The sequence below is a fragment of the Panthera uncia genome (genome assembly GCF_023721935.1).
Source record: "Panthera uncia isolate 11264 chromosome B2 unlocalized genomic scaffold, Puncia_PCG_1.0 HiC_scaffold_24, whole genome shotgun sequence".
In the NCBI taxonomy this organism is placed as follows: domain Eukaryota; kingdom Metazoa; phylum Chordata; class Mammalia; order Carnivora; family Felidae; genus Panthera; species Panthera uncia.
Genome location: NW_026057580.1, coordinates 30,035,603 through 30,179,781, shown reverse-complemented (window position 1 = coordinate 30,179,781; position 144,179 = coordinate 30,035,603).

The following is a 144,179-nucleotide window of genomic DNA, read 5'->3' as shown; positions in this document are numbered from 1 at the left end:
TGTATACCTTTTAAAAAATTAGATTACCAAATGGAATGAAATATATATCTATTAAATCAGCTCCCTATAGCCATCCTTGTAAATTTCCCTCTATGACCTAAATTTCTATATGTATTCTGTTCTCCAATTTCTACTCTGAAAATGATAGCTGTACAGTCCAAATGAATCTATGATTTGGTTGAAATAAAATAAAACAAAAAATGAAATAAAATTTAAGTTAATAAGCATATTATATTTTTTTCAAGGAAATAAACTTTCTTCTTCCATTTAGTCTATTATTTTTTAAGAAAAGATTTCTAAAATATTAGTATATTCTATATATTATGTACATTTGAAGACTTTTCTTCTGCTGATCACTTTGTTTATGAATGTCGTTTAAAAATTTTATGTATACATGTATACATTTACATGTTTGTATGTATTTTTGCCTTGTTTCAGAGTGCCATGTGTAAAATAATTGGCAGCTGCTTCTGGCAACTCTGAATTTTTTGCCTTGTCCCTGTCTCAAACACTAGGAGGATACTCTCCCACTTTTATTCTATTTAATCATAGTCTGAAGGTATTATCTTATGAACCTTTCAAGTAAAGATATCATCCCAGTTATTAGTCTAATGATTCTCCAGAGAGAGTTCAAAAATAATTTGAAATCTTATTTAAAACTTACTATTCAGCTATAACATAGTGACTTTTTTATTGAAACATAAATATAAAATTGTACTATAAAGCATTGATAAGCTCTGTTAACTTCAAGATTGCAGTGAACTATGTATAACTGTAAATCATGACTTCTGCTATAATATCTGCGAACATGGAGGTATTCTTTGATTTGGTTTCATAGAGCTTTCTATATCATCTTTAATATTCAAAAATATAACAAATTCCCAATCCTAGCCATACAAATTTGATGCATGTTTATTTTTTATATTTTTTCCCAATCACACTGATACATGTTTAATATATAGAGTCTAATTAGTTTTTTTAAAGAATAAACAACATATGACATAAATGGCTTCAACCATATTCAACTTCATTTTATTCTTTTTAATCCAGTTTTAAAAGCATTTGTAGTTAAACACATATAAATAGACATATACCTACTTACCAAGGTAAATGTACATTTATTAATTTTATTGATCTCGAATGTAGCTACATTTCTGCTAGAGTAACATTTAATAATCTCCATATTCAATGGATATGTCAAAATTTTATATTCAAATTTATCTTGGTCACCACTAATTTTTATAACATATGTTTGTAACAAAAATGCTAATCAACTGTGCTCATTTTTTCACTGAAGAAAGCACAAGAGAAAATCAACATATGTTAGAAAAGAAAAACATCAGAGAACACATGAGGAACATTTTGTGAGGAAGATTAGAATTGGATTCTTAAATGCCTGTGGAAACTATACTCTGGAATTCTTTAAAATAAAATTAAAATTCTTATTTATTTAAAAAAATAATATACTTTCCTGAGAAAGGCAACCATGTATAATTTTATACTTGGCATAGACATTTTCTTCTGCTTTTCGAAAGTTTACCTTATGCATTTCACTTTTACAAAAGACCAACATTTATATCTGCTTTTGCTAACCGTAAGAAATCTGAAGAGTATTTTTGCGTTCATGATAAAAGGTGAAAAGCAAAAATATCATTTAGCATTTGCTTTTCCTTCGGCCATTGTAGTAGCAGCACGCACTCTGAGCAGTGAGAGTGGTACCACCAAGCTCCTTCCCTAGGAACTCCACTAATCAACTCAGCACCAAGCCTCTGGAGCTTTGAATGGTTTCTGTGAGCATCTGTGTTTTATTTCCATTTTTTGTGTGTGTGCATCTGTAAGCAGGATGTGTCCTGAGGTAACAAAAAAGTCTAAAAGAAATTTTGGGGGAGTCTGGAACCATTCAAAAAATATTGGTAATTATTTCTTTACTTAACACCATTTTGTCTCATGAAAGCCTTCACAGAAATGCTTTCCTTTCAGATAGTGAGGGAAACCTGTATATAGTTCACAGACACCATTTCATTGGGCCTGTCCACGGCATTGTGGGGCAGGAAGCTCAGAGTATTTGGGGATTTTTAAGGCGGTACATTGACATTCGGTAAGGTTGTGACCTATGAACGGAGGCTAATACTAAAGCAGGACCTAGATATAATTTTTGTGTAAGTGCTGAGTGATGTTTCCATTTCTTAGACACTTCAAGGAGAGAGAAAAAATGTAAATAAATAATTCATCTCTTGGATTGTTCCCAGTAAGAGGAGCTAACTAAAATAACTTGACTTTCTATCTACTGCAAATTCTCATTTAATTTGGCCTCCTAAATGGCTCTTGGATCTGCACACTTCTCCCACAGTTTCACTCATCTTGTTGCATTACCATATTTGGATTACTATGAAGTCCTCCTAACCTGACCCTGGTGGTGGTTTTCTCCCCTTTTGTTAATATATTCTTCACATTCTAGACACAGCTATTTCAACATCTATTGAGATGTCAATTCAATAGATGTTCCTCATTGTTGTTGTGAAAAAATGCAATCACTGCCTAAATTTCTGAAAATGAAATTTCCTTTTAGACAGATCGAACGTTGACAGTGTATGTACTGTCTCCTCTGGAAGCAGTGGTGCTATGATTCTTTGGTATGAGATTTTTTTTCAGCAAGTTATAAAGGACAAGCCATTAAACTGAAGTTAATTCAAACTATTTATTTACTCTGAGTAGGAAAAAATAATTTAGAAAGGACAGAGCACTATAATTTCATATAAAATGTTAAATTTGTCAACACTGAAGAAAAACACCTCATAGTTTTTAATTTTAATAACTAGTTATCTCACATCACTTAGATTTATAGAACACATTTATACTTACTGTATTATGCTAAATATAAACAGGAATTAAAAATCATTTAAATGGTAATTGTAAATATTTGATTGACTATGCAAAATCTTTTGTGACACATACAAGTACCGTAGCAATGATACACTGGTAAATCTTTGCAGCAGTTGAATTCACTATGCATGAAACAACACAATCTTATTTTTGAAAATTTGGAGCAAACTACAATGATCAATAAATTATTTCCAGCCACAAAAGAAACACAATAAATCTCTGTTGAATGATGTAGTGCATGATATTTTGCATTGTTTTCCTTCAGGGACTCAAGTGTGAGTTGCACAAATGAAAAATGAACTGTTCTGTAGCATCTTTCTGCTACAGAAATACTACTATAGTTATTAATTTGTAAATCAACACAGTACACCAAAAAAGGGGAAATAAGCTGAAAATAAAGACTGAGCTATTTGTCCCTCATAAACTTTTATGGAATAAAAGAAATAATGTGAAAATAAACACCTAAGCAAATGAATAATTACACAAGTAAAATTGACTTTTCAACAGAAGAATATTTCTTATTGTATCTAGCCAAAATAAATCTAATTTCAGGTTGGTCTACAGAATAAATGGAGAAACAATTTTGAGTTTTAGGCAAAGCCATTTGGGTCCTTTCCTTACCCCTTTTCCCTAGGAAGATATGTCACATAAACTTTTGTAGTGAACAATATGATGTGTCAATCAGATCACAATTCAGGAACCACACACCCAGCTGCTGTAAGGGCAGCCTCAGCTGTCAGCCCCTTCCAATATAAATGAAGACAATGACCTTGCCCAAGGTGGTGTCCCCTTCCTGGGATGGTTTGCATTCAATGAGAGATTAATGTTGGGATATGAAGCCCCAGCATCAGAGCTCCCAATGACAGCTGAGGACTTTGTGTGTCTGTGCTGTAGCAATACTTCTCCCCATTTTCAATCCTGTTTTCTTCCTGTCCCTTTCAGAGGTGTTTACACCAGGAGTAGTCCCTAATACATTGCCTGCATATTAACCTCCAACTCACAGGCTGCTTTGTAGGAGTTCAACCAAGAAAATGTCCATTTTGTACATTCCAATACATGATAGTCTTGGTATGTATAATTTAAAGAATGTATGTTTTGAAATGAGCTAGTCCTCTGCGGTCTGATCTTTGGAGAGCACTATAGTTATAGATAGTTGCTAGCCTCAGGGATGCCAAAAGTAACAAAGTCTGTTTTTTTCTATCAGACAAAACATATGCAGATTGCCTAAGGAATTATTATTACTATTATTATTATTATTCTCCAATACATTATAGATCTGCTTTTAAGTACTTGAAAACCAATCCATTAAGCCAATTAATGCTTTGCTAAAATTATCAGGATGAATAAGGTACTAAGGAAATCAGACAAAAATGGTTCTAATTATGGGTTTGTTACTAACTGAGTGAGTGACCTTAGGCTAGTCACTTAATTGCTCTGGGTTTCAATGTTCTCTTCAATAAAATGAGCATTCGAACCAAGACAGTATACAACCTGTTTCAAGGAGGATTAACAAGGAAAGGATAATCCAGAAGGAAGAGGTAAATACATAAAATATATCTGCATGTTCAGTCAAATAATAGAATGTTTATCCAAATGCCATGAAAAAGGACTTGGAGGTGGTTACTGAGGGGGCAAAAGGCTTTGAGGGTGGTGGGGAACAAATTCTTACATGCGCACTGTAACAGATATCCTATAATGTAACGCCATCACTGGAAAGCATTGCCTAGTTTCAGAACCAAATTCTCCAGTCTTTGGGTACCCAGGTTAGCTATGGAAGTGAATTTTCTCTGAGGGAAAATAACCAGATTTTAAGAAGTTGTTGTACTTTCTCCAAATGTTGTCTTCCTTTCTCCTGGCTCGATAAAGAGAATAGGAAGGTGTTAGGGGATTGTGGAAGCACAAAATGAAAAGAGTTGGGATCTCTGAATCACTGTGTGGATAAAGGCAGACTGCCAACCAGAGACACTGCCATTGTACCACTGTTCCACTAATAATCATTACTCAAAGTCTAAAATTATTTTTTTCAAAATTCGTTCCTCAACTCCTACTCTTCTTGTTCTACCATGAGGGACAATTATATAAAAGAAAATAACTCATTAATTATGTGTAAGCCTTCAAATAAGGCATTATTCTTTTATCTTCTTTTATTTTCTGTTATTGACTTTTTTCTTTTCTACTCATGACAAAAATTAGAGCCATCTTGATTTGATTGTACCACATGTAACGTGTATAGCTCTATATACAATTTTGTAACAGTACTTTTATTTCATTACTTTCTAAATAATGTTCTTTGTCAAAATATAAACTACGTAAAAATGAAATATTTGTATATTTTTCTATTCTGTAGATTTATCATAATTTATTAAATAAATCTTTGAGAATGAATTTTCAGGTCATTTTTAATTATTAGTTATGTATATTATCTTGAGATTAAGTTTCTTGAACAACTTTAAAGCAATATCTGATCACAGCTTATCAGTAGGTTGAATAGCAATTTGAATATTAGATAAGTCTGACAAAATTGATTTTTATTTTGCTGTGAAATCAGAACATTCAACAACGTAAATACAATTTCCTTTAGATAAATTGTCTAACCTTAAGTATCTCTCGTTTTCTGTTTTTTAACAACTACTCATAGCTTAGGCAAATAATACACAAAGTGTTCAACCCTTAAATACAATTGATATATAGTCACAGGAAAAAATGTAGCCATTGTATTTTATTCAGTAAACTTTCACTGTTAATTAATAGATGTGTTTATAACGTATGGGATGCCATTACGATTAAGGATTTTTAGGCAACTTACTATACTGAAATATCTAAATACAGAAAAGAACAAAAATCTAGGTGAGAAAACAATTTGTGAGTCTAAAAAAATAGAAACAAATTAATAATATTACAAGGAACAAAGGGTGCTAACATGACTGAATTTAATATTTAAAATGTGCCTATGTTTCCACGTAGCCAGGGTAAAAAAAAAAAGCTAAATCATAAATCTCACTATTTTTCATGAAGAACGTAGGCAAGATTATCTAGATAGGCAATCCTCACTGTAAATTTTAGTGAAAATTTTTATTTATAATTTTATTCTTATATAGGAATCATTGAGAAACAATAGAAAAACCTCGGCTACTCTGATATTCTCTGGAGGTATATATTCCTATTATGATGCCTGTGGATAATCAACACCGAAGTATATTTACATTTCAACCAAATACTTTTAAAATTCAAAGACAGTAATTTATACTCAGAGTCATTTTTTAGCAAGTAATATAAAATGATCTTTTGGGAAGATCATTTGAGCAAAGGGACTAAGACATGGCTATCTCCTTACTAACATATTCTTTTGTCTACAGGAGTACATACTTTATGCAAAGATCACTCCCATGGTTAATGAATAATGGAAGTAAGCTACCTCAGAAGAGATAAGGATAATTAGTAGATTATGGAGTCTTGGTATTTCATTATTTTGAATATATCTAAGGTCAGCTACATGAATCTATGTGGAAATCCAAATGGAATAAATGAGAAGGGGGTAGAGATTTTTGTTTGTTTAGAAAATAATTTTGGACCTTTAAAATTAACCAGAAACTTTTAAAATAGTACTATAATATATAGTACAATTAAAATTTATGCCATTTATTAGTTTGCCACTTAAAAATAAGTCATTAATAATACTGTACTTTCTAAGCATTATATCCAGTGAAAAGGTAAGATTATAAATATAAATTAAATATAAGTGGATATAAATATAAATATATAATAAAGGTATCAAACTCAAGGTGATAAATTATTAATCATTTAATTTAACATCAACAATGTAGAGCTATTATGAAAAGAAAGAATACAGTCAAGATTCTCAGATGCAAGTATAAAGTATAAATTAGAGGCACCATGCAATGCAATTGTCCTTTTCTCCTGTCAAATATTTTTTAGACTGTTGATTTTCATCTGAGATGTACATATTTAAGTGGGTGTATAACGAATTAGCAGAGATATCACTAAAAATATATACCCAGATTATCAAATAGCTGAGAAATAAAACCAGTAGAACATGCTTGAGGAATTAGATTTTGTTCAAACCAATTGAGAGAAAAGACTAAGAGGAGATTAAATACACTATCTAATGATACAACAGATCTGGTAAACGTGAATGGACAGTGAAGTTTGATTTGCTGAGCCCTCTGCCTTTACAAATAAAAACAGTTGAAGTTGGTGTTAACTAATTCTTAGGTTTTAGAAATTATTCATTCCTTCTTTTAACAAAGAATATCTACTATATCAAACACAGTAATTATCACTTGGAGAATAAAAATTATTAAACTTGGCCCCTAAACATATATGGCTCCCATTCTAAAAAGAGATACAGAAATAAGCTTACAATTGGAACCAAGGGCTATAGGTTGTTGAGAAAACAAATATGGGGCATCCAGCCTCTCCTTTCTTTACTCCTTATCTATACGTCCCAATCCATTCTTCAGATTTACATTTTTAAGAGTTAATCACCTCCTATGGTACTCTTGTATTGCATCCTCTAATTATTAGTATGGAATTTTTCTCATTGCATTTAGAATAAATTCAATACTGCTTTTCCTTTCCTGACAGCCTCATGGGATTTCCTTCTGCATAAGTCTCCCTCCTCACCTGATACTATTCTTCCCTTTGCCTTCTAGACACATTGGGTTTCTTTTGCTGTTTCCAGATACATCAGACATCTCTTAGGCCCTCTGGAATTGTTCTCTCTGCCTGCACCTTCATTGCTCACATTGTCCCATGGCCACCTCCCACTAACAATTCAGGTGGAGCACTTGGTTGGCTCAGTCAGTTAAGAGGCCGACTCTTGATTTTAGCTCATTTTCTCATGGGTAGTGAGATGGAGCCCTATGTCAGGCTCTGCACTGGCAGTGCAAATCCTGCTTAGGATTCTCTCTACCTCTCTCTTAGCTCATCCCTGCCCCTCTCAAAATAAAAAAATAAATAAAAGTGGTTTAAAAAAATTCAGATGCAATTCAGGTGATGCTGCACAGAAGGATTTATACAGATCATCCCCTCCAAAGTTGTCCAGTTTTCTAATGACTAATGTATTTTTACGACTTTGGTTTTTTTGTAGCACTTATTAGTATATGAAATATTTGTATGCATTCATTTACTACTTTGTGATTTGACTCTCTCCATTAAAATTTAATTTTCTTGATAGCTTAGACCTGGTATGTCTGTTTCACTATCTTATCCTCAGCTATTAAAAGAATTTTGGGCATATATATATAAAGCACTTAATAAAAAAAATGTTGAAGTATTCAGTGAATGAGTGAGGACAAATACAAAGCCCACATGAGGCATGAGCTGAGTTTCAAAAAATGAGTAGAATTTAACCAAAAATACAGTCCTCCTTAGTTAATTATAATATTATATCAATATCAGTTCCTTGAATGTTACAAATGTGTAATACTAACATAAAATGTTAATGACAGGAAATTGGGTGTGGGACATATGCGAACTCTCTGTACTGTCTTTTCAATTTTTCTGTATATCTAAAAGTGTCTAAACAATAAAGTCTATATAAAACAAAGTCATATACACATGCAAAAAAGTGGTGGAAATACCGTGTCATGGCAAAAGGTCAAATGATGTTGAGAGTGTCTCCAACCATTTCAATATAAAATCTTGTGGTTTTACTCAGAGAGATAATGATATAATTAGTTTCAGTTTGGATTACCCAGAAGTAAATCCTGAGGTAAGCTTTCATGTGATAAGTAGTAGGAATTAGTCCTACTGGAATAACTGGTGGGGAGGAGAGAAGTCAAAGTAGGAAGAAAAAAATGAGCACATGGGCCTCCTGAGCAAAATCTCCTGGAAAGTACCTAGGTGCCACAGGAGAGACCCAGAGACAGTGTGAGTCATCTTTTAGAATATCTTTAGGAAAACCAAGCTAGATGGAGCATTTACACACCACTGTTATTGGTTATACCTGCTCAAGGTAAAATCAGGTTCTCCAAATTTCCATAAATGTGCCACTATGATGAGGCAGACAAGTTTGGGCAGCTTGAATGCTACCTTCAGACAAAAACACAGGTGCTGGCTATTGGGAGTGCAAACATCTTAAAGGCCATTAAAGGTAAAAAGGTCTAAGGAGGCTTATGGAACACTGACACTGATTTGATTGTAAAGATTAACATCTTTGAACTACCTACTTAAATCCTACTAGTCTACATACCCTAGATTATTTCAGAAGAAAGATTCCTAGTGAAAGCAATCTTATAGGTCCAATTGGCTTTACCATCTGAATTACCTTACATGGCTAATTGCAGTAGTACATTTTTCTTCTTCTATGTTAATCACTGTCAAACTTTAGAATACATCACATTGCTGTGCTTGCCCCTGGAGTTTCTGATTCAGTAGGTTCGAAGTGGGGCTTAGAGTTTGTATTTATGAAGTTCTCAGGTGACACTGACACTGCTAATCTGAAGAATCACCATTCTCTTGTTATAGATTCCAAAACTATTATTAATGGTTATTTTGAGTACTAATGAGTATTATAAGCTATGAATGCGTTTGTTTTGTATTAAAGAACAATATTGGTTTTAGTAATTGTGGAGTCTTCTAATGTTTCGTCATATCAAAAAGAAACCCCTCTGATTTAATTTTAATGATTGGAATATATTTTATAATTTTGTAATATATCCTATTAAGATAAACGATTGCATGGCTTTTTTGTTTGTTTCATTTTTACAAATACCTTGCCAGTATGTAAGAAATATAAGAGATTGCAAATGCAGTAGCTAAATGTGTATTGAAATAAATCATATGTTTACTGACAAAAGCTACTGACTCTTGGATTATAATAGGTTAAATAGTACACATACAAAAAAAAAATATGAAACCAACCAGAGATACATTGTAAGAAAATGCAAGACCAAACAATTACATATTTTATTCCTTAGTGGAATCTCAATAGATTGTGAATTTTTGGTGGCTCTAGTAGGGAATACATTTTCTATAAATTCTTAAATTAGGAGAATTAGTAAATTAATGTAGCATTTTACTTTCACTTGAAATACTGGGTAAACTTCTATTTCAGGTCAAAAATAAATTAATTCAGTAAACTGTATTTTGAGTATTAGAAAAATATGTGCATTAACCATACTGCCTAAAAATAAGTTTCTACTTTTACAAACCCAAGGCTTCAAAGATAAGACCCAGAGTTACTTATAAATAATTACTCTGAAAAATTATAGTTTCTTTTAAACAAAAACTAGCTATAGTGAAATCATCCATAAATATTATTACAACAAAGCTGCCATAGAGCAAAATCTTACATAGTGCTTTGCATGAATAAAGGATTTTTTAAGTATTGGGCTTCTTTATTACTCATTTAAGAATGTGTTTTAGGGGCACCTGGGTGGCTCAGTTGGTCAAGCATCTGAGTTAGTTTTGGCTCAGGTCATGATCTCACAGTTTCTGAGTTTGACCTCCATCCACATCAGGCTCCATGCTGATAGTGTGGAGCCTGCTTGGGATTCTCTCTCCCTCTCTCTCTCTGCCCCTCCTCTGCTTGCTCTGTCTCTCTCTTGCTCAAAAATAAATAAACAAACTTTAAAAAAATTGTGTTTTAAAGTAGTCTCCTTGTTCTTTTAATTATCTGACTCTTTGTACCATTTGAATCTTCAGCTGCAGACTTGACCGTGCGGTGTAACCTCAGTTTGGCGGTAGGCCTTGGTTACCTTTTTTTTTTTTTTCGTCCATGAGCAAGTGAATACAGATATTTGTTTAATATTTCAAGAAGTTTTATTAATGCTTGTTATACAATAATACATATTATTAACTCTACTATATATCATTTGAATATATTAGAATTGAGGTAAGGTTGCATTTTTAACAATAATTCCAAGTTTAATGGCAACTTTAAGGGATTCCCTCTTAACTCATGAATTAATATTGATTCATGGGGGGCGTGACAGCTATTCAACATTCTCCATAGGCAGAAAGAAATACAATTTGAGCAAAATTCTGTGAACTACAAGGAATATTAGAAATATATAATTAAGATCAGAATCCTAATCACTCTATAGAATAAACTATTTAAAATCTCCACTATTTACATGCCATTTCTCCCATATACTTCAGCTTTTTTTTCAGAAAAATGAAGGTAGGAAAAAATAAAAACATAGATCTCCGAAGACCCAGGTCCACCATACCAGAAGTAATACAATGAACCTCAGCTACTTTAAGCTCATCTCTTGTTAAGAGCATCAGCTCACTTTCCTTAAGTGTGCCCAGGCAGGCACAAGGATTGAGGGATTGAAAACATGCATAAATCAGCAGAGCATCTCAGGGACTCTACAGAGCTCGCTTAGCTTCCGACAGTTTGCAGACTTTACTTGACTAATGTTTATTACCAGCACAGTGACTTGATCAGAACCTACTGTCCCTACTGGGAAGTTTCCAATCATATAATACTCTTTGTTTCCCTGAAAGATGGTAATTACCTTTAACATAAAAATATACATCGTGAATCCTGCATAGGGATGTATAGAGAAAATCATCCCCTATCCACTTTGGCAGTCACACATTTGGGCACCTTGAATTGCAATATTCTCTGATACATTCCCACCTCAACACTTTGAACTTCAGATTTCATTTTTTTCCAGGAATAACCAATAGAAATACATTTTTAACATCCCACATCCTCATTCTTTCTGAATCTCTTCTTTACACTTAGTGTCAGTTTAAACCCACTTGTTTTCAATTTACTCTTCTAATTCCTGACCCTTCTTCTATTGTCAATATGTATGCCTAGGTCAACCTTGCTCTGACACCTTGGATTGCTCTCCCCATTCAATCTCATCACTCAATAACCAATTGCTACCTGTTCCTCATTAGCATTTTTGACATGATGCAAACTGGATTATAGAGAAATAAAATATATATATATTAGCTTTGACTGGGTTAGAGAGAAGTATGTGAGGATAGGAGGCTTCCTAAGGCCAATTGGAGACTGGTCTATGTGAATGTGGGTTTAAAACGAAATCAACTGGATGAAAAGAAACAAACTATACAGAAAAAAAAATAGTGCTAATATTGAGGTGCCTACATTATACGGTTTTGATAGTTATTTCTTTTTTTTTTAATTTTTAAAATTTTTTTTAACGTTTATTTATTTTTGAGACAGAGAGAGACAGAGCATGAATGGGGGAGGGTCAGAGAGAGGGAGACACAGAATCTGAAACAGGCTCCAGGCTCTGAGCTGTCAGCACAGAGCCTGACGTGGGACTTGAACTCATGGACCGCGAGATCATGACCTGAGCTGAAGTTGGCGCTTAACCGACTGAGCCACCCAGGCGCCCCATTGATAGTTATTTCTTATTTAAATTAATCCTTTTGGAATTACAATAAAATTATAATAGAAAAACTTGGCCTTTTTTTCTCATGAATAATCACAGTTAATAGTTCCTTTTCTTTCCTTGAGAAATATTACAGGAGTAAACAATCTTTATTCTTAATAGAAATATACATGGGATTATAAACACATAATGTTAAGTATATTTTTTCATACCTAAAGAATATTTTCATAGTAACACATAAAGTTGTATCCCATCATATTGAATGACTACCATGTATTCCACAATACTACTATGTGATTCATAATTATTGATCCAGTTCCAAATTAATAAAAATTGAGCATTTCAAGTATTTCTCCCTCTCAAGAATGTAAATTCTCCATTGAAGATTATTGTACTTGAGAATAACCATAGAATAAATTCCTAAAAGTTGATTTGCTGGGGCCAATGATTATGTCTTGGGTCTATCCCCCTTAAATTTTCTCATGGGTGGTTTCTTGACATGCAGGTCTCAGTCAAATGTCATCCTCTAAGGCCTGCATGGACAACATGATAACTGTCTTTCCTATCTGTTTTATTTCCATCACTGCACTTATTGCTAGGTGACATAACATCTTATTAGTCATTGTTGGCTGACTTCTTTGCTCTCTACCCCTAGAATGCAAGTGTTCTGAGAACAGAGACTGTTTATGACTCATTCATCATTGTATATTGAGCCCAGAGTAAACAGGTCAACAAATAGTTGTTAAATAAATAAAATGATTACTATTAATGTCATGTTAACATATCACAATATTTTATTTGCTACTAAGAGATAATAAACAGAAATAAGCATGTTGAGTGTTTTGAGTTTCAGTCCTTGTGTCTCTTCCCATTATTCACTATGTAGGTGACCTCAAGTAATTTTATGGCTTTAAATATGATTTATACACAAATGACTCCTAAATGCACATTACTGGCTCAAATACAAACTTCAAAGTCATATAATGCACTCTGTAAAACAACTACTCCACCTGGACACTGAGTAGGCACCTCAAAATTAACATATCTAAAAGCAAACTACTACTTATTATGTTGCCATCTGTTCCTCCCACAAGCTTTCCCGTGTCAGTAAATGACAACCTCATTCTTCTTGTTGCTCAGGATAAAATCCTTGGTAATGTCCTTGTCTCCTCATATATAAGCCATCAACAAATCCTGCTGGTATTCCTTCAAGAATCCATGAAAAATTCATTCTGGAATCTATGCCACCACTTATCACCTCCATTAACCAGCATCCCTGTACAAACCACAATCATCCTCCATATGGATTAACACAAAAGCCTCTTAACTGGTCTCCCTGCTATGCCCTTGTTCCCCTACAAGTTCTCAAACAAGTAGTCAGCAGATAGTTTTTAAACCTAGGTCAGGTCATATCAATCCTCTGCTAAAAATGAAGATTAACATCACACCAATAATAACTCCAGCCAATATCTGTTTCCCTGAATAGGATACTACGAGAAGGACACATCACCTTTCTAGTATTTTCTCCAAAATTCATAACCTCAGTCTAATCATGAGAAAACATCAAACAGAAATTGAGTGACATTCTACAAATTACCTGTATGGTATTTTTCAAACATGTCAAGGTCATGAAAGAAAATGAAGAATAGTCACTTACCACAGATTGGATGAGACATCACCAACACATGGTATACTGGATTGCATCCTGAAACAGAAAAAGTGCATTAGTAAAGCAAATGGGGAAATCTGAATGAAGTCTGTAGTTTAAAGTGTATAGTTGACAGCATTGTCCCAATGATAATTTTTTAACTTTGATAAAAGTATCATGCTTATTTAAGTTGTTAACATTAGAGGAAACTGGGGAAACGTATATGGAAATAATTTTATCTTTACAATTTTTCTGAAAATCTAAATTTATTTTAAAATTAAAAGTTAAGAAAATCTTTTGGGAACTTCACATCCCACTTAAAAAACAAACAGGAAAGATATTTTAGGGTACCTACACATTTGGCCTCTCTTCGCTTGCCTTTTCCCAGAACCTCTTACCACAGCTTTTACTTATTTCTCTTCATACATCCAATTACTCTGCTCAAGGAATAGCCTTCATTTTTTTAAACCATCAAGAAATTCAGGTTTCAGGTCATTTACAGTTTTGGAATTTCTTCCCTTAATTATTCACAAACCTCTCTTCCTCATACCTCTCAGGGAGGTCTCTGCTCAAATGTAACCTTAAGACTGAAACCTTTCCTGACCATTGTTCAAAAACTACCTATTCCTCAAAAACCTCACTAGCAGTCACTATTCAATTTACTCCACTTTATTCTTCTTCATGGCACCAGTCAATATCTAAGTAGGAATTTATTTATGTGTGTCTTCATTATTCTCTCCTACTACTCTGTGAGACCAAGAGCTTGTTTTATTCACTCTTATATATTTTCAGTTTTTACAATTTTCTCTGCCATGTAATAGACAATCAATAAAGATTTGTTGTGGGGCGCCTGGGTGGCTCAGTCGGTTGAGTGTCCGACTTCAGCTCAGGTCACGATCTCATGGTCTGTGGGTTCGAGCCCCGCGTTGGGCTCTGGGCTGATGGCCCAGAGCCTGGAGCCTGCTTCCGATTCTGTGTCTCCCTCTCTCTCTGCCCCTTCCCCCGTTCATGCTCTGTCTCTCCCTGTCTCAGAAATAAATAAAAGTTAAAAAAAAAAAAAAGATTTGTTTTTACTGTAAGTCTCACTTATACATGGGAAGTCAAACGCATAGAAACAGAGAATAGATTGGTGGTTGCCAGAAAGTAGGAGGTAGGGAGAAACGAGGAGATGTTGGTCAAAGTGTACATACACACTTTCAGTTACAAGATGAATAAGTTCTGGGGATCTAATGTGCTGCACAGTGACTACAGTTAAACTGTATTGTATGCTTGGAAGTTGCTAAAAGAGTAGATTTTAAAAGTTCCTTACCACCCCCACCGTCCCATCACACACAAGATAACTGTGAGGTGAGGGATGTGTTAACAAACCTTGTTGTGGTAATAAGGTAACAACCTTATTTTGGTAATCTTATGTGGTAATTTTGCAATATATACATGCATTAAATCACCACACCATATACCTTAAACTTATATAATGTCATATGTCAATAATAGTTCAATAAAGCCAAAAGATAAATATTTGTTGAATGTATAAGTGAAAAAAACAAATGAGTTGATTTGGCTGGAAAATTACAAAAAAAAAAAAAAAAAACAAAAACAGAATGATTTCAAATCTAAAAATTATAATTATACTAATTTATTTTCCATTTATATATATTAATATAAGTACCATGTTACCTATATATATGTGTGTGTGTGTGTGTGTGTGTGTGTGTATATATATATATATGTTCTTTAAGACATTTATATATAACATGTTCTCTAAGACAACTACAATTGAAGAGTCCAAACTAGCATCTGTATTATCATACACCTTTAATAATTTGTAGGAAAAATGAGTACATGGACACATGAATGAAAAATATGGGTCCAATTTCTCTTCTTGTACTCACAAGAGTTTAATTATGTGCAATTATTCATTTTATGTAGAGTTCCAAGTGACAGGCACATTTCAAAATGAGGTAATTAAATTCAATAGCAATATAAGAAAAAAATCATCCCTCATCAATAGCTGTTTTATTTCAGTTACTCATAGAATGCTTTCAAAAGAGTGCTTTTCAGAACATTAGTAACTTTTAAGAATAATAACTGCATGTGTAAATGAACCAAATAATGAATTGTTTTACTAAATTCCCTAGTTTTTGCTCTATGATTCTGCAGGGAAGTTCTACGGCATGCTGAAAAACAGCCGTTGAAGAGGATTTCAGTAATGTAAAATTACACTGTGAAGTAAAAGCGTATCATATCGGTATGAAGTTTTAGTGTACTCTGGAGTTACCTCAGAATCACAAAGCAATTAGCCAATAATGTTAAAAAGTTATGCCTAATTTAACTAATGGTTAATGGAGCCTAGTAAAACTGTCAGAGTTGATGAGCCCAGGGAGATTTTGTTCAGGAACACACATTAAAGTCAGGGCCCTTTATCTCCTTTCAGAGTTTAATCAGTATCTGGAATGATAGGCTTTTGTAGAGATATGCCAAAAATATGGGTTTTGTTTTTAATCTTTACGAAATTTACGTGTGAATAGGAACTAAAAAGAAGGCAGAGATTTGCCACTAAGTACATTGTATAGGTCACAAAATCATGCTTAGGCAGTCTCTAAGAAAACATAGTTTTCTATGACTACTAGAAGCTTTAATAGATATAAATAAGATCCTTCTCTCCTTTACAGTTTGAAAATACAGCAATAACTATACTTGTGATTTATTGAATGACAATGAAATGCAATTAAATAAAAGAGTGTTTGAAGTGATATGAAAGGGAATATAGAGGAGACAGATTTGCAGAACTAAGTCTTTCAAACAGGTTAGAAAAAAATGGCAGTGTCTTCTAGACAATAGTTTTGAAGTCCCTAGCTAAAGGGCAATGCACCGTTCTTTACGAGCTTCATGTTTTATTCATTAAATGGTTTGAGCTTGTAGAAGAAGTTATGTGTTTTCACAAAGTTTATGTTATAGATCCTTTACTCCAGGAAAACTCCGCTCCCTACTGTGAGAAATTCACTTGTTTCCAAAGTACCAAATTTAAGTAATGCATGAGAATGTGGACTTATGTACCAAAGAGAGAGGAAAAAATTCTACACAAGGAACTGAAAAAGACAGTCTTTAAAAAAATGCACCAATTAGCTAAAATATATCAGCAAAGTTTTGGAACATTCTAGTTCACTGCTAAAAGAAAATTCCATTTGTTCCTTGTCTTCTATCAAGAACTTTTTATAGGTTCTGATAAAACTTCTGTGACAAATTGATTGCCTGTGAAGATATTGAGAGCAATTGTGATAACCAGCACATTTGAAATAACAAAAGGATCAACTTGGTTCCCAGTTTCTACCATAAAAACACACTGCACCAAAAGTTCGATTTAATATAGAAATAGAGACAATATTATCAATGACATAGCAGGAATCAAATTATTAATAGTAAAGAAATCAGAATTTCTTTAATTTCATAATAAAGGCTTCTAAAATCTAATAGCATTAGCCAAAATAATTTTATGAATAATTCAAAATACAAATGCAATATATTATTAATTTCCACATGAAAAATTATGTATCTATGTATATTGAACTTTAGTGAGTATGTACAATCTGCAAAGGTCTATGTGTATCACTGTGGCGAGGTGAACAAAAATGTTTGTGGTTTGTGTTCTGAATGAGTAAAAAATTTTACATATATATTTTTAAAAGTCAGACTGTAAGAAGTCTTAGTACAGTCAGACTGTAATAATTGCTAGTGTGGATTCTAAATTTATTGTGATTATAGTTAAAGAGAGGTTGATTCTTTTTTTTTAAATTTTTTTTTTAATGTTTATTTATTTTTGAGACAGAGAGAGACAGAGCATGAACGGAGGAGGGTCAGAGAGAGGGAGACACAGAATCTGAAACAGGCTCCAGGCTCCGAGCTGTCAGCACAGAGCCCGACGCGGGGCTCGAACTCACGGACCACAAGATCATGACCTGAGCCGAAGTCGGCCGCTTAACCGACTGAGCCACCCAGGCGCCCCAAAGAGAGGTTGATTCTAACAAAGAAATCTATGGTCTCAATGTATACGTCCCTCCAAAATTCATATGTTGAAATCCTACCCCCAAAAGGTGATAGTATATAGGGGCTTTAAGAGATGATTAGTTCATGAAGGTGGGGCCCTCATGCATGGAATTAGTCTCTTTATAAAAGAGCCCCTGAGGGAGTTTGCTCACTCCTTCTAATGTATAAGTACCCAGTGAGAAATCTTTGACTGGGAGAGGGCCCTCACCTGACCATACCAGCACCCTAATCTCGACTTCTAGGCTGCGGTACCGTGAGTGACAAATTCTTGCGGTTGTAAGCTACGTAGTCTGCGGTATTTTATTCGGCAGTGGAATGGACTGCAATATGGAGAAACTGCAAAGCCTTAAGGAACTTAAAGAAGGTGGAGTCTGGGTAGAATTTCAGAAGGTGAATGTGATGAGAAAAAATACATTAAGCCATTTTGTTAACAGCAACTCATCTATTCATTCATTTAATAAGACAAATAAGAAATAACCTGTTTCACAGGCAGCACAGTGTGCACTGGAGATGCAAAAACAAGTAAATTAGACAAGGTATTTGCACTTAAGATGATCACAGTTTAGAGAGAATAGCAGACAAATTGAAAATAAGCGATATAACATTTTCACTTCAGCCATAAAAGTACAAATGATTTATTATTAATGGATAGGGGTGAAGCTCATAGCCAAGCTTGAGGTTGTCAAATTAGCTTTTCAGAGGATTAATAAGAGTTATAAAAGTTAAATAAATTTAGTCACACAACAGACAGAGGGAAGTTATAGGTAAAGACACAGTATACTAGGGTATACTGTGGTATATGGTAAACAACAACATAAGAAGCCTAAGATATTAATGGAGCAGAGATTACAAGTCATGTTGCTTTGAGAGAAGATGACAGGGGAAGGTGTGGAAAACACAATCCTACAGCCGCTGGTAGGTCAGCAAAAGTGAAATGCATAGGCATACAAGGCTCACTTAACTTGAGAAGGGACACAAGTTAGCTATTTAAGGGAAATGCTCCACTTGGAGGTAGAGTACATAGAACCTTCCCAGGACCTTCTTTTTCCATCTAGATGACACTCTTAGGATTGTTGAGCTTGTGTCGCCTTATGGATAGGAAAGGGGCTACACAGAAGGCCTTCTGAGCCTACTCAAATTTGGGCTTTTACTCTAGCCATGTCACTGGCATCCTGATCTCAAATTCTGCCCTTACGCAACAAAGCTACTGGCATCCCTCCAGTTTCCCACACTTGGAACCGAATTATTTACTCATCTCCTCCAACTTTCCCAATGTGTCCCCAGATATAAAGTTACCAAGTCTTACCAATCTTGTTTCTTAAACATTTCTCTAAACGCTCCACTTACTTACCAGCATCTCTATAGTTTTTGCCATCCTCACCTTTCCTGTGACTTTCATTCCCTGCTGACTCATTTCTGTGTCTTAAATCTTAATTCTTTAAATTTATTTTGCACCAGATAGCCAGAGTAATTTTTCTAAAATACAAAATTGAATATGATAATCCCACACACAAATCTTTTGATTAAATGTGCCTTAATCTTAGCTGGGTCACCTCGAAGAAGGTGCTTTTAAAGGCTTGGACCTTCTGAATAAGTAAGAAGAAAATACGTACAAGCCATATTTTTTCATATAAAAATTCAGGAAATTCACAGAACTGATGCTCATACATTGATGTATTATGATGGGTATATGACCTCCATACTAAAAAAACACTTTTTCAGTGACTTGCCATGGCTCGGGATAAAATCAGGACCATACAGTTTGCCTTAAGAAGTCCCCAATTCTATCCTGATTCATCTCTCACTACTTTCCTCTGCATTTAAATGAGCCTTACACTAAATTCACAAAATTTACTCATAATTTTCCCAAACTCTGTAATTTTATTCCAACATCAGAACCTACCTACACTTTGGTAAGGCCTTTGTTTAAAAGTTCTCCCTAGACTATTTCTGTTCTAATTTTCCTGTCTGATCCACATATCAGCTGTCATTATATTTACTTGATTATTACATGTCTTCTAAGCCTTAAGCTCTACTTTTGTATCCACTGTTATGTATTGTGTCTCGTGCTCTATAGGTTATCAATACTATTTGTAAAATAAATGAATATTGGTATAATAAAGGGTGATGCATTAGTTAGTGTTACCTTCCAAACTGCAATATAACAAATAGGTCCAAATTGCAATGGCCTACAATAAAATATTATTTCACAATCTTGGGGCTATTTGTCAGCTAGGATTTAACAAGTCTTATCTGTCTTGGATAGGCAAGCCTGGACTCCTGGCTTAAGGTTGGGTTTAAAGTATGCATTTCCAGTGGAAGTGATGTCCACTCACTGGGGTAAAAATTGGCTCTTGATATGTGTATGGGATTTTAGATATTATGATGATCTGTGTTTGTCCAAATGGCCACAATATAGAAACAAAAATAGTATACTTGTGGTATTAGGATTTGTGGTATTAGGATATCATAAGTGGGAGGAGGCATTTAGGGAAAAAATATCGAAAGAATTTCCTTAATAATATAATAAAGGTGGACATATACTAGTTTAGGTTTTTCCGTGTGTTTTCATTATATAATCCATGGTGAATGGGAAACAGTAGCATACTTCTCTTTAAGACAGAGACCAGAAGCTCCAAAAAGTCAAGCCAAATCACTCATACACATTCAAAGGCCCCATGTGCATTATTTTTGCTCAAATTCTATTGAAGAGAGCAAATCACAAACCCAATATTTAAAGGGGCAATAAAGTTTACTCTGAGTATTCTAGAAGGGAGGTCTGTAAATAACCTAAGCAAAGGGCATGGACTTACAATTACCTTATAAACATGAATGGAGAATTAGGTACAATAATCCAATCTACCACATATGAATTCTGGAATTCTAGAATGAATATAAACAATTTTAAAAGCTGTCAGTCTTGGGCACAAGTATTTGAGATAGGAACATATAAAAAAAATAGGGCTGAAATTTGCAAAACAAAAAATTTCCTTCTGTCACCTTTGTTTTCTTCTTGGACTAGCATTCTGACAGTCTGACTGTACAAAATCTTGTCAGTTGACAGTTTACAGTGTTTTGAATTTATTGAGCTTTCATGTGAAATCTGAAGCGTTTGCAAAATGTCTCCATTTTAAGCTACACTAAATAATTCAATAGTTAAATTATATAAATGAAAAATAATGGATCATGGAGCTTAATTTCATTTTCAGTTTTATCATTTAAAAACATTAACAGAAAACTTTTTAAAATGTTTTATTACTTTTTTAATTAAAAAAATTTATTTTGAGAGACAGTGTGTGTGAGCAGGGTAGGGGCAGAGAGAGAGGGATAGAGAGAATCCCAAGTAGGCTTCACGTTGTCAGAGCAGAGCCTGATGCAGGGCTCAAACTTACAAACCGTGAGATAATGACCTGAGCCAAAACCAAGAGTTGGAGCCAAAACCAAGAGTTGGAGAGCTGGAGTCATTTAAGTCTCCAGGCATTTTCCTGGGTAAAAAAGACTTCTATATAGCATGTCTTTATGACTGAAATAATCATGTCTGTATGCATAAATTACTATGACATGATATCATAGGTAAAGTTACTAGATGGTCTAGGTTATCCATCAATAAGGTGGAAATAGATACATCATAGACAATAAACTCAGACCAATCAAGACTTACACACTGAAAAAAAGAGCTTCTTAACTTCACATATACCATAAGAAGAGTACCAAAGTATTTTTTTTAGGGACTTGGAAAAAGTCATTGATTATAAAAGTGAACACTTAAGCAATTCTAAATCAATGAATGATGATGATGATGATGATACATCCACAATACTAAAGTAATTTTGGGATTAAAATGAAGCCAAAAACTGGAACAAAAACTTTTGATTATTTCAGACAGACAACTATGTAAAGGAAATTTACAAAGTAAAACACATTTTGGAATCAAACACTGACTACAAGTTACAATGTGGCTAATGATGCAAACTCTAAAGTCAGTTGCCTGGGTTGTGTTCTAATTCTACTTAACTATTCATGGAAAGATTCCCTTTCCTCATCTAAAACTCAAGAGTAAGTATCCAACAAGTAGTATTTATTCTTATTTAATTACTAGATTTCATCCTCTAACCTCCTGGAGCAGTATGCACAAATTTTCTCTGTAAAGGGACACATAGCAAATATTTTCAACTTTGTGGAAAATACTGTCTCTGTTACAACTACTCAGCTCTATCACTGTCCTGTGAAAACAGTCACAAAAAGTACGTAATGAATCAGTGTAGCTGTGTTCAAAAGAACAATGGGAACAAAGTAGCAAATAAACAATCATACCTAAGAATTGTGTCTGGGAAAGAAAGACATGGACAAGGTAGAAATTTACCCTCCTTCAATGTTTAAGCAATTAAGATTCAAAGATTTTTTTCTTACCATAGTTTAACCAATTTATCCTTTCTACATACTTTATCTTAATAACTGGAAAGAAAAAAAAATGACATGGAGACAGTAGGTGCTGTTTGTAAGAAAATAAGAAAGTCCTATTTTCACTTAGGAGGTGAAGTTATTTTTTAAGAATAAAGATTGAAGTTTTTGCTTGGAACATTTGAGGAGGGTAGAAAATATGAACATCTTTTTCTTTTTTTGAAAATATGAACATTCTTACTGTGTAAGAGAAGAGACAGTTAAATGGAAATAATGAGACTCATGGCCAATTATTACTGAGTTAGTAGCTAGGCTATAATGCTACAGATTTGTGGAGATACTTTTATTTTTAAGTTTATTTATTTATTTTGATAGAGGGAGAGACAGAGCGCAGGAGAGGCAGAGAGAGAGGGAGAGAGAGAGAATCCCAAGCAGGCTCTGCACTGTCCGTGTGGAGCCCAATGTGGGACTTGAACTCATGAACTGTGAGATCATGACCTGGGCTTAAATCAAGAGTCACATATGTAACCTACTGGGCCAGACAGGCACCCCAGAGATACCTTTATTTTAATGTGTGCATGTGAGTGTGTGTGTATAAGCATGTGGTGTGTGTGTGTGCGTGTGCGTGTGTGTGTGTGTGTACTGAGTATCACTTATTAGCCCCAGTGTGAGCACACGAAATTCAAACATCTATTTGATTTAGTGTTGATGTCTCTCCAGGTCAACATGAGGAAATGACATGAGGTCATGGACAGGAGAGCCAGAAGGATTCCAAAACTGGCAAGAGAATGGTTTAAAATTTAATAATCCTAAAATTGAAACTAACAAGGATGGACAGGAAGCTCTGTAGGAATTTATAAATTAGTAAAATAAAAGTGGTCAATAATATAAAAGGTAAATTGTGTCTGATATAACAGAGGAATGGAAGGATGAAAGCTTGTAATCAGCAAGTGTTGGATGATTTCAGGTAAAGAACATCTCTTGAATGTTACTCAAGGGTATAAGTTTACGGATCTGAAAGTGGTTTTGAGCAGGGAGGAAGGCACCATTTCTTTCCTCTTTCAGACACGTGGGGCAAGGAAGGTTAAGCACCACTCGAAAGACTGAGGACTTTATTATTCTCCATCCAAGAAGCCACTGGGTAAATAGCATAGAATTAAGAAAATTTCTCCTAGAAGAGAAATAAACAAGAGGCATTACACCAGATGAGTTATTTCCACAAATTCATGAAATTCAGAGGCATATGAGAGCGTGTTGATTGATAGAAGATGGCATGAAAAATCATCTGCTCAAGAAAGCTCTGCAGGGGCACCTGGGTGGCTTAGTTGGTTAAGCATGTGACTCTTCATTTTGGCTCAGGCCATGATCTCAGTTTGTAGGTTCAAGCCCTGCATCAGGTTGTGTACTGACAGCTAGAAGCCTGCTCCAGATTCTCTCTCTCCCTCTCTCTCCACCCCTCCCCCACTCATGTTTTTTTTTCTCTCTCTCAAAATAAATAAATAAAAAACTTCAAAATAAAAAAAGAAGGTACTGCAGTGGAGGTGAGCCAATCTTACTGAGAACTCAGGTGGACTCTGTTTTCAGAGTTCCTGGGTACATAAAATTGAGAGAAAAAAGCAGCTATAAATAGGGGTTTAAAAATGGGCATATCTGTCAGCTGTGAAATAGCCACATGATTGAACCAAAAACTGTTTTGAGAATAGTTATACCAGTCTGTCCCCTTCTCTGCCTACTTCCCTCCTCAACACTTGAGGACAGCAGCCAGGCGTTTGCATTTAACTATAAAAAACTTGAGGGTAATTTAAAGGAACTGTCAAGAGAGAACTCGGCTTTTTGGCAAAAAGTGATCACTCCCACACAACGACATTCAAAGGGACCCAACACCCATCTCTCCTTCAACACACCCAAAAGAAGAACGAAAGCCCTGCCAACCTTCTCTTTAGTCACAGATCCACTGCAGGAAAAGACATAAATATCAATGAAGTAAATCTATTAAGAATTAGTTATAGTAATTAGCATAGTATCTTGTTGTTTCAGATTGATAAAAGTAACATTTAAGAGAAAAATGAGGATTATTTATTGACAAGTTTAAAAATCTAAATAGTCCAGAAGATATTGCCTCCAAAAAGCCAGTAAAATGTTAACAAGAAAAAACTATACAGTTTAATCAGAGGGCAAGAAAAAGTTTTTAGAAAGTAAAAATGTGAATGCAAAAAATAATAGATGTGTTTCAAATGAGTTATTTTAAAAAATGTATAGCTAATGAAGATGAGAATCTTCACCATGAAAGTACTCATGAAGTCCAATACAGGGCATCTGGTGGCTCGGATAGTTAAACATCTGACTTGGGCTCAGGTCACGATCTCAGTTTGTGAGTTTGAGGCCTGCCTGAGGCTCTGTGCTGACAGCTCAGAGCCTGGAGTCCGCTTTAAATCTGTGTCTCCATCTCTCTCTGCCCCTCCCCAGCTCAAAAATAAGTAAACATTCTCTCTCTCAAAAATAAATAAACATTTAAAAAAAATACCAACATAGTATGAGAAACCAGACCAAACCAATGAATCACATCTAGCAACTTCCTTTGGATACTTCAGTCTTCATTTGGAGACTTCAAAAAGATACAAAAGATTCTTTTATCTTTCAGAAAGAAAAAAAAAAGCAGGCCTCTTAGAAGGAAAGCACATTAGAATTCATTTATCTGAAAAATGTATGTTAGAGGAAAATGGAAAATGAATTCCAGTCTGGAAAATTATTTTGATTGCAGAATTCAATACTCAGTAAATCAATGATAAAAACAGATATATTCCATTAATTATCAATAAAGATATTTGACAGATATACAGACTATCAGGAATGTTACTTTTTTTCTACCTTTTCTGGAATACATTAATTGAGGTAGTGTTCAGGAAAAGGAAGAGGAGAATAGGAGAGAAGTGATAGCTTCTGTGATGCTCTTGCCCTGACTGGTGAGAATAGTGAACTGAGGCCTTAGTGTGATAGATCTTTAGTAGGGCTGAGAGAAAATCCTGAACAGATTATAGCTGAAAATTGTAACCTCCCTTGGGAAACTACCACCAGGAAGAAAACAATTCTGAATACTAAAGAGAATGCTAGAAATACTGATTACTGTTGAGACTATGATGAAAGCTATAGCTTGTTCATCAAGAGAAGAGAAAGTCAAATGAAAACTTCAAGAGAAACAAGAGTTGCAAAAGCACACCATAGTCCAAGTAGAAAGCAAATTGAAATGTTGCATGATTTTGAACAAATATTATAGTGCTTAACGACTCAGGTTAGGCTAAACCAGGCTACACAGTTCATACACATCTGACATCTCAGGGGCTTAACAAATAGATTTATGTGCTATTATTCAGGGTTTGCCCTTGGGCTCATTGGTTCTATAGTGTGGCTGCTTTCCAAATGGTGGGTGACTCAGGGATTCACATTGCTTCACCTCACTATCATATCATCTAGAACACATGGGATGCAGATCACTGAAATGAGAGGAATGTGCTGGAGGGCTACAATAATGTTGTCCTATTCACTGGGAGTATCTGGTTTCATGTTCCTAACTGTAAAAAATCTGGGACATGAAGGGAGCATATACACACTCAGTGAAGAGTAAATGCTTCTACCACAGACTGTAGACTCTGAGTATCAATTTGACCTTGACACCAGAAAATTTCTTGTCTAAGTGCTACAGAGAATCTTGCTTTGGACCTGCAGAGAAGAAAATTAATCTCAGCATATTTATTGGATCTGTCACAGCCAGTATTATTGTAGCCATAATAAGATAAGCATTCTTTATTGCTTACACTGTAGCCCATAGAAAAATGGCTTATTTATAATTTTTAAGCAAAATGTAACATAAAAGTAGTTTTATGTTATAAAAGTAAAATCATAGTTGTCAAGATGGGAGTTAGCAGGGAGAGGTCAATAGAAGGAAAATTATTAATATCTACATTTCACAGTTTAGGGGATTAAAAATACTCCTGAAATTTAATGGAGCCAGAGATAAAAGATGTAAGTCAGGGGTAGAGATAACCAACTGAAAAACTACTGTAGAATGTGTGAACAATTTTAAGAACAAAGTAGGAATAAAGATGACAAGATATATGTTAAAAAAACCTGAGTCCTTTCATTGTGGGGGACAATAGATGTTTTTTTTAATGTGATTAAGAAAGATAAAAGATATTATTTAAGTTACAGAAGAAAGCAAAAAAAAATTAAAAATGAAAATGTTTAAAATCTTTTCTATAGCAAGTGAAACTGAAGGGCAAGAGGGTGAGTTTGAAGACTGTACTGTTTATTATAAATGTTTCTACAGCATTTAATTAAAACGGGGTGACTTGGGGCTTCTGTTATGCAGATGGATTTCTGAGGTCCTAAAGCGAGGACAGTGAGTGGTAAGAACCCATTCCTTTTCATGAGAATTATTACTCATCCACAAGGCCCACAGCATAGTTCTCTGATTTTTAGGTCATCACCCACTTTCTGGTTCTAAGAAAAACAGAATAAGTTCAAAAGTGAGGGCCTGATACAGATATTTCAGTTTCCTGATATAAAGAACTAGCATATTCTCTCCTTTCTTCATGGTCAAGGGTAATGATATTACCCTTCTGTCTGAAGTGAGACTTCAAGAGTATAACTCAAAAATTTTTGGTTTTGGGGCGCCTGGGTGGCGCAGTCGGTTAAGCGTCTGACTTCAGCCAGGTCACGATCTCACGGTCCGTGAGTTCGAGCCCCGCGTCAGGCTCTGGGCTGATGGCTCGGAGCCTGGAGCCTGTTTCCGATTCTGTGTCTCCCTCTCTCTCTGCCCCTCCCCCGTTCATGCTCTGTCTCTCTCTGTCCCAAAAATAAATAAAAAACGTTGAAGAAAAAAAAAAATTTTTTTGGTTTTGTGTTCTTTGGGTGACTTGAAAAAATCCAGCTTTAGTAAAAGGCTGCAGCTGTAGTGAGGCAACTCCAGAAGAGAATGTTTTTGTGAGTCGTGCCATCAAAGGAGGAATTGAGGGAAAGTCACAATAGAATAGTTTGCCCACTTCAGGGAATGGTGGAACTATTCTTTTACCCCATCTGGCAAGTCTCCCAGGAGCCAAAATCACCCTGTACAAGAAAAAGGCAGTATTTGACTGTGTGTTGCTCAAGAGAGCACCCCCCCCCCCAGCATTGTCATGTGTCAAATAAGACCTTGTTCTTTTCTTTTTATCTCTCTCCCTATTGTGTCCCTGGAGGAAATAGAAGCAGCTTGAATAACCAGGGGATAGGAGTGAAAGAACAAGACAAAAGGACAGGTCTTGTGACATTCATTTTCATCATAAGTTAAGGAGTCAGGGTCAGTCCAGAGCAGAGAGATGGATGTGAAGATGTAACTGAGATATGAGATAAAAGTTTGATTTAGGTCGGACTGGGTTTCTTCACACTTAAACAAGACCTAGAATTCTTTGATGGGGTACAGCTTCCTTGTCATCCTTAATTGGTGTTGGCAAAGAGGGAAACTGATATTAACAGTGGATGAGATAGGGTGTCATTCCCATTTCATATCAAGTAACCCTCCTTAGAATTTTATTTTTCCTTTGAAGATGAAGCAGCTTCTATATTTATAACCTTGACAATCTTAAGACTTGCATTTTGAATCCATATTCAGTTGTTTTGTTTCTTTTAAATTCTTTTTTTTGAGGCTTTTGATGCCCAAAATATTATGCATTCTCTAGATGTTTTGAGGTAGGCTTTGTATTTTACCTTATTCATAGCATACCGATTCGTTGTTCATTTTTGAAAATTTTTACTATTCTTTAATTAGCCAACTTCCCAGCTTTATCACTTATCAGAATAGAAATAAGTATACTGTCAATGTTGTATGTATATAAATATGTGTGTGTTTGTGCCTAATTGTAAAAATAATTCATATTTGGAAGAGTTTAGAGGACACAAACTTCAGTCAGCAACACTGTACTAATCATTATTTCATCATAAATGTTTAGTTGTAACAATTGTATTTTTGATTTCTACAATACCAGAGTAGGTATGTTTTAAGATCTATTTTTATCCATTTGTTCAACAAACACTTAGTGAACTCATTGTTAGGCACACAGAATACCAGGCAAACCACAGACACATTTATTGCCCTAAGATAAATAACAGTCTAGGGTAAATAGGAATACTAAAATAAATACACAAATACTAATAATTGCAAACACATGTTTTAAAAAACACAAAGGAAAAGCACTGGGTGTCTTAAAGAGTAGTTATCAGCACTGCAACCTCATGCATGAATAAGATTAATGAGACAAGGGGTAAAAGTATCAGAGGTATTTCATGAATGCATTCATTCTTTGTGCAGATATTCTGAGGTCAAAACATACACTTCACATGAGAGGAGCAGTAAGATTAGATTTCATAACTCTCTACCAAAATTAATATTTTCAAATGTGTTTCCCAACATTTCTATCATACATGAGCCCCATGTGTTTCTAGTTGTAATAAACAATACCCAGAGAGATTACTTCTGCTTCAAAAATAATATTTCTGTGATTTCATCTGAGCTTGATGGTTTTGGAAAATAAAACCCAGAGGCTCTTGGGTGGCTTGGTCAGTTACGTGTCCAGCTCTTGGTTTTGGCTCAGGTCATGATCTCATGGTTCAGGGGGTAGAGTCCTACATCAGGTTCCACACTGACAATGCAGAGCCTGCTTGGGATTCTTCCTCTCTCTCTCTCTCTCTCTCTTTTTCTCTCTCTCTCTCCCCCTCTCTTTGCCTTTCCCTAGCTCATATTGTCTCTCTCTCTCTCTCTTTCTGTCTCTCTCTTTCAAAATAAATAAATAAACTAAAAAAAAAAAAGAAAGAAAAAGAAAACCCAGAGAAATGAATATATCATGTTGAAGGCAGGACACATGTTTACATCAGAAATTTTGTGGCTACAATAATCTTTGGTCCTGACAATATAGACATGTTCATTTTCAACACACATTGATGCCTCAGAATAAGCTAGATGAAACTAGACAAAATGTGACTGTGACTTTTTTCTCCTTTCTCTATTTATTCTCTATTTGGTTTAATGTGCTGGCAAAAGAGCGATTGCAAATATGCATTATTTACAACACTATGATAATCCTTGCTAAAGAGCATTACTAAAACCAGCTGAAAACAAATAAATTGAAAGAGCAAAAAGTAATCACATTAATGATTTTTTAAATAAAATACTTGAACTAAGTACAATAAAGAGTATTTACATTTAACAGTATTAAAATTAAGAACTTTGAATTCAATCATCTTATTCTTGCAGGTAATATCAATGATCCAATTACTTATGGTAATAGTAAACCTTCTCCACTCTTTAGAGTTGTTTATAAGACTTGATCAAGTGGGTGTTAGTAAAGACCTTTGCATTCTATGTTGCACTTGAAATTTCATTTGAACACATTTATAAGAAGCCTTTTAATGTACTTGCTATTAAGTTTATATTTTCAAAGTCCAGATGAGGAATAAAAGGATGTTCTACATGCTTGAAGAAAACAGATTCTGTTTCTCTTAATCTTTTGGAAAGTTGAAAGAAAAAAAAGTAACACATGCCTGAATTTCCCAGATAGTGACTTGTACTGTTCATTTTACCTTTTTTTTTTCTTTTTTAAAATCATTGTTCAGTGGCCCCTGTTGTTTTTTTTTTTTCTGTTTCTGAATGAATTTTTAATAATTTGTCATATATCTGCAGTAACAATTATCACAAAGGATATATTAGTGAGTAGAGCCAAACTTAGGTCTAGATTTATTATAATGATTTCAGCCCTAGTATTTTGTATGTTTCATCTGCATCACAGTAAAGGATACATAACTATCTGAAAGTCATAAGCAGAAAACCACACAAGTCTACCAAACTGTAGTCATTTCAATCACAGCTTATGAAAAATTCAGAAAGCAGAGTTGCCAAATATTATCTTTTGAATTATAGAAACAAATACTACAGACATTTCCAAAATCTCTACTCTGGTTTGAATTGATTTAAAATTTATAGTGAGAAAAACTCCTCCAGTAATATACAGACTCTATGTAAAAAAATGTAAAAAGAAAGAAAAAAAACAGCATCAAGTCTTATGTTTTGCTCTTTTTTTCTGTTTTTGAGCATAGTCTGCCAAATTGTTTTAATAATGTTCAATGATGATCATAAGTACTAAAACAGCATTTGTGGTCTTGACCATAGCTGGGACACAAGAAGGCTATTTCTGGTTACCCCTATAAAATAAATACATATGGAAATTCTATAGTCAGCACACGTGGTATTGCAAATACAGGCTAGATTAAGATTGAAAATTTCAAACCCAAAAGTGTCCTTGGAATGGATTGAATCTCCTGATTCTCCACATTCTATTTTTAGTATCAGTCTAATTATGTCTTTGATATCAATCTTTGTTTTCCCTTAAAAGAGTGGAGGAATCAGATCTTATTAACCATATAGAAAAAACACAAGAGGAAGAGGGCAGCAGAAGAGGAGGAGAGAAGGGGAAGGAGAAATCCCAGAAACAATGGCCTGATATCAGAGGAGTGATATCCAATATTCCTTAATGTTATTTGAACAGAATATAATTGTGCAGAGTAACTAACAAATACAAAAACTCAAAACAAAGCAAAATAAAAACAAAAACAAAAACCTTTGACTCTAGGTATCTTGGTACTAGAAACTTCTGCCTCTGTTCAAGCATAGAGTTAGCCCGAGTTTGGTAAAAACTGAAAATCACCATGATGGCATAACTAAGTAGAAATACTCAAGTTCTATACTTTCATATATGTATTTTCTTTATGTATATTATGCTTCATTAAGTAGTTAAGAAAGGATACTGCTGTGCAGCATATTCTGTATAACAATATATTAATATTGTTTTCTAATAGTGTACTTATAAATTCTCTCAATAATGCTAAATTTACATTGATTCTATAAGTGAATTTCTTTAAATTGACCAACAAAATGTATCCATATCTCTTTTTACTATTTAAACCCTATCTACTTGTCAGTGACTTGATTATCTTTATCTACTGGTCTGATGGCTGCAAAGCTTAAGTTCTCAAATTTGATTCATGTTAATAGGTATCCAGCATATTTTGCTAACTCCATTCTACACCTTAAAAGTTTGCCAATTTTAAATGATTATATGCATGCCTTTATCTCATTCATTTTTGCATATTTAATCATTGTCTAGACTACATTTTATCATTAGCCGTCTCTATGATTTGAGATGTCACTGAGTTTCAAGTGTTCAAATAATATTAGAAGAACAAAATGAACTGCCGTTTTATTACGGTAAGATGATAAATGATACAATGGAGATGTGCTCTAAAAATACAGGTGGTAAACAAAATACAGCAGAATTTGTTCTCACAGGTAAACTTTTAACATATATATATATATATATATATATATATATATATATATCAAATTTTATATATTTTAGTCATAAAGTACAGTTTCAAAATTTGGCAAAATAAAGCTATGTTTTCAAACAATAGGTGTAAATATGATTTTTTTTAAATCCAGACAAAAGGATTTATAATTTTTAATGACTATAGAAGAAAAATTTGACAAGCTAAAAAATATGTATATTAAACTGCTTCATTGCAAATTAAATTAAAAAACTATTGCACAGTATTTGAATATTGTGCTAAAAATAGTATGCTCTAAGTTTTTAGAGAAAGTGTTAAAATGGTACAATAATTTTGGAAAGAAATTTTAAATTTGGTGATATGTAATCATTTTCATATTTTCAACTAAAGACTCACAACAACTCGCTACTGTTTGTAACAAGTTGTGGCAGTATATTTTATGAGCTATGGAGTGGCTCTATGTTTTGACCCAATAATTTCATTGTGTCAAAATTTACTATTAGGAAGTTATATAATAAGCAGAAAAAGCTAAATAATTGAACATATTCATGGCAGTATGATTTATAATAACTAAAATTTAGAACACAAAGATATACGATAAAATGTATTTTTACATGAATTCAATATATATGTGTTTAGAAACTATGGGTTTCTAACTGTATAGATAGAAATACATGGTTAGAAACTGAATGTTGCAAAATAAGGACAATTTTTAGGATATATTAAGTATAAGCCTTAGACTACAATGACGCTATTATTATTGCGACAGCTAAGGACATACGCATAAACCCAGGTAAGGATAGGAAAAGAAGGTGAAAATATTATTTTGTGAGGTTCTTGCTTTCCTTTTCTTCTATATTATAATGCAAATATCAGAGATAAAATTTATTGAGTGCTTGTATTTTACCAAGAGCTATATTTATGTTATTTTACTGATGCTCAGCTGAGGATTCATATTAAAATTATAACACAACCATTTTTTCCCTTCCTTTCTTAATGGTATACACAATAATGGTACATTTTCAATTGATGGGGATTTAGGTGATATTAAATATTGCCTGTGGTATGGCTTTAAAAAAATTTTTTTAATGTTTATTTATTTTTGGGAGAGAGAGAGCGCGAGCAGGGGAAGGGGCAGAGAGAAAGGGAGACATAGAATCCAAGGCAGGCTCCAGCTTCTGAGCTGTCAGCACAGAGCCCGATGCAGGGCTTGAACTCACAAACTGTGAAATCATGACCTCAGCTGATGTTGGTCACTTAACCAATTGAGCCACCCAGGCCCCCCAGCCTGTGGTTTTATTTTTATTTTCTAGTAAGGCTCAGAGAGATTTACTATTTTGCTAAAGATCACATTGTCAATTATGTGGTTATGTAATTATGCAACATGGTTATGTGAATCAAGTCATACTTAATTTTAAAGCCTTCTCTTTTTTCACCAAGAGGAAATTAGAAATAAATAAATAAGTCCTACATACTATAGACTTTTCTATAAAGAAGATATGCAGGACCTGCCAACATATATCTGTGTCTATGATCTTTTACTTATATGTCAAACAAGTATTTTTGTTATCAACACACACACACACATACACACACAACACATATACACACACATTTCATTCACTTTTGTGAATATTTTATATAGGTATTTTAAAGGCAAATCAGGAGAAAGTACACCAGAAAGTGCTAGGCACATTCTTTTTTAAATTGTGTGATCCTAATTTATTTCATTCACTTCAAATCACATTTGCCCAAACTTCCATATTTTGATTTATAAATATTTTAATAAATTATGATATCTTTTTAAAAGATCGTCACTTCTTAACTAATGTATTATACTCTTGAACATTGATTTTCCTTTTTGTATTTGCTCCAAAAGCAAGCTTGGCTTATGTCTTCTAAGACACTTAACCAATATGAGCTGTAATGAGTAAACTGTCTACTTTTTTTTGGGGGGGGTGGGGGTGTGGAGGGGTTGTTTCTTTGTGGGGAAAGGGAGCAGTGTGAACTCATCACCAAAGGTTATGGCAAAATAATGCTGCTCAATAAATGCATACAAGATGAAATAATAAATAGATGTTAAGCTCCCTAAAACTGTATGGTCTTATGTTTAGTTTCAGTATGATGTTATAGCCTGAACCAAATCTAAAACTAAATACAAAAAAAAATACTGAAACTTATGTCTTTGATGAAATCTCTTGAAGACAAGAAGGAAGATAATACAGCGCAGCACACAGCCAGCCTTCTAAAAACACTGTTTTATATTTTCCCCTAAATTCTTTTTTTAATGTTTATTTATTTTTTAAGAGAGAGAAAGTGAATGGGGGAGGGGCAGAGAGAGAGGCAGACAGAGGATCTGAAGCAGGCTCTGTGCTGTCAGCAGAAAACCCAAGACAGGGCTTGAACCCATGAAATGTGAGATCTTGACCTGTGCTAAAGTCAGAGGCAAAACCAACTGAGCCACCCAGATGCCCCTCCTCTAAATTCTTATACAGCATGAATACTCATACAAACCTCTCTTCTCTTAAACTCTTAACACTTGCTGAACTTTTCTCTCAAGCTAACTTAGTCTTCCTTACTCTATACCATTTTGTGTACTTTAAATACCCTATGTTTTTAAGGTGTAAATTAATCTAGTCTTTGTACCTGGACAATTTTATTCTTCATCCACTACCATGAACTGCACATCAAAAGTTTAGATATAAGTAGGTAGATAAGAAACAAAAACACTTAGTATGTATGGGAAAAATATATGCTAACAAGTTTTCATTTTGTCCAAGTCACAGAACACATGCAGAATGAACAAAGTTTTCTATATACCTTTTACTTTTTTCAATTCCCAGTCCCAATTTTAGGGATCCTTATGAGCTCAGGGAGAACTCTGGGTATTTTTCTTTCCTCTAGTTGGGTGCCCAGTGAAGAAGAATAGTTTTATTCCTTTTATCAATGGAGTTGTTTATGAAGGAAAAAACTTGGGTAGTTTTGGAACTTACTCTGTTTTGGTAAAATTATACTTTAGAAACACAAAAACAAAGCAATCTGTTCTTTTTTTATTTTTTTTTTAAGGTTTTATTTATTTTTGAGACAGATAGAGACAGAGCATGAACGGGGGAGGGGCAGAGAGAGAGGGAGACACAGAATCAGAAGCAGGCTCCAGGCTCTGAGCCATCAGCCCAGAGCCCAACGTGGGGCTCGAACTCACAGACCGGGAGATGGTGACCTAAGCTGAAGTTGGACGCTTAACTGACTGAGCCACCCAGGCGCCCCAGCAATCTGTTCTTTAAAAAAGTGTAATGTCATCTTAATCTGCAAGGTGAAAACGGAACTATTCATTGTTGTTTTTTAGTAAAATAAACTGGGTTTGCATACAATTTCCCATATTAAAACATTAGAGGCAAGTTTCTCCCCAAAGCAGATTTAGATTGGAGTACTGGTTTCCCCAACATAAATTTAACTTCATTTGAAAAATTCAAACGTGTGGAAATTCACTCAAATTTTATGGTTGCTTTATTTGGAAAACTAAGTTTAGATCACATGATTGGATATAAGAATTTTCACACATGTATTTCGAATATAATTCTCTTTGTCTCCTGGTTGTTAGTACTGCCATTCTCTACTGCTATTTCTGCAAGATCTCAGATTGGAGGACAAGAGGACCCCTTAAACTTCTGAAGGTGGGTGCCACACAAATGAAATGATAAAAAGCCCTGGAGATTTTTTATGCTGGGGACTGAGATAGTTCTCACATATGGGAATTCAATATAAAATACTAAAATACATGACCCTAGGATTTTAGGGCCTTTTGGTGTGTTGGACCCTGGCAACTTAATGGGACTACATTCCCCCAATTTCACTTATCTGAATGCTTCTGGTTCAGAGTTGACTACAAAAGAAATTTGTGTGAGGTTTAGAAGGAAGGAGGTGACAGCCATATGCTGTGAAGTTCGTGGGCACAGGATGCCTCTGAAGTTTGCAGACACTGTCTCTGATAGGCCAGCTTGCCTTGTTGGCATGGATGGGGCAGGCCCAGAAAATGCAACTATACCAGGTTGGACCAGCTCAATTATTTCATCTTCTCTGAGTCCTACTGATATGCATGTTCAGCCACATGACCAAGGACAGGAGTCTTGTGGCATTGAGAAGCAAATGTGAGTTTCAGTTTGTACTTGTGTGTTCCAGGGTCTCCTGGCTCTCCTCAATTCACATCTACTTTTTCTTTCCAAAGGCAGCCATGAAAATTTACAGCAAATTCAAGAGCAATAGCCTTTCATGCACTTCTTTACATCCTCCTCTCTATTGTGGAAGCCTGAATCTCTCTACACTGTGTGCCTTATTCATCGTAAATGGTGTTTCAACAGTCCCTGAAACTGACTAGATATGTCTGTGGGCTAATAGAACAGGGAGCTGTGCTCATCACTCTTTATCTTTTATTCTCTCAGAAATCTTTACAGAGTTTTAAAACCCTTAATACGACCTTGATAAGAGAGGAAGTTAAGGGAAACAACTGGATTCATACAGGAAGTAAATAGGTACAAAGAGAGCTAATGGCCTGGAGTTAAAGTGTCAGAAGCTTTGTTAAGTGACTTGGTAGCTTCACCTGGAGAAGCAAGAGCAAATATGAAGATGGCTTTGCAGAGCTGGTAGTTGCTTATGTTAGTTTTGTATCTATGCCATAACAAATCACCACAAATTTAGGGCTGTGTTCCTTCTGAGGACTTTAGGGGGAAATCAGCGCCCTTGCCTTTTTAAGCTTCTAAAGACTACCCACATTCCTTGGCAATATAACCCCCTTCCTTCATCTTCAAAGCCAGAAATGTTGCATCTTTCTCTGAGCTCAGCCTGAAAAAGCTCTTTCCTTTGAAGGATTCCTGCAGTAAGACTGACCCATCTGGAGTCATCTTCCCATCACAAGGTCTTTACAAACTTAGTCACATCTGCAGTCTTTTTGTCACATAAGTTAATATACTGTCAGGTTGCAAGGACTGGGATGTAAACATCTTTGGGGTGGCATTTTTCTGTGTCGTATAGTATTCAAAGATTTCACAGAAATTACTTCTAGAAAACTTTAGAGAAAAGCTATAGTTCCTATCAGTTCAGTTCCTGTATGTAGTTCCTATTTATCATTTGGATATATTTATTTGAATCCTAACAAAAATATGATCTTAGACATGAAACTGAAAAATGAAAATGAGTAAAACTTGTTTGTTTTATTTTATTTATGCTTTTCTTTTCAGAATAGTGGAGCAATTCATTGTCTTGTATTGTTCTGGTTTTTATCTTTAAGTATATAATACAGGATGGGGGATGGATTAAATCGGCGATGGGCATTAAGGAGGGCACATGTGATGAGCACTGGGTGTTATATGTAAGTGATAAATCATTCTACTCCTGAAACCAATACTACACTATATGTTAACTAATTCGAATTTAAATAAAATCATGGGTGAAGAAAAAAGTACACAGTATAAGACATGCTCCAGTTCTCAAATGAGAGCATGAAATCAGGGAAGTAGAGGACTTGAGAAAAAGAGGTAAAAAATAATGTACCTATTTTCTTGTCAAACCCTGCATATGTATGCCAAAGAACAGAAGTTAGTGTACCTTTAACATTAATCTTTTTATATATCTCAATTACTTTCTTTTTTATAAACCTAGTCAGGGAAGCCTTTCATTAGTTATTCCAAATTCAAGAAAATCTATAGTTTTTTTTAAATTTTAATTTCTGGAGGGTTAGTCCTAACAAGGCTAATGCATTAATAATTAGCAGTTATTTTTCATAATCTTTTGAAAAACCTAGTTTATCACCCTAAGGGGACATAATCATTGTTCTACCATGGAAATTTTAACAAATGTATCATTTCAAACTCAATAGTCTTTAGATAATAACTCTTGAAACTAATGTATTTCCCTCTTTAGTAAACAGAGACCAAAATGTAATTTCACAGTGAAGAAATGTGATTTTAATTCATTATTTAAAACATGATTTTAATTCAAATCTTAAAGTGAGTGACATGCCAATATCTTCTCATTTTTGTAGCAGTCCAGGGGCACCTGTGGCTCAGTTGGTTAAGCATTCAACTCTTGATTTTGGCTCAGATCATGATCTCATGATTTGTGAGTTGGAGCCTCATGTTGGGAGGAACCTGCTTGGGATTCATTCTTTCTCCCTCTCTCTCTGCCTCTCCCCTGTTCTCTTTCTCTCAAAAATGAATAAACTTAAAAAAAAAAAGACTTAAAAAATAGTAGTCCTGTAGTCCGTTTCTGCAATCTCAAAAAATATTGAGGGGCATCTGGGTGGCTCAGTCAGTTAAGCATCTGACTTCAGCTCAAGTCATGATCTCACAGTTCGTGAGTTCAAGCAAGCCCCGAGTCAGGCCCTGTGCTGACCGCTCAGAGCCTGGAGCCTGTTTCAGATTCTGTGTCTCCCTCTCTGTCGGCCCCTCCTCTGCTCACACTCTGTCTCTCTGTCTCTCAAAATAAATAAACATACAAAAGATTTTTTAATACATTGGGCCAAATTCTTCACTCAAAATTTCACTTTAAGGCCTATGATTTAAACTAACATTTTACATATGTCTAAAACAATGTGTTTGATACCTGTAATGTTTTTCCAAATACAAATTTTCTTACTTATTTTTCCTAATGTAGATATTAAATGCAACATTGTACAGATGATTGCTCTGAGACTCTTGAGTTGAATAAACCTGTTCAGATCCTGGACCCTAGTGACCCTGAATTTACACCATATGCCTTTCCTATCACACCAAGTCTCTTAATTTTTCTAAGCAGAAAGCTGTTGTGAGCTGTTGGTCTCTGTGTCCTGTGCCTGTACTGCTTCCCTTGTGGCAGCCTTTCTCATCCACTACATAAAAGGCAAATATTTGCTTTCTATTTATAACATGTTACTCCTTTTATCCTAATATATTTCCTCATATCCAATTCACTAGTTGTCTGACTCCGGTCCTGTAGCCATCCATCAAAGCATGCTTTGTATTAGATTTTTTTCTTTTAATATTAATAGTCAATAAAATATTTTAAATATTTATATTTAACTAAAAATGTCTGCCAGGTGAATTTGTAATATGCTCCTGGCACTTGAATGAAAATCTTGCTATTCATCAAGGTGACTTCATTATTTCCTTTCTAGGAGATGAACAATGGCTTTATATTACATTGTTAAAAAAAGAGATGCAGCTACATTTTACAATTTTCAAAATCCATTAGTTTTTTTTAAGTGTATTTATTATGAGAGAGAGGAAGAGAGGGGCAGAGAGAGAGGGAGAGAAAGAATCCCAAGCAGACTCTGTGCTGTAAGCACAGAGCCCCAGACAGGGATCGATCCTGCAATCATGAGATCATGACCAGAGCCAAAATCAGAAGTCAGACACTTAAATGACTGAACCAACCAGGCATCACTCTATTAGGTTTGTAAGATAATATTTGATCTAAATTACTTTGAAGAAGTTGTCAAGCATTAAGATTATTTAAATTTTAAGGAATGTAAAATGTGGAAATAAACACATCAACAAGATACATCACAATAATCTATTTCAATTAGCATGGTCACATTGAAGTTGTCTTGATTATTGTGCAAAATGGTCCTTCTTGAAATGCCCCAAATTTATTCATTGTGCAAGACTGTAATACTATAGTTAGGTTTTCCTTGATTAATATAAGAAGGAGAATACATTTTTTTGGTGGCCTTCTCCCTCATTATTTTACTATATGCTATTGTCAAAGTATTATTTTCCAAAGGTAAAACTATAACTCACATATAAATATAAGACAAACATGAATATGTTCATGAAAAACGAGCAAACCAATAAGATGCTACCTTGTTTCTCCACAGGCCAATTATTCTCCATGGGCCAAATCCAACCGCTTACTAATTTTTTTAAATAAAGTTTTATTGGAACACAGCAACATTCTTCGATTATGTATTGTTTATAGCCACCTTTACACTACAATGATAAAGTAGTTGAGGCAGAGACATATCCTGCAAAACAGAAAATACTAATTATGCGGACCTATGCAAGCAAAGCTTGCCGACCCTGATACAGTACTTCAGAAAGTCATTTAAGAGATAAAAAAAGCAAAAGAATATGATGATACGTGACAAACAAAACTGTTTTGCATCCTATGAGACAATAAAAGCACAACCTTGTGGTTATCTTATCTATTAGGCTGCAGTCTGCAATTTAACATTGAACTTCATACCACCTGAGCTAAGAGTAAAATGCAATGTGGAATACTCCTATCTACTCCCAGATCATGAAATAGTCCTTCAGCATGCTTGTTAAACATCTCAATATGCCACTGAAAGGATATACTATACTCTCTTTTGATTTTTATGTTTGGGATAATTTTTCTTAATACCAGTAAAGAAAAAGAAAAGTCAATCCAATTCAATCTTCTGGTTTTCTCTCTATTATCTAATCATCTCAGCCCTGATTTCATTATACTTGGTTATGAGGGAGTTGCTAAGGCACATATAGAATGTACAAAATGTCATGCTTTTAAAATGTCCATAGAAATGATCCCTATTTATGATTTTATTTCTCTACCCCTTAAGCTATGACATTACTTTTATATCTTTGGCATTTATTATATTCTAGATAATAGTAAGTAGTTATTTGGTACATATGGGGCTCTCTTATTAGACAACAATTTCATAACAGAGTCCATTGCTGTTACTAATTACTGTTTATTAAATTTGGTAGTTCTTTAATACAAATTGACTTAAATTTTATAGGATATTTTTAATTTCTTAATAAATATTCACATATCATATGAAACAGTATGAGGTTTTGTAATCAAGTAATATAGAGTTCTCTAGTATGTACCTTAGAATATGTTTAAAGTCAGGGTTACATTTATTTGGAAACTTTCAATATACTCCTAAGATATTGTTCTCCTATATCAATTGTAAGAAAATTTCATTGTTTTCTTGCTGCCCACTGAGCTGTAGACATTCTAAAAGTGTCTATTTTTATTTTATCTCCTAAAGCAATAGAAATAATATTTGACCACATTTGTATTACTGAAGCAAATGCTACATTGGCAATTTGCTATTTTTAACTTATTTGGCTTTTTCTATGACATAAATTTACATATTAAATCATCTGTTGCTGCAAATAATATTATTCTGCTGATATATCTGGTCATTATTTCTATAAGCCATGCTAACTTCAGTAACACATTTAGGTAAGGAGACATTTGTTTTTGTCAAAAAAATTTTTTCATATATCTTCATGATGTACTCAAATTGTGAACCATCAAAATAAGATCTTAAATATCATAAAATAAATAGAGTGTAAATATTATATTTAGAATCTTAACCATCTGTATAAATACATAACATTGAACCTCAAATCTTAGTGTGCATAATTATATGGAAAGTTTGTCATCACGCAGGTAACAGGAATCCTCCTTTAGAGATTTAACATTAGAAGACTTTCAGATTCCAGTGTGTCCAGGAATCTGAATTGTACTAAGTACTTGAGAAGAATATGCTGGAGGTTGTCCAACCTAAAACTGATAAAAATGCTCTAAAGTATGCATTTTTACTGCTAGTCTCTTTAAAGAAATTTAGAATAGTATATAAACTCCATTTGTTTCCTTATATTTAGCAGAGCGGTAAACATCTCTGGTTTTAGTCAATTTAAAATACTGAATCTCATCACATGCAGAACTGGTAAATCTTTAAGATGAATCTTCACAGGAATTTTATTTATTTGGGGGAGGGTAATTTAATATTTGAGTATAGTAGACACACAAAGTTGCATTAGTTTCAAGTAAACAACATAGTGACTCAACTTCTCTATACCTTAGGCTATGCTCACCACAAGCGTAGCTACCTTCTGGCACCATACAACACTATGACAATATCACTGACTGTACTGCCTATGCTGTGCCTCTTATTCCCATGACTTATTGATTCTATAGCAATTTAAATAACTGACCCAATGTATCTTCTTTAAGAGGGAGCCCATAAAGTGGAGTCACCTGTTCAGCTCTGTGGGTCAAAGAGGGAGAATCAGGAGATCTCATTTATCTTTCACGGGTGGCCCTGCTCACTGTCAATGGAGGATGAATATAAATATTAGATTCTTTCAGAGGTGTAATGTTAGGTCAAACTGTGTAGAAAGACTGGATGTGTTCGCCAAATAAGGACATATGTGAAATAAGAATTGGAAGCAAAATCAAGGCAATAAGGCAATAAAAACAGGTTCCAAGGCCCCACTGCCAGTGACTGTTAATGAATATGTCCAAAATAAGGGCCCAGCAACTTTAAAAACAATCCTAATTGATTATGACATAATCTGTTACCCCTCGTAAGAAAACAGTTCACTTCTAATCGTTCAAGGACCGTGTCTATTTTCTATCACATTTCCCCTAATTCCTCCAGAACAAGCACTCAAAATTATTTATCAATTTTCAAAACTTATCTTTAAATATTAACAGTAATGGAGACATAAAGAGAGGAGAGGGATTGACAGAGAGAAAAGAGAGTGAGACAGACACTAAGAGAGATACATGTACAAACAAGATTAAGTCTGTGGGGAAAAAAATCAATATCATAACTTCAACACACATTCACCAACACCCCACTACCACCACCGATAAAAAAAAAAAATAAAGAACAAGTGTTGACATGAAAAATGAAATTTCTGAGTTCCAGTATCACACACCAGGGAGCATAGAATCAAGACATAAATGACCCTAAATTAACTGGCATTACTTATAAAAACAGTGTGCTATACCTGTCAGTAACAGTTAAAATAAAACTCAGAATGTTTCATGGAAATACTATAGTACATATATTTCCTCTGTAATTTAACCAGGAGTTATTTTTTTTCCTTATTTGTTTTTGATTTGATAATAACTATGTAGGGGAAATACAGAAGGAAAAGCTGTATATGAAAGCAGTAATATTTTAGCGAGGCTGAGATTTAACCAATAAGCACAATATTTAAATTATTATAATTTTAACCAAACTGAATTAACATGTATCTACAGAAATGTATCTCCCAGGCCATGCTAGATCCTCCCCTTTCAAGGTTCATCAGCACCTTGACCTTCCTTTCAGAACATTGTGTTCACTTTAAAAAAAAAAAATTTAATATGTGTTCTCTGACAAACTGCTAGTGAAATGTTTATAGAACACATAAATATTTCATTCACAACAGTATCTCCGGTTCCAACAGAGTTCTGGTACATAGTAAATCCTCAACAAATATTTGCTAAATGATTGACGAAGAAATGAATGAATGGTGTTCGTGATCAGAATTTTTAGTTTGTAAAAGGGAAGCCATAGAGCCTGCATGTGTACTAGATTGATTTCAATGAAAGTGACTTTCAGAATAATCCTAGAATTGTTTGGCTATATTGGCTTCAGACTAGGCTTTAAAGGAAACCTTCAATGAGGCTCAGAAACTTAATTTAAATTTAGAAGTAACTTGTAGCCATTGGAACTTTTTAGAAGGTTTTGATGTGTCTATAAATACACATGGGAAATAATTTTGGCAGCATTATTAACTGACGACAAGAGGAATGAGGCAGAGAGATCGTCTGCCTGTTCATCTCAGGCTTCTGTGAATAAATTCATTTCCTCAGGCATGAGACAGAATAAAAGCCTAGCTATGGGAATCCTTTAGAGAGACCTGGAAATTTAGGTAATTTGGCAAACAATTGAGGGAAACTGGCTCAACCCTTTGTGGAAAGTAAAACCCATCTATCAAAAAGCTGTTGATAAATGGCCAAGGAGATCTGTGTGACAAAAGGGAAAAGCCTTTATTACCATGCAGGAATTAAGCAGTAACTACTAGTTACAGACTAGTCATGGTTTAAGAATAACAGGGTCAGGGGCGCCTGGGTGGCGCAGTCAGTTAAGCGTCCGACTTCAGCTCAGGTCACGATCTCACGGTCCGTGAGTTCGAGCCCCGCGTCAGGCTCTGGGCTGATGGCTCGGAGCCTGGAGCCTGTTTCTGATTCTGTGTCTCCCTCTCTCTCTGCCCCTCCCCCGTTCATGCTCTGTCTCTCTCTGTCCCAAAAATATAAAAAAAAAGAAAAAAAAAAAAGAATAACAGGGTCAGATATCTATTAAGTGACCAGTTTTCAGATCCATTTATTTGGAAAAACAAAAATAAAAACCAGTTAGCTCAGTATGGGTAAGAAACTGAATTAGATATAAAAAAAGAATTGAGTTGTATACTAATCAGTGGCATTAAATTTTTGTTCATAAAAATATATATATTTAAAAAAGCACAACTCAAGGTAAAGATACATATACCACAAGAAAATTATAGGGTGCTTGGATAGCATTAAGTGTCCGATTCTTGATTTCAGCTCAGGTCATGATCTCATGGTTCCTGAGATGGGAATCTATGCTGACAGCATGGAGCCTGCTTTGATTCTCTCTCTCTCCCTCTCTCTCTGCCCCTCCCCTACATGCATGCTCTCTCTCTCTCTGTCTCAAAATAAATAAATAAACTTAAAAAAAAAAAGACAATTATACATGGCCCTAAGGAGATCAAAACGAAAAGAATTATTGGTGCAGGTCAATCCATGTGTTCCTGAGTCAGCCACTCAGACACATCTTTCTGCTTCCTTTTCTGTTGTTACAGGGAACTGTGACAATATCATTCAAGCACCGATTTATAGATTCATAAAGTGTTATGGCAGGAATGCAACTTAGAAGTTACTTGCTTCAGCTTTCAGTTACAGATTTATCTGATATTAACAGCACACAAAAAAAGTATCCATTGAAAATGCCTTGGTCACTCAGCAGCTCTCATGCAGTGGGGGTATGATCATTAAGAAACACGTACATTCTACTACATACCTTTATGGGAAAGAGAATTTCAGCTAGGCAGTATAACTGGTATTGGGCAAAGAAAATTTGAGAGATAAAAATAATTTTGTATTAGCAATCTTATTTTTCCTTCCAACATTCAAAAGAAAGAGCAACAGGCATTCCCCACCTCTAAATACATGTCTCTGTGTTGGATATATTTTTAAATTGAAATTTAGAAATTACTATGTCATAGACAAGAGTGTTCTGGGACTTTTCCCTAAACCAGCCCAAGTTCTATGGTAGCAAATACTAATTGGCTTGAAATAGTTTGTGTAAGTGAATCTACAGTATGTAATTTTTACTTTCTACTGCTAATGGGTGAAGGTATTTTGCTATTTTGAATACTGTCTATGATCAGTTTATTTTCTTTTAATTGAATTAACTTCTGAGAAACATGACTTCTTTTCTTTCAAAATCATAATGGATATTTTGGATTTAAGAATGGGTGATTATTTTAAGCATTACTTCTTCATCTCATCACCAGGAAATGAATCATCTTATTACGTACAGAATAACTTTATGTTCTTGGTCACAGTCATATTTTCAGGGAATCACTCTGTTGGTTCTTGTGTACGTAAATAGAGCACTTGAATTCCCGTGTCTGTAATACCTACCTCCTAAGATACCAGAGCAAAATCTGAGAAAGATGAGAACAAGTAAGTTCTTGAAATTACTTTCTGGGATTCACAATCTGCCTTCTTTGGGCATGCATCAGGGAAAATAACAATTCTTTATTTGCTTTTTGTTCAACTCAGTACCATCTAGGAGTATCGGGAATTAACAGTTTAAAATGTGTCCTTTTCTTCTTCAAGAACTCTGTTCTATGATAGCTTCTACAAGAATGTAACAGAGAGCAGTGTATCTATGAATACCATAGTGTATGGAGCAGGCATCTCAGTTTGGATCCTTCTCCTCCTTTGCATCCCCACAAATACAACCACAATTGAATTATTTTCAGCTTCTGCCTAAACCCCTTTGCAATATTATTCAAACTTTTTTTTTCCTGTGTACTTTCTAACTTTTATCTTTGTACATCTCCTAGAGACCATGAATTCTTTGGAATTAGGATTTGTGACTTATTTATAATTATACCCCTGAGTGTCTATCATAGCGACTGACATATAGCTCAAGAAAAATTTGTGCTGGTGAAAAAAAATACATGAATTTGTACGGCATGTTGCAGGCAGATTAATCTATCAATACTGCCAAACAGTTTATCATCTATTCCCGATCAGTTTCTTTTCTCTGCCTCTCCACACCTTTTCCTACTCCTCAAATATACAAATCCCTTCTTCCTGCTCACCTTCAGTGGTTATGATGCTACCCACTTCAAAGCTCAAATAGCATAAATAAAAGTAAAACTTCTTCCATTTTCTCCCACCCTCTGTATCTACAGAGATAAATTTGTTAAAAACACAATTAAAACAGTGCCTTTCTTTCTGTCCGAGTTTACTCTTTCCCTATGTACTGTTTAATAAATTTTAATTGAAATAAAGTTGCCATGTAATGGTGTGAAGCTTGAGGTATTTTGGTCAGTAAGCATCTTTGTTTTATACTCCAGAAGTTTAGCTTTTGTGGTATTTTCCAGGTAGTAATATACCTTAAAACCACAGATTTAAGTAAATCCTGCTAAAAGCATACCATGTAGAGGGACTCTCCAGAAATAAATACCAATAAGTTTTTAAATTTTGTGTTTGCCAGAAGGTTTGTCATTGACTTATTTTAAAAAGATGTCACATTACTTGCCTTTCCCTTGGTCTTCTCCCTATAAAGGAGATAATAAATTGCAGGCCTGCTGATAACCCTTCATCTACAACATTATAAGCTATGTCCATAAAAATAAGAGTACAATTATTGGCTATACAAATCCACACTCGGAAATGAGGCTGATCCTAGCAATAAGCCTTGAGAGTGAAGTGCACTATGATGATTTTCTCAGTGCTGCTTCAAGCCCAAATAAGTGTAAATATACACAACAATATTTTTTTTCTAGCAAATTTTAACCAGTATTTGTTTACTCAAAACAAGCATCTTCCCAGCAATCTGGAGAATGGTTCAGTACAAATTGGACCTAAAACCTCTAATAAGCAATTGAATAAAGACCAAAGAATTTCAAACAGCCCTAAACTAAATACGAGAAGCACTGATCATTTGTGCATGTCTAGTGTCCAATTTAAAATGAGAGATTGTTTTGGATCTTGTAGATATAGACTCAACCATGAAAATAGCAGTTTTGCTCAATTGCCCTGAGAAAATGAAGAAATCCCTTGAAAAAATAAAAGATTAAGCCAGAGTGCTAGGAGCAAATTGTTAATAATTGTTATGGGACTTGATTGGCCCATAAATGCTTCACTCTATCATACTAACCACTTCCTTCTGAGGAAGGTACAAGTCCCGCAAAATTGTTTTCATTCTTTTACTAGAGCTAGTAAGGAACAAGTGTGGGAAGACCAGATATCCTTGGGAAGAGAAGGGAAGCTTGTTTTATGTATATTCTCTAGAAAGAAGCAGCAGCAATAGAAGAAGAAAGAGGGATAGGTTTACAAGAAGAGAGGCATTTAGCACTACACTGTCTCTTGAATGGTAGGTGAGAGATAATAACTAGTAACAAACCTAGACTTTGGAGAATTTTTATGGTTACATTTTATTTTATTTTTTATTTTTTGTAATGTTTTTACTTATTTTTGAAGAAGAGATAGAGACAGAGCATGAGTGGGGGAGGGGCAGAGAGAGAGGGAGAGAATCTTAAGCAGGCTCCAGGCTCTCAGCACAGAGCCTGAGCGGAGCTGTAACCCAGCAACCGTGAGATCATGACCTGAGCCAAAGTCCGACTAAAGGACTGAGCCACCCAGGTGCCCCACAGAGCAACATTACCTAAAATAGGAATCAATATTATGAAGGTACCACCTTCTGCTGTCTTCTATTATATTATGAAATAAAAAATAAAGGCATTTCAGAACATACAGTGTCACTGGTTCTGGCTTGCTGGGGTCTTAGTAATGAGTACAGCACGTTGCCTAGTGTAAGACATTCAGTGTCCCAGCATATTACCTGCTCTATCACTTACCTGATGGTAATGCCAAGCTAATTCCCTAACTGCTCTAATCCTCAGTTTCCTCAACTCCATAGAGGGACAATAATAATTCTTATGGCCTAAAGTTGTTACTAAATGAAATATTTATAAAATTTCTGACATAAAGCACAAAATAAATGGTACTTAATATCAATGCTACTCAATTTCATTATCTAAGACATCATTAATTATAAGATTCATTTCAATATCTAAAATGGTAAAGTGAAAAAAAAACTGGTTTTTGATGAATATGAAAAGAATCAAAAGCAAGTTGGAAATAAAAATATGGCTCTAGATTAAGCAAACTGGCCTAAAATATTATGAAATTTGTAGGTATTAGTAAGCATGAAATATATACTTCTGTAACTGCACAATTATATATTTTAATGTTTTTCATTTTATAGTTAATATATTTCCCAAGTTGTTGGGTCACATTTTACAAAATACTTCTTATAGTCTAAAACAACTTTAGGGTGGAAAATATTGTTTATGCTACTAAGATGGAAGAACAAATGGTTTATATTTGTTTGAAATGTATAGAAATATGCATGTTAAGCATAGTAGAAACAAAATATAGTTCTCATTAAAGACCTTAAGTACTTATATCACTTATCAAAGCATAGAGCTAGAAAAGATGAAAAGGAACATAATTAGCATTGTCTATTTGTTAGAATTTATAACTGCTTGTAAGATATTCCAAATTACAAACACCTTTTTAGAAAATGAATGAGATAGAGTGCTGTGTAGAGATTTGAGAGTACTATTATACATGTAACTGACTTGTCTCACTGTGTCATTTTGGGATACTATTTACAATGAGTGTAAAATTCCTGAGCCTAGATCAGCACAAGGTGCCAGACATTCTCACTCATTCTCACTCATTCCATTCTTCTTTCCCGACAGAAGAAGCCACATACTGTCCCTTGGTCAAAAACTGATATCTGAAAAGCCAGTCAAAATTATGTCACATAGCAGTTTGATGAAAGGCTCTTTGTTATGTCACTGGAGTCATTGTAATAGCTGTGTCATGGTAGAATATGGAAACCAGGAAGTCTTGTGATCCAGTATTTACTACAATGAATGTTTCTGTACTTCTCCTTTAAGTATTTATTTATTTACCTATTATTTTTTTTTTTTTTTTTGAGAAAGACAGAGTGTTAGCAGGGGAAGGGCAGAGGAAGAGGGAGAATCTCAAGCAGACTCTGTGCTGTTAGCACAGAGCCTGACGTGGGGCTCAAATTCACTAAAGTGTGAGATCATGACCTGAGCTGAAATCAAGAGTCAGACACTTAACCAGATGAGCCACCCAAGTGTCCCAAATGTTTCTGTACTTTTTTTTTTTTTAACAGACGAAAGATGCTATTTTCCTCAGAGTTATACACAATTAGCCTATTTCAGAGAAAACAGTACCATAGGGCTCCATGTGTGTAAAGTTTTACTGACTGTCTCTTCAAGGTCATAAACCTGTATCCATGTTCTTCAAGTCACACAAGGTGCCAAGCTGTGTCACAAGTTAGGAGGTATTTGAACATCAACTACATGCTTGACCTAGAAGCAGCTAGTCCCTACACAACCCACAGCCTAATGGTAACTCATTTAATACGCTTTTATATTCTTGTATTTATAAGAATATAAATTTATATTCTTTTAATTATGCTGAACCCTTTGCTTTCTTGTTTCACTGATCTCACTGAGGCTGAGGTCATAAGAATCCTCCTACAGTGTGGTGTTTCAGTCCTCTCCAAGGCTCCAATCATAGGTCTGAATATTCATTATAATCTTATTTTCAGAATGTTCCATGTTTAGAGAAACAGAAGATTGTAAGCAAAGAATGCCGTGGTAGATGCGATTGGTTTCCTCAGACAAAACTGCTTTGTAGCACCACTGCACCCAAGAATTCTCTCTACTTTGGGAGCTGTAACATTTTGTTATCTGAAATAGCCTATGTTATAAACCAAATTCCAGGATCCAAAGTTTTAAAAGAAACCTCAACAAACACTCTTCCCCTTATGTAGTTTCTTTTTACGTGTACCCTCAACCTATAAACTGTACAGACTGCTCAGGTATAGGAATACCTTATGGAAATACCCTCATTTTATCACCACACGTATTCAAAATTCTTTGCTTTTGTAATCTGAAGACTAACAATACAAGCTAATATGTATTTTGCCCTGTTATGAAAAATGATACTTATGGTTAATGTCCAAGAAGACAGAAGAAAAAATAAAAACCTTAAGTTAAACCAAGGAATGGTTATTTCATATAGCCTCTACATGTGGGTGTGTGCCAAAAAAGAAGAGCTAAGACTCCTCAAAGCACTGTTTTTTGAAAAGTCTGTTATGGTTGAAATGCATTTTCTGACATGAGGCAAATAGCACAGATTTTGGTGTTATTCTAATATTCTGTTTACATCAGCTTCACCCATGTCCATTCTCAAAAGACTGGTATTTAGTGGTCTCTCTAATGATTCTTTTCTTGTCACACTGTTTTCACTTGTATATAGTTGGAACTATAAAATTCATAGCCCAAGCTAAACTTATTTTCTTTAATAAATTACATGACTACCTTTGAGGATTTTGAAGAAAGTGTGAAGTACAAAAGAGTATTTCCTCTTACCGTTTACATGCACACAGAGCTGACAAACATATTCTTTCATTAGTACGCTGTTAACCTGTTCTTTTTATTCTTTCTCCCACACTCATGCATATTGGCAATACGTTATGAGTTCCATCCTCAAAACTCATGGGTATAAAATTTTCTGCCTGGGGGCACCTGGGTGGCTCAGTCTTTGAACATCAGACTCTTGATTTTAGCTTAGGTAATGATCCCATGTCATGGGATTGAGCCCCAAGTCAGGCTCCTCACTGAGCGTGGAGCCTGCTTAAGATTCTCCCTCTCTCCCTCTGCCCCTCTCCCCAACTTGGGCTCTATCTCAAAACAAGGTGGGGGGGGCACATGGGTGGCTCAGTCAGTTGGGTGTCCAACTTTTGATTTCAGCTCAGGTCATGATCTCACAGTTAGTGGGATAGAGCCCCTTGTCTGGCTCTGTGCTAAGCTCATGGAAACCTGCTTGGGATTCTCTCTCTCCCTCCTTTTCTGACTCTCTCTCTCTCAAAATAATTAAACTTAAAAAAAAAACTTTAAAAATATTTGTCTGTTTTTCAGCAACAACGTTGTTTTGTTTTTTTTTGTTTTTGTTTTTTATTTTGTTATATGCCCGCATCTCTAGTCTTTATTTTTTGATTAGTAGTGACTAGCTGTGCTGGCATTATTTCACTGATAAATATTTTCCCTTTATTACACTGACTTCTTCCAGTTTTTTTCCCCCACCTTTCATCCATAACTACTTTATCCTGTTTTGTTTTGTTTTACTTTTCACCACAAAGGGTTAACTCGTGTGCATACCAAATCATAATATTTATTTTTACCTATGAAGGATTTTTATTATCATTATACCTTATCATATGTGATATTTGGGCTTCAGGCTTATTGGTTCTTTTTAATTGTTTAATTCTTTGTTTGTTCAAAAATTTCATTTTTAATTAAAAAGATCTTTTTTTTTGGTTTGATTATTTTATTTTAAATTTTGAAGCTGGCACCAAAGAAATCTAAGTTTCCCAAAAGACTAGTCTCTGAATTAGAGATGCTTCACAAAAGAGCCTCAAGTATAACAAAAAATAAATGCATTTTCAGCATGATATGATCCATATTCATTTTCTGACTTGAGTATTCCTTTTCCTTTGATTAAATTGAAACAGGTGGTAACTTTAATCACTACTCATTATCTGATATTCATCACTTACTATTTTACTGAAATTCTTGTAAAATGTCATGATTAGAACTATTTCAGGGTTTTTTTTGTTCACACTTCAATGTGTGATATCCATTATTGCTCAAGGAAATATTTAATCTAAGAACTGTATTACTCAATGAATAGATGAATGAGTCACAATTTTGTTCATCATAATTCATTTGTGCATACTTAGAAGTAGGAAAATAGACATATGAGGAGCAAAAGAATTACTTTGACATTGGAATACACAATCTAAACATGAAAAATTACAAATTATTTGGCTTTTATGTAGCATTTGAGTAGTTATATAAAGCATGGACATTAGGGTACATCACTTAAATAAAATTAGGAATCCAAAGTAACTAACAAACTCCTTATATGTATTTCCAAATGTAATTTCAGAAAAAGAAAGATTATTAGCTTGCATAAAACATTAGTTTTCCAAATAATAAGAAATTAAGAATTAACATTACAAGCATCATTTAAATAAACCTAATTCAATAAGTGAGCAGAAGAGCTTAACTATGATAATTATTTGTGAGGTGAGAGTAAAACAATGGAGATCTTTATTATGTGATAACTGAGTAACTTTCCTCAATATAAAAAATACAGGTGACTTCGTTCTCCCACTTGTGTTTGGAAATAGGTTAAGATAATCTGACTTGATGATGTAGAGGAGGAAGTGTAAGGAGACACCTAAAGAGGAAGAGAAAAAATGACCTCAATAACCCAACTGATTCCAAATTTAGGTCCCATTCCCAGATGATGGCTTAGGGGAAAAAATCAATAGGAAAATGGGCAAACAGACATTTGATAGCAAACTCTTGATTATTAAATGTATTTTGTCCACTCAAAATATGAGAAAGTTTCATTTAATAAAAAGAGGATTTTAAAGAGATATAATATAAATTCACCTTTTGCCAAGAAATGAAATTTCATTGATCAGTCTGAGAACAAAGATTTTTTTGTTGAGTAGAATTTTAGTAAAACTTCATAAAGAAGTCAAATGGATTAAAAACATATCTGATTCATTAAGTAACAACTATGTCTACCAAGCCGGAGATACAAGAAAGAAAAGGCTTTTTCAGAAAAGCATCTTATGTGTTGGCTAATTAAAAACGTCAGGGAAAAGGGATGCAATTTCCTTAAACAAGTGACTCTTGTAATGAATGGCTGACTTGATTATTTAGTGTAGAAACTAGAAATGGAAGCCAGGCAGAAAACAAATGAAGTGACAAATACATAATTTTACAGCAGGGTGAGATATCTATGGACTAGTGGCTGCAGGACATGTTATGTAAGAAATGCATTTTCATGTTGCCAGTGGAATGACAAGGTGAATGGTTCAATTAGATGTATATGAACAATAATCTCAAAATACCAAAGAATATTTTGTTGTAATTATTGGTGCAAGTTCAGCAACTGGCTAGCCATTGGAGTATTAGGAAGATAGATGGTGAACATGCCGATCTACCCTAAAGAACAGATATGTCTAGCATTCGTGGGCCTCTGACACCATATTTGTGCTGTTAAGGACTTACAGATATGGTAATTTATGGAAGGTTGAGGTTTCCTTGCAACATTACTCTGCATATTTTAACATTTAATTTAAACTGATAGCCAAATGTCACAACGTGAAGGTAGCCCATGTGGAGAGGATAGCAGACAATGTGATTGCTCTAAGCTAAAATAGCACTATGTGATATGCGAACTCTAATAGAGGAAGAAACGGTCAAATTCTCTGCTTCTCAGGGAAAACTAAATGCCAGATAACATTTATCTTGCAAAACCTCTTGTTGATGTGTAGCACAGAATTTAAGTTGCTCATTAGTCCTTTATTAGGGTAATCCAGTTCTTTTGCTACGGGGTAGAAAACAGGCTGCAGAAGTTTAAAAGACATTATTTTTCTAGCACTAATAGACAAACACTTAATACGTAATGCACTTAACATTCTATGATTTACACAAATTACCCCCTGGTTTTGTTCCCAGGAGACATATCTTGGCATCTCATGGAAACAAAGATTGGAACATCTGTGCTATTATTGAACAAATCTCTTCCTAGAAGTTGTTCTGTAGCAATACCATATGGAGGAAATGTTTTCACATTTCTTTCATTCATTAGACATTGCAAGAGAAGATTTGTACAATTACTCAGAAAGAAACAGGATGGAATTAAACCACTAGTAACAGATTTATTATTAAAATATATTTTTATTTTCTTAGTGATAATATAATTTACACATGTATTGTTTATGAAGGAACACTTATTCTTTATATTCATAAAAGATTGCAAAGTATAAAGATGAAAAGCTATGATGATGATGATGGTGATATTATTATTATTATTATTATTATCATTATTATTATTGGCACTGATATCACATCTACTATGGGCAAGGCACTGTTCCAACCACTTTAAATATAATAATCCATTCAACCAATACCTGAGGCAGGTACTACCCTTTCCTCAATTGTAAAGTTGTAGAAACTGAGAAATGGAGAGGCTAGGTAAGCTAACAAGTGGCAGGAATAGTCAGTGGAGTCTAAGTTCTTAACCTCAAAGCATTTGTTTCTGACAGAAAATAATTAAGCAATAAAATGGAACTCATGTTTTGATGAAAATAAAATTAATCACTTTGTTATTAACACTATAGATATATGGATTTGTGTTCAAATGCATCATTCAATGAGTAAACTTTGCAAACCAATCCTTCATTCCAAATTGTCTCCCTATCATTAGCTCAAATTCGGATTTATTTTAAAATAGATGTATACACACATTGTTCCCAATGTTTGCAAAATATGTGAATATTTATTGATGGATTCTACCAAAAAACCTCTCATGATAACTTAAACAATAACCTCATAAAGGGTATAAATACAGTATAGAATTTGTGCTTAATTTGGCTTCTTTAAAATAATGTACTTTCCCCCCATTTCAGATGAATGAATTTCAGGTACTAGAAACATCAAATGAAGCTGTAAATTAGAATTCTGCCAACAATTTCTACCGTCTTTCTTTTGGTTTGTAATTATATTTTCCTTTGTTCCATTCTCCACAAGTGAAAAGAGTAATTCAGGGCCGACTCCTGAACTTCCTATTCCATCTATAGAATTGGTTAGCCATTACTATATCTGTGTATAGTTACATATGGGAAAGGAAGATGTGGCCTAAATCTGGATTTGACCTAATACTTAGAAGACAACTTGGAGAAAAATATTGCGCTCTCAAGTTTACTATTGAATGATATAATTTTTAACACAAATCCACAATCTCTTCTGATAGCATTTCCACACTGAACTTTTCCCAAGTAAGAAAGTATTTCTCTAAATAGTGTGAAGACCATGTTTCTTTTCTTTTTAACATTTAAAATGCTAAAAAATAATTCATATACATCTGAAGTACTTAACACAAGACACAACTTATAAACTATCATTCGATCCTAAACTAGCCGTTTTTTACAACCTGCCCAATTTTCTAAGATGTATTTTATAGACTGATACCTAAATAATATGGAGGTTTATATTTCAGACTTATTTACACAAACACTATTAAATGAGCATAATAATTATCTTTTAAGAATGCATAATACTATGCTTACCATAGATCCTTAAAGTCATTGGATCAAAGAATTTGAAAATGTAACAAGCTTGCCGGGAGATTCTGATACATGTGGTTCATGGACCACATTTTGTTAATACTTTCCTTAATCTGCTACCTCTCAATTTGTGTGACTGCTACTTCTCATTGTAATTATGCCCATATGCATTGCAAAGGCTGCAGTAGATTCTAGTTATTCCTTGACACTTGAAATTAAGCCCATAATGGATTTCACTACTCCTTCACTCTTGATAGAATTTAGTAGAATATTACAGCATATGTTTAGTCTAAGAAGAAAGTGGCTAAGTGCTTTGCAGTTCTGCAAAAATTGTGTGCCAAACAACAATCAAGTCTATTGCATGATCAAGTTCAATGATCATAAACCTTCATGACCTTTTATTATGAAATATTTGATTTCTAACTTCCTTTCCTTCCTTTCCTGGGTTATACTCTGGTGGTCAATGGTGGGATTGAACTCTTGCCACTGTAAACCCAAACTAACTCTCTTGAGGTAGTGTGATACTCTCATTTTCACAAATATCTATTTTAAGTACATGAATCTCCTAAATGATATGTGTTTGACATTATTATTGTTGTTGTCATTATCATCACTGTTGATATTTAGGTATTGATAGGACTCAAAAACAAATTTACCTTGTTTCTGGAAGAGATGGGAGTAAATAAAATTCTGAGACATATCCACAGTCCAACTTGCCATCATGTTTGCCCATTTGTGAGAAATATAGTACAGGTTTGCTAGAGGTGAACTAAAAAAATCTTAAAAAAAAAAAAAAAAGAAGAAGAAAAAGAAAAGGGGCACCTTGGTGGCTAAGTCCTTTAAACATCTGACTTCAGCTCAGGTTATGATCTCGCAGTTTGTGAGTTCGAGCCCCATGTTGGCCTCTGTGCTGACAGCTCGGAACCTGGACCTGGCTTCTATGTCTCCCTCTCTCTGCCCCTCCCCTGTGCGCTCTCTCTCTCTCAAAAATAAACATTAAAAAATAATAAAAATTTAAAAAATAAAAAGAAAAGAAAAAAACACATATATATTTTTTTAATTTTCAGAACTTGCATTTTGTAAGTGGCCTTTATTTAAAACAGAACTTTTCTAGATAAGAGAACTACAATAGATACGTGTCAATTTTGAGAAAGAACATTTAAAATCCTATAAAAAATCCATAAAAAAATAGAATTAGTAATATTAAAATGTAACCAAAGAAGTTCTTCATAATTTTCATCCTTATCAAAGTTAAGCCTAAATAGCTCTAAGTTTTAAGAAATCAATTAAGTATGTATGCATGTATGTATGTATACATGAAGGTACATGTGCATCTATCTGTCTATCATCTATCATCTATCTATTTATCTTTCTAACTTTCTACTTATGTTTTCCTTTTCCAGTTAATGTCATGAAAAGACAAGTTGTTCCTGGATGTCATAGAATATTTTCTTATTTTGGAAGGAAGTTGGGTTTCCATAAGTCCATTCTAACATCAACATTCTTTGAGTTAATGACCCTTCCTGATTCATGAACATTCATCATTTTGGGTCTGGAAGAGTATCAGTTAAACAGAGTGGATCAGTTAAGCACAATTAAGCATAGTGGAGCTTTTACAACTTTCTAATTTTCTGCTCACCATCCAGGAATAAACATGATCAGAAAAAATAATTTCTCTCAGTCTCCCTGTCACTCTCTCTCTCCTTTCTTTCACTCTCTCTCCTTACATTTTTGCTTTAAAGGTGACCTGTATTAAAAGTCTTTTATTATATATAAATATAGTATTAATTTCACCTAACAAAATCTTTAAAAATTCGGATAAAGAAAGTTAAACTTATACTCAAGATACCTTCTAGCACCTGCCCACCCTCACCTTCCCTTCAGGATTTTTTAATAGAGTTAAGAAAAGTCCTCAGCCCTTTTCACCCCATGGCTAGAGACTGTCTTGAAATAAAGTTATCTGTTGCAAAGCATATAGCCTATAGCCAAATGTTAACCTGGTTTTTCTCAGCACACAGGTATCTTTCAGTGAGATGAAACACTAAAGTTGAATTATGTCTGTCACATAGAACTGCTACAGAAAACGTATATTCCCTGAAGTATGTTTTATTTATGCTGTATCACCATAATCAAACCTTAGATTCACTTTGTTACAGTCATGTGTGAATTTGTGTAGACACTGGGAAAAATGCCATACACTCACCCACAGTGAAATATATTAGAGTTTTTGGTGAAAGTGACATTAAAAATAGCAATATATTTGTGAATTATTATTATTATTATTTGCTATCTTGCTATTTTGCTGAGAGTAGGGGGTGAGGAGGTAAAGTAGTGAGTTCTGGCTTATACTTAAATGGTCCACCTGACTCAAATGGTTTCAGTCCCCAAAACAAGAATAGATCTGAACTATCCTTGAACTATAAATCTGAACTACTACGATATTTAGGAAGCTACAAACACTGTAAAATAATGAATCATGCCCTACAAGTATTTATTTTCAATGGTAAAATAATTATATTATTTTTACCATGATTTCAGTGAAAATTTCATTATGGAAATAGCCTAACATTCACTTGAGATTTGAAAAAGATAAACATGAAGTTACAAAAAAGCCACCAGCTCTGCTTTAGGTCAAGCTTTATCTTTTCCCTGGATTATAGAAACATGACCCCCAACCTCAGACTTACATCCTTTCAATATACCCTCCATACAGTCTTCAGATCATCTTTTAGACATTGCCAGCATGATTATGATATTGCTGGGCTTAAAACTCAATACTGAGTCTGTACAGTTTACAAGGTAAAGTGGAATTTTCAGATAATATACAATCGTTGCTCCATATGACCCTGCTGACTTTTCCAACCTCATTTCTCGGGTCCTTTCCTATCCCTTTGGTTCTAAGGAAAACCAGTTGTTGCCGTTGCATGAACACATTCCCTCTCACACTTGTTTCTTTGCACTTTATCTTCTCTTATGTTGGCTTCAAGAAAACTTTTCATCTTTTATATTTAGCTAGCTTACTGATAACCTCTTCTAAGCTGCAGCCTTTACTGTATTCTTGAGTGGAATGAATTACTCTCTCACTCACACCCCATTCTTTCTTGAACCTATTTTTGTAGGACCTCACTGCTTTATTACAAGGGGCTATATGCCTATCTTCCCCTCCTAGAAAGCTCTAAGATCTCTGATGACAGGAAACATGTGATGTTTCTCTTTATGTCCTCTGCACTGAACGCACTGCAGAGAAAATCAATATTCATCAAAGGAAAGAAGAAAGGAAGGAGGGGAAAGAGACAGAGGAAAGAATTGTTGAGTCACACTGGGAAAATTTGATAAGGCCCATTTCAAGAGGGGAGAAGATATATACCAACTGTAGTTGGTGTATATTGACTCGGGCTATATAAAATATAGACATCATGTAAAACATACATAATTTTTAATTTTTTTTAGGTTTATTTATTTTTGAGACAGAGAGAGACAGAATATAAATGGGGGAGGGTCAGAGAGAGGGAGACACATAATCTGAAACAGGCTCCAGGCTCAGCTGTCAGCACAGAGCCTGACATGGGGCTTGAACTCATGGACCGCTAGATCATGACCTAAGCTAAAGTCAGCCACTTAACAGACTGAGCCTCCCAGGTGCCCCCTTTTTTTAAATTTTTTTAACATTTATTTATTTTTGAGACAAAACATATATAATTTTTAAAAGACTATAAAGGCTCATTTCATTCATCCATTCATCCACAAAATACTAAGATTTCAAAATATCACTTTATTAGCTAGAACAATAGAAGGAAAACTGCAGATTCAAGTTAACATTACTTAATGTTTTGTCCTGTAAGATTCTGAAATCTTAAGAAAATCTTCTAACTTAATCCATATTTATTTTTTTGCAGTTGTACCCTTAGTCTCTATCACAGAAATTGGCACCTTAAAGTTAATAAGTAATGAGTAATTGAGTGAACACATAAATTTCAATTTTCTCTGAGTTTTAAATGGAGTGATTAAAAATGAAGCTAGATTATTCTAGATGGAGAGATGTCTTCAATTCAGACTTTAAATATTTCATAATGACCTGTGGTGATCACTCCTTTTTCACATATTAGGTAATTGGATTTTCTTTCTTTGTTTCTTTTTAAAAAATGTAATCTTGAGTTGTTTTTATTTTTTCTATATCAAAGGTAAGTTTTCTTTTTCTGTTACTTATTGCTTACACAAGAAGAAAAATATTGGATTTTCACTTTATTATCTCTCCTCAGAAAAGATATTGAAATTCAGAGGTACTTATCATAATATAATCAAAGAATGAGTGGTTTGTACAGAGAAAATATAGTAATAAAGGAGTTAGATATGTTGACACCATATCCCTTACTTTTCAGACTCAGATTATTTCCCATCCAGTACTACCCCTTATAACTCCCAATGCTTACTCATTCTCTGTCAAACTTAATTCTTCTCCCTAAACATGACCTACTCTAGCTCAATTCCCAGTCTTCTTGTTGTTGAACTTATTATGGTAACCATCACACTTGTCTCAGACCTGACTTTCTGCCTTGTTATAAACACTTTCTTTCCATATAGGGTGTAGTCTTTTAGACCTACCACTCTTAACATTTTCCCTGCTTTCTAATGTTTTACCTATTAGGGGCTTTCTTCTTTGTCTCTCCTGTCAATATTTATTTATGCTTTTGCTCATTCATATCTGCCTTCAATTCCTATAGCTCATTCTCTTATTGAACACTGATAATCTGGCTATTGCCTGGTCCAAATCCCCTCTTGGTATTTAACTTATTTACCTGTGTTGAGCCATGATTCTTGCATAGTACTGAGGTAACATGTCACTGACCTTTTATTCCTAAACATGACTTATGTTAAAAAAAATCATGAAGCTCTTGTAAGAATGAATTAGTTGGCCACTCAAACACACTGATTAGGGGGTCAAAATTTTAGTTTGAGTCATTCAAAAGAGACATTCAAATTTGTAAACTCAATGGATCAGAGTTAAAGAGGTTTAGGGGAACTGACTCATCAACCAGAAATACAATAGATGAATGTGTAAACCAGAAAGCCAAATTTATTAAGTTACAATGAGAAATATAACAGAGCAATAAACTAGACAATTTGTGTCTCTGTTTAGCTCATTGTCCTGACCGGAAAATAAAAAGTTATTCAGAATATTTGATAACTGTAGAACCAGAGCAAGGTAAATGAACTGGAAAATCTTGATAAAAATTTCTCTCTTGCCAGCATAGTTTGATGTATCTACTTTTCTAATCACATATACAGAACAAATTCTTATAAACTTAGCAAAATCCCACTCTCTGATTGAAACAGAGATACATCAAGACCCTCTAGATTAAATTAAATACCTGGTATATTAACAAACTTGTCTCAAGTCATTGCAATAACATTGATTACAATAAATGGTGAAACAGTTGTCTGTTTATATATATGTAAAAAAAAGATGAAGACGTTATTATGAAAACAAGAGAGAGTGTTTCTGTCAGTAATTTGCATTTGGCTATTAATCAGTAAACATTCCTGATTGCTTTGAAAGAAGAGATGTAAGGAATGACCTAATATGATGAAAATTTTAAAAATGGAGGGAAGCATTTGGCTCCTTTTCCCTGAATACCTATTTAGATTTCACAAAGCTGTTCAGTCTCTGCCTACCAATTACACCCCACCTCAGTAGGTAAGAGGAATAAGTGAACAGAACAAAACACGCTCTCAGTAATATTACTGAGAACTTCAGAATTTTGAAGCTTTTAAGTTTGGGGGAATCATGCCTAAAGTATATAATTGCTTTAAGCAAATAAATTTATTCTTATTTTAGTGTATGCTCTGACTAATGTTTTATTTCTGTTATATGTCAGAGATCATGTGTTTGAGGTATATAATATTTCTGTTCATACCATTTTTTAGAAAAATACGTCACCTCATTTCTGTTATTAATTGAAAGATCAGAATGCAAATCAGGAATTAAAAGAAGTTGAAAAAAGCCTCATGTCCTAGTCATATTTTCAAACTACAGACATATGAGTGTCAGTAAAGCATGTACATATTGCTTTGAGATTGTATACTCATTTCACATGCATATTCCTTAATTTTATTCCCAGATCATCTTGTAAGTAAAATGATTTTATTATTATTCTAGATTCAAGGATGAATAAACTGAGTTCCAAAACTTGAAATGGTTACCCACATTAACAAAACCAATTAGTGAAAATTCAAGAACTGGATGTCATTTTACTAATCATGGAACTATAATCTCTGGTTTCCCCAAATACATTTAGAAAAGGTAATACCACTTTTTGTTAATAGCAATATTTAGATCTCTTAATTTTTAAGCCTCCCCCCTTCAAAATAAATCTTCTGGCAATGAAGAGACTACTTGATATGTATTCACAGTGTACTTTTGTTTATAGTAATGGTTTCCTACCACTATTGCAAATTAGAAATATCTTAAAATTTTCTTAAAAATACCAATACACATATCTCATCTTTAGATATTCTGATTTGTTTGGATTGGGTTCTGACCATTGGCATTTTTAAAGTTACATAGGTTCTTAACTTTAATATGTAGAGAGAGATGATAACTACTGGTTTAGGAATCAGAAGTTAAGATCAAACCCATTTCTAGAGAACACAGAAATGGACCCACAAACGTATGGCCAACTAATCTTTGACAAGGCAGGAAAGAATATCCAATGGAATGAAGACAGTCTTTTCAGCAAGTAGTGCTGGGAAAACTGGACAGCCACATGTAGAAGAATGAACCTGGACCACTTTCTTACACCACACACAAAAATAAAAACAAGATGGATGAAAGACCTCAATGTAAGACAGGAAGCCATCAAAACCCTCAAGGAGAAAGCAGGCAAAACCTCTTTGGTCTTGGCCATAGCAGCTTCTTACTCAACACGTCTCTGGAGGCAAGGAAACAAAAGTAAAAATGAACTACTAGGACCTCATCAAAATAAAAAGCTTCTGCACAGCCAAGGAAACAATCAGCAAAACTAAAAGGCAACCAACAGAATGGGAGAAGATATTTGTGAATGACATATCAGATAAAGGTTAGCATCCAAAATCTATAAAGAGCATATCAAACTCAACACCCACAAAACAAATAATCTAGTGAAGAAATGGGCAAAAGACATGAATAGACACTTCTCCAAGGAAGACATCCAGATGGCCAACGGACACATGAAAAAATGCTCAACATCACTCATTATCAGGGAAATACAAATCAAAACCACAATGAGATACCACCTCACACCTGTCAGAATGGCTAACATTAACAACTCAGGCAACAACAGATATTGGTGAGGATGCAGAGAAAGAGGATCTCTTTTGCATTGCTGGTGGCAATGCAAGCTGGTACAGCCACTCTGGAAAACAGTATGGAGGTTCCTCAAAAAACTAAAAATAGAACTATCCTACGACCCAGGATTTTCACTACTAGGCATTTATCCACAGGATACAGGAGTGTTGTTTCGAAAGGACACATGCACCCCCATGTTTATAGCAGCACTATCCTATCAACAATAGCCAAAGTATGGAAAGAGCCCAAATGTCCATCGATGGATGAATGGATAAAGAAAATATGGTGTAGGGGCGCCTGGGTGGCGCAGTCGGTTAAGCGTCCGACTTCAGCCAGGTCACGATCTCGCGGTCCGTGAGTTCGAGCCCCGCGTCGGGCTCTGGGCTGATGGCTCGGAGCCTGGAGCCTGTTTCCGATTCTGTGTCTCCCTCTCTCTCTGCCCCTCCCCCGTTCATGCTCTGTCTCTCTCTGTCCCAAAAAAAATAAATAAAAAACGTTGAAAAAAAAAATTAAAAAAAAAAAAGAAAAAAAAGAAAATATGGTGTGTGTATATATATATATATATATATATAATGGAGTATTACTCGGCAATCAAAAAGAATAAAATCATGCCATTTGCAACTACGTGGATGGAACTGGAGGGTATTATGCTAAGTGAAATTAGTCAGAGAAATACAAAAATCATATGACTTCACTCATATGAGGACTTTAAGAGGAAAACAGATGAACATAAAGGAAGGGAAACAAAAATAATACAAAAACAGGGAGGGGGACAAAACAGAAGAGACTCATAAATATGGAGAACAACCTGTGGGTTACGGGAGGGGTTGTGGGAAGGGGAATAGGCTAAATGGGTAAGGGACACTAAGGAATCTACTCCTGAAATCATTGTTGCACTATATGCTAACTAATTTGTATGTGAATTAAAAAAAAAATCAAACTCATTTCTTCTTTTTTGACTCTCCCTACCTAGACACACCAATGGCCTCCACTCATGGCCAGTCCTGCCTCAATAAGCACTTATTTCCATGTGGGTGACAGAACACTAACTTTCATATTGTTTGATATAAATATATTTATTTTTTCAACATAGGATGTATATGTATATGCCATTCTTACATATTCTCATTCTCTTGCAAGGATTTGAAGATCAATTATTTGCCTCTAAGAGAGGGGAATTTCTTTTTTAGTTGTCTTTTTCTATTGATATCCATGTGCTTGATAATTTTGGCTTCAGTTTTGATAGTTTAAGTATATGAAGGCAAAAGAAATGAGAAAAAACATATACCTGGGGGGAAATTATGGAAATATGGATATTAAGTTATGGGGCAGGAGTAGTGGAGCACATGAAAAGGAAGCCCTAAAGACATAGATTACATTGGGGAGATTTGCTAAAGAGATAAGGCATGTTATTGGAAAAATTTGGTTACACTGGAGGCTATGGAGAAATCACAGCAGGGATCAGAGAATAATTACCTCACAATTGCTCAGCCTTTCTTAGAGAGACAATCCTATCTCTTGCCCAAGACCTATATTAGTGGACTCCCTTGTCTGTCTCAGATAGAAAATTCACTTCCAACATCTAGTCCTTCAACATTGATTGCCAAATATGAGGCATATTTTCTCATTAAATATCACTGACATCCTGAAATGAACATATTATATACTCATTTTTTGGATGAGAAACCTGAAATTCTTAGGAGGGTTAAATTGCTGCAAAAGGTTACATCAGAGCTATGTTCTGATTATAAATTTATTTGGCTCTAAAGCCCACTGTCATTCAACTATATTAACATTTCTGAAAGTGTATTCATGGAACATCATTTTTGTGGGATGTTAATATATGGTTTTGGGGATTCTACAGTCAAAGAGTATGAAAAATTGTGCCTGTCATTTCACTGTTTTAGAGATTCACAATATCCATAGCATAGCTATGACAAGTTCTGCAGTAAAAGGCTTCCTTAACTTTGCTTACACTTCAGTTTTTCAACTTACTTGATTGGATACTTTTTCACAGAGAACTGTTATGCTTTTAAGAAAGAGTTTGGGAAATGTTGCCTTCTGCAAGTGTCTTTGAGGAAAAGTGTTGCCCCAGTCTTCTTACTCCTAAAACAAGATGCTGTTCAAGTCAACTGCCTCAGAGAACCTGCCTAGTTTCTTTTACCTGGTATTGCAGTCCATCCATCTTTCTCCCCTGTGATTAAATCTATGCAGTAACCCCATAGTACATTTATGAGTGTTCTTGATATCCATTTAACCCCTGCTATCTCTTTTTCACAGTGATTCCTGTCCACCCATGGAGAGCCTTGAGATAACTCCATTTATTGATTTTCAGCTGCTCATGACTATGCTTTACGTGATAGGTGACTCTTTACTCATTCCTTTACTTACCCATCCCAGGTGCTTGGAAAGACATTTGAAATAAAACAAACACCCCAAAATAATATCTAATCAATATAAAATGAAGAAAATTGAGTGGTAGAAACAGATCCACCAAAAACAATAAGAATGTAGGGCATCAATTCTGATTGAGGGTTAGAAAGCTCAGATGAAGGGGAACTCAAACAGAAGTTTAGGGGAAGGTTCCCTGAATAAGTAATGATTCAAACTGAGTTTTGAAATATAAGGTGGAGCTCTAAGTTATGAGTATGGAGGATCTGGATAGAGAAAAGAGAATAGGAGAGAGGAAATAAGAGAGAGAAAAAAAAACAAGAAGGGGGATGGTAGGTAGATTTCATTATCATTTAAACAGAACATGGGGATATATTCTATGTCAATATCAGTATAGAGGTAATAGGAGGCATGAGGTTAAATTACAAGGGATCTTGTTGTCTTTTAAAGTGGAACTCTTAAATTTGTTTTTCTTGCACCCATTCTCTTTTTTTTTTTTTTTTTTGATATCTACACCCATTTTTCTTTTAGATTCTCTGTCTCTCTGTATACCAGGGTTATTCATTATAGAGTCTCACTCCTGCCCAGAAGACTCACATCATGCCAAACCATTTTATAAGTTTTATAAGTAAAAGAGTCTTTCTACTTCTTCATAGATTGCAAAATATAAAGATGCTACCTCAGAGTGAACTATGGACATTATTCTTAAGACAGAACAAAACTCTGAAATAATGGCATCCAAAAATTTAGTATATTTTTCCATCATCATTTTTACAAAGATAACTATAAAACCTATATTACCTACACTACCTTAAATTTCTATTAGATTTATATTACTGGGAATTGATTGAATCCAGGAAAGTCCACTACACAAAAGAGTCCCGCCTCCATTATGGAGACCGTAGCAAGCCATGGATAGATTTGAAATGGGCAAAAACAAACAAGGTGAGAGTCACATTTTACAGAGAGTAATTTGCTGGCAGTGCACAGAATGGCTTAGAGGAGAGTAATCTATTGGCACAAAATCCATCTTGAGATTTGGAGTGGTAATACAGGTGATCTTTGGCAGACTAAACTAACATATTATGGAGCATTTTTTTAAGGTAGATTTAGATAAAAGCATGAGTAACTTCCATACAAAACCCCTCAGTGACCCCTCAGTATAAACCTGACACTTCTAAAATTCTTTAACACTGCTTGCCAGGCCTTGCATAATAGGTCTCCTGAATATTATATTGCTTAATAGCAACTACTTTCTTCTTTACACACTATTATTTAGCCCCATTTGACTGTTTGGTGGAAGGAAACATAAACCTTGGAATTCCAGCTCCAGGTGACTAACAGGTCTCAGCTGTTTAGAATGGCTAAAAAGATTTTGTAATTGAAAGAAATAAGGAAACTATCAGGACTCTGTGTTATGTCCTCATCCCCACAGACATCAGGGTGACTGCAGGTTATAGTAGATCATGTATTAGACAGTAAATTTGTAAACCAGGTGCCCAAATCCATCTGAAGCGGAAGATGGCTTCACACACTATATGGTGAGTACACTGAGTAAACTGAACCGTCTTGTGACACAGGATTGTCCCCAAAACCTTAACCACATCAATTCTATTGCCTTGCTGTAAAAACCTTGAGGATTTGATTTCCAGTTACAATTTCTGTCCCTCAACCTGTCAGATTCCAGCTTAAGAATTCCATTCTCCTTAAGCAAAACCTGATTAAAGTAAGCAAATTTTGGTTTCCAGATTTCAAGGCAGAAACCCTCCATACCCAAATAATAGAAGTTTTCAAATAGCCAGGTATTTCTTCATTTAACATAATAACATTGTGGAAGACAATGGATGAAAGATAATGGGAGAAACTTTGAAATAAAATGATTTAGTAGGTCTCAATGTTCATTTTCACTCTTCAATCCCCATTAACTAGTTCTGTTGCTGCTTCTACCAAACCTGCGTGGTCACTAAAGAGTAATATTCCCCTTACCCACTATACTACAATCTTTTTGATTAAAATAGCTAACAGAAGAATTTTAAAAGTGAGTTCACTTAGTTGTGGAGTTAGCTTCTCGACTTTTTGCTTTTCTTTTAAAAAAACATTAAAAGAAGCAGAAAGATTTGGATATATTATTCTTGACAACAATCAATTTATAATGATTATTTTTCCAGCAAAAGGAAGGATCAAGAGAGAATCTGATTAGTTTTTCCCCTTTTGCATGATGTACAATGGCTCATCTATATATGATAAGAAATTGAGATCATTGTCTTGTTTAATGTTAAAAACTCCATTGAAAGTTAGGAAGAATTCTGATTGTATTTCTCAGGTTAGATGACATATAACTACAAAGAAAACTGAGGGTAAAGAGAGAATTTTATTTATTTCTGAATCCCTACTTCTTAGTCAATGCATGGACCACACTGTTCAATATAAATTTATTGAATGACTTTTATATCAATATTAGGCAACAGTCTTACACATTATTTGTATTGTTCAAGCCTCCATGATGTGAATATAATTTCTGCACCATTTATTTCTGTGGGACTGTGCTTATTAACAATGATATTCAATTCAGTTTCCTATTAAATTGGTGCCTCAAAATTTGGTTTGCTCCCAGCTGTTCAGTTATTACATTAGAACTTTAAAATTCAGAATCCAGTTATGTTTGAATTCAATTTCTTCTATACAATATCATAAAACAGCATAGAGAAATTACATTTAAAAATTAAAAAGCATCAAAAGGCACCAAGAGACATGAAATTCTAGAAATAAGCAATAAAAATCCTTACTGAAAGTACAAATAATAGTAAATAATCTGTTTATATTATCATTTACAAAATGAAAAAAAATGAATTAAGTTGATGAATGAATTAAGTAGATGGCCAGAGGAAAACTTAAAGAGAACAAATACATTAACAAGACATAAAAGAACTTAATATTTCATATGGATATCTCTAGATTAAATGTTAACTCAAAACTGAAGAATTATGATTGGATAAACTGTACCATTCAAATAGATAATTATGATTAATTTCAAATCATGCTTGCATTCATGAAAATATTTTCTATGTTCTATAATATTTCAATTTTGATATTACTCCAATTAATATTGGAGAATACACACACACACACACACACACACACACACACACACACATACACAAATCGGACTGGGTCTACCAAATTCAGAAAATTAATACTGTTCAAAAGGTAGCCTTAAGTTTACTTCTCTTAAATTATAAACTCTAAAATAAAAGATTAAGTTCCTATATTCAGTCTTAATTATACATGGGTTCTGTATGTATGGCACCCAAACTATCTGGACTTTCACCTTATTCTGTCAATTTTAGGAACTTCTTATACTGATATATCTATATCACACAAAACAAGCTTAGTCACACTTATCCATAGCCTATTCAAATAATGATGAAAAGAACTGGAGTGTTAGAATAAAATGCTGAATATGCTAGAGCAGGTCACCATCTCAGAAGTTTGTTCTCCTTACATAGGCTGGGTAATTATAATTATGTATGCAGCAGTGACATCAAAAGAAGGACTTAATCTTACAGAATTTCACCAGCTATCAGAATGATAGCAGACAGTAGCTCTATGTATAAAGTGTTCAGAAATCATGAAGACCAAGAGGAAATCTGGGGTGGGGTTCCAATATTTGTGATGCCTAGATCAGGCTTAGATATATTGTCTTAGATGAGTGGTTTTCAACTATTTTATTCTCAAGATTCTTTTATACTCTTGAAAATTATTGAGGATTAGAGTGACTGGGTAGCTCAGTCTGTTAAGCATCTGACTCTTGATTTTGGCTCAGGTCATGATCTCATGGTTCTGGGATTGAGCCCTATGTTGGGATCTGTGTGCATCTGTGTGTTGGGATCAGTGCAGAGCCTGCTTGGGACTATCTCTCTCTCTCTCTCTCTCTCTCTCTCTCTCTCTCTCTCTCTCCCCCCTCCCTCTCTGTGCCCCTCCCCTACTCTCTCTCTTTCTCTCAAAATAAATAAATAAACATTTAAAAAAAATTAAAAAGACATACATGGCCAGCCGACACATGAACATCACTCATCATCAGGGAAATACAAATCAAAACCACAATGAGATACCACCTCACATCTGTCAGAATGGCTAACATAAACAACTCAGGCAACAACAGATGTTGGTGAGGATGTAGAGAAAGAGGATCTCTTTTGCACTGCTGGTGGGAATACAAACTGATGCAGCCCTCTGGAAAACAGTATGGAGGTTCCTCAAAAAATTAAAAACAGAACTACCCTACTACCCAGCAATTACACTACTAGGTATTTATCCAAGGGATACAGGTATGCAGTTTCCAAGGGGCACATAGACCCAAATGTTTATAGCAGCACTATCAACTATAGCCAAAGTATGGAAAGAGCCCAAATGCCCATTGATGGATGAATGGATAAAGAAAATGTGGTGTACATACATACATACAATGTGTGTGTGAATACACACACACACACACACACACACATATATATATATACATACATACAATAGAATATTACTCAGCAATCAAAAAATTGAAATCTTGCCATTTGCAACTACGTGGATGGAACTAGAGGGTATTATGCTAAGCGAAATTAGTCAGAAAAAGACAAATATCATATGACTTCACTCATAAGAGGACTTTAAGATACAAAACAGATGAACATAAGGGAAGGGAAGCAAAAATAATATAAAAACAGGGACGGGCAAAACATAAGAGACTCTTAAATATGGAGAACAAACAGGGTTACTGGGGGGGGGGTTATGGGAGGGGATGGGCTAAATGGGTAAGGGGCATTAATAATCTACTCCTGAAATTGTTGCACTATATGCTAACTTTGATGTATATTAGGACAAAAATAAACAATAAAAAATAAAAATTTTAAAAAATTTTGAGGATCTTACAGAGAACCAACCAATGGCTACCAGAGAGTGGCAGTAGGGGTTGGTATTGTAATAACGTTGTATGATGACAGATGGTAGCTACACTTGTGTTGAGCACAGCATAACATATAGACTTACCTAATCACACTATGTTGTCACCTGAAACTAATTTAATATTATGTGTCACCTATAGTTCAATTAAAAGAAATAAAAATATAAATTATTGAGGACCCTAAAGAACTTTTAAAAATATAGTTATATCAATAGTTTTTAAAATTAAAATTAAGAAATTTTAGCATTTATATACATTAATTCCTTTAAAAATAGAAGCAATAAGTCCATTGTATGTTTTATATTGCAATTTATGATTTACTAAATGTATTATATCATTTATCATATATTTTCCAATAAAAATATCAAATTTTTCAAAACTAAAAATTAGTAAGGAAAGTGCCATTATTTTACATTTTTATAAATCTATTGTCCGTCTTAGTAAAAGACAGTGAGATAATTGTACCTGTTTCTGTATTCAATTTCTTGAGACACGGTACATGACTTAGCCTCTGGAAAACTCCATCTTACACTTGCAACATAATGAGAATAAAAATGGAAAATAAAATCTCAACATTAGCATAAAAATAGTTTTAAACTATGTACTACTGCAAGCATCTAAGGAACCCTCCAGGAGTCTCTGGGCTGCAGTAAGATTTTGGATAATTGGTTCCCAACACTGACTGCCATGATAATCAATGGAAAGCCTTGAAGAGATATAGATGCCCCAAACCATCCGTCAGAAAGTCTGATTTAATTAGTCCGCAAAAAGATTTTGATATCAATAATTGTAAGTTTCTCATGTGTTTCTAATATGCTTCTACGGTTAAGAACTACTAGTTTTGATAAATTGTGCAATGAGACATATCTTCATCTTCAGGTTTTCACATTTTATTAAATTTAGATAATCTTTAATTTCATTTTGTTGATTTTTTTTTGGTGGGATTGTAGATATTTAAAATATACGTGCCATTAACATAAAATTAGGTATTATCACAAATGCATATAAAATATTACCCCTATGACACAATTTTCTCAGTAAATAAATAAGAGAAACCATGTTAGACTTTTTTTACGGGGATATGAATGGATGATTTACCAAACAGTCAAATAAAATCTACAGTTTTGTTCCTTATGACCAGAAAAATAAGTTACACAAAAGTATCATTCTTTTTTTTATTATTTAAATTATAAGATTGTTTTCATGACAGGGAAATGACATGTAGCTGATAAAGATAATCATGTGCTAGCAGAATAAATCACAACAGAGGGGAGGGAAGAATAATATTAAATCCATGAGTTTCTGCTGTCCATCAGGGCTCATATTTTCATAGATATATTCTGACTTCGGAAAGACTAAGTCTTCTGAATAATCAGATATAAGCAAAATACAGTACACCCATGATTTCTCATTTTCTAAATATACAATAACTAAGTTACTCACAAGGTTTTAAAATGCATGCATAAAAACTGGAGCATCAGTATTGATGCTGAATGATTTCTGAATCTGAATATTCTATCATTTCTAAAATAGCATTGGTGACAATAATTTTCTGTTCTTCATTCAGACCCTGCTCCCTTGTAAAAGTGATTTCATTGCCTCAGGACTCTTACACTTCTTAAGTACATTAGATTAGTGAATCTCAATTGGGGTTGATTTTTTTCCCCCCAGGGATATTTGAGGATATTTATGCTTGTCATAACTGGGGAAGGAGGCTGATACTGGTATTAGGAGGTTGTAGATAGAGGTCAAGCTACTGCTGAACATCCCACAATGCACAGACCTGTCCCCCTCCAACAAATATGGCCCCAAATGTCAATAGTGGTAAGGTTGAGAAACTTGCATTAGATGATACACTAATAATTCATGTCTCACCAGTTCATTATGGACATATAAAACCACTATGGAAGTTTCACTAAGACACATAAAATTCAGTTCTAGTCATTTGTAACTGAGTGGAATGAATAAAATATACTATTTATTAGCAAATACTACTCATAGATTAACCAATAACTCTGAGCCTGAAACTGACCTATCTATAAATGATCATTCAAAGAAACCTTTTCTCACCATATGATTTTAACATTTGAGTTCTATTTAATAAATCTCTTCCTTTTTTTCCAAATAGCTGAATACTCTTATGTTATTAACTATTTTATAATAGTATTACAATATTAAATAATGCATAATAGAGTCCTAGAGATATTTAATTTTTGATTGAACTCATTAACTCTCAAGATGAATTTGATGACAGCTAACTTCTACCTAGAAGGACTGACTGAAAAGTACCTTTTGTACTATGATTGGAGGGACACTGCCAGAAGCATGTTTACAAGAAAACTATTTTCCCTGCAGTGCTATTCTAACTGTGACTAGTCCACTATCTTTTAGGAAGTATTTAAAGGATCAAGCCTCTAGAAATGGCATATAACAGGTCAAGTACTCCTGAGAGAGGAAGCATGATTTGATTATCATTTTATGGCTGCCTAGTCATCCAGAAATTTCTTGAGGTAATGGGGAATAAGAATTTTCCTAAATAAAAGCACAAGAACTCTAGTAAACTGAGCTAGGAAATATAGAAGTAGAGATGCATTGAACCTTTATTTCAAACCTTATCTCATAGCTTACTTTTTTCTATTTCAAAAGTTGGACTATTTTTCTCTTAAGAAAAAAAGAGGTTAGAGAGGGAGGGAGCCAAAACATAAGAGACCCTTAAAAACTGAGAACAAACTGAGGGTTGATGGGGGGTGTGAGGGGGGGTAGGTGGGTGATGGGTATTGAGAAGGGCACCTGTTGGGATGAGCACTGGGTGTTGTATGGAAACCAATTTGACAATAAATTTCACATTAAAAAAAAAAGAAAGAAAATAAATTGCTGCTTTTAATCAAATGATATATTTTTAAAAAAGAGTATACAAAATATGACTGTTTTAGGAAAAAATCATGAAAATATAAACTAATTTGAAATGAAAACTAATTTGAAATGAAACCACTTAAAAATGCTCAAATATATCACAGTACCTTAGAAACCCTCTTATAGTATATGTATAGTACCAGCAGTTAGTACAAATAGTCAAGTAGGAAATTATTAAAATTTGATAAATATTTATACATTTTAAAAGAATCAAAGAAAACATAAAAAGTTGGTACATAATATAAATATTTTTTTAAATATTCAAATATGATCATTCCCTAATCTCTAATGTAGGACCAAATCTTTCTACTTGAATATGATTCAATCCTTAGGTCTTATTTCTTGTATAAGGCATATCTACATTTATTATATACAATTGCTACTTTGTTTCTTGCTTGTTTGTTTGTTTATATGGAATGAGAACTTAAAAACAAATGAGAGGCAACTTGAATGCAGTATTTTTCTATTTTTCCTCCAGGGTTATTTCTAATCATTTGTAATTGTCCAAAAAAGCCTTCTGTTAACCAGTTATTTATTTTACTTTAGCTACCATTAGTGAACTTCTCACAATCTTCAACTCAGCTGTTATAGAAAAATGCTTTAATCCTGACTTCATTTTAAAAGTTTATCTAATAATTATTTTTAATTATAATGAGTGGGAAAGTATAAATACCTTGGAGACCTACTAATTGATTCCCAGGAGGTAAGAGCTCAACTTATTTTCACAAAATTAGTGTATCTAATGGAATGAGGAGTTTGTAATACCTTTCAAATGAGTTAAACTGGAGGTGAGTTATATCATTTATGCACTAATTCTTAGAATATACAATATATTGAGTGATTTGTTATTATTTACTGTTTATAAATAATTATAAGTGTATACCATTTTCATAGACTTCTTTTTCAAATACATCAATGGCCTTACACATGATTTTGATCAATTCCCTAATGTCAATTCCAAAACGTTATAACTTTATTTGACTTTGATACTGATAAGCAATGTATGTTAGAGGTTTACAGCACATGTAAATAAATTAGAGATTGAAATTCTGACAGGATGGATAGAGGCAGATCTATGGCTGATTGTCGGGTGGAATTCTGGGGACCTGCAAAGAGAATTACACTCATGAGAGAAAAGAAGTGATACTTTCTCTCTCTCTTTTTTTTAATGTTTATTTATTCTTAAGACAGAGGGAGACAGGGCGTGAGTTGGGGAGGGGCAGAGAGAGTGGGAGACACAGAATCCGAAACAGGCTCCAGGCTCGGAGCTGTCAGTGCAGAGCCCGATGCAGGGCTTGAACCCATGAACCGTGAGATCATGACCTGAGCCAAAGTCGAATGCTTAACCTACTGAGCCACCCAGGCGCCCCATTTCTCCTTCTTATACAGGAAGCCAACAGGGTGGAGGCTGAATACATTTTTCAAGATTACCACTCAGCAGAAATGTATGTTTCCATATTTTCATCTATAGTTTCAGTTCTCATCCCTTCTACCCAGTCTTTAAAAAAAGACTAGGGCAGGGGCGCATGGGTGGCTCAGGTGGTTAGGCGTCCGACTTCGGCTCAGGTCATTGTCTCATGGTTTGTGGGTTCAAGTCCTGCAGCAGGCTCTGTGATGACAGCTCAGAGCCTGGAGCCTGCTTCAGATCTGCGTCTTCCTCTCTCTCTGCCCCTCCCCTGCTCATGTTCTGTCTCTCTCTGTCTCTCAAAGATAAATAAATGTTAAAAATTTTTAAAAATTTTTTTAAAAAGCTAAGGGCATAACAGATTGGGTGAAACAAAATCTCTGGAGCTGTAATGTTTGAGATGAGAGAGAACACTATTCTCTTTTGAAGTTGAATTGGAATGGTTTAAGACTCACATGCAGAGACTAGAGATGCCTGTTGTGATGAATAACTGACATTAGTTTACTCTTTTAGATGGTCATTAAGTGGCCTATTCTGGTCTGCCTAGGTGTTATCATTGGAATGAAGCTAATTCTAAGGACAGAGTTGTTGAAGAAATTGACAAGTTCTCTGGAGGTGGAAACCTAAACATACAGATACTTGCTCCTATTACATAAGTTTTTGAAGCGAGAAGTCTTTTTAAAAAAATGTTTATTCATTTTGAGAAACAGAAAAATAGCATGCCTACAAGTGGGGAAGGAGCATAGAGAGAGGGGTAGAGAGAGAATCTGAAGCAGGTTCAGTGGTGTCAGTACAGAGCCCAACATGAGGCTCTACCTCAGGAACCATGAGATCATGAGGTGAGCCAAGATCAAGTCAGATGCTTAAGTGACTGAGCCACCCAAGTACCCCTCCAGTGAGAAGGCTTTTAAAAGCAGCTGCCAGCAGAGGGAAAAGAAGGCCTGGTAATAAGTGTGTGAGGGAAGACTGGGCAGCCCTATGCCTCAAAACCTTTAGGAAGTTCAGAAGATGACCTCAGTATTTCCCTGTGCCTTCATATAAAGCATCACAGTGATTAAATAAGACAGGAAAACTATAAATGTCCATATAGTTTCCAATTGAAGAATTGCTTCTTCCAGAGAAAGGGTTGAGGTTATGCATCCTGCCTGAGATTAAATGCTCATTTGGCTGGCTCTCTCTGAGAGTGTCTTTATCAAGGGCTTAAAAAAAAAAAAAAACAACCCAGAAAACAAAAAAACTGAATACCAATCCCTTACAAAACTGCCTAGACCTTCTAAATAGGATCATGGTTTTAGTAGAGAACATCCATAAAAAAATTCAAGAAAGAGAGTAAAATCAGGAATGCACTCCCACCACAGTTAGCAAGAGACTTCACACTTCCAGTAACTTCTCCCCCTTTCCCCGAAGAAACCCCAAAACAGCTGGTGCCAGGGGAAGGCATGGGAACATAGGATAAGACATTTCAACTGGATTGTACAGCACTGGACTTCTCATACCCAAAATAACTGAGAAGCTATGTAAACTCTTTAGCTTGCTGTGTGGGGATTGGAAAGAGTAATTTACTAGATGACAGTGAAAAGCAATAATTGTTAGAAAACAAAATAATTTTTATTTCCCCCCACTGAATTGAGAGTGCTCAGTTACTGATGCTAGGGTTAAGAGTTGCAGAAATTTTGAGTGTGTACATATTTGCAAATTCTCAGCTTATTAGTGAATATTTTTGTGTTATGGTAGCTTTAATTTCCCTCAGTAGTCTCATAACTGTGGGTACCTCATTAATATACACTTGAATAATATGAATCTCTTGGATACTTTGGTTTACTGTGTTTTATTCCTGTTGAACCAAATTGGAGTCAACATAATTATTCATATTTCCACTAAGCTGTTAAATTAACTTAAAATTTGAAGAAAACAACAGCCTTGAGAACCTTGATATATTATAGGAGAGGAAAAAACTCTACTCTTTTGAGGTGAGTGGTGTTGAGCTGATTAAAGTTTTAAAAAATGTTCTTCAATCAGTGAACCTTAGGGTAGTCCCAAATATGAGTGTTTATGTTCTCTAAATCAATATTTTTCTATAGGGCACTAATTCACAATTGTTTCTCACGTGACACTTAAACTAGTGAAGTTTCTTTATAATTTTAAAAGTTCTTTGTAATGCATATCTTCCTATCACAAGCATGAAATTGTCATTAATCATCAACTATTTATTGAAAACCTACTATGTACCAGAAAGACACTGTTTCAACTAAAGATAACATTTTTCCAAACATGGTGTTTATAAGTTTGAGGAGTCAGCAAAGTAATGAATCAAAAGATCATAGTTAACTAAGGGCTATGAGAAAAACATACTTAAAAAAAGCAAGGAGGAGATAGCTTGGAATTTTAGGCTCAGCCTTGAAAATTTAGGCTTTGAAGAAGAAATGATAATATTGCTCAGTTTTGAAAGAGGAAAAAAGTTTGAGAGACAAATCAGTCTGGAAAAGCATTTTCCAAGAAGCATGTATGAAGCTGATATCAGAAAGAGTTGTATGTGTTTGCACCAGATATGCATTTTGGTTGCTTGTGGATTGTGGTGAGCATTGAGGCCTGAAGTAAGGAAGGGGACAGCTCAGAAGGGGTATTGCCAGGTAAGACTAAGTCTGTTCTGGTATGCGAAAGGAGATCCTAGATAGATCTTGAGAGAAATTTTAAAAAGCTTTATACACTTCTGAGAGTACAGTAGAAAGAGATATTATTGACCCATACTCTCCTCAGCAATCAGTGGAACTGTTTTCAGTATGTGAGAATCTTGAGAATCTTTATGCAGTAAATTCCTGTTATCAGGCTTGGGAGGTTAGACACAATACTTTTTCTTTTTTAAGTAATAACCTGCATACACATGCAATAGTCACCACTCTGTCTTTTATAGCATGTGTTTTGTCTCTGAACAAACACTATTACATGGTAATAGCACCATGGACCAAATTCATCATGAACTACAGCCTGACCACCCATTGTTTCACATCAAAGTAGTAGTACAATAGAAAAGTACTTGTTCTAATATGATTTACACATTCAATAGAATATCAAATGTTAATATTATATACCTGGAAAACAGTAACAAATGTTGGAGATCTGAGCAATATAATTAATTGTATTTTTTTTTAAATTCCAGTTAACACACTGTATTAGTTTCAAGCGTACCATATAGTGATTCAACATTTCCATAGAACATCTGGTGCTCATCATAAATGTGCTCCTTAATCCACTAAGTATGTGTATTAATGAATAAAACACATATTATGATGTACAGTTTGCCAAACACAAAATTAAAACAAAAAAAATAGAAAAGGGAAGAAAGATTGTCTTGTTATTTTTATGTAAAATAAAATCTAACTTATTTAGATAAAGTAAAAAGTTCTGTCCTTCATGACGAAGATAGCATTAATATATGTTTGCCAGATTTAGCAATTAAAAATACAGTACAAATATGACCCAGGTAATAACCACACTTTTCCTTTCATTGTCAAGAGTACACCTTTTTTTTTTTTTATCTTTGTAAGCTGCATTACTTACAAACCATTTAAAGCTTGAGATATTAAAAATAGAGTCATTCTTGGGAGGAGCCAAGATGACGGAACAGCATGGAAGTTTTTTGTGTCTCTCACATCCAGGAAATACAGCCAGACCAACACTAAACAATCGTACACACCTAGAAAACTGATTGGAGGATCAACACAATAATCTGCACAACCTGAACCACAGAATTCAGCAGGTATGCGGCACGGAGAGGTGAATTTGGGGAGCTAGAAGCCACTGAGGGTAGGGAACCATTTTTGCAGGCAGAGAGAGGAGGGAGACTGGGGGAGGGGGAGAATATGGGAAAAGCACCCCTCCCCAAAAGCAGCTGGAGAGAAAGTGGAAAATCGGAAACAGTATTAAGTTTAGGGACTAAACTAAAAAGGGATAAAGGAGAAAGGAGAAAGGAGAAAGGAGAAAGGAGAGGGTTTAAATCCCATTAAGACTGTAAACAAGGGGAGTACAAAGGCTGCAATTCCGCAGCTCGATACCTGGCGGTGCTCTGATGGGAAGAGTGAATCCCCAGGAGCAGAGTGGGGTGCGGGAGGTTCTCAGGCCACATGGGGAAGAGTGGCTCCACTGCTGGAAGGACATTTGGTAGAGACTGTTGAAGCCACCTGGTCCCAGCAGACCCAGGAAGGCAGCCACATTCGCTGGTGCTGCGGCAATGTTGTTGAGGGTGAAGCCTGGCGTCAGATGTGTGTTGCGATTTTCCATGGTCCCTGAAAAACTGCTGCTACACTATCTTGTGAACTTTTTGGGGGGCAGGCTGGCACCTGACCATAGTCTTGGGGCACTGGAGGCAGCAGGGTCCAGCAAGCATTCCTGGGTGCAGCCGGCATTCAGCCATTGCTCATTCGGCCATTGCTCGGTGAGACCCTCCTGCAGAGGGGTGGAAGGGGTCAAAGCCGCAGTCCTTCAGAAGTAAGGGACCGGTGAAAACAGCAGCATCTGATACAAAAATCTGGAAAGAGATACTCCCTGGGGCCTGGTCACGGAGAGTGAAGAAGCTGGGAGTAGACGAAAGCTGAAGAAAGAGGATGGGTGCTCGATTGCTGATCAGGGAGAACAGACTGGGTAGCTGGGTGTAGCAATTTTCATTGCTCTGGCGCGTGAGCATAGGCACCTACAAGCACCGCAACAATCCACCCCAGTAGGATAGCAGCGCCATCTAGTGGAGAAGGGAGCCATTACACTGAGCCCTGCCCAACTGGGCCAACTTCACTCTTCAAAAACACAAGTTTCACTCCTGGCTTAGTTTATGGACTATAAAGTGCTACACAGACTGACTTCTAGGGGAAAACAAAGTAATTTCAGTCCTACATCAATCTGTCAGAAGGTTCATCTATCCAATTTTCTTTTTTTTTCTTTTTCTCTTTTACACTTCTTTTTCTTGAATGCAGAAAGAGAAGAAATTCATTTTTATTTTCAATTTTTATTAAAAATATTTTTCTTTCATTTTTATTACTATATTTTTTGTTTTGAGTAAATTTTTTCATATCTATTTTACTTCCATCATTTTATTTTAGTCTACTTCAGTGTATTCACCTTTTCAAATTTTTAAACAATTTCCTTTTTATTTCTGTTTTCTCTTTTTTTTCTCCTTTTCATTTCTTTTCTTTCTCTTGAACATAGAAAGAGAAAAACTTCATTTTTACTTTCAATATCTATTAAAATATTTTTATTTAATTTTTTGCTTTTATGTAAATTTTTTAAAATTCTATTTTACTTCCATCATTTTATTTTAGTCTACTACAGTGTATTCCCTTTTTCAAATTTTCAAATGATTTCCTTTTTTTTCTTTCTTTTTTTAATCTTTTTTCTCTTTTTAGTTTCTTTTCTTTTTTCCTGAATACAGAAAAAGAAAAAAAATCATATTTATTTTTAATTTTTATTAAAAATATTTTTCTTTATTTTTTTCTACTATTTTCTTTACTTTTGTGTATATTTTTTTCAAATTTGTTTTACCCACATCATCTCATTTTAGTCTACTTCAGTGTATTCATTTTTTCAAATTCTCAAATGATTTCCTTTCCCTCACCCCCTTTTTTTCTCTATTCTGTCAAACCACTTTAGACACACAGAGCAAAACACACCTAGGATCTACCTCATCTATTTGATTTGTGTGCATGTGTGTATTTTTACTTTTTAATTTTAATATTTTTTTAATTTTATTTTTTTTACTTTCAAGTTTTCTACCTCATTAATTCCTTTTCTCCCTTCAAAATGACAAAATGAAGGAATTCATCCCAAAAGAAAGAGCACGAAGAAACGACATCCAGGGATTTAACCAACACAGATACAAGGAAGATGTCTGAACCAGAATTTAGAATCATGATGATAAGAATACTAGCTGGAGGCAAAATTAGATTAGAATCCCTTTCTGCAGAGATAAAAGAAGTAAAAACTAGAATGAAATTAAAAATGCTATAACTGAGCTGTAATCATGGATGGATGCAGCGGCAGCAAGGATGGATGAGGCAGAACAGAGAATCAGCAATATAGAGGACAAACTTATAGAGAATAATGAAGCAGAAAAGAAGAGGGAGATGAAGGCAAAATAGCACGATGTAAGAATTAGAGAAATCAGTGACTCATGAACAGGAACAACATCAGAATCACAGGGGTCCCAGAAGAGGAAGAGAGAGAAATAGGGGTAGAAGGGTTATGTGAGCAAATCATAGCAGAAAACTTTCCTAACCTGGGGAAAGACACAGGCATCAAAATCCAGGAAGCACAGAGGACCCCCATTAGATTCAACAAAAACTGACCTTCAACAAGGCCTATCATAGTCAAATTTACAAAATACTCAGGCAAGGAGAGAATCATGAACACAGCAAGGGGAAAAAAGTCCCTAACCTACAAGGGAAGAGAGATCAGGTTTGAAGCAGAACTATCCACAGAAACTTGAGAGGCCAGAAAGGAGTGGCAGGATATATTCAGTGTGCTGAATCAGAAAAATATGCAGCCAAGAATTCTTTATCCAGCAAGGCTGTCATTCAAAATAGAAGGAGAGGTAAAAAGTTTCCCAGACAAACAAAAATTAAAGGAGTTTGTGACTGTTAAATCAGCCCAGCAAAAAAATTTTAAGGGGGACTCTCTCAGGGGAGAAAAGATGAAAAAATAAATACATAAATAAATAAAGACCAAAGCAACAAAATTAGAAAGGACCAGAGAATACCACCAAAAACTCCAACTCTATAAGCATCATAATGGCAATAAATTCTTATCTTTCAGTACTCACTCCAAACGTCAATGGACTCAATGCTCCAATCAAAAGACATAGGGTAACAGAATGGATAAGAAAACAAGATCCATCTACATGCTTTTTACAAGAGACCCACTTTACAACTAAATACACCTTCGGATTGAACATAAGGGGATGGAGAACCACCTATCATGCAAACAGTCAAAGAAAGCCGGAGTAGCCATACTTGTATCAGACAATCTAGACTTTTAAATAAAGACTGTATCAAGAGATGCATAAGGGCATCACATCATAATCAAGGGGGTCCATCCACCAAGAAGACCTAACAATTGTAAACATTTATGTGCCAAATGTGGCAGCACACAAATACTTAAATCAGTTAATCACAAAAATAAAGAAACTCATTGATATTAATACCATAATAGTAGGAGACTTCAACACCCCACTCACAGCAATGGACAGATCACCTAATCAAAAAATCAATCAGGAAACAATGGCTTTGAATGACACACTGGACCAGATGGACTTAACAGATATATTCCGAACATTTCATCCTAAAGCAGCAGAATATACATTCTTCTCCAGTGCACATGGAACATTCTCCAGAATAGACCATATACTGGGACACAAATCAGCCCTAAGTAAGTACAAAAAGATCGAGATCATACTGTGCACATTTTTAGACCACAACGCTATGAAACTTGAAATGAACCACAAGAAAAAATTTGGAAAGGTAAAAAATACTTGGAGACCGAAGAACATCCTACTAAAGAATGAGCGGACTAACCAAGAAGTTAAAGAGGAAATTGAAAAGTATATGAAGTCAATGAAAATGATAACACCACAACCCAAAACCTCAGAGACGCAGCAAAGGTGGTCATTAGAGGAAAGTATATAGCAATCCAGGCCTTCCTAAAGAAGGAAGAAAGATCTAAGATACACAACTTTTTGCCTTAAGGAGCTGGAAAAAGAACAGCAAATAAAACCCCAAAACAGCAGAAGAGAAGAAATAATAAAGATGAGAGCAGAAATTAATGTCATCAAAACCAAAAAATAAAACCAGTAGAACAGATCAATGAAACCAGAAGCTGGTTCTTTGAAAGAATTAAGAAAATTGATAAACCACTAGCAAGTTTGATCAAAAAGAAAAAGGAAAGAACCTAAGTAAATAAAATCAAGAATGAAAGAGGAGAGATCACAACCAACACAACAGAAATAAAAACAATAATAAGAGAATATTATGAGGAATTATATGCCAATAAAATGGGTAATCTAGAAGAAATGGACAAATTCCTAGAAACATATACACTACCAAAACTGAAACAGGAAGAAATAGAAAATTGGAACAGCCCCATAACCAGTAAGGAAATCGAGTTCATAATGAAAAATCTGCCAAAAACAAGAGTCCAGGGCCAGATGGCTTTCCAGGGGAATTCTACCAAACATTGAAGGAAGAGTTAACACCAAATCTCTTGAAAGTATTCCAAAAAAATAGAAATGGAAGTAAAACTTCCAAACTCTTTCTATGAAACCAACATTACCTTGATTCCAAAACCAGACAGAGACCCCACTAAAAAGGAGAACTATACACAAATTTCCCTGATGAACATAGATGCAAAACTCCGCAACAAGATATTAGCCAACTGGATCCAACAATACATTAAAGAAATTATTCACCACGACCAAGTGGGATTTATACCTGGGATGCAGGGCTTGTTCAATATCTGCAAAAGAATTAACATGATTCATCACATCAATAAAAGAAAGGACAAGAACCATATGATCCTCTCAATAGATACAGAGAAAACTTGACAAAATACAGCATCCTTTCTTGATAAAAACCCTCAAGAAAGTAGGGATAGAAGGAGAATACCTCAAGATCATAAAAGCCATAAATGAACGACCCAATGCTAATATCATCCTCAATGGGGAGAAACTGAGAGCTTTCCCCCTGAGGTCAGGAACAAGACAGGAATGTCCACTCTCGCCACTGTTATTCAACATAGTATTGGAAGTCTTAGCCTCTGCAATGAGACAACGCAAAGAAATAAAAGAAATCCAAATCAGCCAGGAGGAGGTCAAACTTTCACTCTTCACTGATGTTATGACACTCTATATGGAAAACCCAAAAGATTCCTCTAAAAAACTGCTAGAATTGATTCATGAATTCAGCAAGTTGCAGGATATAAAATCAATGCACAGAAATCGGTTGCATTCCTATACACCAACAATGAAGCGACAGAGAAATCAAGGAATCGATCCCGTTTATAGTAGCACACACACACAAAAAAAAAAAACATAAAATACCTAGGAATAAATCTAACCAAAGAGGTGAAAAATCTATACACTGAAAACTATAGCAAGCTTATGAAAGAAGTTGAAGAAGACACAATAAAAAAAATGGAAAAAGATTCCATGCCTCTGGATGGGAAGAACAAATATTGTTAAAATGTCAATACTACCCAAAGCAATCTACATATTCAATGCAATCCCTATCAAAATAACACCAGCATTCTTCATAGAGCTAGAACAAATAATCCTAAAATTTGTATGGAACCAGAAAAGACCCCGAATAGCCAAAGCGATCTTGAAAAAAAAAAAAAACCCAAAGCAGGAGTCATCACAATCCCAGACTTCAAGCTCTACTACAAAGCTGTAATCATTAAGACAGAATGGTACTGGCACAAGAACAGACACTCAGATCAATGGAACAGAATAGAGAACCCATAAATGGACCCACAAACGTATGGCCAACTAATCTTTGACAAAGCAGGAAAGAATATCTAATGGAATAAAGACAGTGTCTTCAGTATGTGGTGCTGGGAAAACTGGACAGCCACATGCAGAAAAATGAACCTGGATCACTTTCTTATACCATACACAAAAATAAACACTAGATGGATGAAAGACCTCAATGTAAGACAGGAAGCCATCAAAATCCTCAAGGAGAAAGCAGGCAAAAACCTCTTTGATCTTGGCTGCAGCAAAGTTTTACCCAACCCGTCTCTTGAGGCAAGGGAAACAAAAGCAAAAATGAACTACTGGGACCTCATCAAGATAAAAAGCTTCTGCACAGCCAAGGAAACAATCAGCAAAACTAAAAGGCAACCAACAGAATGGGAGAAGATATTTGCGAATGACATATCCGATAAAGGGTTAGTATCCAAGATCTAGAAAGAACTTATCAAACTCAACACCCAAAAACAAATAATCCAGTGAAGAAATGGGCAAAAGTCATGAATAGACACTTCTCCAAGGAAGACATCCAGATGGCCAACGGACACATGAAAAAATGCTCAACATCACTCATCATCAGGGAAATACAAATCAAAACCCCAATGAGATATCACCTCACACCTGTCAGAATGGCTAACATTAACAACTCAGGCAACAACAGATGTTGGTGAGGATGCAGAGAAAGAGGATCTCTTTTGCATTGCTGGTGGCAATGCAAGCTGGTACAGCCACTCTGGAAAACAGTATGGAGGTTCCTCAAAAAACTAAAAATAGAACTACCCTATGACCCAGCAATTGCACCACTAGGCATTTATCCACGGGACAGAGGTGCGTGATTTTGAAGGGACACATGCATCCCCATGTTTATAGCAGCACTATCAACAATAGCCAAAGTATGGAAAGAGCCCAAATGTCCATTGATGGATGATTGGATAAAGAAGATGTGGTATATATATACAATGGAGTAGTACTTGGAAATCAAAAGGAGTGAAATCTTGCCATTTGCAACTACGTGGATGGAACTGGAGGGCATTATGCTAAGTGAAATTGGTCAGTCAGAGAAAGACAAAAATAATATGACTTCACTCATATGAGGACTTTAAGAGACAAAACAGATGGACACAAGGGAAGGGAAACAAAAATATAAAAACAGGGAGCAGGACAAAACAGAAGAGACTCATAAATATGGAGAACAAACTGAGGGCTACTGGAGGGGTTGTGGGAGGGGGGATGGGCTAAATGGGTAAGGGGCACTAAGGAATTACTCCTGAAATCATTGTTGCCCTATATGCTAACTAATTTGGATGTAAATTTTAAAAAATAAACAAAAATTAAAAATTAAAAAAACAAAATAAAGTAACATTATTTTTTTGTAAATTTCTTTTAATGTTTATTTATTTTGAGACAGACACAGACAGAGCATGAACGGGGGAGGGTCAGAGAGAGAAACACAGAATCCGAAGCAGGCTCCAGGCTCTGAGCTGTCATCACAGAGCCCGACTGGGGCTCGAACTCACAGACCATGAGATCATGACCTGAGCCGAAGTTGGAGGCTCAGCCGATTGAGCCACCCAGGTGCCGCAACATTCAGTAACTTTAAAAAAAATAGAGTCATTCTTAATCCCAATAAATAAATATTAAAATTGAAACATTTTCCAAAATAAATATACATTTTCATATTTTCTATTTAGGAGTTCTTAGAGGTTTGAAAGACAAATACTTTAAAACAAACAGCATAGGGTTATCTGGGTGGTTCAGTTGGTTAAGCATCCAATTCTTGATATGGACTCAGATCATGATCTCATGGTTCGTGAGATTAAGCCCAGCATCGGGTTCTCCACTGACAGTGGGAAGGCCACTTGAGACACTCTCTCTCTCTCTCTCTCTCTCTCTCTCTCTCTCTCTCTCCCTCTGCCCCTCCTCCCACTCATTCTCTCTCTCCTCTCAAAATAATTAAATAAACTTTATACAAACAAACAACAGTACAAAAATAATAGGTGGTTTTTAAATATCGCATTTCACTGTTTTGGAGATACTTCTTTGCAAATACATCAATGTTGGATCCAGCAAGGATCCTTTGAGCAATCCAAGCTGTTAGAATCCTACATCTAGTGACTGTAAGAATATAGAATATCTACTACCATTGTTGATGACCCCCCCCAACAAAGAAGAAATTAATTTTCTTTGCAACTCTATTTCTATCTTTTTTTAAGTAAGCTCCATGCCCAACATGGGGCTCAACTCACTGACCCTAAGATCAAGAGTCACATGTTCTACCTACTGAGTTAGCTAGGCACCCCTCTCCTATTATTCTTAAAATAATCTGCTTTGCCTGTATTTTCCACAATTCTGTTTATATCTAAATTTTTAATGTGTAATATTAGGAAAGATTAATTCAGAGGATTTTTGATACTAAATCAATAGGTCAAAAAAAATTCATATGATACCCTCCCAAAAGTAAAATGAAATCTACTGGACCTATCCTATATTATTATTACATTTTCTATATCAAGTATTTTGTGTAGAGTCCATCACATATGTGATTCAAAAAATAATGAAATCCCTCTGTTAGAAAGTGATGTTATGTGCATAAAAAAGTAAGGTTTCCAGGATGCCTGGGTGGCTCAGTTGGCTAAGCATCTGACTTCAGCTCAACTCATGATCTCACAGTTCATGAGTCTGAGCTCTGTATTGGGTTCTGCACTAACAGTGCAGAGTCTGCTTGGGATTCTCTCTCTCTCCCTCTCTCTCTCTACCCCTCCCCAGCTGTGAGCCTGCTCTCTCTCTCTCTCTCTCTCTCTCAAAATAAGTCAACATAAAAAAATTAAAAGGTAGAGTTTTCAATATATATACATATAAATGAAAAAATATTTTTAAAGCTACTTATTTTTAAAGCTGCTGCCTTCTATGCCAAAACAAACACACAAAACTAAATACAAAGATTTCATTCAGAGGTTAGAAATCTGAAATCCAAAAAAAAAAAAAAATGCAAAAGTAGAAAAAAATTTCATTTAGAAACTGTGATTCAGTATGTTAAGTTCAGTCATTTACGAAATAATATACATGCTATAGAATTGGCCTTAGCATCTATCCCATCATGTTTTTCTTAAATCACCTAAAGCATATATTTTACTACAAGCTGAATTTATTTTCCCCAAATATCTTTTCTTTCTTCAAAATTCTTGACAAACACATGTTCAATGTCTCCATTGTAGTAACCATTATTTTAAACTTACATTTTTATGGTATTGTCTGTTTTAAACTTAAAGAACACCTGTCATTGCTGCTAAGAATAATCAAACAAAGCATTTTGGGGCTTCCAATCTCTTTCTCAAGAGTCAAACACTTAAGTTTCATTGAAGCCATGGAGGCTGTCCATCATTTAAGCCCTCAGCAATATCTATTGAAGAATGATTTTCCAAAGCACAAGTTTTAGTGCAGCATAGAGATTAAAAGATTGAGATTAGAGACTAAAGATTGAGATTGAGATTAAAAGATTAAAGAGTTAGGAGACATTCATATCTATCTGCAACATAAAAAATAAATATAAATTAACCTTTAGGCCTCAAGTTATTTCAAATGAGTAAAATCATTAAATAATTCTTGCAATAAAATAAACCAAATCCCTATGATATATGATATAGAAAAAAACAATTGGAAAAATATTATCTCTCAAAGATAGAAGAACCTATGTTATTAGAAGCAAATCAATGGATTTTAGTGTTTTAATTATTAAATTAAATGGTATGGATTTAAGTAGTACAAGGAGTTGGAAAAAGAAATCTGTTGAAATTAATAAAGCTAAGAGAAGGAATTTATAAGTCATAAACAGAAATAAAGTTGAGTTTATAACTGTAGTGAAGAGGTTTGTAAAAATCAGGTGCACCTGGGTGGTTGTCAGTTAAGCATCTGACTTTAGCTCAGGTCATGATCTCATAGTTCATGGGTTCAAGACATGCATCAGGCTCTGTGCTGACAGCTTGAAGCCTTGTGCCTGCTTCGATTCTGTGTCTCCCCTCTCTTTCTCTGCCTCTCCCCAGCTTGCACTCTGTCTCTCTCTCTCTAAAAAATAAATAAAAATTAAAAAAAATAAATAGAAGTTTGTAAAAATCAATAATAGTCAAATTTAGTTGCTAACCAAATGGAAATTTAATAAATATAGGGAGATTTAAAAATAGCATTATAATAGAGACCTCTATTCTAATGTATTTTAATGAAATAGATGTTTTCTAAAAATATTTTGGCTCAGGGAGTGAGAAACTTACACAGAAATAAAACCACAGAAGGACTTAAAAAAAACAAAAACACCATCTCAGTGAGTGCCTCTGAAGCAATGACCAGGCTTAGATTATTTAACATGAAGATGTTCTCTTTCCAATTAGAATAGTTGATTCTCATATCATAAAATAGATTTTAAGCTGAAAAAATGATGCATGGATAACAAATGCATTTTATTTTTTAAAATTGTTTATTTATTTATTCTGAGAAAGAGAAAAAGAGTGGCAAATGGTCAGAGAGAGAGGAACAGAGGGAATCCCAAACAGGCTCTGTACTGCCAGCTCAGAGACCTACATGGGCTCGAACTCACAAATCATGAGATCATGACCTGAGCTGAAATCAGGAATTGGACACTTACCCAATTGAGCCACCCAGGTGTCCCAAAAAACTTATTTTATAAAGCTGGCATAACACTAATCTCAGAAAACATGCATACATAATAGAAAATCACAAAATATGCTCCTTTACTAATAAAAGGGAAAACGCTTAAATAATGTCCTAGTATATTTAATATGCAGTATTTTAAAATTAAAATATATAAATATTAAGTATTTTTTATTCTAAAAGATAAATTTTTTTGCTATCTTAAAATCTATTAATTTAACATAGCAATGGGTCACATTAAAAAATAGTCCTCTACTTTGCACGTGTGGAAATATTAAGGAATGCACTTATACTTCTTTAAACATGATAAATAAAATCTATTTCAACCCAAGAGCTTAAATACATCTACAGGTAAGTCCCAAGCAACATTGCCACTAAAATTATGAGAATTAGCCATGTCTTAACTCACCCACATTTATAACAGTTTTATGAAAGTTCTAAACGTGATGTATGAGCCTCTAAAATATATATATATAAGAAACAATCTCAACCCACTGAAAAGTGAAAAAAAATATTAACAAATAATCCATAGAATTGGTCAAATAGTAGGCCACCTGGGTGGCTCACTTGGTTAAGTGTCCAACTCTTGATTTCAGCTCAGGTCATGATGTCACGGTTTGTGAGTTCAAGCCCCATGCTAGGCTTTACGCTGACAGTGAAGGGCCTGCTTGGGATACCCTCTCTCCTTCCCTCTCTGCCCCTGCCCCACACATGTGCATATTCTCTTGCTCTCTCTCAAAAAAAAAAAAAAAAAAGTTAGTGAGTAGCAGCTTAAAGTATCTCAGTATCACCAATAATCATTAGATATAAATTAAAATAACAACATCCCACACACATAATTTTGTTAAAAATTTCAAATCTGACAATGAACTTCCAATATGACAAGAGGTTCAACGGGCAGTCTAAAATTCTCATGGAAATGTAGTTTATACATATCATCCTTAGGGAGGTGCATTATGCTCATGATCCAATTTGGATGAAACATACAAAGCAACTCTTAGAAGACCTTTGAGAGCAGCCAATTCATTACAGCATTTTAGAAGGAAGCATAATATTTTAATTAAAATTTAATATATTACCTTAAAGTCAATACTGACCCATCCTAGAGTTTAACTTTAGTACATGAAAGTGATCACCCTTGTCTTATGAAATAAAATAGAAAAAATAATTCAATATAATATAATATGGAGATTTATTTATGAATTAAAATTATTTACATTCCACTTCTGTATTTTTCAATATAATATGTACATATTCTTAATCATGAATGTTAATTCATTCTCTACTTCTCCATTTACATTTTGCTTTAATAATGTAGTGCTTTCCATTTTAAATTTCCCTTAAGTAATACAATAATGGAAATATTAAAAATGCTGAATCATGAAGTTGGAGTTGTATTAACTTTTAATTATATTAAAGAAATTAATCTCATATTTTCAATATAGTTATACTTAATTTTCTTGAGTTCTTTCATTTTAAGATTATAGACCCTGTTTCAGATGTTATTATAGTTCCAATATTGTTATGCTTTGTGTAAGTAGTTTTGTTATAGAAATCATTGATTGCATTCTTTACATATTTCCATTTGAACTATTTTAATATAATTGCTCAAAACAGCTAATTTCTATCTTTAGATCAATAAGTTATATAAAAATACACAATTCATACCCAACAGGTATTATATATCCAATAGATCTTGGTTTTTTTTACATTTAATTAATTTGTACTTCCCCTTATTAACTAAATAATATAAAATATACATTAACATTCACATCATTGAAATGTTCTTGCTTAAATAATATGAAACTAAGTGTATCATATAAGCATTTTATATTTTTCTTCATTAAATTAATGCCAAATGAACACTGAACAAATCTATAATTCAATGAAATATATAAAGAAAAACAAAGATATTTTCTGCATAGGCTAAGGATTAACTTTTTTTTTGAAAAACACATTTTTAGAAAAAATCCTTTTCTTTCACTAAATGACTCAAGACCAAAATATGTTGTATATAGAATAACTAAATATACTTTTTAACTTAAATAAAAATTTAAATTTCTAGATTAATATTATATAAATAATTAAATCATAGAATTTGAAACAGAAGTGTATGTGTACCCAATCTAGCTTAAGATCTACTCAGTATTGTGATTCACAGTTATCTGGCTTTGCCCAGCAGACTGTTTAGGCTAACACAATTGGAGCTTACTGGATACTTCTAATTATAAAGAATATGTTAGACTCAGTATTTTAATGTCTAAATTGTTGCTGGGATGAGGAAAGTCTAAAAAAATCTAGCAACTGGGGCAAAGCAGAGCTCCCTATATAGACTCTTCTAAACTTATGTGTAAGGGCAGTAACATAATGTTAAACATATTCATGAGACTAACATAATTGGGAAGCACTGTGACACAAGAAAGCCAGTACTGCTTAAGTATTCAGGTCTAAAGTGAAATAAAAACAGGAATGGATATCTATTTTGCCACAAAGGATCATACATGCATACACACACACATTTGTATGTCTTATATATATGTGTATGTATATATGCGTGCACAAACACCACCTCCCCCCCACACACACACGATTAGAGGAAGTTTTGGCTTACATAACCTATAGCCAGTGTGCTTACAACAGTGTTGCTTCCATTTTACTGGTATTAATGAGATTTCAGATGGAGGGGTCCAAATCCTGTTGCCACTGATGGCTTGTTGGGGCATGTGTTTCCTGTGAAATATGGGCATAAATGACCCTAAAGGCAGATATAAACTAAAGTAATCAGAGCAAAATATAAAGAGAACAAAACATACCATATGGTAGTTGGGAATACCTGCTCATGTAAAAATATCTGTGAACTCCTAAAAATAAGTTTAAGATTTTGGTATTCCCACAATAAAGAATAGAGAAGAAATTATAAAAACCATAGCTTTAAACATGAGTGTATGATTTGAAGTGATTGCTCTGTGATTAGGGAGTGTGTATCGATATTAATTAGTTCTATTTTTTTAATGTTTATTTTTAAGAGAAAGAGAGAGAGAGACAGAGTGTGAGTGGGGGAGGGTCAGAGAGAGAGGGAGACACAGAATCCAAAGCAGGCTCCAGACTCTGAGCTGTCAGCACAGAGCCCAACGCAGGGCTCAAACTCACAAACTGTGAGACCATGACCTGAGCCAAAGTTGGCTGCTTAACCAATCGAGCCACCAAGGTGCCCCTTTATTAATTAATTCTAATTAATGAAGTAATTATAAAATTTATGTAATTGATTTCTTAATTACATATGTGATTACATACTGAATATTATTTGCTTTGCTCATTAGTCTGTCATATATTCTATTTTTAAATATACAAACAGATAAATAATATGAATTATTTAGAGTTGGAAATATGGACTTTGCAATATCTAAATGCCTTGAAATGTTGCACATTTAGTTAAGTTTGGAGAAACAATTCTCACCTATACATGTAGAAGAGAAAAGCTTTATATCTCTACCAGAGATCTGAGAAGAAAAAATAAATCCTCTCACAATTTGTAACTAAGAAACTATTTCAAATATATATTTGGGTTTGAATTTACAATGCCCTTGTGACATAGGAACTATAAAGAAAATAAACTAAAAGTTATCTCTAGGGAAGTGATAACCCTGAGTATGCAAAACAGAGAGAAAAATCATTGTGGTAGAAAACACATTCTAACCAAGCTGCACAGGATTTCCAGGAAAAACACTACTATAAATTAGATTCAGTTAAACATTAAAAAAATATACTGAGAAAATGTAAATTATGAGCAAGTTTTGAAAAAAGACAGGCTGATAGACTCTATGGATTAAGTAGACATACATAAGACATTTAAAAATTAAGTCCATAAGAGAAATAAGACATTATGAAAAATAAATAGAAAAATATGGAACAATTACCAATTAACACCAATGTGAAACTTCCTGAAGTTCACAAAAATAGAAGTATACAAATGGAAAGTCATGCCATTCTTGTATGGAGAATCTGATAACCTAATGATGCTCGTTTTCCCGAAATTTATAAATATAATGTATTCCCAATGAAAATATTAAAACTCTTTTCTAGACAGGTTGATTCTCATATTCATATAAAAATAAGTAAATAAAAATAAGGATAAAATTCTTAATGAGAAGTATAAGCTTTTGCACTGTTTGTGAGAATGCAAACTGGTGCAGCCACTCTAGAAAACAGTATGGAGCTTCCTCAAAAAGTTAAAAATAGAACTACCCTAAGATCCAGCAATTGCACAAGGTATTTACCCGAAGGATACAAACATACTAATTCAAAAGAATACATACACACTTATGTTTACAGCAGTATTATTTACAATAGCCAAATTAAGGCAACAGCCCAAGTATCCTTCGACTGATGAATGGATAAAGAAGATGTGGTATATATAAACCATGGAATATTACTCAGCCATAAAAAGAATGAAATCTTGTCATTTGCAATGACATGGATGCAGCTAAAAAGTATTATTCTAACTGAAATAAGTCCATCATAAAAAGACAAATACCATATGATTTCACTCATATGTTGTATTTAAGAAACAAAACAAACAAATAAGAAAAAATAAAGATACAGAGAGGCAAAACAAGAAACAGATGTTTAACTATAAGAACACACTGATGGTTACCAGAGAGGACACAGGTGGAAGGATGGGTTAAATAGGAGGATGGGTTAAATAGGTGATGGGGAAGAAAGAGGGCACTTATGATGAGCACCAGGTATTGTATGGAAGTATTTAATCACTATATTATACATCAGACTTTACTATTACACTGCTTGTTAATGCACTGGAATTTAAATAAACAGTTAAAAAAAGAAGTATGAGCAAGCATAAGCTATACCTCATATAGAAATATAAAGCCTCAATAAACACAACAGTATAGTATTGGTTTATGTATAGGTAGGCCAATACTAAAGAAAAAAAAAGTTCAGAAAGAGACCCCAAAATGTCTGACGATTCATTATTTTAATGAAATCAGCACCTAAATACTCTAGAATAAAAGTGGAACATTTAATAGACAAAGCTGGAGAACAACAGATATGAAAGCATTTTGTCAATTATGAAGCTTTATAAAATTAATTCTGGTTGTACACAAATGATCTCATGAGTGTATCTATTATAATTTGATTAAAACAGAAATTATTTAAATGTTTTCTTTTCTATTGCCATGTTAATCACACCTCAGCAGTCAATAGAGCCAAATTTAAAACAAAAAAAAATAAACTATTTTGAAAAAAAGTTAGCAATATCTACATTATCTTTTATGCTTCCATTAACTTACTGGGAAAGTGCAATATTTTATAAATCTGATTTTAACAGTAATTTCCTTAAACCACAGAAACTCTATCATCAGTTCACAGTATAGACGGAATACAGAACTTGCTAATCACCAACTACTGAAAGCATTCAACTATTCTAGGGGTGCCTGGTTGGCTCAGTCAGTGGAGCATGCAACTCGATATGAGTTAGAACCCCACATTAGGTGTAGAGTTTACTTAAAAAAAACAACAGTCAATTGTTCTATATTTATGAGGTCAGTAATTTAATAAGCAATTGCTTATTTATGCATGCAGTATAACAATTCAAGTGGCTAAAATTTATACTGGTTTGGTGTAGTTTTAACTATCTTTTTTTCTTTTTTTGTTACAAGTTTTTACTTAAATTCTAGTTAGTTAGCATTACTGTAATATTGATTTCAAGAGTAAAATTTAGTGATTCATCACTTACATATAACACTCAGTGCGAATCTCAACAAGTGCCCCCTTAATACCCATCACCCATTTAGTCCATCTCCCCACCTACCTCCCCTCTAGCAACCCTCAGTTTATTCTCTATGGTTAAGAGTCTCCTAAGATTTGTCTCCCTTGTTTTTCTTTCCCCTATTATGTTCATCTGTTGTGTTTCTTAAAATCCACATGTGAGTGAAATCATATGGTATTTATAATTCTTTGACTGACTTATTTTGCTTAGTATTATATTTTCTAACTCCAGTCACATCATCGCAAATGGCAAGATTTCATTCTTTTTGATGGCTGGATAATATTCCACTGTGTGTATGTGTGTGTGTGTGTGTGTGTGTGTGTGTGTGTGTGTGTGTGTGCGCGCGCGCGCATTTATCACGTCTTCTCTACTCATTCATCACTTGGTGTGTATTTTCATTCTTCTATTCTGAGTTTTTGTCTATTTAACTTGTAAATATCAAGTTGTGTTCGTTGAAAAAAATATTTTGAGGACTATGACATAAATATTATTTTTAAAGAATTCAATGTATTATCAACTGAATTGCATTAAAATTCCAGTAATTAGAAAAAAATCAATGATTTGAATGATTTATTTTGCCAAAACATCAGGAAGGAAATTTGAACAATGACAAAACAGCCATGATTGTAAAAAAACAAACACTTTAACATATTTGATTAACTCTAATTTCACAAAGTTTAGAAATTAAAAATTAAATACTGAACTCTCTCAGAAAATATAAATGCTGTTTTCTATAGTCAAATGAGTAGTTATGTTGGCATGTCTAATTGACAAACATCTGCAGCTCTGAGCCTTCCAAATTAGGAATAAGTTCCTTAAAAGCAGTAAGTGTTTTGAGAAAAGATATCTTCCAATTTCTGATACCACAGCTTTGGGTCCTATATAAAAGAGATGGCATCCATTGAAGGCAGGCAGTCAGCCATTTAAAGGTTAGTTCTAGGGGCACCTGGTGACTCAGTTAGTTAAGCATACGGCCCTTGATTTCCTCTCAGGTCATGACATCATGGTTCCTGAGATCGAGCCCCCTGTCAGGCTCCAAGCTGATGGCGCAGAGCCTGCTTGGGATTCTCTTTCTCCCTCTCTCCCTGCCCCTCCCCTGCTTGCATGTGTGTGCTCTCTCTCATTCTCTCAAAATAAGTAAATAAACTTAAAAAAATAAAGGTTAGTTCTAGCTTCCCAGTTTATTTCAATATGCTTATTAACATTAAGTTTAACTTAATACATTTTTTATTATATTAATATTAATACAAGTACATTTGTACTTGTAATAGTCTCTTCTCACAAGTCCTGTTAGAATATGTGTACATGAAGTAATATCAAGTATTTTAATGATAAAAACAGGAAAAAATCATACAATATTATTGTGTGAGGATTATTCAAAATCACCTTGAAATTAAAACATTATTCAAAGTCCATTTTGAACTTAATCCTTTGAAGTTTCTTTTTGTATACAAATGATATTAGTGCCTGAAGGAAGATAAATAGGCTCTTTGAAACCCCTTTGCCTCTGGTTTACTGTACTGTCAGCATTAGTGTTAAGTTGTACTTCAGGTTTGTTTTAATCACTGAAATAATTAGATGCAATCCAAATGTTCTTCTTATATTTCCCAACTTCTCCCATCCTTCAGTACCTAACACTAGTCACTTTACCTAAATAAGGCCATCATACGTGAAGTCCTTTATCAGCTGCCAGAAGGTACTTACCAAGCAGCGTCACTTAAGCAAGGAGTATACTCTTGAAAAGTATATTGATTACCAAAACCTAGATAGTTGAGATTCTGTCCTCATAGAAATATGATGACTTTGAAAAAAGCAATAAAAAATGTAATTGCTATTTCAAATTATAGAAAGGATTACCTCTTAATGAAACCAAGTTGTCTGATTATGCTTCTGAATTCTCTTAAATCATAAGTAATATTGCTTTGATATATTTTTATGGCTAAATCAGATCATTTTACATAAGATGGACTTCTTGAAATGTTCCCTAGCCAGTCCTAACTTGTTTGATTTTTAATGTCTTTTGCAATTATGTTTTCTCATGTTTCAATTTCCATAGGCTTTGGAAAACAATTGTAAAACCACCTATTCAGTGCTTTAGAAGTACTCTTTCTGGTTTAGTCTTCTACATATTCATGGAGAATGTGAAACATACACATGTATTGATTTTTGCGTGTATATGTATATACGTATATATATATATATGAATATATGTGTATATGCATACAGAGAAAATAGTACATTATGATTTCTCTCTTGCCTGAACAAAGATTTACTAAGTATCTTCTATGCAACAGCTCCTACTCCAGATTCTACTCACAAAGCTTTGAATACAACAAACCAAATGCCCATCCTCATGGATCTTACAGTCTAATGGAAGAAACAGAACTTACACAAAAAAATTTATAATTCATTGTCATGTAAAGTTTTATGAGGGAAAAGAGGAAAGAGAGTATAATAAATACAGATGACAGATTTAGCCAATAAGGATACACACACCTGGTTAAATGTGAATTTCAGATAAAAGGTGGGTTTTTTTTTGTTTTTTTTTTTAGTATATGTAGATCCCATGCCATACAAAACCTTCAGAAAATATTTTAGACTACTCATATTTAGAAAAGCTTATTATTTACCTAAACTTCACATTAAACTAGATGTCGTCTTTTATCTTGTAATCTTAATTCAATAACAGAACTAGAAGGTGCTATTTAAGAGGAAGGGTCTTAGAAGACTCTCTGAAGAGGTGACATCTGAACAGAAACCAAAATAAATTGAGGAAATGTGTGTGAATATTTCTGGGATAATAATCCAAGTAGAGGGATCAGTATGTGTAAAAGTACCTGATATGGAACATCACTATTGTATTTTAGAATAAACAAAAAAGTCAGCATAGCTAAAATCGGAAACAAGTAGAAGGGTGGCATTAGATAGGGCCCATTACTCTCTGATCTCTATTTCAGGTTTTATAGAAAACTATTGGGGTGTTGAGAAACAGGGAAATAGTATTATTACTCTGTTATATAAAATATAGACTTCAGAATTGCAAAAGTGGGGACATAAAGATGATGTAGAAATCTACTGGTAAGAATAGTTAAATCGCTATGTTGTATGCCTTAAACATAACGGAATCTTATGTGTCAACCAAGACAAACAAAAAAAAATTAAGGAGGCTATTGCAATAATCCAAGTAAGAGTTTTGTGTTGTGTTAATGTAACACTAATAGAAGAAATGAGATATTGTACCCAGAATATGAATTCATGGAGGATCTTATAGGAAGAGATGATTTGAGTATGAAATAAGAAGAACCAAAGATGACCCCACATTTGGCATGAGTAAGGCAGTATGGAAGTGGTTCTGTTTACTAAGATAGGGAAAAATGGTGAAGGACACATCTCTTTTTGAACTACCCATAGCCAATACAACATCATCTTTTAAAGGAGGTAGTATTAATTGACATGCTTCTTCATATGAGTATTGAAGTATAATTATGGAAGAGTGGATCTTTAAATCTGATATTTAAATAAAAAGCTCATTATCTCCAAGTTCTGTTTGATCTTTCCAACTTTAATAGTAATAAAGCAGTTGCTGGTAGTTACTAACATTTATTTACATTTCTATCTCCACTCCAAATTATGAGTTTTAGGAGGAAAGGGTAATGATTGTCTGGCTTCATGCCCCCATTACTTAGCAGAGTGCCTAGCACATTCCATGTGTTCAAACAGGAGGAAACTGAAATTTCTATCTGTCAAAAATATGAAAAGAACATCAGGAATTTTCTGAGGTTAACCTAAAATGAACTGAATCCATGTTTGCCCAATAAATTGTTGTGTGACAAGAATACTTTGAAAGTAGTCAAATGTTTACAGTAATCTTTGAATTCACATACAGAAATTGCTTTGCAATTTAATCACTGTTTTTTGTTTTTCCAAATGTGTTGTGACATGTTATAATTGAATTAAGTTAATGCATATCATAAGAGACTAATTTATGAGGTAATGGGATCTGGGGAATGTTTGTATGGGATAATAGCACTGGGAAATATTTACTTTAGCTTATAAATGGGGAAAAAAAAACAAGAAGGCTTATATACAGTCTTTGATAGCAGCTCTTTACTAGAATCTTTCTTCTACAGAAGGTTACTAAGTGTGGACCTAGACTAATATAAGTGAAAGAAAAGCTCCAGCAGAAACTCAACATGAAACTAATAAACTATTCTAAAGGTAGAGGACTGTACATGATCTGGGAAGGCTATGCTCAGGACAAAGCTGATAAATCATGTTGTTAGAACACAAAATTCAGATTTATATTAGCACATTTTCCTTTGTGAAAGAATTTCCAATCCTCCATTTGTCCTTATCTCTAATGTTGTGACTTAACTTCCTTGGATACTTACGTTATGAGTTTTTTGAACATTCTGATCTGTAACAACTGAAATATAAACTCTAGCTCTACTTTTAGCCTCTGTCATATGCTGCCAGCTTTGCTATGTCCAAGAGACACACAGACTCTTCACCATCTTTCTCACATCAATCTAGGCTATACTGCAAAGCACTGAGATGAAGCATTTGTGACCTCAGCGTTCTAGACATTTCTTCCATAGAGTTTTTCTTCAAGGTAATGTCTATGTACATTTACTCTTTTTTTCTGTCCTGAGCTTTAAATCTTAAGACCACTAGAAATCCTTAGAGTAATCAAATCCTTGTTTCTTTGGACTAGTCAGTAATTTTCTACCTGTTCTATATTTATAAACACTGAAATGAAAGAAAGTCCACTTTGTATTATACTGTTAAACATGGGTAGTTAATATACTATTTTCTTTTTAAAATTTGAATTTTAGATCATTCTAGACTTACATTCATTTGTAAGAAATAATACATAATGTTGCCAATTTTCTCCAATGTCTCCATCTTATAAAAGTATAGATCATTAACACAACCAGGATATTGATTGATACAACTAATATTGATATGATCCTCCAATCTTTTTACTGATTTCTGCATGTTACTACTGTCCTGAATTTCTCGGTCCGTTCCAACAGTTTTTTAGTGGAGTCTTTATATTATTTTCCATATATAAGATCACATCTTCTTCAAATAAAGAAAAAATTCCTTCTTTTTTGATTTGGATGCCTTTTATTTCTTTTACTTGTCTAATTGTTTGGTTAGGACTTCCAATACTATGTTAAATAGGAGTGGTCAGAGTGGGCAGCACCCTGTCCTTTTCTGACCTTACAAGAAAGCTTTCAAAGTTTCACCAATGAGTATGACATTAGCTGTGGTTTGTAATATATGGCCTTTATTTTGTTGAGGTATGTTCCTTCTATACCTAATCTATTGAGAGTCTGTATGATGAAAGGTATATTTGTTAAGTGCTTTTTCTGCATTTATTGAGATGATAATATAATTTTTATCTTTCATTCTACTAATGTGATGTATAATATTGATTGGTGAATGTTGAACCACCCTTGCACCACAGGGATAAATCCCACTCATTTGATCTTTTTAATGTGCTGTTGAATTTTGTTTGCTAATATTTTCTTGAGAATTTTTACATCTATATTCAATTTTTACATGTATATTCAATATTAGCCTCTAATTTTCTTTTCTTGCAGTGTCCTTATATGGCTTTGGTATCAAGGTAATGATGTGAGTTTTCTCACCTTTTTAATATTTTGGAAGAATTTGAGAAGGATTGGTTTTTAATTTTTTAAATATGTGGTAAAATTCACAAGGGAAACCATCTGGACCTGGGTGGTGGTGGTGGTGGTTGTTGATGTTGGGTGCTTTTGATTACTGATTTCATCTTTAGTTGTTATGAGTCTGTTAAGATTTTCTATTTCTTCGATTCAGTCTCGGCAGGCTATATATCTCTAGGAATTTATCCATTTATTCTTGGTCATCCAATTTGTTGGTGTATAATTTTCCATAGCTATCTTTTCTCCTTCTCCTTCTCCTACCCATCCTGTCTCCCTCCCCCACCCCTTCTCCTTCAGTTTTTATTTAAATTGCAGTTAGTTAAAAAAAAAAAAATAAAATAAAAAAAAAAAAAAAAAAAAAAAAAAAATTGATGGGGAATAAATTGCAGTTAGTTAACATCCAGTGCGATATAGTTTCAGGTGTAGAATTTAGCAATTCAACACTTACATACAACCCCTGGTGCTCATTACAAGTGTACTCCTTAATCCCCATCAATTATTTAACCCCATCCCCCTCTCCACCTCCCCTATGGTAACCATCAGTTTGATCTCTATAGTTAAGAGTATGTTTCTCGGTTTTCCTCTCTTTTATTCCCATGTTCATTAGTTTTGTTTCTTAAATTCTACATGTTTTGTTTCTTAAATTCTACATGAGTGAAATCATATGGTATTTGTCTTTCTCAGACTTATTTCATTTAACATACTCTAGCTCCATCCATGCTGTTGCAATCCATAGCAGCCTCTTATGATCCCCTGTATATCTGTAGTATCAGTGGTAATGTCTCTTCTTTCATTTCTAATTTTATTTATTGGGGTACTCTCTTTTTTCTTGGTGAAACTCACTCAAGTTTGCCAATATCTCTTTTCTTTTAAAAAAAATATCAGCTCTTAGTTTCACTGATCATTTCTACTGTCTTTTTAGTCTCTACTTCATATATTGTCAGTTCCTCCTGTGTACTAACTTTGAGCTTGTTTTGCTCTTCTTTTACTAGTTCCCTGATGTGTAAGTTAGGTTTGTTTGAGATGTGTCTTTTTCCTTAATATGGGTGTTTATCACTATGAACTTCCCTCTTAGACATGATTTGCTTCATCCCATAACTTTTGGTATCTTGTATTTTCACTTTTATTTGTCTCAAGATTTTTTTTAAATTTTACTTTTGATTTCTTTTTTGACCTATTGGTTGTTCAGGCATATGTTGTGTAATTTCCACACATTTGTGTATTTTCCAGTTTCTTCCTGTTATTTCTAGTTTTATACCATTATGGTCAGAAAAGTAAATGATATGATTTCAGTACATTTTCTAAGGTTTGTTTTGTGACCTAACATATGATCTCTTCTGGATAATGTTCCATGTGTGCTTGAGAAGATTATATATCCTGCTGATATTGGATGGAAAGTTCTGTATAAATCTGTTAGTTCCATTTGGTCTGAAGTACAATCATTGTTGAAATTGGGATATCAAGTCCTCTACTATTATTATATTCTCCTCTATTTCTTCCTTCAGATCTATTAAAGTTTGCTTAATATATTTAGGTGCTCCAAGGTTGGATGCATATATACTTACAATTGTTATATCTTCTTGATGATCCCTGTATCATTATATAATAACCTTAGTTGCCCCTTTACAACTTTTGACTCAAAGACTATTTTACCTGATCTCTGGTTATCTCTTGGTTTCCACTTGCATAGAATAAATTTTTCTATACCCTTTATATACTTTCTAGGGTATACTTTCTATACCCTTTATATTACTTAAACTTTTGTGTGTCCTTATATCTAAAGTGCATTTCTTGTAAGCAGTATTTAGTTGTGTGCATGTGTGTGTGTATGTGTGTGTGTGTGTGTATTCATCCAGCTACTATATGCCTCTTGATTTGAGAATTTAATCTGTTTACAATTAGATTAATTATTGATAGATAGGACTTACCAATGCCATCTTATTGTTTTTAGACATTTTGCACTTAACCTTATTCCTTTCTACCCTCTTTCTGTCTTCCTTTATATATTGATGATTTTTTTTTGTAGTGGTATGCATTGATTCCTTTCTCTTTATCTGTTGTGTACCCACTATAGGTTTTGCTTTATGGTTTCCATGGGGCTTACATAAAATTCCCTACAGAAATAATAGCCTGTTTTATACCGGAACAATTTAACTTGTATTGCATCAAAAAAAATCTATCCTTTTATTCCTCCTCTTTTTATGTTTGGATGTCACAATTTATTTTTTTTATATTGTGTATTCATTAACAAGTTATTGTAGCTTTAGTTATTTTTAATACTTTGTCCTTTAACCTTTATACTAAAGTGGCTAATCATCACCATATTACAATATTAGAGTATTCTGAATCTGACTATATATTTACCTTTGCCAGGTTTTATAAACTTTCATATTACTAATTAGCATCCCTTCATTTCATCTTGAAGAACTCTTTTCATCATTTATTTTAAGGCAGGTCTAGTGATGAAATTCCTTAATTTTTGTTTATCTGGGGATGATTTTATCTCTCTCCTTCATGTCTGAAGAACAATTTTAGCAGACAGAGTATTCGTGGTTGGTAGTTTTTGTTTGTTTGTTTCTTTTGGCTCTTTGAATATATCAGCCTACTCTCCTCCTGCCTGTAAGGTTTCTGCTGAGAAATATGCTGATAGACTTCTGAGGGGTTCCTTTGAAAGTTACGTACTTTTTTCTCTTGCTACTTTTAATATTCTCTCTTTTTCTTTTTGACACTGTTACTATAATGTATCTTGGGGAAGGTATCTTTAAGTTTGTTGAGGGACAAATAAACTTCATGAACTTGGATATCTAAATCTCTCTCCAGATTTGGGAAGTTTTCTCAGCTATTATTTCTTTGAACAAGCTTTTTGACCCTCTCTTTTTTTCCTTTCAATACTCCAATAATTCACAGAGTGTTCTGCTTTTTGTTTGTATTGTATAGATTGTGTAGGCTTTCTTCACTCTTTTTTATTTTTTCTTCTCTGTTCTAATCTGAATAATTTCAAAGCCCCTGTCTTCTAATTCATAGATCTTTCTTCTACTTGATCTATTCTGCTATTGATGCTCCTACTGAATTTATCATTCCAGTCACTGAATTATTCAGCTCTGAAATGTCTGGTTCTTTTTTTATGATTTCTCTTTGTTAAAATTTTCTCTTTTTTTTCTGCCTTGTTTTCCTGATTTTGTTGAATTGTCTTCCTGTGTTTTCTTGTAGCTAAGCTTTTCAAAATAGCTATTTTCAATTCTTTATCAGCATATGGCAGATCTCCATAAGGTTGGTTTCTTGAAGATTGTTGTGATTCTTTGGTGGTGTCATGTTTCCTTGATTTTTTTTTTCATATTCCTTGATGTCTTGCATTGTTGTCTTTGCATTTGAAGTAGGAGCCTCTTCCTACATTCTTTTCTGACTTTGGAAATAAAATACCTTCTATAAGCCTTGTTTGGGTTTCTGAAGGTTTCTCAGACTTTCTATGAATACACCTGTTCCATACTTCTTGCTCCCACTTGTGGAGGAATTCTTAAGCTTGTATGTCTTCTCTTGATCCTGAAATACACCAACCTGAATGTTGATAGTCTCTTTACCAAACTCAAGTTTGGAGTCTGTCCTTGTCCACAGATTCTAGCCAGCTATCTGCACACGCCCTCTATCTGTCTGCCAAAGCTCACTTTCACCGCCATCAGGGGTGCAAACAGAAAGCATGCCACATGATGGAGAGGAGTAGAGGTAGAGGTAGAGGTAGAGTGAGGGTAAAATGCAGGAGTTCTAGAGCTGCCTATATACCAGTTGGGGGGATCTATAGGCAAGGTGTCCCTAGTGGCTTATGGGCATCATTCTTGCTCTACCCTTGACATGAGTCTGAATGCCTTCAATGCCCTTTGAAAGTCCTATATGCTCTCTCCCAGGCTTTTATGCATCCACTACTTGTGCAGCTCATAACTCAGAACTCTGGATAGGGTGAGAGAAAAATAGGCCTCTGTGGCAGTATCCAATAGGAATCCAGGCGCTCACTCACATACTCTAACTTTCCCCTATGGAGAAATCATAGGTGTTACTTGGCATTGATTTGTACCACCTTGGGAGAATGGTGACTTGGGGAAATTCAAAAAAAAGTTGGGCATTTTTTATGGGTCTATGTCTGGGTTTTTATTTTTTATTTTTTTGTTGATCTATGTATATGTCTCATTGCCATTACCACATTGTCTTAATTACTGTAATTTAAGCTTAATATTTGATACAGTGATTTATTCCACTTTATTCTTATTCTTCAAGATACTTTCACCTATTTTAGGTTTTTTATTTTCTGATAAATTTTAGATTATGCTTACCTAATTCTACAAAAACAAACAAACAAACAAAAAACCTCTTGATGGAATTTTGTTAAGAATTGCATTATATCCATAGATAAATTTGGGGAGAACTGACATCTTTACTACATTTATCTTCCAATCCATGAAAAGAGCATGTTGCTTGATCAACTTAGGTCTTCCTTGATCCCTTTGACAGCATTTTATAATTTTCATGACACAGATCCTTTACATATTTTGTTAGAATTATAACAAATTTATAATTTATAAATTGCTCATTAGAACAATTATAAATGATGATTTCTTTAATTTGGTTTCCATGTGTTTTTTGTTAGTACATAAAAATTCAATTGAAATTTGTGTGTTGATCATGTTTACCATGGCCTTGATGAACTTAAGTAATAGCCCTAAAAGATTGTTTTTGTAGATTTCTTGAGATTTCCTATGTAGACAATGTCATCTGTAAATGTAAATAGAGACAGTTTTTATTTCTTCCATTCTGATCAGTGTGTTCTTTCTTTTCTATTTATTTATTTATGTATTTATTTAAATAATATTTATTTATTTAAATAATTTAAATTTATTTAAATAATTTAAATTTATTTATTTATTTATTTATTTATTTCTAAATTTATTTTTTGGTTTATTGAACTGTTTAGAAATTCCAGGACTACCTTGAAGAAGAGTGGTGAGAGCAGATACTTTTGTCTTCTTCCTGATCTTAGGAAGAACAGATATAGTTTTTCACTATTAAGTATAAACTGAGCCATAGGTTTTTATTACATGCTCTTTGTCCAAGTTAGTTCTCCATTAATGCTAAATTACTTCAAGCTTTTACCATGTATGGGTATCGAGTTTTATTAAATATTTATTGTATATCAATTGATATGGTTATAGATTTATCTTCATTAGCCTGTTAATATAATCAATTACAAAGATTGATTTTCAAATGTTGAGCCAGACTTAAATATACTGAATAAATCACACTTGTGCAAAGTGTATAATTATTTTCACACATTGCAAGATTTGATTTGCTAATTAAAAAAATATATATGCCATTTTGTAGTCAAGTTTTATTCTCTTCAAAAACAATTTACATCTGCATTCTGTTGTGAATATTTTTCATTCAATAAAAAACAGATTGGAGGGTGCCTGTGCGGTTCATTCAGTGAACTGTCTGACTCTTAATTTTGGCTCAGGTCATGATCTCATGGTTCATGGAATCAAGTCCCACATCAGACTCTGCATTGACAGCATGGAGCCTGCTTGGGTTTGTCTCTCCCAACCTCTCTTTCTGCCCCTACCCTGCTTATGCTCTCTCTCTATCAAAAAAGTAAATAAATAAACATTTTAAAAATTAAAAAAAATAGATTGGTATTCTGGGTTTTATAATTTAGTGTACTTTTCTAGCTTTAATGTACATTTTTAATGTTTATTTTTGAAGGAGACAGATACAGAGCATGAGTAAGGGAGGAACAGAGATAAAGGGAGACACAGAATCCAAAGTGGGCTCCAGGCTCTGAGCTGTCAGCACAGAGCCCAACGTGGGACTTGAACTCACAAACCGTGAGATGATGACCTGAGCTGAAGTTGCACACTTAACCGACTGAGCCACCCAGGCACCCTAGCTTTAATGTACATTTTAGACTAAATCTTTGGTTTGTACTAGTATGGTATTATTTCTGGATATATAAAAAGCTATGTTTTATGTTACATCTGAAATAAGTAATTAAAGACACTCTTTCCACTTCCCTGCCTCCACTGGCTCTTGATAATCTCTCTCTTTGTCTCTCTCACTTTTTTGGTTAAGTCACTTTAACTCAACTTATTTATAAGGCTCACTGCACATGTAAGATCATCGCATGAGTAAATAGGAAGAAAACATGAATAAAACTATGGCAATTTAAAGTGAATCTAGAAATAAATCTATGTCTTGAAAAAAAAATTTACTCTCATTTGAAAATATTTGTATCCATTATGAGATTTCTGTCAGCAGGATGGCCCACAGAGAGCAAATGAATATATGATAAAATTTATAAGAAGAGACAGAAAGGCATAAGGATATTAATAGGCCAAAAATAAAATATCTTTTCCTTTCAGTCTCACATGGGCTACAGTCAGTCTGCTATAACTTAGGAATCAGACAAAAGGTACAGAGATTTTCAATCTTGCTCCTAACGTGCCTCCATTTGCCCCAAGAAGTTCTGGCGTCAATTCTTCAGTGAAGACTAAATATGTGCCAAGTGTGAACTTTAAAAACAAAACTACTTTTCAGCTCTTCAAGTGTATTAAAACTGTCTGAACAATTTCTTAAAGTTCACCCTTAGATAACTCAAAATGACTTAATGGAATTTTACTAACCTTTCCAAATATTATACCTTGAAGCTGAGTGTAAGAATGAGAAATTTTGGCTTAAAGGGTAATATTTCAAAAAAAAGTATAAATGCTTGAAAGTAAGGGCTTTAAAATGTGTGTACGAGTGTTTTCTTTTTCAAACATAGCTGCAAATTTCTTTTCAGTAATATAATTATTGATTGACTGAATCCACAATTATATCATTAAACCTTTTTTTAAATTTTTACATAAACAATTTATTTGTTGTTCATATCATCAAACTTTTATAAATCATTTATTAGATGATATTGCCCAATAAAATATTAACAATGGTTCAGTGCAGTGATTTCTATTACAATTATATATGAGAGTTCACTATAACAGAGTATTTGTTAAAAATACTACTCAATCGGGGTGCCTGAGGGGCTCGGTTGGTTAAGCGTCTGACTCTAGATCTCAGCTCAGGTCAAGATCTCACAGTTTGTGGGTTCAAGTCCCACATTAGGCCCTGTGCTGATGGCCTGGAGCCTGCCTGGGATTCTGTCTCTCCATCTTTCCCTCATTTGTGCTCTCTCTCTCTCTCTCTCTCAAATCAACAAATAACTTAAAAAAAAAAAAGACTACTACTCAGTTAGGACATATAACTAACACAAATATGATGAAAGTTCTCATATTATGCCAATAACTAAAAATAATATACTGTCATATAATACAATCTTAATTAATAACTCAATAAACGTCATGTTAAAAATTTTAATATTCTTGTTATATTCACATATACTTGGAAATACACATTATGCAATTGAATCTCTTCATTGTAAGGCATAATTATTTCCCATCCTCTATTTGTTAAAAACTGGGGCACAAAAATGGAAGAAATTTATATTAGCATAGATATTTCCTTTTGTTCATTACAGTTGTCAAGAAATTTCTGCAAGTTTGAAGTTTATATTTTAAGAATTTTTTCTCCCAATGTATTTGAGAAAGACATAAATAGAACATGAAATAAAAAGTATGGAATACTTTATAAAGTATATTTTGGGCTGGCAGCAGAAATTAAGAAGATCCTAGAAATATGATAAACAATAACAATAGTTAGGGAATTAAGACATGTATGATTTTTGTTTTCACTGGAATGATTATTTTAAAAGTATAGTCTTATCTTCAAAGCCCTTTTTAGTGAAGATAATTAAGTAAATGTCAGTTGTACCTGATTTAAAATAAATCTAATATTGATTAAACATTGCAATTCCATTAGTAAATCAAACTATTTTGCTGTATATGTGAATGTTTATGTTAAACTAACATATTTTAAGCAACTTCTGATAAATTTTAATATTGTAATCAAGTTTCAATAGGATAAGGATATAGAATGAGAATAAAAGAATAGAGAAAGAGCCTATAAATATGGGTGTATACATATACACACACACAACATCACATGCATTATAAAATACTTGAAAGCTGAAGTTTGGTGATTTACATGACTTGAGTTTAAATCATCACTCTATCACACACTAATATAAGCATGGAAGATACTCAGCTCTCTCTTTTGTGAAAGAGCAATATTATTACATGTGAATAGGATGGTTGGGAAGAATAAATAGGAGAATATATTCAAAGCCCTTATGTGCCAAAATGCCAGCTGGTTTCAAAATTATTGTTTTCTCAATTCTTCTAACAACCAACAATATAGTATATCAACCTCCCAACTAACATAAAATATGCAATTAGAAAAATATAAGTCTTTTTAACATTTTTTTTAATTGATACAAACATTTTCCAGCCTATGGCATTTATCTTCTTCATCATTAGCTTTTGGTTATGTTAATAATAATCCTGCTGGTTTTTAATCTCTCTCCTGCAAAAAACATGAAAGGTATTACTTTCAGTAAACCAAATCAAAAGAGGAAATAAATGGAAACAGCCTGTCATTATAATGAACATAGGAATCTGGAGGTGGTAATTAAAAATATGGTGGTCAGATATATATATATATATATTCCCAAACACACGTACTAACAAGAAATCTTGTACAGAATGCACTGGATTCAACCTCATGCTATGATCAATTCTTTAAAGCTATTACTGTATTGTAGATCTAGATTAACATTGCCATCAACTCAATAATTCAGAGCATTTTCACATATAAAAATCTCAATTTTTTACAACCTCTTTCTGAATAACATAATCATTTTTCTTATAAGGGAAAAAAATGTTTCCCTTATCAGAGCTTCAGGAGTGGAACTAGATAAGAACTGAAGTATCTCCTCTCTTTTAGCCTTAATATTTATTTCAAGAATTCATGTTCCAAGTGTATAATTGATCTCTATTGCCTTCCACATAGCCAATTTTGATGTGTATAAAGAGCCCATTCAAATTCTACATAAACATACTGACATCAATTGCTAATGGATATTTTCTGTATACCCGTGGCACAATGACAATTTAATTTTCGCAGAGGCAAGCAAATACCTAAGCTTGTCATACAAACATCCAGGCTTCTAATCAGCTGGTTCTTTGGGGTTGGGACATATTAGAGAAACAACATTTTATCTTGCATACCAGATGCTGTCTCCTACAAAAATATGACAGCATCATTCCTTAAACTCAGAAAACAGGTCGAGTTTCCAAAAATATCATCCTGGCTCTATATTACCTTTAGTAAATGTTTCTTTTTAACTGTACAACCTTAAATGATTAATCAATCTCCAGGTGATTACACTGGAATGTTGACACCTAATATAGATGATAGGTCATAGCTAAATGAAGGAAAGGGGAGATTGCATTTAGAATATTTCTCCTTGGAACATAAATATTTATCTGAGATGTATTCTCTGGCCCCAAGAGTGAGTTTGTCTCTGTTTTTTCCTTATGTTGATTTTGATAACAACACAATAACTTTAAGTGACACAATTAAATGGTAGAGTCTTTGGGGGGCTATTAGTTTAAATGTGATAATCATATGTCTGAATAAGATTTAATTTAATTTTAATTTAATTTTATTTATTTTAAATATTTATTCATTTATTTTTGAGGGAAGTAGTGAGGGGCAGAGACAGAGGGAGAGAGAATCCCAAGCAGGTTCTGCACTAATTAGTACACTAATAGTGCAGAGCCTGATGTGGGGTTTGAGCTCATGAACTGTGAGACCATGACCTGAACCTAAATCAAGAGTTGGACACTTAACCGACAGAATTATCCAGGTGTCTCAATGTCTGAATGAGATTTTAAAGCCTGAACATCCAGAGTCCCCTGACGCAAATCTAGATCTGCCTGAAAGTTCAGTTTAATTCTGCCTTTAATTCAGGTAAAAGGGTTCCTACTGGTGGAAGACATAATTGTTCCAAGATGTTTTCATTTTGGAAAACTTTTTTGGAAGTGAGAAATCAACATCTCCTCCCTCTTTTTTTTTTTTTTTTGGCCAAGAATTTTATATATTTTATTCTCCTTTATTGAGATAATTAAAAAGGAAGGTGACAGAAGTAAACTCAGTGAGATCTCATGTTGATTTCCCACAAAAGAAGCATGAATGTTTAAGGCTATACAATGTTCCAAAATATAACGGACAATTTTGTTTTTGATGAAATATTTTGTGAGAAAAAAAATTTAGTTATTTTCCAAACAGAACACTGTTTAAAGTGTGTTTAAACCCCTTTATTTTCAAGATGTAAATTTAGAAAATATTTGGATTACAAATGGTATTTCTATCAATAAAACTAAGAGAGATAACGTATATGTATACATATTAAAATATTTAGTAATGCAAAATTTAAGTTCATTTGATATTTGTAGAGGCCCCTTTTAGACAACTCACTAGAACAATGGAAATTTGAGTAAGGTAGAAAGGCCCTACTCTCTGGCTAAATACAAACAAGCCCATTAGGCGACTTACCTCAAAATATCCATAATCTCTAGCTGACCAATGGGTTACTTACACCCAGACACAGGTACCCATACCTTCCTTCACAGAAGGAAAATCCCATATGTTCCCATACCTCCTCACCTTCCCCCTTAACTACTGCCCCTACCATTTCCTCTTAGCAGACAGTATCTCCCATGTGGTCCTGCCCACTCCCTTGAGATCTATTCAGTAAACTTGTATCTCCTTTGTTCTGCCTTGGGTGAGTTCTTTCACCACCTGTGCCACCAGTCTCCATCCAATCAGATTATACCACATTTGTTGCCCCCCTCCATCTGATTGGGAGACCCCACAATATTGACTTGTCAAGTTTTTAGGGATTTCAAGTATAATTTCCATTTGATAAATTGGTGTTTGAGGTAACAGATGAAACTGATAAAAAGAGGTTAATATACAATCTCTGTGGGGCTGTATATCTGGACAATTTTCATACCTATAAGAAACACAGAACATAGAAAATATGCTTGAGACATGTCTCAAGATGGCCATTTTTTCATTTTTATTGAGTTCCTACAATATGTCAGTCACCACACTGCACACGTGCCAAGACTATGTAGTTGTGAAAATACAATGTCTCTAATTGTAGCTTGCACTCTGTTGAGGAAGGAGTGGATAATTAAGAAATAAAACAAATATATATTATATGTGTAGTGATAAGTGCTATTGAGTAAAATAAGATATGTTAACAAAACATGAAGTGCTATGGCAGACTTCTAACTTACGTAGGGTGATCCAGGAATTTAATAGTGATTAGCGTGGCATTTAATATGGAGAATGAAATAAAGAAGAAAGGATTATGAATTTCTGGTGAGAACACACACCAGACAAGGAAACACTACATAGGTCATTATATGGAAGAGAATGGTTGAGGTTGAGTTCAGAGAAATAGGGGATAGTACTGTGCTTTGTTCTATTGTAAGGCTGTGGGTCAGGGATGATGGAGATGATACTGGGTAATATTGGGTGTCAATAGTGTGGAATTTATTTCACGTTCAAAATGATAACAATAAAAAGATTGTAAGTAAAGATCCAGGTTCCCCTCTGGAAAATGTTACTAAACACCTATAATCCCTGATTCAAGAACTGCCCCTTATTTTGCTGAATATGGAACAGGCAACACTAACACACAGGCCTGCCGGGTAGTGGAAGTCGCAGGAGTAGTGTCAGTGTAAGCAGTTAGTGGCAGCCATTGCTAAAGACCAGGATGTTCGCATGTAAAAGGTACGGTAAATCTCTGTCAGGGTTGGGAAGAATAAAGAATCTCAGTGACTTCTTGAACTGGGCTCTAAAGACAAAGAACATGTTTTAGGCTGTTTCCTACTCTTAGGGTATCTCTTTGTAAGTAGTGTTACAGGGAACAACAGGGGCTTATTCATTTCATCACTATTGCAGATGTCATTCAACTTCATCTTTTTATTAATTGGGGCCTGGACTGAGAAGTCATTTCATTCCTAATGGTAATTTTTCATGAATAGCTCACTGTTATATGAAAACTCATACCAGCTATGGGCTAGGGGAAAAGGCAAGAGAGATAGCCATGCTAATATAAAGTTATAAGTCCCAATTCTATCAACACAGGAAGAAAATACTAATATAGATCGCAACTACAATGTCAACAGGCTCCCTATTACCCAGTCTATTTGCAAAGAATATTCCTCTCAGTTTCTATGATACTGTCCTTCCCTATTTCTCTCTTTATCTTAAAGCTGTATCTCTCTGGTATCCTATTTACTTATGATTTTGATAGTAATTCTGTTTGAGTATGATTCCTGCTGCTAGACACTTTTGGAATAGGCTGCCTATTCTGCCCATGAATGTGCCAGTTTTTTTTCTAGTAAAGCTCATTAATGTTAGAAGTGGTAGTTTGGTAGTTTTCAAACATGAATTAAGAATATTTGTACACTCAATCTCTCTTCTACAACTAATTCCAATTAGTTGAAACCCAGTAACAAGCATGGATCTAAAAATATACCAAATGAGTTTACAAATACAGAACATTGTGGTTAATATTATGATAAATATCTTTTATAAATGACTCATTCAAAATCTTGCACAGTTTCTGCTCTAACATTTTCATGTCACCAAGTCATTATAACTGCCTCTTTAAGTATATGAAGTTCAAAATCATAACTAGTTTATTTTTAGAAAATAATATCAGACATAATTTTTTACTTCAATGAGATATTCTTGAAAACATTTGCATTCTTCTCCTTCACATTTCTTTCTCATCATTTCCTAAAGTCAGTGCAGACGTAGTAAAAAAATAAGTCTTAGCTGCTAAAACTTTTCAAACATTTATTTCATTCAATTTGTTTACATAAAAGAATAAGGACTGACATCTTTTGAGGTGATGGCAAAAGCATGAGTGTAAAAGTTATGCTTCCATATTAAGTTGAACCTTGTGGTCCAACTATCTTTGACCTACAAAAACTGTAATTTCATACAATTTAACTAAAATAGAACAAGATGTGGTGTCAATATTAATCTTATGCTTTTTAGTCTGGAATCCTATTTAAAATAAGACTTTAATTAAGTACTAATGTGGGGATTTTTAGATATATTTTATTGTTAGAGTATCTTTCAAAGGAATCGTACCTCCAAGACCAATATCTATACAACAGTAAATGACACCTATCATTCCCACAAAAGGATCACCCTACAGCCTTGACCACCAAGATTTCTTTCTTCTCTTTACCCAGTAATAGTTGAGATGGTTCAGAGAAGACAGTGTGAAACAATTGCTCTATTAAATTATCCCTATTATGTAATTAGTAAGTCTGAGGCCCTGAGGAGTAAAATGAGTAGATCATATTAGTAAGACATATCACTGGCAGATTACGGAGTAAAATGCAAGTCTATGATTTGCACACAAAACAGATGAATATAGCATACATAAAATTTAAATTCATCAAAAGAAGTTACCTCAGAGGAATCCAGAATTTTTAGTTTGTTACATACTTATATATCAGGGTTCCAGGACACAAAAATATTCTTGAAAGACCATGCATCTAGTTATGATTTGCATCATTGTATTCTCATGTTGCCTTTTGTCTGAGTGTTTGAGTCCATGTGCTCATTTTTATTATTTTTTAAAAACCTGGAAGTGATTGAACAAATGATGGTTTTGGAAGATGTATTGTGATTATACAGAATGTCATTTCAGGGAGAAGTGTAGTTAATCATTGCAGGAGTGGGTTACCAAAACATTTTTGGAAAGAATTGGCTTATACCACTAGGAATCACTGACAGAGACAATGGTATCTTGAGAACAGGTAGTTTAGAGCAAGGCATCAACACATTTTCCAATGAATTCCCTTAGGAATGAGCAGTTTAAAAGAGGGCATGGGTATCATCCAAACCCAATCTGTGCATTGCATCAATTAACTTGGAAGACAAAATTCTAACACAGCTCTAAGGAAGTTAAAAGAAGAAACTGGCTTGGCTTCTAACCAAATGAGTTATCCTCTGAACACTTAGAGACCCACAATTGAAAATATTAATATTCTTTTCTAATTACATGAAAATAGCAAACTTTTTTAAAGCGTTTGTAAAACTAGCAAACCTGTAACCAATTAAGACATCCTCATTATTTTCTCTTCTTCACTTCAAATTTCTCTCCCTCTTCAGATAATTTGTAAGATCTACACTTTGGGTAAAGAAACTGAATATATGTCCAAACCACATTCTCAAATTCATTTTTATTGCAATAAATCTGATTCCTATACAGCTTCTATATTGAGTTAAATATTTTGTAAAGGTGTTGGAGTGAATGTGAGTGGCTACACTATAGAATTCTCAGAATAGCAAGTGATCTGTCCTGTATTCTGATGTTTAACATCTCTTTCTCCCTCTGGAATGTCAATTCAATGTGGAAAGACTATGTAAAATTCCCTAACAATATTTTCCCTGAACAAGTAGATTCTAAAACACTTGGTTAATGAATGACTATTTACTGAGAAATGTGCTACAAATATGTTAAGTGCCCAGGCTCTTTGCTGCCTTTCCTCTGTACTAGTAATTTTTTTTAACTTAAACATATAAAATAAAATTATCACAAACACAAAAAAAAGTTTTTGTGATCATCCAGGAAAACATCTTTTATTAACAGACTTCAAATTGAAGTGCCTTTAGTTTGAAATTCTTAGCTATGCATTACAGTGTCCCCTGAAGACAGAGATGCCCATTGTAGCTGGAGCTTTGTGACCAACCCCTGCCAAACTCCTGTCCTAGTAGTCCCCACAGCCTTTGTTTTGAAGTCCTTGCACCCGACAGGCCATCATCCTGTTTGTCAGGACACTTTTAAACTGCTTTACAGGGTTCAACCTTGGCTATTTCTGCTTAGTTCAGGAGAAACACTAAGGCTACCTCTCTGCTTTCTTCTTTATTCTACCTTATGCTCCAGCCATCCTCCAGACTTTCATAAATGTGGGTACCAGCTACTCTCTGTACACTAGGAGGCTGTTTCTAAAATTCTATGTGGAGGAATAAATCAGATATTTTCTTTGTTTTGTTTTCAATTATGACAGACCATACTATGTAAAATGCAATAAATATAAATTAGAAAAATGAAAAAATATTAAGACAAAATATATGTATTAATAAATAGAAATCTAATTCTGTATCATTATTAGATATGATACACATCGGTAATTCTTAAATTACCAATGTTTATGATCACTTTCTCCATTTAAACTAGGGCCATACTAGGGACAGATTGCTCTATAAGACGAATGTCAGGTCCTCCACTGAACTTTCTGAAGGCACAACACTCCAGTATTATATGCTAAGATAGGATTATAGAACTCTGCAGAGTAGAAATAAACCTGGAGGTAAGATAACAGTGTCCCTCTTTTGTCCTCATTCTCAATGAATGCTTCTCACCCATTCTCCCCACTCCATCACAGCATATCCTACCAAATTGAAAACTTAATATTTTGCTGACTCTCAATTCCCTGTTTGAAATTCTGATCTTTTCTGATCACCCACCTTTGTAAGTGGGTAACAGGTGGGTAGTATAGCTATCCTTTAGAGAGTTTGGCATACATCGTCTTAGTGACATTTTGTAAAGCAGTACTCCTCACCAATTTTCTTGAATTTGAGATTCAACTATTAATAATCACAAAATTGCAATCATGAATTCACTATTCTATTAAGAGTGGCAAAATTGAAAACAATTTAAAAGTCTTCTCATCTGTCCCATCAGAATACCTTTGCTTAACCTACATATTTGGCAAGTTAAAAAAAATCAAAGAAGGAAATCACAAAAAAATGACAAATACATTTTCTAAAACCTTTACTTTAAATTTGTAATGTATGTGTGCATGCATTCGTTCACCACTTTTTTAACATATGACCATGGTCTAATCTTGGATTACACGGTCTACTGAGTGCCATTTTTTATCTTGTTTTCCATAAACCACAACCCTATTGCATTAGACATTTTCAAAATTTACTTTTTCTTTAAAGCAGAATAATAATCCAAAACATGTGAAAACAATGTGTCCAAATATTCCATAGTTTTATAAACTTTCTCATCTCTTCACTTTTTATAATTTTGCAACAGCTTAGTCCAAATGTTGCAACAGCTTTCCGTAGCTTGATAATTTTGATTATTTCTAAAGCATTCAACCTAACTTTAAGTGAAAGAACTATTTTTCATCTTTCATTGGTTATTTAATATATTTATTTATAATGTGAAGATTGCTATAATCACAAGATTGAGAAACTAAATTTATTCTCAGATTAATATTCCACCCTAGGGGCAGTGCTATCCTGTATCCTATGTACAGAAAGGTTCACTTCAGTGTTCTACGGGTATTGCTTTTTTAAGATTGATTACTGAGAGAATAGAACAGTTGTTACTCTGCCTAATGATTTAATTAGAGATCAGTAACAGTACATTACTGGCTAAATATTGACAAAAATATTTATATAGTCTATGATATATCTGTATCTATATATACATAAATATCCAAATTCCATTTGATAAAACTTGTATTACTAGGGAAGTTTTAACCTCATTATACTCTGTAAGATTTAATTGTATAATGTGAGTAAGGTATACATAACATAATGCACGGTATGTTGTAAGTAATTAGTAAAGGCTAAAATAAAGGTTGTTTATCCATGTCATGCTTTAGAACATTCTCTGGAAATAGACAACGAAAAGGATATATGTGTGCAGGAAAGCTGTTGTGTGCTCTGAGGAACAACACGTGACATGGATGAAAAATGGGGAATGAAGCAGAATAAGAACTGAACTGGGAAGCAGTTGCAACAGAGGTCTCAGAGGATCTTCCGAGGACCACTGGAGCTGGGATGGCCATTCTGTGTTGCCCCATTGAGGCACAGAAGCCAAGCTTGTGTAACTGCACTTTGACCCACCATTGATCACAGGTTACTGCATGGAGGAGGCATGGTCTTGTGTGAGGAAGCACCCTTCAGTAAAGGAAAATTCCCTTTCATTAGGCTGTGACCTCACAGCAGCCAAAATTCTTGGTAGTGGATGGCCTTTTCCTTGCTTTCTGGATTCTAGGATCAATGAGACTAAATTGATCTGGAGCAGCTATAGTTTAGTTTACTAGGAGTCTTACTGTGTCCCTTGGCAGAAATGTACTCTCTTCTGGGGAACTCTAAATGCAAAGAGCCTAAGGTTGCAAATTGAGAAAGTAGAAAGTGTGTCACTAGGTATAACAGAAATCAGAATCATTCCTATCTCTCTTTTGTACCATCCTGTGTAATATAGCTATTAGAAACCCATAACAATAAATTGGTCATTAATTAATGGTATGTAACATACCCTGGGGGATGGCACCCCATACTAACTGGGGATCTTTTCAAAGTTGTCTCCTTAGCTATTGCCTTCAAACACTATCTCATTTTTCTATCAGTAACTTCTGGATAGTACTTTATATAATAGCACCAGTGGATGCCACTGTTATGAGCCAGTCCATTGCTATATCTCCTTTACTAGAGATAGTTCCTTATTCTGAAATATTATATGGTATTATGTATTAAGAAACCAAATACTGAATTTTCTATAATAGTAATGTTGGATGAATCCCTTTAAGCAGAAAAAAACAAGTCCATACTCAAAATATATGCAATTTCCAATCAAAATGAATCACTACCTGTTTCAAGTTTTTCTGTAATGAACTTTACCAAGTGGATAGTTGTCTTCTTTAAGAATATGCCTAATTAAGGGTTCAGTGTTGATCTCTATTACTGGATAATTGGACATTCAGCAGCTACAGTACTTAGGCTACCCATGGTGAATGGATCATTGGTAGTTCGCCCTTGCCTAGGCTCCATCCCTGCCACCATATTTTAGAATGAAGATGGCTGATAAAAGAGGTTAATGTCAACAACAACAACAACAGCAACAATACGTTTTAACACGTACTTGATTATTTAGCACCTCATCTAGGGTACATGATCTTTGATGTACATTTATATGCAATGTAAGAACTTCACACTTCATGCACACTACCATAGGTCTATCTACAAGCCTTTTTCCCAGATCTCAAATCTTTCTCCTTAAATGCCTCTGACCAACCAGCCAGGCCATTTGCTACTACAAATGAATCTATGTATATTCTTAACTAAGCCATTTTGCATTGCACACATAGTCGATATCATATTCCACTCTTAGCCCAAGAAAAGGAGGATTCCCTTACCCTGCAAATCCATCCTCCAGTACAATTATAGTATAATCAGTTAATTATTATCTTTTACATGCATACTTATCCAAATTATCTGAAAATTAAGCTCAACCTTTATTTCCTTTGTCATCTGGTCAAAAGGACCCTTCTAATGTAGTCATAGTTTAAAAAGAGAGCCGTTTCTGCAAAAGTGATGGTAATGTGGTGGTTAGAACCCTACTCCTGCAGCTTACATGTGCCCTCTTGTCTTTCTTGTGCCTGATCCCAGATATTATTTCAACCTCCAATCAAGTTCTGAAGGCCTATTCAACCTTCTAAACTGGTAGGTCGGTCCACTCAGTCCTGGCTCAGGATGAACAGGACTGCTCATATGGTCATATGATACCTTACGGTCAAATGCTCCATTGTACTAGGATCTGTAGCTGGCCAGTAACTCTTTCATGAAACTGTACAGTTCTCTAATGTAGAAACTTAGGACTTCTGCTATGATTCTCTCATGGGGACTTGCCACAAATACAACCTTGCATATTTACTATTTACCACAGTTACCTTAATACAGCAATTTTCAAACTCTTTAATCCAGGACCTATTCACATTATGAAATTATAGACATATACAGATATAGATGTATTTACTATATTAGAAATTAAAATTAAGAATTAAAAAAAATCTTAAATAATTAAAAATGATAATAAACATGTTAACATAAATAACATGTTTATTAAAAATAACTATAATTTCCAAAAGTATTTAGTGATATCATTGGCATTGTTTTATGGCTTTGCAAATATTTTAAATGTCTGAGTTAATAGATGATAGTTAGATTCTTGTATCAGCTTCTGATTCAATCTGTTGCTATGTGTTGATTTAGTTGGAGTATACAAAAAAATATTTAGTCTCACAAATACGTAGTTGGAAAGAGGAAGGATATTTTCATGACATTTTAATATAATTTTGGATATTTTCCTTTAATACTACACCAAAATCTAACAAGTGGTAGCTTAGTAAAGTTCAGTTGCAATATGGAATATGATGCTTCATTAATGAGAGCTACAATAAAATCCTAAGATCCTTCTTGCAACTTTAAACAGATTCTTCATCCATGCATGTTTCTATAAGGCCATCTATTGATCTCTCAGGAAATTAGATTCAGTGAGTTATTCAAAGAGATCTTCTAAATATTGAGACATTTTTTATTAATATCAAAAACTCACATTCACTAAGACCACCATCTATCTTATCAGAAAGTTTTTGAAGTGCTGGAAAACTGACAGGCTTATCGTTTCAGATACAATTTTTCCAAAATTCTGATTTGAGTTTGAAATCTTGAATGTTCATTATTGATAATAAATAACATCAAGATGTTCTTTCAACTATGAAATTACCTCATGATAAAAGCAGATCATTCAAATGATTAAAAAGCAGTTCTAATACTCTATACATAAAACTAGTTATAAGGAATTATTACAGTATAAGCAACTATCAAATGTCTAATATTCTTGTTACTTAATATTAAGAAGTCATCAAGCAGTTGATATAAAGTATATTTATTAACAGTTGATATAAAGTATATTTACATGTATGAAACTAAAAATGCCCAATAAACATGTATAATAGTTATGCCCACTAGTGAATTAAAAGATGTAAATTCAAAAATATTATGCATTTTTTAACTGTCCAAATTGAGATTTTTTTTTTAAGGAAAACAAACATGCTGGTTAGAATTTTGTAAAAATTTGCCTTACACATTTTTATGAGATTAAAAATGGTTAAATTCTTCCAAAGGTATATTCAAAATTTGTGTCAAACTTTTAAACTATTTAATTTGACCCATTAATTATTTGACATAAAACTATATGCTAAAAATAAGACATTGACATAAAAGTTCAATATTAACAAGATAGAATACTATACAGACTTTAGAAATCTTATTTTTCAATAGGCAATTTTTTTATTACATTTGTATAAATGTATGGAAAATAAAGCACAGTATCAAACATCACCTCCTCTGAGAACCATTAGATATATATGTACTAGTTCACATTTTATACATATATATATACACATATATATATACATATATGTATATATAAAAGTTACCCATAACCAGCCTTGTCATCTATTTTAACTTTCTTTTTGACAAAAAGTGCATGCTTCTTAGCTTTGCTTTTTAAAAATATTTTGTCTCTTGATAAATTTTATCTATTTTTATTTAATTTTATTTTTTTAAGTATTTATTATTTATTTTGAGAGAAAGAAAGAGTGAGATAGAGGATCCTAAGCAGACTCTGTGCTGACAGCACAGACAGAGCCTGATGCAGGGCTCAAACTCACAAACCATGAAATCATGACCTGAGCCGAAACCAAGGGTTGGACGCTTAACCAGCTGAGCCACCCAGGCACCCCTTGATAAATTTGAAGTTCCATGAGAAAAGATACTTTGTATTGTTCACCTCAGTATTAGCATATATGCAGAACCTGGTATAAGACAGGCTTTCATGAAACAATTGTCATATTAATGAAAAAATAAAATTAACATGATATAAATTTGGGACTGAGAGACACTATATAGTTTTCTGAAGTGCTTTTTCTTTCAGCAAATTATTCTTAGGACAATCTTTCATATTGTAATCACAAAATTATATGTTTGGAAAAGGATAATCTTTTGAGAAGACATCTAGTATCTAAGGTTTTTGTTTGCTTTTTTTTTTTTATCAAATTGGAAATCCTTTTCTTATTCAATATAATGGATGTCTAATTCCTAATGCAGCTATTCCGTAATCACAGCATGAACTTTGTCTCTGTGTTTATTCAATATCTACCATGTTTTTGTTTTTGCTTTTATTTTTGTTTTACTTTTTACAGGAGACAATTCTGTGCCATGGGGATAAGATTTTCTATACCTCTGGAATTGCCCTCCTGAGTATGCTTTCTGGAATGTCAATTTATTATTGATTCCTAAGACTGTGTTAGTGAATTTTGATGACCTAAAGCACCATTCCTTTTTACTGTACTGTGCTCTATGATGCTTCTACTTTGCTTAGCTGCAAATCCCAGATGGCACAGAAGCCTACTGTTAAATCTCTAACACACTGTTACATAACAAATGAAATTTTACACAAATTAACAAAGAATTTTTACTTTAATTGTGTGGTCAAAAAGAAAAAAAAATCAGCTTCACTTCTTCTCTGCCATTACAGTTTCTTATTATTTTATAATTCTCATAAAAGTAAGATTCTACCTTGGATATCCAGAGCATAAAAAATAATATTTAAAGTTTATGCAATTGTGCCATTTTGACATTCAGATTTTATGATGTTACCTTCTTTAGTGTACTGTTTCCCCTCTCCCTAGAAACTCTAATGCTCTTGTGTGTTAAGCTGAGTGTGTGGGGATGCAGAAGATCAAAATACACTAGTGGTCTGCCTCTTTCCTTGTAGAATTTCCATGGTTACAAGTAGATTTGTCTGGCCTTTAAAAAAAAAAAAAAAAAAAAAACGCCCTTGAGCTATGGGTTGTGTGGACAAAGATGCATGATGTAATTGTTAACAATTCTAGGCAATTGCTTTAGGGCAAGTTTTTTCAGCCCCCATTATATTAACATTTTTATCCAGATGGTTCTTTTTCTGTGGGGGCCTGTATGATGCACTGTAGGATACTAAGAAGCATCCCTGACTCCCACCCACTAGACACAGCAGCACTCCCAAACCCTCTGAATCACAACCCAAAGTGACTCTAGATATTGTCAGATTTCCCATGGGTGGCAAAAATCTTATCCCACTCCAGTTGAGAAGAATAGCTTTAGGTATTAAAACAAAACTTACAATGATAATAGCAACAACAATATTTCATAATCACCATGGTCTTAAAATTAAGGGCAAAATCAGTTGAAGGAGATGCTAACATTATTTCTTGACCAACAATCAATATTCCTCAAATCTAGGGCCAATTAGAGGCTCTAGGGTCCTGGTTTTTAAACCTTCATGTGTGTACAACTTTACGTGGGTGGTGTTTTCATTTCTTTTTTAATGTTTATTTATTTTGAGGGAGGGAGGAGGGAGGGGGAGAGAGAGAGAGAGAGAGAAAGAGAGAGAGAGAGAGAGAGAGAGAGAGAAAGGAAGGAAGCAGGGGAGGAGCAGAGAGAGGGAGAAAGAGAATTCCAAACAGGCTTTTCACTGTCAGTGCAGAACCCAACATGGGCTCAATCTCAGAAAATGTGAGATCTGACCTGAGCCCATATCAGGAGTGGGACGCTTAACTGACTGAACCACCCAGGGACCCCTATCTGGGTGTTGTTTTAGAATGAAGATCCCAGACTCCCACTTCCAAGAAATTCTAAATCAATAGCTTTTCAATGGAGTCTATCAAATAAGGTACTTATTACTTAACCATGGGATCTACAGAATCACAGGCAAAATGAATTAATGAATGGAATGTTTAAGAAATTGGATGAGAGTTGATAAAAATCAAGATGAAAATTTGTGTGGTGAAAAAAAAAAGGTGAGGCCAGAATGGAAGGTTCAGAGAAGAAATATCGTACTTTAGAGAGTACGAAGGTCTTTTTGTTTGTTTGCTTTTTCCTGTACATAAATAAGTCTCAACAAATAGGTTTTGCCTATTTTCCTTTCAATTAAATGCTTATCTAGGTCCTTGAGGTGATTTAGAAATAGAAGTCATGCACAAACAATAAACAATATCTTTGTGGGGAAAATTGTGGTTATTACCTTGAGTGGTAAAATGTTCTATTGACCACATTTAAAGTAACAGATGGTGAATTGTCTTTTATACAAAACATTAGTTACAAGGCTATCTAGTCACTGAAATAGATTTTGATGTTGAAAAGATGTAACTGATTGCAGCACTTGCCAAGTTAGTTATTTTTCCATGGGACATGAAAAGAAACCTATGGAGGTTTTATATTGATTTTGTCTGGCCAGTCTCAGGAAAGAACTTATGGACTAGATCTGGAAGTATTCAGTGTTCCTTCTCAAACCTCTGCTGACACAATCTCATCAGTTCTTTGTAAACAGTGATTACCAGACACAATCATTTCTGTCAGCTGAATAAGGAGTTCTTTTAAAAGAAACATTACCCAAGCTGTTTCTTTCATGCTTCTTTTCCCAGCAAATAGTTACATTGAAATTTCAACAAAGACAACTAAGGCTACACTGAAGTGATTTTTTAAAAAAGATATTGGACAAAAACTATAACAGATTATCTTATTCTTCAATTTGTTTTTCAAATTCAAAAGGTTCCTTAAAAGGCAAACAGCATGAAGGTAGGGCTGCCATTAATCTGTTTTGTTCACTGCTGTGTCCCCAGCAGTTCAGAAATACCTAAGGCCTAGAAGGTGTTGAATAAAAATTTAATTAATGAATAAACAGAAACTCGGTGTGTTGAATCTGAAAGGAGAGAAGTAATCAAGCTTTCTCTCAAACTTCTGAGTGGACATGAATACAGATAAACACACTGTGCTTCTATCTAAGGCCAACCCTTTATTTTATGCTTATCTCCTCATCCATCCAAAACCTTAGATTTCCCCCTTCCTCTTGCATCACCATCAGTTTCCTTCTCTTGAGGACCATCCAGCTAATATACATGCAGACTGCATTACAAGCTTCTGGGGAAAGAAAAGGGGAGGGAGATATGATAAAAGGAGGAAAAAAACAAACAAACAACTCTGTCTTGGGCTTACTTCATTCTCCAATAATACTATTATTTATCTTTCTCTTTACAAAAAGTGTCATCTGCTCTCTCAGTTTTCATTCCTCCTACCTATTATCTCTTGTACCCTCTCTAATCATGTGTTTGCTCTTATGAATTTACTGAAAGTTCTGCTGTTAAGATCAGCAAATACCCATATGTTGCTAAATCCAATATTCAATTCCCATTCCTCATCCTCTTTGATCTAACAGAAGCATTTGATAAACTTAATTACTCGCTCCTTAAAACACTTCACTTGGTTCCTAGTATGGAGAATTCTTGCACCTCACCACTGACAATTTCTTCTCAGGATCTTTTCATGGTTCTCTTTATCTCCTTAACCCTTTACATTCAGAATGCCCAAGGCCTCACTCTTTTGATGTCTTTTCTTTATTTGCATTCACTACTAAAGCCTGGTTTTCAATATCACCTTTACATTGACGCCATTTACACATTCATTCTCAACAAAGACCTTCTCTATGAATTCCAGCCTGCCTCACTGGAATGCCCACAGACTCTGCCTAATTTCAGCTAAAGTTTCAGACTTACAAAGCTGTCTCAGCCCTCAGACTAAGTCCTCCTTCACAGAAGGATATATGACAGCTACTGCAGCTTGCCTTGGGGAGTGGCTTTTCTGGGAACTCTTCAAATCCAAGTACCATTTCTTACAGCAGCTCAGGGGCAGGGAAACGGAATCCATTCCAGGAGCTACATGATCCACTTAGTTTTTATAACCTCAGGTACCATGGGAGCTATATTTCTGTAACAATTGAACAGGCATGGCTTCCACGGTCTCCATAAGGGGCATACCCAATTACCACACTCACTGCATTTAGGGAAGTGCAAAGCTATGCCTTCCTTTAAATTATGGTTCTCCCAGTCCAGATGCAGTTTACTAATCATGATTATTTTTGCCATAAGTAAAGTCACTTTGTGTGAAAGTTTATTTGCTAAAGCCCACCCACTGACACACCAATAGCTTTAAAAAAAAGTTTATGTTTTTGAGTTTGTTGCAACAAAGGGCACACTTTTGAGGAGGATTAGCAGGGTGTCTCAAAAAGGGGAAGTTAAAGAGAGGTACTTATACGATTGTGAGATCTGGAATTAGTCATAGAATGTATTGGTAGGGATGTGTCAGTCTGCAAACTAGAATGGTTCTGGAATAGTTAGTGGTCTTGACTTTAGAATATATGGTTCACTCAGGGCTCCTGGGTGACTCAGTCAGTTAAGCATCCAGACTCTTGATTTTGGCTCATGTCCTGATCTCACGGTTTGTGAGATTGAGCCCCACGTGGGGCTTTGCACTGAGAGTGCAGAGCCTGCTTGGGATTCTCCCTCTCTCCCTCTCTCTCTGCCCCTCCACTGCTCACGCTCTCTCTAAATAAATAAAGAAATAAACTTACAAAAATATATCTATATGGTTCACAGAGAGTGACTGTTTATTCAATTTGTTCATGGTCTTATCTTGGAACATGGGTTTCTGAACGAGCCAGTGTTAAGAGTTTGAGAATAGAGTTTGTGATGATCTTTATGATTTTGGTTTGGCATATTTACCTGTTTTGTGTGTCATACTGCAGTCTGTTTGGAACTAACTTAATTTTGGTTTCAACTCTCAGTTCCACCTACTGTCAGTATAGTAACTCTTTATCGTCAGTAACACCGTTAGCATATTATTCATATCAGGTTTCGGGGAACACAAAAGTAGACAGTGAAACAAAACTTAAACTCTAATACCCCGCTGGAAAAGGTCTGTTAGTCCTTTCTCACAATGTCAAACTGCCTACTTTACATTCCTTTATGGAGCTTGACCACATATAATAGCTTAAATTTAACGTTTCTGAATTGACCATTCCATCCTTCACCAAAGAACAAAAGTATTAACAGCCAGACCAAACCAAAGATAAACAATTCACACCCTACTTCTTCTACAGTCTTTCACACTGCATTCATGGAAAGTCTTACAAGTTAAAAACTTGAAACCCATTTGTCTCACAACTCATATTCAGTTGACTATCATATTCTATTAGCTTTACTTTGTAAACAGAACAAGAATTCAGTGACTTCTCATAATTTCTATCTTGAATGGATAAGATTCTACCTGACCTCTCGATCCAATCCTTCCCTGTTAGTCTGTTGTGAATGACAGCAGCAGCGATTCTTTTAAAGTATAGTTGGAATACTGCTCTCCTCAGAAGTCTTCAGTTGCTTCCCACATCACTCACAGTAAAAGCCAAAGTCCTTAAAATGACTTTCAAAACCCTAGAGAAAGTTACCTCCTAACTTCTTTACCTTGATCTGCTCCTTTTCTGCCCTCTGCATTCCCCCTTCAGCCACACTGGCTTCCTGGCTTGTCTGGAATTTGCCAGGTACTCTTCTCCCTCATTCTCTTGCTCTACTTAGTACTTGGGGAATTCTTCCAGCTTTACATATGGCCTGTTACTTCACCTCCTTCAAGTCATTGATCACTGTTTTCCCACAGTCTCTCCCCATCTCTTCTCACAGCTGCTTTCTCCTACTTAGCACTTACATAATTTATTATTCATGCTGTTTATTCTGTTTTTCTGCACTAAACTGTATCTCTATGAAGGCAGAAATTTTACTTTGGGTGTATTCATCCTATGCACACAGGACTTACCACACTGCCTGGAGCCCATTAAACAATAAATATCTGCTGAATGAATTGTTGAAACTAAAAGTGTGTGCACAGATGTTTATGGTATAAGGAAAATATAATAGCCTAAGTGGATTCATAGCTTTAAATGTCAGGTAATTTGAAGGGCTATTTATTATTATTATTAATATTATTATTATTATTTCAGATACATAACGCAATCTTTATCACTGTCTTTATATATATGAACATGCACATAACATTAGTTACTATAATTATGTGTTGCATAACATTAGAACCACAATGGCCTATCCCTATCATATGTTACTGTCAGAGGAAAAGACAACATCTTGATACAAAGGAAGACTATTTCTTAGCTCCCATTGAAGTTTCAATTTTTCTGGTTTCCAACGTAGATAGTAGACCCATGTTATGATAAAGTGTGTGGGCTTATGTGTGTGACTGTAGATGCATGTGTGAGCACAAATATGTGACAAAATTGTTGATGTAAGCATTCAAAGGGCAAAGGAAAAGAAAGGGATCTACATAGGCAAGCAAGTTCTATTTCTGGCAATATGGCAATATTTTTGGCAACTCATTACAGGGTTGTCTACAGCTAACTGAAACAGAAGAGCAACTAAGTACTCTGATCTGAAGCTTGATACCTTCATAATACATTTAATGATTTGTCTCTTCATCTGAACTTGGAATGTTTGTGAGCATATTGAATATGCATTGTTGAGGGCCAAATTTGATCAAGAAGGGTCAGCAATGAAGCCTACATACCCGTATGGTCTATGAAAGCAATTTTTTTCTGGGCAAGCAGAGTGCTCTGCCTTCCAATCCAAAACTAGGTTTCCTTCTCACAACAGATTAATAGTGGTGTATCTATGGGCTTCCATAGAAACCATGACATATTATAAGCATGGGCTCCATTATTCTCTGGATATAGATCTTAATGAGCTATTGCTGCCAGAGAACATGATGCATCTGACAATCCAGCTAAGACCTGGATACACTGTGTATACTATATCATGGGCATTTTTTCTGTGATACATAAACCTGGCCTTAGGCCATGCCTGTACAATAGAATTGTACCTCACTGAACAATTCACTTGGTATGATTTGTTGTGACCTGTCTACACAATTCTTGAGCAGTGGATATCTTAATGAGCCACAGCAAATTGGATGGGCCAATTCATAGCTGCTGTCACATACTGTAGCCACGACCTCAATTAAAGTTATAGATTGCTTCTAAGCATTGTTCATTGGTACTGACTCAAACAATAGCATAGAATGCTCTCATTAATCCCTTGATCAAATTGAGAACATACATATCAGACATTTCTGCACTAAAGGTATTACTATACCTACTGGGATATTGCATAATTTGATTGACAGTAATTGCTGCCATATGCTTCCAATTATCTAATTAGTAATTGCTGCCACATATGCTACCAATTATATAAAACTAGCACTGCTTTAGAGCCTCCATTCAAACTGTCACTGAATCTTAGAATGCCGTACTGTGTTTGCTTTGAAAAATGCTTCTTGAATATCTATGTATATGTGGCCTAGGATAAGTTTTATATTTGGTAATAAAAATATTTCTTAAGTTCATGTGTTTTTAGTTAACATAAAATTATTGAAAACAAAAACGGAAAAGCAAAAGGTGAAATAAAACATTAAAAATAAACTTTCAACCAATCTTAACATCAAATTAACAATCTGTAAAACTGAGGTTTCTGCCTCAGTTCTTTTAATTATGGAAAAGGATTAAGGAATTAGTAGAATGTCAACTTTTTAAAAATTCATTTATTTATTGAACAAATCTAATTAAGGATCATTGTATGTAAAGTATTAGATGTAAAAACCATGACAGAAAGATAAAAGGCAACTTTGACTACACTATAAAGGACATCAATGTATACAATCATAATGTTTCAAATCATGATGTAGTATTTTAAAAAGAAAGAAGCACTAAGCTCTATGCTCATTAGAGTGGAGATAAGCTTTAGCTCTATGAAGAAAAATGCAATTAAACTAATGGTGCAAAATTGCAATTAATGCTTGAAGAATAGATAGGGTTTCATCTGGTAGAAACAGAGGCAGATGAAGGTTGCTCTACAAAGTGGGGATAGCATAAGCAAAGGTAATTTATTTATATATAATAAAGTGACAGTGAACTATACGTCCAGCCTAACATATCAACATGTCATTCAAACAATGAAATTTCAACAGCCTGCAAATATAATGCTGATTGTTCGAAGGCTTTCTCTGTTCTGTTTCTATTGTGTCTTGGGGAAAGTATCAAAAATATGTAGCTGACATTTCAAAGCAATATCCAGTACAATATATAATAAAAAACCTAAAGATTGTCAGAAATCTTTCAGAATAATGACACAGATTTTTTTCTAAGTTTTTTTGCTTGTTTTTCTTTTTTATCGATACCATCAATATAATTCCAGTATATCATAGCTGTCCACTACATTTCTATCACTTCTCCATTCCAATTCATATTTTATTTAACTTCTAGATTAACCTTTAAAAATAATTTATGCAGTTTCATTTATAGAACAGTTATGTACTGATCACTTACTGTGTAGCAACTGGGAGAATCATGGCCCTTGAAGACCAAACATTTTGCAACTTACCATACCACTGTCCTACACATAAGACTAACATGGCTTGTTCTTGCCTACTACAGCATTTCCCAATATTGATATCATACTGAATCATAATATCCTGCAAATGTATATTTTAATAAATGCATTGGGTATTTTATTATAAGCATGCTGGTGAAAAATGCCTATTGGATCAAGTTCATTTACAGTTCTAAGTCAATATCACTTACTTGTAATATACATTTTCAAAATAATTTCCTCAAATCATTTTCAAGGAGTGAAACATACATATGTAAACCTAAATCAATCCAACCACCATAAACCTTATTCTTTCCTTCTCATATATAAAATTACTACCTAGTTTTCAAAAGGCATCTCAGGTATAATCTCTTGCTAGTACTCTTCCTGATCTAGGGACAACCTAGGCCTATGCAACTTTAGCCTCTTCTACAGAGTTGGATATGCCATTATATTGTACATATGAAATATATTAGTCCAGTGCCAACTCTAATGGATAAACAAAATAAAAATAAGAAAAACTATTAGGGTATAAACTCCAGCTAAAGCTAAAGTTGAGGCTAATAATGTTGAAGGTCTTCTGTAGATGGAATGACAGTGTTGAATAATTATTTGGACTTGCAACAAGTGAGTGTCTTATGACTCATAATGAATATGAAATGGCAATCTAAATTCCTATACCTGGGCCGATTGCTTCATCCACTGCAAGGCCAGGAGGGTGAAGCGGTACATAAGCACAAGCATACTGAATATAAGACAGGATAAAAATAAACCCTTGCACACTGTTGATGGGAATACAAATCGGTGCAGCCACTGTGGAAGACAGTATGGAGGTTCCTCAAAAAAAATAAAATAGAAATAGAGCTACCATTTGATCCAGTAATCACACTACTGTTTACCCAAAGAATATGAAAACATTAATTCAAAGGGATATATGCACCTCTGTGTTTATTGCAGCATTATTTACAGTAGCCAGAATATGGAAGCAGCCCAAGTATCCATCAATAAATGAACGGATAAAGAAGATTTGACCATATAGAGTATTATTCCATATAGTATACTTTGATATATAATGGAATACTATTCAGCTATGAATAATAGTTGGACACTGGAATGTGTGTGTGTGTGTGTGTGTGTGTGTGTGTGTGTGTATACAACATCTCTATCCATTCATCAGGTGATGGACATTTGGGTTCTTCCTATAATTATCCATACTTTGTTGAGGGTTTTTTCAAGAATGGATGCTGTATTTTGACAAATGCTTTGTCTGCAACCATTGAGAGCATCATATGATTCTTATCCTTTATTAATGTGGTGTATCATGTTGATTGATTTGCAAATATTGAACCAACCCTGCAGCCCAGAAATAAATCCTACCTAATCGTGAATAATTCTTTTAATGTACTGTTGGATTTGATTTGCTAGTATCTTGTTGGAATTTTTGCATCCATGTTCATCGGGGGTATTTGCCTGTAATTCTCCTTTATGGTGGGGTCTTTGATTTTGGAATCAAGGTAATGTTGGCCTCGGAATGAGTTTGGAAGCTTTCTTTCCATTTTTAGCTTGGGGAAGAATTTGAGAAAAATAGGTATTAACTCTTCTTTTTTAAAATTAATTAAATTAATTTATTTATTTTGAGACAGAGAGACAAAGAGAGAGGAGCAGAAATCGAGGGAGAGAGAATCCTAAGCAGGCTCCGTCTGTCAGTGCAGAGCTGGACGCAAAGCTTGAATTCATGAACTGTGAGATCACGACATGATCTTAAATCAAGAATCGGAGGCTTAAATGACTCAGCCACCCAGGCACCCCAAGTATTAATTATTCTTTAAATGTCTGGTGTAAGTCCCCTGAGAAGCCATCTGGCCCTGGACTTTTGTTTGTTAGGAGATTTTTGATTATATATTCGATTTCTTTTCTAGTTATGGAAGAGAGAGACACACTTTTAGATAAAAGCAAATGAGCCACAGAAAATCATGTTGTAAAGATACATCTTTAACACAAACCAAAAACAAACAAAAACAAAAACAAAACAAAACCAAAAATTAGTGTATGCATTAATAACAGCAAGTAACATTTGCTGACTTAAGCTCATGAATGTACTGGAGGAAATTGCTAGAATCAAACGTATTTGAATTTCCAGTGTTTTCATTTTTATTCCAAGGTGCCAACTACATATTACCACATTTGATCAAGTTGTAGTGCATTCAAATTGTAATATATAGTTTGTTACTGAAGCTTTTTAAGAAAGCACACAAATACTATTTCAAATACTTCAACATTATTAGATTAGCATTAGATTTTTAGTTTTACCTCTAAAAGAAAACAGATGTTTATTAAATTGTACCTAAAACTTAAGACTTCAAACGTTGTGATTGTTGTCTTAGTTATTATAAAACTATTTTCAAAGGTTGTCACTGGGGATAAGTATTCTACATAATGACACCTACTAACTCACTACTTTTTTTTAAATACAAAAGTGTAGCCTATGCTGAAAATCTTATGAAAATTCCCTGAAACTAAAGCACAAAATAATAAATTAGGCCCTAAAAATGCTATATCCTGATTATGACTTCTGGTATTTTGTTTAAGTATGAAAGAAGCTGAAATATGCACAACCTTGTCATCAGCATTATTCTTTGCAGAAGAAATAAGTCCTTTCTAGTTGGAAAAGTGTATAAATAAGCACGGTAGCTACGAATCATGGATTCTGTTATGAAAACCAATTCTAGAAAGCTTGGAAATGCACTCTTTATTTGGAGAAATACAAATCAAGTGCATAGGTTAAAGAAATTAACAATGTTTGTTGTTTGTATGGGTTTCTTTTTCATGTGAAAATTTAAAGAAAAGAGAATTCCTTATGGTCTCTTTTTATGTAGCATCTTTTATTTGTTGTGATCATGTATATTATAGTTTTCCCCTTTTATGCATCATGTCCCAGGTTATGAAAGAATATTGACTGGGTAGCATCGGAATTAAAAAAAGCATTATGTTTATGAATTAGATGATATTTTTAGGCCAAACTATATCTGTGGAAAAATTTCTCATTCCCAGATGAGTAATGGGAAGGAAATGTGAGGCTGCAAAAGAAATTAAAGGGGGCTGTATATTGTAATCCAATAGGTTCTTCATTTTTAAACATGCCAAAGTTCAATCCTGAGCTTGCTGAATCTGAAAAGAAAGTTAGAACAAGTGGCATGAGGAAAAAAATTATTGAAGCTGATTTTATAAAGGATATGAAAGGGGAACATGATTAATATTATATATCTATAAATGTAGCTTTTATATTGCTGCTTGTGTTTCTGTGCTGTTTCCAGATTACCTTTTCTTTGATATGTTCCTTCTTTTTAACAGGGGAAAGTTTTAACTAGTAACACGTAAACATGAGAAGTCTATGATTCCTTTAGACCAAGGATACACAAGCCAAATTATCAGCATTTTGCCCTCACTCTGAAGTCTTCATTTCTTTCTGCTTTCACTGTGATAATTTGCTTTTACTGCGATTATTGATTTGAAAAATTCAAGGGCCATGTAAACAAAGAGCTTTGAGTAAGATTTTCACATTTTGTTGAGTTACTCTTTCTTGAAATTACTTATTTGATCAAATCTAATACATGGCTGATAAACATTTTTTTAAATCAAATTGATGAGGCTATATTAGTAGTATACTTTTTATCATAAATAATAAAATTGCCAATTATTTTTTGATGAATGTATTTTTGCCAATATTTTATGTAATTTTCTTCATCAATTAGTTCTATAAGCTGTAAAAATATTAGGTAAATATTTGAATAAAATTATTTAAAAACATCATAAAATATGTCTCAATTACACCTAGTTTGACAGTGTTGGTGTGTATGCATATATGTATATGTTTGTGTGTATGTATTTTAAAGGGAAATGGAAGGAAAGAGGAGAAACTCACAGAATCATATACTGCTGAATGATATCTTGAATGCATATTTTAACTCACTAAACATTGTACATAGTAGAAATACTCAAATAGATTCAGTAACCGATTTAATATCACAAAGGCAGTTCACAAAATGCTTATACTCAATTTGCTGATAACTAATGGTTTGCAGAAATTACTGAAATTTGCCAAATCAAATACTGGAAAAAGCCCTCACTGAAAGTACTGTCTTAAAGAAAAGAAGGCAGTTTAGCTAATGTCCCACTTCCTGATATAAAATGTTGGACTACAGAAGCCATTTACTAAGCACACCAGGATGCCAGAGAAGGGAAGGGAAAGGACGTGGCTGTGTTGTGTTTTTCACATTAGTTTATCTTTGTAATAAAGAGCTCTTACCATTTAGACTCTGAATTAATATAAAATACTTTTATTTAACATAACTAAATCCACAAGATACCCTAAGGAATCATAATAAGCCACATTCCCATGTGTCAGGGAATCACACGTTGCTGAAGAATAAGAGTAGTTCTCATAAATTGGCTCTGCCCAAGGCTCTTCCCTTGACCATCTTTCTTTGCTGGGGGTTTCTGTTGTTTTAATTCAATCACAGTGAAATTATCAATTTTGTCACATTAAATGATTACAAAATGCTTAATGTCTTGGTAAGAAAGTGTTTTGGTAAATTAGAAAACTCTAAAATAAAAAAAAATCATGTGAGACACTTGCTAGTAATGTTTTATGCATCTGTTTGAGTCTGAACTGAATGGAGAGTTTTTCTTCTCCTATTACTTCATTTTTTGGTCGTTTATTTTTATTATTATTAATTTACATACATTACAATTTGCTCTTTATGGTATACAGTTCTATAGGCTTGACAAATGCATAGAATTGTGATCCATCACCATAAGCATGGCATAGAACAGATCCATCAAAATTAAAATTTCCCCTGAGCATCCCATTTTAATCAACCACTGTCTGTACTCCCTAACATTGGCAAGCAACAATGATCTGGTTTTAGTCCCACAATATTGCCATTTCTAGAATGCCGAACAAACAGAATCATACAGTATTCAGTCTTTTGGTTTTGGTTCCTTGCACTTAGCAACATGTATGTTGTTGTATGCATCAATAGCCAATTCCTTTTTATTGCTAAGAAAGAGCTGTTCCAATATATAGAGGTATCAGAGTTTATCCATTCAGTGGTTAAAGGACATCTGTGTTGTTTCCAGATTTTATTATGTATAAAGCTGTTATAAGCATTTAAGTACAGGTTTTTGTGTGAACATAAGTTTTGTTTTGTTTTGTTTTTTCCAATTAAATACCTGAAGTGAGATAACTGGGTCATGTTGTGTGTGTTTAATTTTTACAAAACCATTTTCCAAAGTCACCATACAAGTTTGCATTTCCACCAGCAGAGCAGAAGAGTTCCACTTACTCCATGTCCTTATAAGTACTTGGTATGGTCAGTTTTCTTTTGGTCTTAGTCATTTTAACAGGTATGCATTGGTATCTCATTGTGGTTATTTTTATTATTTTCATTTCCCATAAAAGATATAATGTTCAGCATTGTTGTTAAGTTGGGATAGACACTCTTCCCACTTTTTATATTCTGAATACATGCCAGAAGTCTCCAACTATTGCTTTTGACTTCTTTCTTACTGAAAAAACATTGTATTAAATTCTAAGGGGATATCAGTGTTTAAAATATCACCAGATCCTTAAATTAATATTGATAAAATTTAAACAGATAATATAGTTAATAGGCAACATGATATATTTTGTCATAGTTTCTTATGTGAATATACTTTTGGGATATTCAGCCTTAAGTTACAGTGCTTAAAAGAATTAATTTCCCAGCTATGGCAAGACACATGTGGGAATCTGACTTTGAAAAGGATGTAGAAAGTTACAAGACAGAACACTGTTCTCACCCAAACAATGAGAACAAGCCAAAAACTACAAAATCAGAGTTTTGGCTGTTGTTTTTAAAACACCGATTAAAAAAAAAAAAGCAGAAAACAAAGATATACAAGTGAACTAAATTCCAGAAAATTCCTTCCCAGGGGAAAAGAGACTTATGGTGTAATGATCAGAAAGGAAACAGTCAGATGTCTTTAGAGATGACATGACTGTGTACATGAAATATTATTTCAGATCTACAAAGAATTATTAAGGCTAATAGATTTTTGTGGCCAGGTAGCAGGAAACAATGTTAGTATACAAAATCATAAGTATTATTGCACTCTAGAAACAAACAATTGGAATGTGGAATAAATATACCACTTGTAATAGTTTTTGATACATAATGCAACATAACAAAAAATTCTGTGAATAATGTAACAAAATACATTCAAGATTTTTTCATTAATATCAGAACATATGCTCAGATATTGGAGAAGACATAAATAATGATATAACTATATACATGGGTTGAAAACCTCAATAATATTAAGATATCTATTCTTTCCAGTTATTTCAATGCAATCTCAGCAAATATACTAGTAGACTTTTTGAAAAAAAATTAAGTTGATATTAACATTTAGATGGAACTGCAATAATTTAGCATATTCTAAATAATCTTTAAAAAAGATGAAGACACAAATAGCAAAATATCTGGTGCTTATAGAATATTTTGAAAATGTCTATACTGCCCATAGTAATCTAGAGATTCAGTATAAGCCTTATCAAAATTCCAATAGCAGGTTTCACAGAAGTAGAAAAACAATCCTAAATTTTGTAAAGAATAGCAAAAAACCCAAAAAACCCAAAGCCATCCTGATAAAGAAAAGCAAAGACAGAGGCATCACACTTTCTGGTTTAAATAAAAAAAGTTCCACAAAGCTGCAATAATCAAAACAGTAATGTATAGATTTTGGAGGAAGATGGGGGCGTAGGAGGATGCTGGGCTCACCACGTCCTGCTGACCACTTAGATTCCACCCACATCTGCCTAAATAACCCAGAAAACCACCAAAAGTGCAGAACAACTCTCCGGAGCAAAGCATAGTTGAGAGGCCCACGGAAGAGGGTAGGAAGGGTGGAGAGGCAGTGCATGCTACACGACTGGCGGGAGGGAGCTGGGGCAGTGTAGGGGCAGCCCGCATGGCAAGGTAGAGCCCCCGAGTCTGACTTGCAAAAGCATAGGGGCCAGAAGGAATGTGTTCTGACAGCCAGCAGGACTTAACATCTGGAATATTATAAGTCAACAGCTCTGCTCCGAGAGCAGGAAGGCTCAAGGACAATGGGAAGGAGAGTTGTTGAGTCCAGGAGTACAGAGCTCAGCTTGGCGGGTAACAAAGGCTCTGGGAACTGCCATCTCCCTCACCCATCCCACAGCTGAAACCCCAAAGGGAACCAGTTCCCATCTCGGAACTTGCTTGCACTGTGCAAACACCCAACACCGTGCTTCTGTGGATCCATCCCTCCGACGGGTCAGCCTCCCTCCTGGTGCCAGAGGGCCCCTCCTGAAGTGGAGCACCAAAAGCAAAGCAAGCTGAGTCTGCCCCTCCCGCCCCTGTGCACCTTGCAGATCCACTCTGGCTGATACGTCAGATCCCATGGAAGCAGCACCACAAGCCTGGCAGTGTGCAAGTAGCCCAGACAGGGGCCACATCACTCCACAGTGAGTCCTGTCCCTCGGAGAGGGGAAGATAAGGTACACAACAGTCTGACTGTGACCCCAGTGGTGGGCTGGGGGCAGACATCAGGTCTGATTGCGGCCCCGCCCACCAACACAAGTTACTCCAGACAGCACAGAAGAAGAGCCCTGCAATGTGCACCACTCCAGGGACTACCCAAAATGACGAAATGGAAGAATTCTCCTCAAAAGAAACTCTAGGAAGTAGAGACAGCTAATGAACTCATCAAAAACAATTTAAGCAATGTAACAGAAAATGAATTTAAAATAATAGTCATAAAATTAATCACTGGGCTTGAAAAAAGTATAGAGGACAGCAGAGAATCTATTACTACAGAGATGAAGGGACTAAGAAACAGCCAGGAGGAGCTTAAAAAAATGCTATAAATGAGCTGCAAAATAAAATGGAGGCAACCACAGCTTGGATTGAAGAGGCAGAGGAGAGAATAGGTGAATTAGAAGTTAAAATTATGGAAAATGAGGAAGCTGAGAAAAAGAGAGATAAAAAAAATCCAGGAGTGTGAGGGGAGAATTAGAGAACTAAGTGACACAATTAAACATAATAATATACGCATAATTGGGATTCCAGAGGAGGAAGAGAGAGAGAAAGGTGCTAAAGGTGTCCTTGAAGAAATCACAGCTGAGAACTTACCTGATCTGGGGAAGGAAAAAAGACTTTGAAATCCAACAGGCACAGAGAAGTCCCCTCAGACGTACCTTGAATCGATCTTCTGCACGACATATCATAGTCAAACTAGCAAAATACAAGGATAAAGAGAAAACTCTGAAAGCAGCTAGGGAGAAACATGCTCTAACATATAAAGGGAGACTGATAAGACTAGTGACAAACTTATCTACTGAAACTTGGCAGGCAGAAAGGAATGGCAGGAAATCATCAATGTGATGAACAGAAAAAATATGCAGCTGAGAATCCTTTATCCAGCAAGTCTGTCATTTAGAATAGAAGGAGAGATAAAGGTCTTCCCAAACAAATAAAAACTGAAGGAATTCATTACCACTAAGCCAGCCCTACAAAAGATCTTAAGGGGGATTCTGTGAGACAAGGTACCAGAGACATTACTACAAGCATGAAACCTACAAACATCACAATGACTCTAAACCCATATCTTTCTATAATAACACTAAATGTAAATGGACTAAGTGCTCCAACCAAAAGATATAGGGTATCAGAATGGATAAAAAAACAAGACCCATCTATTTGCTGTCTACAAGAGACTCAATTTAGACCTGAGGACACCTTCAGACTGAAAGTGAGGGGATGGAGAACTATCTACCATGCTACTGGAAGTCAAAAGAAAGCTACAGTAGCCATACTTATATCAGACAAACTAGACTTTAAATTAAAGGCTGTAACAAGAGATGAAGATAGGCATTATATAATAATTACAGGGTCTATCCATCAAGAAGAACTAACAATTATAAATGTCTATGCGCCAAATACCGGAGCCCCCAAATATATAAAACAATTACAAATATAAGCAACTTTATTGACAAGAATGTGGTAATTGCAGGGGATATTAATACCCCACTTACAACAATGGATAGATCATCTAGACACATGGTCAATAAAGAAACAAGGGCCCTGAATGATACATTGGATCAGATGGACTTGACAGATATATTTAGAACTCTGCATCCCAAAGCAACAGAATATACTTTCTTCTCGAGTGCACATGGAACAACTCCAAGATAGATCACATACTGGGTCACAAAACAGCCCTTCATAAGTATACAAGAATTGAGATCATACCATGCATACTTTCGGACCACAATGCTATGAAGCTTGAAATCAACCACAGGAAAAAGTCTGGAAAACCTCCAAAAGCATGGAGGTTAAAGAACACCCTACTAACGAATGAGTGGGTCAACCAGGCAATTAGAGAAGAAATTAAAATATACATGGAAACAAACGAAAATGAAAATACAACAATCCAAACGCTTTGGGATGCAGCGAAGGCAGTCCTGAGAGGAAAATACATTGCAATCCAGGCCTATCTCAAGAAACAAGAAAAATCCCAAATACAAAATCTAACAGCACACCTAAAGGAAACAGAAGCAGAGAAACAAAGACACCCCAAACCCAGCAGAAGAAGAGAAATAATAAAGATCAGAGCAGAAATAAACAATATAGAATCTTAAAAAACTGTAGAGCAGATCAATGAAACCAAGAGTTGTTTTTTTTGAAAAAATAAACAAAATTGATAAACCTCCAGCCAGGCTTCTCAAAAAGAAAAGGGAGATGACCCAAATAGATAAAATCATGAATGAAAACGGAATTATTACAACCAATCCCTCAGAGATACAAGCAATTATCAGGGAATACTATGAAAAATTATATGTCAACAAACTGGACAACCTGGAAGAAATGGACAAATTCCTAAACACCCACACTCTTTCAAAACTCAATCAGGAGGAAATAGAAAGCTTGAACAGACCCATTACCAGTGAAGAAATTGAATCAGACATCAAAAATCTCCCAACAAATAACAGTCCAGGACCAGATGGCTTCCCAGGGGAGTTCTACCAGATGTTTAAAGCAGAGATGATACCTATCCTTCTCAAGCTATTCCAAAAAAATAGAAATGGAAGAAAAACTTCAGACTCATTCTATGAGGCCAGTATTACTTTGATTCCTAAACCAGACAGAGACCCAGTAAAAAAAGAGAGAACTACAGGCCAATATCCCTGATGAATAAGGATGCAAAAATTCTCATTAAGATACTAGCAAATCGAATTCCACAGCTTATAAAAAGAATAATTTACCATGATCAAGTGGGATTCATTCCTGGGATGCAGGGCTGGCTCAACATTTGCAACTCAATCAGTGTGATACAACACATTAATAAATGAAACGATAAGAACCATATGATCCTGTCAATCGATGCAGAAAAAAAATTTGACAAAATTCAGCATCTTTTTTTTAATAAAAACCCTTCAGAAAGTCAGGATAGAAGGAACATACTTAAACATCATAAAAGCCATTTATGAAAAGCCCACAGCTAATATCATCCTCAATGGGGAAAAACTGAGGGCTTTCCTCCTGAGATCAGGAACACGACAGGGATGTCCACTCTCACCACTGTTGTTTAACATAGTGTTGGAAGTTCTAGCATCAGCAATCAGACAACAAAAGGAAATCAAAGGCATCAAAATTGGCAGATATGAAGTCAAGCTTTCACTTTTTGCAGATGACATGATATTATACATGGAAAATCTGATAGACTCCACCAAAAGTCTGCTAGAACTGATACATGAATTCAGCAAAGTTGCAGGATACAAAATCAATGTACAGAAATCAGTTGCATTCTTATACACTAACAATGAAGCAACAGAAAGACAAATAAAGAAACTGATCCCATTCACAATTGCACCAAGAAGCATAAAATACCTAGGAATAAATCTAACCAAAGATGTAAAAGATCTGTATGCTGAAAACTATAGAAAGCTTATGAAGGTAATTGAAGAAGATTTAAATCAATGGAAAAACATTCCGTGCTCATGGGTTGGAAGAATAAATATTGTAAAAATGTAAATACTACCCGAAGCTATCTACACATTCAATGCAATCCCAATCAAAATTGCAACAGTATTCTTCTCAAGGCTAGAACAAGCAATCCTAAAATTCATATGGAACCACAAAAGGCCCCAAATAGCCAAAGTAATTTTGAAGAAGAAGACCAAAGCAGGAGGCATCACAATCCCAGACTTTAGCCTCTACTACAAAGCTGTAATCATCAAGACAGCATGGTATTGGAACAAAAACAGACACATAGACCAATGGAATAGAATAGAAACCCCAGAACTAGACCCACAAAAGTATGGCCAACTCATCTTTGACAAAGCAGGAAAGAACACCCAATGGAAAAAAGACAGTCTCTTTAACAAATGGTGCTGAGAGAACTGGACAGCAACATGCAGAAAGTTGAAACTAGACCACTTTCTCACACTATTCACAAAAATAAACTCAAAATGGATAAAGGACCTGAATGTGAGACAGGAAACCATCAAAACCCTAGAGGAGAAAGCAGGAAAAGACCTCTCTGACCTCGGCTGTAGCAATTTCTTACTTGACACATCCCCAAAGGCAAGGGAATTAAAAGCAAAAATGAACTATTGGGACGTCATCAAGATAAAAAGCTTCTGCACAGCAAAGGAAACAACCAACAAAACTAAAAGGCAACCAATGGAATGGGAAAAGATATTTGCAAATGACATATCGGACAACGGGCTAGTATCCAAAATCTATAAAGAGCTCACCAAACTCCACACCCAAAAAACAAATAATCCAGCAAAGAAATGGGCAGAAAACATGCATAGACACTTCTCTAAAGAAGACATCCGGATGGCCAATAGGCACATGAAAAAATGCTCAACGTCGCTCCTAATCAGGGAAATACAAATCAAAACCACACTCAGATATCACCTCACACCAGTTAGAGGGGCCAAAATGAACAAACCAGGAGACTATAGATGCTGGAGAGGATGTGGAGAAACGGGAACCCTCTTGCACTGTTGGTGGGAATGCAAACTGGTGCAGCCACTCTGGAAAACAGTGTGGAGGTTCCTCAAAAAATTTAAAATCGACCTACCCTATGACCCAGCAATAGCACTGCTAGGAATTTACCCAAGGGATACAGGAGTACTGATGCATAGGGGCACTTGTACCCCAATGTTTATAGCAGCACTCTCAACAATAGTCAAATTATGGAAAGAGCCTAAATGTCCATCAACTGATGAATGGATAAAGAAATTGTGGTTTATATACACAATGGAGTACTACGTGTCAATGAGAAAGAATGAAATATGGCCCTTTGTAGCAATGTGGATGGAACTGGAGAGTGTAATGCTAAGTGAAATAAGCCATACAGAGAAAGACAGATACCGTATGTATTCACTCTTATGTGGATCCTGAGAAACTTAACAGGAACCCATGGGGGAAGGGAAGGAAAAAAAAAACAAACAAAGAGGTTAGAGTGGGAGAGAGCCAAAACATAAGAGAGTCTTAAAAACTGAGAACAAACTGAGGGCTGATGGCGGGAGGAGGGAGGGGAGGGTGGGTGATGGGTATTGAGGAGGGCACCTTTTGGGATGAGTACTGGGTGTTGTACGGAAACCAATTTGGCAATTAATTTCGTATTAAAAAAAAAAAAGAGAAAAAAAACCAGTAATGTGTAGGAGTAAGTATAGACACACAGAGCATTAGAACAGAATTAAAAGCTGAAAACAACCCCGAACAAATACAGCCAACTAATATTTGACATGAGAGCCAAGAATTACTCTGATCACATGCAAAAGAATGAAATTAGATCCCTATATTACATCTATCACACAAATTAACTCAAAAAGTTTTAACCAGGGGTGCCTGGTGGTTCAGTCAGCTAGGTGTCCTATTCTTGATTTCAGCTAAGGTCATGATCTCATGGTTTGTGACATCAAGCCCCATGTCAGGCTCTGTGCTGACACTATGGAGTCTACTTGGGTTCTCTCCCTCTTTCTCTCTCTGTGCCTACCCCTCTCATGCTCGCTCTATTTCTCTCTCTCTCTTAAAGTAAATAAATAAAAAGAATTTTAAAAAAATGAAATCTTAAACATAAGACCTAAAAGTATAACTCCTAGAAAAAAACATGTCAAAAATTTCCTGACCTTGGTCTTGGCAACAATTTTTTGCATAGGACACTGAAGAAACAAATACATAAGGCAAAAATAAATAAGTGGGACTACATCAAGCTAGAAAGCTCTGCATAGGAAATAAACAATCAGCAAAATAAAATGGCAACCTACACAACGGGAGAAAATATTTGCAAATCATATATCTGATAAATGGTTAATAACCCAAATATGTGGGAAGAATATAACTTAATAGCAAGGAGAAAAATCCAATTAAATAAATGGTCAGAAGAACAGAATAAACATTTTTTCAAAGAAGACATATAAACTGCCAACAGGAACATGGAAATATGCTCAACATCATTAGTTATCAATTACATGCAAACAAAATCAAAACAATTTATCATCTCACACCTGTTAGAATGGCTAACACAAAAAAGACAAAAGATAACAAGTGTTGGTGAGGACCTGGAGAAGAAAACCCTGTGTACTGTTGTTGGCTATATGAATTGCTGTATTTACTATAGAAAATAGAATGAAGGCTCTTAAAAAAAATAAAAATAGAATTTCCATATGATCCAGCAATCCCACTTCTGAGTATCCACTCAAAGGAAATTAAAACAGGATATCAAAGAGATGTATGTACTCCCTTGCTTATTGCAGTATTCACAATAGCCAAAATAGGAAAACCTCTTATGTGGTCATCAGTGGATAAATGGACAAAGACAATGCAGTACATATATACAATGGAATACTATTCAGCCATAAGAAAGAAGAAAATGTTGCCATTTGTAACAAACGGATGGACTTTAAGGGCATGATGCTAAATCAGAGAAGTCAAATAGTGCATAATATCAATTATATGAATGTAGAGTCTAAAAAAGCCAACTTCATAGAAACAGAGACTAGAATGGTGGTTACTTGGCGGGGGGATTGGGGAAATGTGGTCAAAGAGTACAAATGCCCCCTTATGAGCTGAAGAAGTGTTGTGGATATAATGCACAGCACCATGGTTATAATTTACATAACAGTGTTATAGGCTCAGAGGAGCTAAGATGGCAAAAGAGCATGGAAGTTTTTTGTGGGTGCCGCGTCCATGAAATACAGCGAAACCAACACTAAACCATCCTGCACACCTAGAAAACTGGAGGATTAAAACTACAATCTGCACAACCTGAATCACAGAATTCGGCAGGTATGCAACACAGAGAGGTGAACTTGGGGAGTGAGAAGATGCAGCGGGCAGGGAGCTGCTTTTGTGGGTGGAGAGAGGATGGAGACGGGGGGGAGGGAGAATACGGGAAAAGCACCCCTCCCCAAAAGCAGTTGGAGAGAAAGTGGAAAATTGGAAATAGCCAAAGGGACTAAACTAAAAAGGGAGAAAGGAGAAAGGAGAGGGGGTTTAAATTCCATTAAGATTGTATACCACCCACTCACTACGCTACTGGGTAGCAGTTATTTACTGTCCTCCCAATCATAACACTCATCAGTTCCTTGATTTGATGCTTGTGTCAATCATTTTGATCATTCTTTGCATAAATCCTTTCCCTTCTTTCAGTACCTAGCCTCAACTACAATTCTAGTCACATCCAACTCTCTTCACATACAATTGGAATATTGAATCAAGGTGTGAATCCACCATATCAGAAGAAAGAAATATATTTTCAGTAGACTCTTAAAGTGTTGTGTCAAAGGGTTGGGAGGAGCCAAGATGGCAGAACAGCATGGAAGGTTTTTGTGTGTCTCGCATCCATGAAATACAGCCAGACCAACACTAAACCATCCTACACACCTAGAAAACTGATTGGAGGATTAACACAACAATCTGCACAACCTGAACCACACAATTCAGCAGGTACTCAGCACAGAGAAGTAAACTTGGGGAGCGAGAAGGCACAGGAAGGGAGGTGCTTTAGCAAGTGGAGAGAAGACGGAGACTAGGGGGATGGGGAGAATATGGGAAAAGCACCCCTCCCCAAAAGCAGCTGGAGAGAAAGTGGAAAATTGGAAACAGTCTCAGGGACTAAACTAAAAACGGAGAAAGGAGAAAGGAGAGGGTTTAAATTCCATTAAGACTGTAAACAAGGGGGGTACAAAGTCTGCAACTCTGCAGTTCCATACCTGGCAGTGCTCTGGTGGAAAGGGTGAATCTCCAGGAACAGAGTGGGGGCCAGGAGGTTCTTGGGC